At 41.1% G+C, this 144,179-nt stretch overlaps 2 protein-coding genes and 1 pseudogene across 5 annotated transcripts; all 3 read left to right on the forward strand.

Moving 5' to 3' along the window:
- Window positions 1-19,095: 19,095 nt before the first annotated feature.
- Window positions 19,096-22,047, forward strand: LOC121394350 (annotated as a pseudogene).
- A 3,174-nt stretch (window positions 22,048-25,221) lies between these two features.
- On the forward strand, window positions 25,222-83,591 carry eprs1.S (glutamyl-prolyl-tRNA synthetase 1 S homeolog). Of its 3 annotated transcripts, XM_041563878.1 has the most exons (34): window positions 25,222-25,432; window positions 41,904-41,988; window positions 43,582-43,681; window positions 46,613-46,769; window positions 47,615-47,730; window positions 48,303-48,397; window positions 48,507-48,633; window positions 49,990-50,182; window positions 51,537-51,708; window positions 52,309-52,542; window positions 52,634-52,718; window positions 52,817-52,876; window positions 59,050-59,160; window positions 60,719-60,855; window positions 61,339-61,546; window positions 62,717-62,829; window positions 63,205-63,322; window positions 64,004-64,351; window positions 65,360-65,584; window positions 66,022-66,261; window positions 67,128-67,373; window positions 69,391-69,641; window positions 70,299-70,350; window positions 70,462-70,671; window positions 70,766-70,838; window positions 70,975-71,054; window positions 71,148-71,249; window positions 72,591-72,746; window positions 75,288-75,485; window positions 76,365-76,538; window positions 79,981-80,141; window positions 80,319-80,397; window positions 82,663-82,727; window positions 83,259-83,591. In XM_041563878.1, the coding sequence occupies exons 1-34, from the start codon at window positions 25,222-25,224 to the stop codon at window positions 83,407-83,409; spliced, it is 5,133 nt and encodes a 1,710-aa protein (XP_041419812.1). In that variant the 3' UTR covers window positions 83,410-83,591.
- A 31,165-nt stretch (window positions 83,592-114,756) lies between these two features.
- slc30a10.S (solute carrier family 30 member 10 S homeolog) lies at window positions 114,757-130,881 on the forward strand. 2 transcript variants are annotated; one of them, XM_041564250.1, is made up of 4 exons: window positions 114,757-115,222; window positions 127,253-127,336; window positions 128,107-128,346; window positions 129,897-130,881. In XM_041564250.1, the coding sequence occupies exons 1-4, from the start codon at window positions 114,772-114,774 to the stop codon at window positions 130,382-130,384; spliced, it is 1,263 nt and encodes a 420-aa protein (XP_041420184.1). In that variant the 5' UTR covers window positions 114,757-114,771; the 3' UTR covers window positions 130,385-130,881. The 2 variants fall into 2 exon arrangements, with proteins under 2 accessions (XP_041420184.1, XP_018120463.1); XM_018264974.2 differs by lacking the exon at window positions 114,757-115,222 and adding an exon at window positions 125,301-126,575.
- The last annotated feature ends 13,298 nt before the right edge of the window (window positions 130,882-144,179 follow it).

Raw genomic sequence — 144,179 nt, forward strand, 5'->3', positions numbered from 1 at the left:
TAATTTTACATCTGTAGATACAGTTGTAGTTATTTGGCTACATTTTAGTGCTTAAAAGGCTTAATCCCCTAAAATGTTCCTGTTGAACTGCACTTAGCAGAGAAGAATATGGGATCTCTCTGTGCAGACTACGAGCAAACTTAGGGGCTGTTCCTGCTGAATTGTGCTTAGTACAGGGAATACCTATGCTGCCATAGTTTTATGGGATCTCTCTGTGCAGACTATGAGCAAACTTAGGGGGCTGTTCCTACTGAATTGTGCTTAGTACAGGGGAATACCTATGCTGCCATAGTTTTATGGGATCTCTCTGTACAGACTATGAACAAACTTAGGGGACTGTTCCTGCTGAATTTTGCTTAGTACAGGGGAATACTTATGCTGCCATAGTTTTATGGGATCTCTCTGTACAGACTACGAGCAAACTTAGGGGCTGTTCCTGCTGAATTGTGCTTAGTACAGGGGAATACCTATGCTGCCATAGTTTTATGGGATCTCTCTGTACAGACTATGAACAAACTTAGGGGACTGTTCCTGCTGAATTTTGCTTAGTACAGGGGAATACCTATGCTGCCATAGTTTTATGGGATCTCTCTGTACAGACTATGAACAAACTTAGGGGACTGTTCCTGCTGAATTTTGCTTAGTACAGGGGAATACCTATGCTGCCATAGTTTTATGGGATCTCTCTGTGCAGACTATGAGCAAACTTAGGGGCTGTTCCTGCTGAATTGTGCTTAGTACAGGGGAATACCTATGCTGGGATAGTTTTATGGTATCTCTCTGTACAGACTATGAGCAAACTCAGGGGCTGTTCCTGCTGAATTGTGCTTAGTACAGGGAATACCTATGCTGCCTTAGTTTTATGGTATCTCTCTGTACAGACTATGAGCAAACTTAGGCGCTGTTCCTGCTGAATTGTGCTTAGTACAGGGAATACCTATGCTGCCATAGTTTTATGGGATCTCTCTGTACAGACTATGAGCAAACTTAGGGGACTGTTCCTGCTGAATTGTGCTTAGCACAGGGGAATACCTATGCTGCCATAGTTTTGTGGGATCTCTCTGTACAGACTATGAGCAAACTTAGGGGACTGTTCCTGCTGAATTGTGCTTAGTACAGGGGAATACATATGCTGCCATAGTTTTGTGGGATCTCTCTGTACAGACTATGAGCAAACTTAGGGGGCTTATAGTATCTCTTTGTACAGATATGAGCAAATTTAGGGAGCTGATGCTGCTGCTGAACTGAGATTATTACATATGCTAGCACTGTATACTGTTTTACCAAACTTAAGGGGCTGTTCCTGCTGCTTCCATCCTTTGAGTATAACATTACAAACCACTTTGTCTGTCCATGTCCCAATAACATCTATTCAGGGCTTGGTATTGCTGGCTTCTTGTATGAGGATTGTAACAAAACAGGAGGGCAATGGAAATGAATAAGAAAGGAGCTTATGGTGAGCCATTCTCATACACTGGCTGTCCAGGCAAGGCAGTAATACACAATAATGGCAATAAAAACGACCCTTGTTGTCAGTACCGTTTCTACTGGCTATAAGGTCAGTATCACCAGAACCAGAGAGGATTTCTCCAATCTTTCTTGTATTGGTTTTCAGAGAGGATTTTACATGAAGAGACAGAATACAGAAGAATAAAAAATAACGGCCAACTGAAAAGACATAGTAACATAGGTTGAAAAAATACCTTTTAGGTCTATATATAACCTGCCGAACTGCCAGTTGAAACTGATTATTGTAACATTAATATCCTCTATAACTGACTCCAGAAACTAAGCAACCTGCAGCTTCAAGATGTTGTAGAACCACAACTCTCTGTTTTTCACTGAAGGCTCACATTTGTTGTTCAGCAATATCTTGAGGGAGTGCAGAGATATTAGTGAGGCTCTATAGACTGTACCTGAGTATAAAGGAATGAATCAAGGTGCATGTAAGGCAGGGGGACACAGCTATGGGGAGTGTGTAAAAGGCAAATAGGTGCATTTTGTATATATAAAGTTACAAAAGTGCACAAACCGGTTAATCCTCTATAAACAGGGAACTCTGAGCAGTGTGGAAAAAACCCACATGGACCCCCGCCAGGCCAGACCTGCTCTCCTGTTGCTCATTTTTTTTTAAAAGGATCTTCATGAAGCGCAGCGCAGTGCGCGCCGATGGGGCGCCTTGTGCACATGCGCGCCAAGGGGGTGGCACACAGCGCCACACGGCGCGCACAGTAGGGGGACGGGGGGCCTGTAAGGGAGCCCTGGACTGCAGTCCCGGGGTGCCCCGGGCCCCCCAGGCCCCCAGTCCGACCCTGACTCTGAGTAGCACTCATGTATTATAAGGGATAATGTACCCCCTACTGTAAATTATAAGGATATTAGAAGTCGCTAAAGGGTTCTGTGACCACATAAAAGCAAAAGGCCGCAGGCCGAGTTATACAGAGGAACTCTGAGTATCACTCATGTATTATAAGGGATTATTTACCCCCTACTGTAAATGATAAGGATATTAGAAGTCACTGAGGGGTGTGTGACCATATAAAGACAAAAGGCCGCAGGCCGAGTTATACAGAGGAACTCTGAGTATCACTCATGTATTATAAGGGATAATGTACCCCCTACTGTAAATAATAAGGATACTAGAAGTCACTGAGGGGATCTGTGACCATATAAAGGCACAAGGCTGCAGGCTGAGTTATACAGGGAACTCTGAGTATCACTTATGTATTTTTAGGGATAATGTACCCCCTACTGTAAATGATAAGAATATTAGAAGTCACTGAGGGGTCTGTGACCATATAAAGACAAAAGGCCGCAGGCCGAGTTATACAGAGGAACTCTGACTATCACTCATGTATTATAATGGATAATGTACCCCTTGCTTTAAATAAAACCAACTATACAGTGAATGGTGCTATAATCAGCGGCAGCACAAAAAGAGTGTAGGTAACATACGGTGGAACCCTAAGGATTTACAGGCGCAGACAAGTTGCATAATCAAATGCACTGGGTATATACGGTATATATATATATATATTGTACCTACACTCAGCATGATGAATAATTTAGTGCCAGGCCTGGGTGCCAGATTTCGATTTAAAAGCCCTGAGAGAGGAGAACACTCATCCCTTTCCTGGAAGTTATCAGGCTAAAATCTGCCAGCTCCTATCTCAGTATCAGAGTCCACGGAGAGGCAATAAGGCCCTTGTAAAACTTTGCCCTGAGCACATAAACCATATCAGGGAGCTCACATTACGTGTCATTTGCTGCTCTACGGGCACTTAAAGCGGCGGTGCTGATATAAGCTTCCGTGACTCGAGCCAATCACTTGGATATCGACGGGGGCACATGGCTATATAGGGCGTTATCTGGGGCGGCCAGCAGAGTTAAAGCCCATTGCTAGGCGATGAAGACAACAGTTCCTTGTTCAGGTTTCTTTCTCTTTCCCTGAACTGCAGGTAAGTGTGACTGTCTCCTCTATATGAGCATTGCAGGGAGAGAGCAGGTAAGCAGCATGCACGACTCATGTACTCACAGGACTGAACATAAATTAGGATGGGAGCTTGCTTGTCAATAGTTTCATAGCTAATACTGTACTACATTCCCCGGCAGCCTTTGTAGTTCAGCAATCCCTTACAAAAGGGTCAACCTTAAAAAAAAAACCCTTATGTTTTTCTGCAGTGGGGGATTTCCACTATCAGGGGAGCCCAGCACCCTGACCCCGACAAACACAGGCTTGAGTGTAGGCGGAAACGCTTTGCTGGGAGTGGAGAGGGAAGAGAATGCAGCCATCATGATGTTGCTGAACCACAACTCCCAGAATCATGGGGAGGTGCTAGGGGATGTAGTTTAACCATTTCATAGCAAGCACACAATGCATATTTTATAGCATTATATTATATAGAAAGTAGACAAATAATTTGGGAGTGACATGTCGGCAGCAACTTCACAAACACGGGCGCGATTTTACTTTCACTTGTACTAGGAAAGGGCCGATCCCTTTTGGAATGATTTAACTAGTTGGCTGCTGGATCAGCCGATGACAGCACTGAATGTTTGCCCCTACTCTGCAATGATTAACCCATTCCTCCTGCTCACACTCCAGCTCCAGGGCGTTTCCTACCAGCAACTGAGCCCACAGCACGTGACCTGCTCTTTTATACCCTTCATTCCTGATTGATCACCTTTTCAGGTGTGTCCCGGCTTCAGGGGAACAAGCTCCGAAGGAGGCATTGGAACGTGTGGCCTCAGACAGAGACTCTGCAGGAAGGTGCGGGGAGTAGAAGAGCCTGTAGTGTGTATCAGGTGTAACAGCAACTCCATGTGGACTTGTCCGTATTCCAGTGGAGATGCTGTTACTTTTGATGGGCACTTACTGACCAGTGACAAGAGGAGGATTCAATGAGCTTCGGGACTTCTCTCTGTAAGTTACTATTTCCCTAAAGGCCTGCATGTATTTCCTAGAGGTGATGCCAGGGGTACCCAAGGCAACAAAATAAACCCCAAATCTCACCCTAACTGACCTTCAGACTGGGCCCCCTTAGCTCATAACAAGGTTACAGATATATAGAAACATTGGGTTAACAGTCACTCTGCTATAGTTCCAGGGGTACCCAGGGCACAAATAATCACTCACCCCAAATCTCACCCAAATTGGCCTTCAGGCTGGGCCCCCTTAGCTCATAACAAGGTTACAGATATATAGAAACATTGGGGTAACAATTACCCTGCTATAGTTCCAGGGGTACCCAGGGCACAAATAAGCACTCACCCCAAATCTCACCCTAATTAGCCTTCAGGCTGGGCCCCCTTAGCTCATAACAAGGTTACAGATATATAGAAACATTGGGGTAACAGTCACCCTGCTATAGTTCCAGGGGTACCCAGGCCACAAATAAGCTCTCACCCCAAATCTCATCCTAACTGGCCTTCAGGCTGGGCCCCCTTAGCTCATAACAAGGTTACAGATATATAGAAACATTGGGGTAACAGTCACCCTGTTATAGTTCCAGGGGTGCCCAGGGCACAAATAAGCACTCACCCCAAATCTCCCCCTAACTGGCCTTCAGACTGGGCCCCCTTAGCTCATAACAAGGTTACAGATTTATAGAAACATTGGGGTAACAGTCACCCTGCTATAGTTCCAGGGGTACCCAGGCCACAAATAAGCAGTCACCCCAAATCTCATCCTAACTGGCCTTCAGGCTGGGCCCCCTTAGCTCATAACAAGGTTACAGATATATAGAAACATTGGAGTAACAGTCACCCTGTTATAGTTCCAGGGGTGCCCAGGGCACAAATAAGCACTCACCCCAAATCTCCCCCTAACTGGCCTTCAGACTGGGCCCCCTTAGCTCATAACAAGGTTACAGATTTATAGAAACATTGGGGTAACAGTCACCCTGCTATAATTCCAGGGCCCCACGGCTCAGGGACCAATGATCTAACTGGTAACCAGGAGGATGACCTATGAAATGACAGCCACTTCCACACCAAACATGTCTGTCATTTCTGTAGGCCAATATTCTGATTGCCTTGTTGACGGCAGAGAAATACGGATACATCAGCAAGAACATGAATTTGACTTTATACCGTGCGTTCATATTAAGTGCATCCAATCAGCAGCTGAAGGGACCCCCTTGCTTTATAATACATAAACGTTTCCTATATTATGAAGGTTGCCTCTTAATGTTCAGCAAAAGTTGTGCTTAATCTATTCTGTGCAGGGACGTGTATTTATCTTGAGATATGTAGTTCTACGTATGTGAGGGAGATGCCATGACTGTTAATGATATGGGTATCCACAGCTTGGAATAAAACTGACTGGGTCACACACAAACACAAATAAAAGCAGCTACAGAGATTTAAATATCCAGTACAAACATTTTGTGCTAATGTGTGTTTCTTATTAGGTTTCTAAATCCATATATAATAGTTGATGTGATCTCAGACTGGCACAAGTGCATAATTTATGACACAACCAGATGCCAAGGGATAATGGAATAATAATGGTGCCCGGTCATATTTTATTATAAGGATTTGTCTTTGTTCTTGTCCCATGATCAGGGCTGTGTAGTGATCTGTTACTAGAATGGCTTCCCCATTATATAGTGAATAAAGTACCCCCTCTTGTAAAATATAAGGATATTATAAGTTACCGAGGAGTTTCATGACCATATAAAAACACGAGGCCGAAGGCCGAGTGTTTTTATACAGGTCATGGAACTCCGAGGTAACTTCTAATATCCTCATATTTTACAACAGGGGGTACTTTATTTATTATAATACACAAATTTTAGTGAGTCATGTGACAGAAATGACATCACTACTCACCGTTTATAACTGATGACATCACTACTCACCGTTTATAAGGATATAATTTACAGGATATTCATGGCTTTTGTGTATTATATAGAATTATTGCCTATGTTAAATATTATCATCGGTTTGTTGTTTGTATTATTTGTATTCTCCAAGCAACAACGGTATAAACCACTGACAAACCAAATCTTTCAGGAATAGGAATTGCGACTCCCCAAGTCCTACTCTGTTATAAAGGCAAATTGAAACTTAAAGGAAAACTAAAACAGAAAAAAAATGTTCGTTTTCAGCTAAATTTAGCAGTTACGAAAATTTTTGGCAAAGTGAAACGGGTCAGATTTGCCCTTCACTAGTTCTGATGTTTTCCCATGCCCCCTAAGCTAAGCTAACACAAAAGATGGACCAACAAGATCCAAGATGGGGAGCTGCTGGGGACAACTTTGAAGGCCTGGATTAGTGCTATGGGTCTGCTGAGCCTCTGGGCTGGTACAGCAAGTTCAGCATATGAAAAAAAAAACATTTCAAGCTATTTTATTTTAAAGGCATTAGTTCTCCTTTAATATGAGAATTTTCTTACATAATTTAACACTCAGTCAATCTTAGAGCAAAGTTTTTGGCTCTGAAACTCGTAAAGAAAAACTAAAGCATAACTATAGAAGTAGCTAGAAATGTTGTACATGATGTTTTGGGCTTCTGTACCAGCCCAAGGCAACCACAGCCCTTTAGCAGTAAAGATCTGTGTCTCCAAAGATGCCCCAGTAGCTCCCCATCTTCTTTTCTGCTGATTCACTGCACATGCTCTGTGCTGCTGTCACTTACTGAGCTTAGGGACCCACTCACAATATACAGTACACATAGAATAGAAATGTCACAATATAAGGCTGATTAGAAATTAATACAGATAATTACTACATGGCAGCACAGAAACCAGTGCAATTAGCATCAGCATTTAATAATCAGCAAACCTGTAGCATCAGTTTATATTTCAGGGGAAGCGCATTTTCTGCTGGATAATTAGTGACGAGCCCTAAGCTTAGCTTCTCAACAGCCAATCAGAGCCCACTGAGCATGTGAGTGTCACAGACACTTTCCAAGATGGTGACCCCCTGTGACAAGTTTGAAGTCCTGGATCATTGCTGCTATTGACAAGCTGAAACTTTAGGCTGGTGCAATAAGCTCAGTATATAGAATATGACATTTTTAGTTCTCCTCCAAAGGTCTAGTTGAGTATCACCCCATGCACAGATTTTATTACACCATCAATAAATGATCCAGACTAACCTTTGTACCTCTTGTTTAAACACCCAATGAACTCTCCCTGGAAGATATGAAAGTATTTATACAGTATATCTATTTATCTCACAGCTTTCTCATAGAGTTCCATCTATTCCCAGTCACAAAGGAGGCACAAATGAACAGCTTTACACAATACAAAAAAATTATATTTAAATATATATATATACCATACATTTATGGTTTTAAAGGAGCGCTGGAATTCCTGTAGTATTGCGATATATGGCAGTGAGATAGGCGGCTGTATATCCATGGCACAGAACCTATAACACGCCTTAACAAATCAAATAAAAAATCTCTTAAACCTTTACCCCATTGCAACATCCACCCTGCTCTGATTTCATCCTCACACCACCTTGACATTGGGAGCGATACAATTACAGGAGAGGGATGTCCCTCAACAGTCCATTAAGGTGGAGTCAGCAAACTAATTATGCCCTCAATTAAATTTATTCCAATGAATCGAAATACCTTTCCCAAATAGAATTTATAAACATTAGACATAAGCTGTTGGGCACATTTCAGCAATATAATGCTGCACCGTGGCACTGCAAAATGTTAGCCAGAGCAGGGAATCTATAGGCAGGGCTGGTCCTATCAAATGTGGGGCCCAATTGAGACCATGTTGGTGGGGCCCCCTAGATAAAGTGTTGCTGGCTACTGACATACCAAATATATAGGAAAATAAGGACATACAAACACAAGAAAGAAAGGCAAACAGGGTAAGAGAGAGGGGGATGAAATAGGGGCACACAGGGAGGAAATAGGAGAGTGGACTGGGCCAATCGGTTTGGGGCAGGCTGGGCCGATTCAGTTTGGGAGCGGGCTTGGTTGGATTGAGGGCAGGCAGGGCCTATCAGGGTAGGAGGAAGGCTGGGCCAATGAAAGTTGGGGGCGGGCTAAGCCTATGGAGTTGGGGGACAGGCTGGCGTGTCAGAGTTGGGGGTGGGCTGGGCCTATGGATTTGGGGATGGGCTGGATGGCTGGACTCTCAGAGTTGGGGGCCGGCCAGGCACCGTTATGTGCTCCAGTGTTGCACTGGCCCACCATGATACCAGGAAAACTCCCGGTGAGCCCAGGTGTCAGTGGGCCTCTTGCTTCTAACCAATTGGCCTATTTCATGGTCGTTCCCTATTCCTTTATGGTAAAGAAGAGGCTTAATAATGGAAGTACAGTATAGTAATAATAATAAAGTATAGTAAGTAAGTGGGCCCACCATCTAAAATTTTCTGGTGGGCCGCTGGCATTCCAGTCCGACATTGGTTATCCATGTCTCAGGAACTACAGGTTTCTATCCATAAAGTGCTGCTGTTCCTTGGAAATGGACTTAAATAACAGTTAAAACGTCAAAAAAGTGAGATCACAGAGTGTCAATGTAGGAACTTATTTCCAGGTCAGTATTCACTCTGTAAATTGTAAGACATTTTTAAGGTGTAGTTCACCTTTAAAGGGGTGGTTCACCTTCGGGTTAACTTTCAGTAGGTAATACAATGGCTAATTCTAAGAAACGTTTCAATTGGTCTTCATTATTTATTTTTTGAATTATTTGCCTTTTTCTCCTGACTCTTTCTAACTTTCAAAAGGGGGTCACTGACCCCGTTTAAAAACAAATGCTCTGTAAAGCTACAAATTTACTGTTATTGCTACTTTTGATTACTCATCTTTCTGTTCCGACCCTACCCTATTAATATTCCATATTCTTATTCAATGCATGGTTGCTAGGGTAATTTGGACCCTAGCAACCAGATTGCTGACACTGCAAACTGGAGAGCTGCTGAATAAAAAGCTGAATAACTCAAAAATCACATATAATAAAAAATAAAAAACAATTGCAAATTGTCTCAGAAAATTGCTCACTTCATCATACTAAAAGTTAACTCAAAGGTGAACAAGCCCTTTAAATGAACTTTTAGTATGATGTAGAGACTGATATTCTGAGACAATTTGTTTATTATTTGTAACTTTTGCATCATTGTGCTTTTTATTCAGCAGCTCTCCAGTTCGCAATTTCAGCAATCTGGTCGCTAGGGTCCAATTTACCCTAGCAACCATGAACTGATTTAAAGAGACACTGGAATAAGAATAGGTGAGGGTCTGAAGGGAAAGATTAATATTAAAAAGTAGTGATAACAATACATTTAGAGCCTTACAGAGCCTTAGGTTATTTTTTTAGTTGGGGTCAGTGACCCCCATTTAAAAACTGGAAAGAGTTAGAAGATGAACGCAAATATCCAAAAACTATAAAAATGAAGGCTAATTGGGGGGTGGCCAAAAAGGGGTTACCGTATATACTCGAGTATAAGCCGAGTTTTTCAGCCCACAAAATATGCTGAAAAACTCTACCTCGGCTTATACTCGGGTCAAGCGCAAAAACGGTCGCCGGCGTCTAAGAATAGTTGCCGGCGTCCAAGAATATTCGCCGGCATCCAAAAACGAGACGCCAGCACCTCCAATGGGAGCAGAAACCCTCAATTTTTTGATTCAAACTTACCAGAAGCTGCTGCATTTCTCATCCTAGGCTTATACTCGAGTCAATAAGCTTTCCCAGTTTTTGGAGGTAAAATTAGGTACCCCGGCTTATACTCGAGTAAATACGGTACATACAGATTGTGAATTCAACACTGTGGCCTAATAATGCACAGACAAAATACAGGGCTAAGGAAAGGGATTCACCTACACTGCAAAAACCGTGCAGCAAATACAAATAAAAAATACTGCTTTCGCTGTGGTTCAACACAACACACTGCAAATCATGTTACATGTCCTGCAAAAGCTGTACAGTGCCACAAATGCAAAAAAGTAGGACATTTTGCTAAGATCTGCCGTAGTTCTGCTAAAGATGTTCATGAAGTCACTCAGACAAGTTTATATACAGTTTATCAGTGTCAATACTGCTTCTGCTGACAAGGGACACTCCATTAACCTGATGCTTGATACAGGTTCAGCTGTTTCTATACTACCAAAGGAGATTTTCTTGAAATACTTTGCAAAAGATCCGCTTGTTGCACCTGCCCTGAAACTGGTCAGTTACTTAGAGGATCCAATCCCTGTGCTTGTTGCTTGCCAGTGACTGAAAACCCAATTGGGAGCAGGCACTCAATGAAGGCAAACTTCCACCAGGCATTAGTTCAAAGTGAAGAACGTTTATTGTGTCCACAGCCTTACGCGTTTCGTGTCATAAACACTTAATCATAGGCTAACTTGCCAGTGACTGTATAATTTGAATCAAATATTGCAAAATGTGACTTTTACATTGTGAATAAGGGTACTCTTTGATGCATTAAACCTACAATTAGTTGACAGTCTCATTACTACAGCACCAGTGCCTGCCACACAGCCAGTGTCTAAAATTTCACCACAAAGCAACACTTCACTGGGCTGTGCAAAGAACTTTTGTACACGAGGTTAAGTTGAGACCAGATGTAAAACCAGTACCATTCCCTGATTCAGCATGGGAAAAACTTGCTATTTATATTGTCCTTTTACAGATGCTCCTATAGACTGTAGATTTGCTATAACCTTGATAGACTATTAAAGTAAATGGCCTGAAATTGCATTTGTTTCTCGTATAACATCAGCTACAGTAATAACATTTCTGTCTACAGTTTTCAGTAGCAATGGCTGTGTAGCAATGGCTGCCCCCATGGCTACACAGCAGCTTGTTTATATAAACTATAGTAGTACTTATCTGTTATCTACTGTGTATCCTGTGCTTGAATGGCTGCCCCCATGGCTACACAGCAGCTTGTTTATATAAACTATAGTAGTACTTATCTGTTATCTACTGTGTATTCTGTGCTTGAATGGTTCCCCCCATGGCTACACAGCAGTTTGTTTATATAAACTATAGTAGTACTTATCTGTTATCTACTGTGTATCCTGTGCTTGAATGGCTGCCCCCATGGCTACACAGCAGCTGGTTTATTTAATCTATAATGGTGTAATGGACAAAATAAAGGCCAGTTGCAGTGGTTAACATGTAGCAGTGTAAACTGAAGCTAATCTGAGCACACACGCATGATTGTTCTAGGACCCAGGAAAATCCTGGCAGAACAAGGAAGTGGCTGGATTCCTGCAAGCAGATTGGGCAATGAGACAGTGAGAGAATTCCTATGCTCTGTGCCCCTTGCACTTATTAGGATCAACTTGCAGCAGCCAGAGAGCAGGTAGGTGCTCTTCTTCTCATCCTGGCACTAGGTGGGAACTCAGGGGATTCACTGGCACTGCAGTATGGCAGGGCATTAAGGGGGAGCTTTTAATACTCTGAATAGCTCAAACCCCAAGTTTTACTGAATGTACCCAGATATTTGTTGCATGGGGTGGAGTTTGGCAGTAGTAGCATTTACAATATCACACATACACATTTGTATTAAGGATGACTTTAAAATCAAGTTTTAATTCCAAACTGGCGGCTGAAGGAGTGTGTGCTTTTTCTTTGTATTTGCCTACACATCACTCTAAGCTACGGGTTTGGGGCACTGCATCCGAGCCACTTGAAGTAGAGTCCTGCAATGGGTAGGGTACCTGTGGGTTAGCCGCAAGAATAGCAGGCACCCTGTGCATAGGGTTACCACCTTTTCCTACATTTTTTACCGGATGGTGGGGGGCGGGAACTAAAAGGGGAGGAGTGTGACATCAAAAGGGGTGGACCATGACATAAAGGGGGAGGGGCCTTGGCGCATAGAAGACGGAGAACAAAAGTTATGTTTCTAGGTGATTGGAGGCTGGCAGAGGGGTCTTTTTAGGGGTATTAAAAATTTACCGGCAGCTACATTGCCAATAAATTTGTAATACCGGCCCCGGCCTTGGCAGGTGTTTTACCGGCTCGACGATGAGGGGAGTATTTTAAGGTGCGGGTCTGTGGGTCACTGGTCTGCGGGTTGGGTTGTGGGTCTCATCCAAATTTCTTAACTTATGTAATATTGTCTATATTTTACTCTTTTTAAAGTTTAACAAAACTTGTTTCTGTCCCCGCTCACTTTTGATGATGTCACTTCCGGTTTGCAGCACAGTCACTTCCTGTTTGATAGTGTTCGGGGTCTGGGTCAGGTAGCTGATCAAAGTGGGGGGTGAATATGAGGTTTGGGTCTTGCGGGGTTGGGTCTGGGTCTTAGAAATTGGTTCCACACAGGACTCTAACTTGAAGAAATCAATGAGTGTTGATTTTACATTTATTCAGTGTTAGACTGGGGGTGTCTGGCCCCCCGGAGCTTCCACATCCCCCCTGAGTCAACTTCGAAATCGGGTGAGACTTTGCACTTTAAAGTGCTATGGGCGGCACATATTTACTATGAATGGCGCTGTCATGATTGGAAGCTTGTTTTCATTGAGACTTTTTTTGGGTCATGTTACGGGTCTGCATGATTCATGTTGAAATACACCTTTCCTTTCTATTATTCACATTTGCTCTGTCAGTGTGACTCCGCGTTCTTATTTAGTAGTGCAAAGGTTATGGGAGACAGTGAGTGCACGGAACACAGCGTCATTAGTGAAACTAAATGATTCACCTTTAAAAAAAGGCTTGCAGTTTCAGCAATCTGGTTGCTAGGGTCCAGATTTCCTCAGCAACCATGCACTGATTTATACAAGAGACTGGAATATGAATAGGAGAGGGCCTCAATAGAAAGATGAGTACAGGTATGGGACCTGTTATCCAGGATGCTCAGGACCTGGGACTTTCCAGATAACTGATCTTTCCATAATTTGGATATTTATACCAAGGACTGTTAACATCAAATTTTTTTTTTAAAAAATGTGTTTGTATATAACGAAAAAAAACCCACCAAGACATATTTAACTTTAAAATCTTTATTAATAAATAACTTACCAAAACTCCGCTTGCGCTACTCTTCAGAAAAGGTGACAGGGCAACGATCCATCTTGCGGCGCTGAATTTCTCATCCCTAGCTATCTCCTATAGAAGGCAGGGAGGAGAAATCAAGCACTGCACAATGGATCGTCACCCTGTCGCCTTTTCTTGAGAGGAACGCAAGCAAAGTTTCGGTAAGTTATTTATTAATGAAGACTTTGTGATTTTAAAGTTAAATATGTTTTTTTTCGTTCTATACAAATTTTTTATTGACTTGACTGGTCCTTTAAGGCTACCAGAAAATCATGTAAACATTAAATAAACCTGATTTTGCTTCTAATAAGGATTAATTTTATCTTAGTTGGGATCAAATACAAGGTACTGTTTTATTATTACAGAGTAAAAGGAAATCATTTTTAAAAATTGGTATTTTTAAATAAAATGGAGTCTATGGGAGATGGCATTTCCGTAATTTTTAGCTTTCTGGATAACGGGTAAAAAGTAGCAATAACAATAAATGTGTAGCCTTACAGAGCATTTGTTTTTTTTAGATGGGGTCAGTGACCCCCCCTCCCATTTGGACAGTTGGAAAGAGTCCGACAAATAATTCAAAAACTATAAAACAGAAAAAACGAAGTCCATAAAAGTTGCTTTGAATTGGCCATTCCATATCATACTAAACGTTAACTTACAGGTGAACCACCCCATTAACATGAACATAAGTGTACGAAATGTATTAATTAGAGTACAGTACTATGCAGGTCAGTATAAATGAATAAAGTCAGGTGTAGCGAGTGTACGTAATATAATAATAATATCCAGTAATATATTTACATAGAGCCGCATTGGGTTAAGGTTTCTGGGTGCACAGTTACTGAACAGAGAGTTCACTGCTCCCCAAAACCAATGAGGCAATACTAGATTAATGTTTCATGTAATAAGTTCTGGTACTGGGCAGTAATTTAGCTGAATTTGCATCTTGACATGTTAATTATTACAACTACTTTGTGGGTCCTGTATGAGGAAAAACGCCCTGAAATTTGCACTCACCTGCAACTGTGCATTTGTGAACTACATGGCCCCCCAAAGAGCTCTTTCCTCCATTTGCCTTATAAACTCTGAAAGTTATACAGGTATAGGATCCCTTATCCGGAAACCCGATATCCAGAAAGCTCCGAATTACGGAATGGCTGTCTCCCATAGACTCCATTTTATCCAAATAATCCAAATTTTTAAAAATGATTTTCTTTTTCTCTGTAATAATAAAACAGTAGCTTGTACTTAATCCCAACTAAGATATAATTACTCCTTATTGGAAGCAAAACCCTAGGTCTGTACGCTTATTTATCTACTTCAGGGCAATTGGTACCCGGGATCATAATCCCACTCACAATCCTCGGTGGAGCCTCAAGATGCTCAGCTAAATAACCTGTTTATCTGTCACTCCTAGAGGGACCTCTTAAGGCAGGGGTCCCCAACCTTTTTTACCCGTGAGCCACATGCAAATGTAAAAAGAGTTGGGGAGCAACACAAGCCTGTAAAAGTCCCGTGGCATGCCAAATAAAGGCTGTGATTGGCTATTTGGTAGCCCCTATGTGGACTGGAAGCCTACCGGAGGCTCTACTTGGCACTATACATAGTCTTTATGCAATTAAAACTTGCCTCCCAGCCAGAAATTCAAAAATAACCACCTGCTTTGAGGACACCGAGAGCAACATCGAAGGGTTCGGAGAGCAACATGTTGCTCGCGAGCTACTGGTTGGGGATCACTGTCTTAAGGTGAGTAGCTTATCCTTACTAGACCTGACCAGTCTAGGTTCCACTTGAGCTCTGCCTGCCTGCTCAGGCCAGAGCTAGCACAAGATGGACCCTGAGCACATGGCTGCCCAGGACTTTATACTTTAGCACAGTGCCATCTACTGGTCACTGTGTGAACACCAAGGGGCATAGCTTTAAGCAGGATAAGGAACAGGTCCCCTTTCTAACTGTATTTTAGGACCTAGTTAGGCATCTATAACACTAGGGAACTGCCTGCTAAATAATACGGGGAGACTAATTTACCAGTCCATTACACTTAAAAATCACTTACAGCCATAAATTATATCTGACACTGTTATCAATAATAAGCCATTAAAACTGTAAATGAATTACTTGCAGGATACACGAGAGAGATACAAATCTACCACATTCATAATTATTTAGTGGCTGTTGTATGCCAAGTGCCAGCCAACATCTAAGTTAAAGCCAGAGCAGGAGCTCAACTTACCCTCTACTGAGATAAAGTGCAGGGTGGCTTGACTTGACTGTGCGATCTACTACTGGCTTAGATAGATTTATACCCATTGGCCATTGTGTGTATGTATTTATATGACGAAAGTGACATTTAATGTTTAACTGTCATTTGGTTCTTTTGGGAAAACGCTGTGTTTTAGCAAATGCATATCTAAAAATTAACCGTCTTCATTGTCTCGACTTGCGTTCAGTGCAATCCATAGTACATACTGTAGCCTAGTTATAGATTTAATGACTCTATTCCTTGACACTGAGCTCTTCTTGAAAGGTGATTTTTGCAGTGTATGGCCACTCAACGTCACTGCTCTGAATCCTTTATTGGCGTATTTTTCCATTTAAGTATTTGGACTCATTTTGGGGGGTCTTCCATTTTAACTGTGCAGATTGCATATTACTGATTAGCCTATCTTTAATTGATTCATTCATTTTTATCCTGGGTGCAATTTGTGTATTATGACCAAAGTCCACAGCAAGTCCATGTTGGTGCGTCAGTAAATATAGATTTACTATACGCAAGTACTATTGGTCGGTGGGATCCTTTTATCAGCAGACATTGTTTGTCATGTGCTTGATTAGATTATTTAGGTGCAGTAGATCATTATGAATTAGCAAAGTAATTCCAGTGATAATAAAACTTTTAATTTCAGAGAATTTTTATTTATAATAATCAGCATGTTCAGTAAATTTCTTCTTACTTTCTTCAGATTGTGGTGTGGGTGGACCCTATGGATGGCACAAAAGAATACACAGAAGGTTGGTCTATTCTGCATTATTAAACAAAAGGAACACCAAGAGGCACTAAGTGTGTATACTACTGCCAGATGCTGTAACTCCTATGTTTATTGCCTGAAGAAGCGGGTCTGAGCCGGTGAAACGCGTTGTACTGATTGGAGTTCGTTAATAAATTTTGACTGCTTAATTACAGTCGTTTTGTGTCTGCTTGGAGGAGGTAAGTCCACTACTGCCTCCTCTGATTACCAAGTTTTGGTTTTTAAACTCGTTTATATCCTTTTATTCTTTCTTTTTTATACAATATTCTGCATTATTGTTCAAACTTTGTTTTACATCCATTTGTTATTCCCTTTCTGTCCACAGGCAATTGGGCTGTCAAACTAAAGCTCCCCATAGACGTGACGATTCTTCTTGCCTAACGACCGATTTTAGGGAAGTCCGACCAATCCTTCGAAATTATCGTGCGGTTAGTAGGATTCGAACGATCGTACATCTTACGATTTTTCGGCCAACATCTCTCAGGAAATTGATCGGCCAGGTCAAAAAATCTTTGTCGGTCCCAGTGCAATTTATCTATGTTTGCAGGGCCAAGCAGGCAGCTCCCCTTTGTTTTCCTGGCAAATTGGTCTTTTTAGTTGATGGTAAATTCATACGATCGTATGATCGTTCTGAGAAGATCGTGGTCTCACGATCAGGATCTGATCTTTTACAAATCTCAACATCTATGGCCAGCTTAAGGTGTGATCCCAATGCAATGGCAACTGCCAAAATGAAGATATCTTCAGGACTTCTCTCATTGACTTATATACAAAAACGACAGGTCTGAGATGCCGGATTTTCCGATTCTGTCTTTTTTCATCCTTGGGGTATAATAAATAATGAAAAATTCAAGTTTTTTTTTTCTCAATAAAAATTCAAATTTTATAGTAAAGAAAAACTCCAATTATTTGAGTTTAGGGCTTTCGGACTTAAAAAAATAAGTAACCCCCTTGGTATATGATGAGATTATATAATAGAAATCAATATCTAAAAATTAATTTACCAACAGATGTTACAGTTATCTTCTCCCACAGAAATTGATAAAAAATAAAAATCAATGAGAATTGTAAGAAAATCAATGTTTTATGGCACCGCTGCTGGGAGAAATTCTTGGTCATATGTTTAAAATAAATTTGAACTCCGATATTTATAGCTAAAAAAATTAAAATGCTGTATAAAAAAAAAATAATTAAGCATTAAACCCAAAAAAGACTTAGGGGGTTATTTATCAAAGTCCGAATTTATCTCAATATTTTCTGCTACAAACTCTGATCAAATCCGCTCGGGTTTTTTAAGCTTATTTATTACCGGTATTAAATTTTTTCCGAAAATTTGCTTTGCGGGAAAAAAATCAGATTTTCATGATTTTTTCAGATATTTTCATCAGATTTTCACGAATTTCACAATTTTTTCTGAATTTTCACCGAAAACTTTGGGGTATCGCACGAAACCCAGCGCACATCAAAAAATAATTGGGACTTCTCGCATTGACTTATATGCAACCTCGACAGGTCTGAGATGCCGGATTTTTGGATTCTGGCTTTTTTCATCCTTGGGGTATAATAAATAATGAAAAATTCAAGTTTTTTTTTTCACTAAAAATTCTAATTTTATAGGAAAGAAAAACTCTAATTATTTGAGTTTTGGGCTTTCAGATTTAAAAAAATAAGTAACCCCCTTGGTATATGATGAGATTATATAATAGGAATCAATACCCAAAAAATAATTTACGAACAGATGTTACAGTTATCCTCTCCTACTGAAATGGATAAAAAATAAAAATCCAAGAGAATTGTAAGAAAATCAATGTTTTATGGCACCGTTGCTGGGAGAAATTCTTGGTCATGTGTTTAAAATAAATTTGAACTCCGATATATATAGCTAAAAAAATTAAAATGCTGTATAAAAAAAATAATTAAGCATTAAACCCAAAAAAGGGTTTTTTATTTTTCAAAGTCCGAATTTTATCTCAATATTTTCTGCTACAAACTCCGATCAAATACGCTCAGGTTTTTTAAGCTTATTTATTATTAAATTTTCCCGAAAATTTGCTTTGCGGGAAAAAAAAATCAGATTTTCATGATTTTTTCTGATATTTTCATCCAATTTTCAAGATTTTTTTCTGAATTTTCACCGGGGTATTGCACGATACCCAGCGCACATAAGAAAATTTACTTCTCGCATTGACTTATATGCAACCTCGACAGGTCTGAGATGCCGGATTTTCGGATTCTGACTTTTCCATCCTCAGGGTTTAATAAATTCTGAAATTTTTTTTTTAAAGTCTGATTTTGTAACATTTGTCATGATTTTTGCATTTGCATTGAGTTTAGTAAATAACCCCCTTAATGTGTATAAGTTATTTGTAATATGAAAACAATGTTTGGTTCAAACTACACTAATAAACAATTAGCCCCTTTAATCAGGGTGCCTACATCAAACATATTGATGCATATGGAAGCTTTTCTTACTGTTATTTTGATAATTAGCCTTCCAGCCATTTTCAAGGTTCTATCTATTTGTATCATTATTTGCTTGACAAGGTAAATTTAGTTGCACAAGAATGGTTTTGTGTCAGATTTTGAACTAAATACATTTCAACCGATTCAATGTTCTTCTCCTATCATTTCTTAATAGGTTTGCTGGACCATGTGACTGTGCTGATTGGAATTGCTTATAGAGGAAAGGCTATTGCCGGGGTAATAAACCAGAAATATTATAATTATATCAGGTAAGGATAGGTTCAGTATACTGTAAACTGGTTCAGCCAGTAGAGCTTTATCTTGTAGTAAAGCAGCCAGTGGATCTATTTGTTTCCCTCACAGCATTGCTTTGTTATAATATACAACATAGTGCATGGCCTCCATAGCTTGACTAGGACTGAACCCTATTAATGTGTCTAGTGCCTATAAATATATTTTATAAATGCTACAAAAATCTTGTTTATTAAAAAATAATCTTGTATTTTAGTTTACATATAATTAGTCCTCCAATTTCCATTAATCTTTATGCTCCAAACATATCCCTTTAGGCTGGTAACAATGCAGTGCTTGGAAGAACAATCTGGGGAGTTCTGGGCATTGGTGCCTTTGGTTTTGAGCTGAAAGAAGTGCCTGCTGGGCAGCATATCATCACCACCACACGCTCTCACAGCAGCAAACTCATTAACGATTGTATCGCTGCAATCAACCCTGATAAAGTGGTTCGAGTGGGTGGAGCAGGAAATAAAGTGGGTTACCAAGAATCCCTTCTGTATAATATCTGAGATTATTGGTACAAATAGGTATTCCTTACTGGAAAAAAGGTTCATATTATATTATGCTTCTTGCAGCTTTTGCAAAATTCTCCATATTAGGTGTGTTTCTCTGGGGTTAGAACACCATTATGTTCAGTGTTAAGACAGACTTCTTCATGTGTAGTCAGGCCCGGATTTGTGGCAATGCCACAAAGGCCCGGGCCTAGGGCGGCAGTTGCGAAATTCTGCATATTCAAGATATGCGTATATATGCGCACACACAAGGGGAGGGGGACGCGGATGGGGAGAGAGACGTGGAGGGAGAAGCAGAAGAGGAGGCTGATGGGGAGGGGAGAGAGATGCTGAGGGGGAAGGGGAGGGAGATGCGGAGGGGAAAGCAGAAGCTGATGGGGAAGGAGGCGAACAGGGAGGGGAGAGAGACGCGGAGGGGGAATCAGAAGCTGAGGGGGGAGCAGAAGGAGAGGCTTAAACATCCTCGGGTGAATAAATAGGCCTAATTGAAACATCTTTAGAATAAATAACACTCTTCGTGTCTCTCTCCGTCAGATCATACAACTTATTGAGGGCCAAGATTAAGCCTATGTGTTTGCCAGTCCTGGCTGTAAGAAATGGGACATCTGCGCTCCAGAGGCTATTCTGAACGCGGTAGGAGGTGAGTATACATAACCAGTGGCGAGTTTGGGGGGCCCCCTGCAGTCAAACATGGGGGGGCCCCCTCCTCCTCCTCGGAGAACTAATGAAGCGCATGCTGGCCAGCACATGTATACCTTGAAAAACTTACAACTAAGGATGCACTGAATCCTCTATTTTGTATTTGGCCGAATCCCTGGCGATATCCCTGTATTTTCCCTGGCGAATCCCTGTATTTCCTTTTTTATTTTTATTTTTGTGTCTACCCCTGAGCTTTTAGCGCTGGTATATCTTCATTTGAAGAAAAGGTTGTTTGCATTGTGTTTGATCTGAGGGAGAACAGGTCATATACCGGCAAAGGGAGTGAACTGCAGAACCTTGGGATCTTGCTTTCTACTCACAGATTCGGCCCAATACCAAACTGAATCCGAATCCTAATTTTATATATGCAAATTAGGTGTGGGAAGGGGAAAACATTTTTTACTTCCTTGTTTTGTGACAAAAATTCACGAGATTTCCCTCCCCACCCCTAACTTGCATATGCAAATTAGGATTCGGTTCAGCCGGGCAGAAGAATTCCGAATCCTGTTGAAAAAGGCTGAATCTGAACTGAATCCTGGATTTGGTGCATCCCTACTTACACCCCCCAGACTTGCCAGTAAGACCACTACAAATATGTCCAATGATCACTCCATTAACTTCAGACTTGCCAGTAAAATGACTGCAGAAATGGCCTCTGGGCAATGCAATGATATATCGGAAGCATTAACTCACCAAGCTGAATACCACACTTCTCATCTTTCTCAAGCCCAACTGTGCATGTCTCTCTCCATGCCTCTTCCAACTCGATGAAACTTAATAGAAAAAATCAAAGATGGCCTGTGGAAAGCACGGATATCTTTGATTTATTCCGGCCTGAATGGGAAGGTAAAAAAAGGATGTGTTTAAGCCATGGCAACAGCAGTGGAGGGCACTAATTACTAATAGCAGCCTTCTATAATTAATAACGGATTAATCTGTGCATTAGGCCTAAAATATTCACTGGGGAAGGGAGTTTTGTTGCTCACGGCAGTTGCAGGATAGACATGATGAATGTTACTGATTTATTTGTGGTGCATCTATGTTTGTCACCCATATATTCCAAGGTCAATGTACAGAAAAGAAATGCAGTGTTTGAGCCAATCAGCTTGTTTTGTGTTTTATTGTCAAAGGATAAAGTTCATCATTCATTATTTGTTACTACGACTGCTTGTCTTGTCTAACATGTCATTGTGTCACTTTCAGGCCGTCTCACTGATATTCATGGAAACCCATTCCAGTACCATAAGGATGTGAAACACATGAACTCAGCTGGGGTGCTTGCTGCTCTGAGAAATTTTGACTATTACTTCTCCCGTGTCCCCGATTCTGTGAAACAAGCGCTGGTGCCTTAAATGCAAAGACTTCTTGAGGTTATTCAGTAAATGCTAAAGAATGTTTAAAGCCAGGCTTCCCTCGCTAACTCTGCTGGAGTCAAAAAGGATGGTTTACATTAGTGAATATATTCCCTCTCCCCTTTCCTCTCAAACATTTTTGTAGAAGGAGCCTACCAGAAGATGTTGCAGCTAGGGATGCACCGAATCCACTATTTTGGATTTGGCTGAACCCCCGAATCCTTTGCGAAAGATTCAGCTGAATACAGAACCGAATCCTAATTTGCATATCCATGGGGTGGGAAGGGGAAAACATTTTTTACTTCCTTGTATTGTGACAAAAAGTCATGCGATTTCCCCCCGCCCCTAATTTGCATATGCAAATTAGGATTTGGATTCAGTTTGGCCGGGCAGAAGGATTCGGAAGAAAAAGGCTGGCCGAATCCCGAACCGAATCCTGGATTCGGTGCATCCCTAGTTGCAGCCTTGCCTGGCATAAAATATTATACAAATAATTATTTGTTTATAATGAATATAGCCTCATCTGGCAGAACTATTCTTGCTAGAGAGATCTAGGCAATGTGGTATTTTGAAAAAAAAATAGCACTGATACTTTTAAGTCATGCTAAGGTTTCTGCATATAGTATATTAAAATATTGTTTTTTTTTCATAGAGCAATATGCCAAGTACTATGACTTTACATGCCTCAATATATATTATATATATATATATATATATATATATATATATATATATATATATATATATATATATATATATATATATATATATATATATATATATATATATATATATAGAATTATAATTCTGAAAATACCCACACTCTTACTCTCCAAACCACTTTTGGATGCTTGGTCAAATATTATGTACAATCTTCAAAATGGACCAGCACTCCAAATTTTAAATTACTGATTTATTGAGCCATCACTCGTGTATCCAACGTTTCAGCCCTTTATCAAGGATGAAGTATTAGTGGGAAAACAGTAGTGTAAATACTCACACACCCCTCCAAAAAAGGCGCCATAATGACGTCAATAGCAACTGGTTAATACAATAAGTGCAAATTTCTCAAGTCATTTTTCAATCTCACCACTAGATGTCGCTATGTGACATTGTTATATACCGGTGCATTCAGTCCAATAAAAGAATTAGCCCAGAAAAAATCGATACAAAAGAAAAATCTTCATCGATACAAAAAACTTAATTATTGCTTACTTTGTTTCCAGAAACGGCAGATACATCATATCATCACCTAAAATAAAAAAATTTTTTTACCTTGTTTAGAATTAATAATATATATATATGCTGAGTTATAGATGATGTTACAACGATACCTGTTACATCATTGATGGAGTATAAGTCTGTTTTGACATTCCTTTAAGCAGAAAGACATTCATGTGATAGGTCACAAAGTACAACGTGGCAATTTTCTAATTGGGGCTTATTTGCTAACATAAATCCTGAATTGTCTTAGTGTAGCCAGGGCAACCAGTAAGGGCTGATTTTATTTTGTTACTTGTAGTAGACTGGTTGAATCTCCTCTCTGATTGGCTGCTATGGAAAACAGCACATTTACAATTTATTACGTATGTTGGTATCTCAGCCGAAGAATGTTCTTCATATTTGTACTTAATTGGTAAGATTTCAGACATCCACGGGCCAATAAAAAGCTGATGTTTTGGTCCTTTCAGGCCAACTTGGTATCTTATTGACATGTGTAGGGGGCCATCTGCCTGCCCAACTGATATTTCTCCTAAAATTGGCCAAATATTGATTGGGCAGAACCACATCAATGAGACAATGCGGTCCTCATCCCAACAGTCTACATCAGTGGTCCCCAACCAGTAGCCCGCGAGCAACATGTTGCTCCCCAACCCCTTGGATGTTGATCCCAGTGGTCTCAAAGCAGATGATTATTTTTGAATTCCAGGCTTAGAGGCAAGTTTTGGTGCATAAAAAACAAGTGTACTGCCAAACAGAACCTCCTATGGGTTTGCAGTCCATATATACATTTATATGTGGCTCACAGGTAAAAAAAAGTTTGGGGACCCCTGGTCTACATTCTTGTTGTTTTAATCTGATCACTGAACAAACGACAGGATCAGCCTGATAACACCCACAAGGTGAGAATGAAGAGACCAGGTGAGAATTGTATGACCATCTTAGGTATTTGTGCACAATTATTTGTTTGGATATGCAAATTTATATGCATCAGACATTCCCTCTAGTTGCCATGTGATGTTTTAATAATTATCTGTTAATTGGTTAGTAATGGAACAAATAAAACATCTTCGTCCATCCAATGAAACTTTTTGTTATTTTTATTGTTTCAGTGCATATCTTATGGGATCAGACTATGATCCAACGGGGGGTTTCCATAAAAGGGCTCCTCTTCCTATTCTTATGTGAGACCAACCTTTTTTTGTCTCTATATTCATGAAATGATTCACAAGATGCAAAACCTAGGAATTGTGGACAGAGGAGATACACTATAGTTCTAGGTGGTTCTGCACAGTGTCCATTCTTTATCAAGAAGTTAATGTCTTAGTAAAGCATTTGTAATACTTTATATGTATAGTTCATATAGTGGTTACTATTCCACACATCACTTGTGGAGTTATACAGTATAGCACCACTAGTGATGGATGGAATAGTGATGTGCGGTTGACCCGAAACCTGCTCTGACTCGCTGTGACCTGCGGTTTGACTACCAGTCTGCAGGTACCAAAAGCGCACTCACAGAAGTAATGTACAGAGAGAGAGGCTGTAGGTACGGGTTGGGTGCGGGTACTACAATGGCAACATTATAAGGGTTATGGTTGGGTGTTGGTTGAGTTTTTCCTGACTAGTATGGAATGCTTTACAAGGCATATATATGCTGTCAATTAAACAATGAGTTTACAATCTCTGAGATTATAACACAAACTAAGGGGCAGAGTTATTAAGGGTCGAATTTGGGGCAACTGGGAAATTGACAATATGTCGAGCCCCATGTCAGATTTCAAAATTGAATATAAAAAAAATCTGTTTGCTCTTTTGAGAAATGGATTTCAGTGCAGAATTCTGCTGGAGCAGCAACTATTAACTGATTCATTTTGAAAAAAATGTTTTTTCCCATGACAGTATGCCTTTAAATACCATCCTATTTGTTATTTTTCTTCCCTCAAAAATTGGCATCATCAAGCATCCTTCTTACTAATTGGCATCAGGGCAAACAACCTATATGTGCTTTTACTTGTATTCTTGGCAAGTTACTCTATGCTTTTTTTTTAAAAAAAAAACACCGTACAGGAATAATGTAGACCGTAGATAATCACATTACTTAGACGTCAAAGTAACTTGAAATAGTATACATAACTGTGTTTGCCCAAACCCAATATGGCCGATCTAGATGTCTCATAGTCTGTAACACTGGGATGCCAGTAATCAAAATGTCGCCTCGGCTTTCCAGCCCGGAAGTGATGCCACTACTAAGGCCGCGCTGTAGCATGTGTAAACAGGAAGCGGGCTGTGCTCTGTCTCATTCAGCCAGGAGCTTCGTGGCAGCCACTGGGATCTGCAGTAGCATCACTAGCGGAGACACTATGGCGCTTACACTGACCGTGTCGAGCTCCAGTCCCCCTCTGGGTAATGGCCGCTTGTCACTTCCGCATGCTTGAATGTGTGTATGTGTGCACCTTGCAGTGCTGCCTGATAATTCCTGGGACATGTGGCAGTTGTTCTGCTCATGAGAAGTAATTTGCTATAATTATAATTAATGCTGCTCATTCCCTGTGATACTGTATATTGCATTTATAGCCGTATATTCCTGCCTGAACCCCCTTTTATTGCCCTGGACTATTACCAATGGCATTTGCACAGAGTTGCATCAGACTGACACTTCTCTCAGCTCTTGATACTTCTCCCTGTTCTTTATACTTCTCTCAGCCCTTTGTACTTCTCCCAGCTCTTTATACTTCTCTCAGCTCTTTATACTTCCTCTCAGATCTTTGTACTTCTCTCAGCTCTTTATACTTCTCTCAGCCCTTTATACTTCTCTCAGCCCTTTATACTTCTCTCAGCCCTTTATACTTCTCTCAGCCCTTTATACTTCTCTCAGCCCTTTGTACTTCTCCCAGCTCTTTGTACTTCTCCCAGCTCTTTATACTTCTCTCAGCTCTTTATACTTCTCTCAGCCCTTTATACTTCTCTCAGCCCTTTATACTTCTCTCAGCCCTTTATTCTTCTCCCAGCTCATTTTTACTTCTCCCAGCCTTTTATACTTCTCCCAGCCTTTTATACTTCTCCCAGCCCTTTATACTTCTCCCAGCTCTTTATACTTCTCCCAGCCCTTTATACTTCTCCCAGCCCTTTATACTTCTCCCAGCCCTTTATACTTCTCCCAGCCCTTTATACTTCTCCCTGCCCTTTATACTTCTCCCTGCCCTTTATACTTCTCTCAGCCCTTTATTCTTCTCCCAGCTCATTTTTACTTCTCCCAGCCCTTTATACTTCTCCCAGCCCTTTATACTTCTCCCAGCCCTTTATACTTCTCCCAGCCCTTTATACTTCTCCCAGCCCTTTATACTTCTCCCAGCCCTTTATACTTCTCTCAGCCCTTTATTCTTCTCCCAGCTCATTTTTACTTCTCCCAGCCTTTTATACTTCTCCCAGCCTTTTATACTTCTCCCAGCCCTTTATACTTCTCCCAGCTCTTTATACTTCTCCCAGCTCTTTATACTTCTCCCAGCTCTTTATACTTCTCCCAGCTCTTTATACTTCTCCCAGCCCTTTATACTTCTCCCAGCCCTTTATACTTCTCCCAGCCCTTTATACTTCTCCCAGCCCTTTATACTTCTCCCAGCCCTTTATACTTCTCCCAGCCCTTTATACTTCTCCCTGCCCTTTATACTTCTCTCAGCCCTTTATTCTTCTCCCAGCTCATTTTTACTTCTCCCAGCCTTTTATACTTCTCCCAGCCTTTTATACTTCTCCCAGCCCTTTATACTTCTCCCAGCCCTTTATACTTCTCCCAGCCCTTTATACTTCTCCCTGCCCTTTATACTTCTCCCTGCCCTTTATACTTCTCCCTGCCCTTTATACTTCTCCCTGCCCTTTATACTTCTCTCAGCCCTTTATTCTTCTCCCAGCTAATTTTTACTTCTCCCAGCCTTTTATACTTCTCCCAGCCCTTTATACTTCTCCCTGCCCTTTATACTTCTCCCTGCCCTTTATACTTCTCCCTGCCCTTTATACTTCTCCCTGCCCTTTATACTTCTCCCTGCCCTTTATACTTCTCCCAGCCCTTTATACTTCTCTCAGCCCTTTATTCTTCTCCCAGCCCTTTATTCTTCTCCCAGCCCTTTATTCTTCTCCCAGCTCATTTTTACTTCTCTCAGCCTTTTATACTTCTCCCAGCCCTTTATACTTCTCCCAGCCCTTTATACTTCTCCCAGCCCTTTATACTTCTCCCAGCCCTTTATACTTCTCCCAGCCCTTTATACTTCTCCCAGCCCTTTATACTTCTCCCAGCCCTTTATACTTCTCCCTGCCCTTTATACTTCTCCCAGCCTTGTACTTAACTACTGGATAACTACTTGTTCTTGGCATGTGAAAGTTGAACAAGTTGACGCATTAGGGTAGGACTAAACGGACATTTTTGGCGTGATCTGACGCGCTGCAATATAACGCCGGCATCATATCGCATGCAACGGAAATAAGTTAAGTGAATGCATTGTCGGATGAAGTAACAGCGTTGATCCATGTGACACGACTGTCGGATTCAGACACTGCATGCTACATCTGCATCCGACAGTCGTTTTGCGTCGGATTAACGCTGAGACTTCATCCGACATTTTTATCTCTTACCTGCTCGTCTGTACGCGCCAAAAATGTCCGTGTAGTCCTACCCTTAATTTTAAATGAGGTTTTAGTATGATGTAGAGAGTGATTGGCGTTAATTTTTTATGTGTGGTTTTGGAGTTATTTAGCTTTTTATTCAGCAGCTCTCCAGTTTGCAGTTTTAAATTATCCTAACAACCATGCGCTGATTTGAATGAAAGACTGGAATATGAATAGGAGAGAGGCTTGATTAGAACGAGGACTAAAAAATAGTAGGAATAACAATACATTTGTAGCCTTACAGAGCATCTGTTTTTAGATGGGGGTCAGTGACCCGCTCATTTGAAAGCTGGAAACAGCAAGCAGAAGAAGAAGGCAAATAATCCAAAAACTTAAAGGCCAATTGAAAAGTTATCTAGAATTAGCCATGCTATAACATACAAAAGTTACATTACAGGTCAACCACCTTTTTAAAGGAAGCTGCCCTAATTCTGGCTTCTCTTGACACCTTGTTGCACCCCTTTCCCAACAAGATGCCCCAAAAAACGCTTAAAGGGCATGTAAAGTGTAAAATAGAATAAGGCTAGAAATGCTGTATTTTGTATACTAAATATAAACATGAAATTACTGCACCACAAGCCTAATCAAACAAATAATTTATGCTTTCAAAGTTGGCTACAGGGGGTCACCATCTTGTAACTTTGTTATACATCTTTGCAAGACCAAGACTGTGCACATGATCAGTGTAGTCTGGGCTGCTTAGGGATTGTCATAAACAAAGCTGCTTGAGTTCTGCATGGCTGGGAAGTAAGGCGGGGGCTCCCCCTGCTGTTCATAAGTATGATTGTTTCCCTGCTCAGCAGTTAGGGACAGTCTGACAATTCCTATCCACAGCAGTAAATGAAGGGAGAATTTCACTGCATACAGTCAGGTTTCTTATAAAAACGGTACACATTTTTTAATTAAAGTATATTGGAGATAGATTTCTTTTTCATTAAAGAAAGTAAAAATGGAACGGGTTGATGTATTTCTTGGAACTTGTGTGACTGGCAGTAATCAGCAGTGCTTTTGGGATTTAGATCCAGTCTCATAAAACTCGTGTCAAGGTCAAAGATTCTGGGTGTCATTAAGGAATTTCGGGCATACATTGATAACTTTTTTTTAACCCTTAATTGCCTCTGCCCAGAGACACAGCTGTGTTTGCATTTGGACCAAAAGCAGGTGCAAGTTGTGTAAAGGGGTTTCCTAGCAGAGGTTTGTGTCATGTCTGGAGTGCACACAGTGACGTAACTAGATATTACAGGGCCCCCAAAATGTTTAGAGGTTGACTTGTTATATCAATATTTATTGAAGCTGTATATGAATTGTGGCAGCAGCACAGAGCATGTGCAGTGAACCAGCAGAAAAGAAGATGGGGAGCTACTGGGGCATCTTTGGAGACACAGATCTTTACTGCTAAAGGGGTGTGGTTGTCTTGGGCTGGTACAGAAGCCCAAAACCTAATGTATAATATTTCTAACTGCTTCTTTATGTAGGCTTTAGCTCTCGTTTAAGCTACCTCCACCTTGGAGCCAGCATCGGTAGGCGCAGCTGGCTAAAACTCATCAGAAGAGGCAGAGTAGACGCATTGCCAGCCAAGTTTAAGAGGAGTGTGTTTGGATGCAAGTGCTTTATGGTACTTTAAAGGCATGGGACCTGGGGTTTTCCGGATAATAGATCTTTCCGTAATTTGGATCAACATACCTCAAGTCTATTAGAAAATCATGTAAACATTAAATAAACCCAATAGGCTGGTTTTGCTTCCAATAAGTATTAATTATATCTTAGTTGGGATCAAGTACAAGCTACTGTTTTATTACTACAGAGAAAAAGGAAATCAGTATTAAAAATTTGGATTATCTTGATTAAATGTATTTATTGATCTATGGGAGACAATTCAGAACTTTCTGGATAACGGGCTTGTGGATAATGGATCCTATACCTGTGTGTGTGTATATGTATGTATGTATATGTATATATATATATATATATATATATATATATATATATATATATATATATATATATATTTATATATATATATATTTATATATATAATTTATATTTATATATATAATTTATATTTATATATATAATTTATATTTATATATATAATTTATATTTATATATATATAATTTATATTTATATATATAATTTATATTTATATATATATATATATAATTTATATTTATATATATATATATATATATAATTTATATTTATATATATATATATAATTTATATTTATATATATATATATATATATAATTTATATTTATATATATGTATATATAATTTATATTTATATATATGTTTATATTTATATAATTTATATTATATATATATGTTTATATTTATATAATTTATATTTATATATATATGTTTATATTTATATATATATATATATATATATATATATATATATATATATATATATATATATATGTTTATATTTATATATATATATATGTTTATATTTATATTTATATATATATATATATGTTTATATTTATATATGTTTATATTTATATATGTTTATATTTATATATATATGTTTATATATTTATATTTATATATATATATATATATTTATATATATATATATATATATATATATATATATATATATATATATATATATATATTTGTGTGTTTGTGTAAGACAAGGTGTATTGCGGAAGTGCTGGTGAGAGTGAGTTGATCAGTTGCTGGGCAAGGTTTCTATTACATGCAATGTGAGCTCTGCAATTTGCTATGCAGTTACACTGTATACTGTATGTGCTAAACTCTATGCTTAAGAGATACTGTGCTGGGAAAACATGTTTTTTTTTCTAAATGCTTCCGTTAATAGTGCTGCTCCAGCAGCACTTTCTTCTTGAAATCTGACATGGGGCTAGACATATTGTTAGTTTCCCAGCTGCCCCTAGTCATGTGACTTGTGCTTTGATAAACTTCAAAAAAAAAATATTTTGGCTGAATGATGACCTGAACCCTAATTTGTATACAGTTATGGGATCCGTTATCTGGAAACCTGTTATCCAGAAAGCTCCGAATTACGAAAGGGCCATCTCCCATAGACTCCATTTGATCTGAAATATGCACATTTTTAAAATGTATTTCCTTTTTCTCTGTAATAATGAAACATTAACTTGTACTTGATCTCAACTAAGGTATTATTAATCCTTATTGGAAGCAAAACCAGCCTATTGGGTTCATTTAATGTTTACATAATTTTCTAGTAGACTTAAGGCATGAAGATCCAAATTAACGAAATATCATTTATTCAGAAACCCCCAGGTCCTCAAGCATTCTGGACAATAGGTCCTATACCTGTACTTGCTAGCAAAGAAGACCCATTGTCCGTTGTGATATTGAGTATGTTTCATGAGCTTGCTGCGAAATAATGTATTAGTAGGTACAGACAATGGCCGCCCCCATTATTAGGGCCAGATATGCATTATGTATTTCTGCTCCAGTCCAAAAAGGAGCCAGAGATCTATCCTGATAATGGGCCCATTCCTGTGTGGGAGCGGTACGACAGGCCGGTTCTGCTGATGGGATAATGTAGCACAAGGTTCTGCGGCCTGGGAAATGATGTATTGTGGTTCTGAGGGGTTGACTACCTGAGTGGTTTGGACAGATTACCATAAAAATGATAAAATAAATATAGGCAGATCTAGTTTCTGGGCAGCACGCAGGAAGAAATGAAAACAATATTATTATTATTATTATTCTTATTTCCTGTGAGAGGTGTTTCCGTGTTTGACACATTTGCCTTTAGCAAAACAACTTCACTAAACCTGTTTTGTACCCAAACCCGACAATGAACCTAGTGATTAGAAATCTTAAAGGAGAACTAAAGCTTAACTAAATAAGTAGCTAGAAATATTGTACATGATGTTTTGTGCTTCTGTACCAGCCCAAGGCAACCACAGCCCTTTAGCAGTAAAGATCTACGTCTCCAAAGATGCCCCAGTAGCTCCCCATCTTCTTTTCTGCTGATTCACTGCACATGCTCTGTGCTACTGTCACTTACTGAGCTTAGGGACCCACTCACAATATACAGTACACATAGAATAGAAATGTCACCATATAAGGCTGATTAGTAATTAATACACATAATTACTACATGGCAGCAAAGAAACCAGTGCATTTAGCATCCAAATTTAATAATCAGCCCTGTAGCATCATCTTAAATTACAGGCCAACCTCATTTTCTGCTGGATAATTAGTGACGAGCCCTAAGCTTAGCTTCTCAACAGCCAATCAGAGCCCACTGAGCATGTGAGTGTCACAGACACTTTCCAAGATGGTGACCCCCTGTGACAAGTTTGAAGTCCTGGATCATTGCTGCTATTGACAAGCTGAAACTTTAGCCTCGTGCAATAAGGTCATGATCTAAAATATTGCATTTTTAGTCACATTCATTTTTAGAGTTTAGTTCTCCTTTAAAGGGATCACATCCGGTTTACAATGACAGCACTTCCTGATTCAGCGGGTCTGGGTTGCGGATAAGGTACTTGCAGGTCGGGCAGCAGTTACATGTTGGGTAAATATGCAGGTCTGGGTTGCGTAATGCGGGTATGGGTCAGGTACGGGTTCCAAAAAATTGACCCGCGCAGGACTCTACTCTATGGTCCGTTTCATCAGGAGCCAATTAACTGCCTGTATGACTTTCTCCCACACTCCAAAATTAGTAAGTGGAGGTAATCAATGCAAGCAATGGAGAACATACTAACTCCTTGCAGATCGTGTTTTGGCAGGAGTTAAACCACGGACCCCAGCGCTGCAAGGCAGAATAGCTAACAACTGAAAATAATCTATTTATTCCTCTTTACTAGACTAAAAGATCTTATATCTTGTGCATGCTTACATGGGCATTCTCCATACACAGAGGCACTACATTTAACCCTTTAACCGCCAAGCACGTACGGCGTACGTGCTGGCGGTTCAGGGCTCAGGCTGCCAAGAACGTACCTCGTACGTTCTTTTGCAGCTGAGCCCTTCTCTCTGCATCGGCGGCTTTTGCCGCCTCTGCAGAGAGTCAGGAGGGTAGACAGCCCCCTGGGCAACGTGGCTGGGGGGCTGTCAAGTCGGATCTGCGACGCGATTGTCGCAGATCCGACTTCAAAGTAGCAGAAGCGCAATGTAAGCGCTGCTGCTGCTGGCTTACCTCCTCCTCGTCGCACCACGCGCCCAGTCACTTCCTGCTGCGCAGTAACTCTGCAGACACGCTGCCAGGAGTCGTCCTTCGGTTCCAGCGATCCTCCTGCTACAAAAACGGTAAGTGCACTTTTTTTTACACACTTACCTGCACTTACACATACCTACAGTACATTTATACACTTACATGAACATTTTAGTAAAAATTTGTGTTTTTTTATTTTTTTATTTTAGCACACTTAGTCGATTTTGTACACTTATTTACACTTAATTACATGTATTTGCACACTCAGACAACTTTTATTAGTGCACAAATATGTATACACAAAAACTCACAAACAGGGTTTTTTTTTTTTTTTTACTTATTCATTGTACTGTTTGTTTTGCCTAAAAGCATGTTATTTTGACAGCGTGACTATTGGATAATCGATTTCGGCCACTAATTACGCTGCCGGATCAATTATTTTGTTATTTCATTGATTTACGCTATTTTTGTGGTTTTATTGCAATTTTATCCATGCATTATTGTTCCTTATGTATCTTTAGTATAGTTTTGCTGTTTGGTGCTTTGGTATAGAAAGATTTATTTTACTTAGTTTGATTCGCCAGAATATATGCTTTCCAAAAATATATGGGTTTCTGGGGGTCTTTTTACAGTTTTGGGGTCTTATGGCACATAACGCACAGTTGGGGCTCTCTTTTCTGCAGCTTAGTTGGCTAGCGTGAAAATTCATAGGCATGTTTTTCATTTGGGGTCTGTACACGCCACATACTTTGGTAAATCTATGCATATTGGGCATCAAACTATTTAGTAGACCTCTGACGTCCATATTTAGGGTGATTTTTCTTTATACGTAAAACAGTGTGTGTGATAAATGCGGCAAACTGCAACAATTTTAGGCGATTTTCAGAAATGTAAAAACCTCTGCGTTTAGAAAAGCTTTGCAGTTTGGTGTAGAAAGACGTCTTTATCTTTTTTGGATTCGTCAGAATGTGTACTTTCCAAAAATATATGGTTTTGGGGGGGTCTTTGCTGTTAGGAGGGTCTTGAGGCATATAATATGAAGTCAAGGGTCTATGTTCACAGAAGGCGAATCGGCAGCAGAGAAAAATCATATGCACTATTTTCATTTTGGGTCCGCACATGCCAGCTGCCTTGGTATATCAATGCATATTGGGCATCAAACGGTTCAATTGACCCTTGGCATCAGTATTTATGGTGTTTTAGAATTGTATGTAAGAAATTGGGTGAGATAAATGCGGCCAATTGCAATATTTTTAGGCAATTTTCAAAAATGTAAAAACTGTTGCTTTTATCGCCAAATTTAGGAAAGGCTTGCGGCTTGGTACTTTGGAGTACAAGGACATGCATACCCAATTTGGATTCGTGGGAATGTGTACTTTCCGAAAATATATGGTTTTCTGGGGTGAATGCACTTTTTTTTACCTTTGCTCCCCCCAAAACTATGTATATGTGTTGATTTTGCAGTACCTGAAATGACAGACCATATGGGGGTCTTCCTTTTGGGGCCCCTATATGCCACGTGCTTGGGTACACCTATACATATTGGGCATCAAACTGTTCAGAGGACCCTAGGCTTTCATATTTGGGGTGATTTGTCTTGATACCTAAAAGTATGTGGGTAATACGATGCTGCAGGGTAGATATTTTGAGGTGATTTTTGGAAATGTCACCTAAATCACCAAATTTAGGAATGATTTGTGGCTTGGTACTTTGGCGTAGAAAGACATGCATACCCAATTTGGATTCGTTGGAATGTGTACTTTCCGAAAATATATGGTTTTCTGGGGTGAACTTACTGTTTTCTACTTTTGCCCCCCCCAAAACGATGTAAATGTGTTGATTTTGCAGTACCTGAAATGACAACTATATGGGGGTCTTCCTTTTGGGGCCCCTGTATGCCACGTGCTTGGGTACACCTATACATATCGGGCATCAAACTGTTCAGAGCACCCTAGGCTTTCATATTTGGGGTGATTTCTCTTGATACCTAAAAGTATGTGGGTAATACGATGCTTCAGGGTAGATATTTTGAGGTGATTTTTGGAAATGTCACCTAAATCACCAAATTTAGGAATGATTTGCGGCTTGGTACTTTGGCGTAGAAAGACATGCATACCCAATTTGAATTCGTGGGAATGTGTACTTTCCAAAAATATATGGTTTTCTGGGGTGAACTTACTTTTTTCTACATTTGCCCCCCTCAAAACAATGTAAATGTGTTGATTTTGCAGTACCTGAAATGACAGACCATATGGGGGTCTTCGTTTTGCGGCCCCTATACGCCACGTGCTTGGGTACACCTATACATATTGGGCATCAAACTGTTCAGAGGACCCCAGGCTTTCATATTTGGGGTGATTTGTCTTGATACCTAAAAGTATGTGGGTAATACGATGCTGCAGGGTCGAAATTTTGAAGTCATTTTTGGAAATGTCCCCAAAATCACCAAATTTAGGAATGGTTTGCGGCTTGGTACTTTGTAGTAGAAAGACATGCATACCCAATTTAGATTCGTGGGAATGTGTACTTTCCGAAAATATATGGTTTTCTGGGGTGAACTTACTTTTTTCTACCTTTGCCCCCCCCAAAACGATGTAAATGTGTTGATTTTGCAGTACCTGAAATGACAGAGCATACAAGGAGGGGTCTTCATTTTAGGGCCCCTATATGCCACGTGCTTGGGTACACCTATACATATCGGCATCAAACTGTTTAGAGGACCCTAGGCTTTCATATTTGGGGTGATTTCTCTTGATACCTAAAAGTATGTGGGTAATACGATGCTGCAGAGTAGATATTTTGAGGTCATTTTTGGAAATGTCACCAAAATCACCAGATTTAGGAATGATTTGCGGCTTGGTACTTTGGCGTAGAAAGACATGCATACCCAATTTGGATTCGTTGGAATGTGTACTTTCCGAAAATATATGGTTTTCTGGGGTGAACTTACTGTTTTCTACTTTTGCCCCCCCCCCAAAACGATGTAAATGTGTTGATTTTGCAGTACCTGAAATGACAGACTATATGGGGGTCTTCCTTTTGGGGCCCCTGTATGCCACGTGCTGGGGTACACCTATACATATCGGGCATCAAACTGTTCAGAGGACCCTAGGCTTTCATATTTGGGGTGATTTCTCTTGATACCTAAAAGTATGTGGGTAATACGATGCTGCAGGGTAGATATTTTGAGGTGATTTTTGGAAATGTCACCTAAATCACCAAATTTAGGAATGATTTGCGGCTTGGTACTTTGGCGTAGAAAGACATGCATACCCAATTTGGATTCGTTGGAATGTGTACTTTCCGAAAATATATGGTTTTCTGGGGTGAACTTACTGTTTTCTACTTTTGCCCCCCCCCAAAACGATGTAAATGTGTTGATTTTGCAGTACCTGAAATGACAGACTATATGGGGTCTTCCTTTTGGGGCCCCTGTATGCCACGTGCTTGGGTACACCTATACATATCGGGCATCAAACTGTTCAGAGGACCCTAGGCTTTCATATTTGGGGTGATTTCTCTTGATACCTAAAAGTATGTGGGTAATACGATGCTGCAGGGTAGATATTTTGAGGTGATTTTTGGAAATGTCACCTAAATCACCAAATTTAGGAATGATTTGCGGCTTGGTACTTTGGCGTAGAAAGACATGCATACCCAATTTGGATTCGTTGGAATGTGTACTTTCCGAAAATATATGGTTTTCTGGGGTGAACTTACTGTTTTCTACTTTTGCCCCCCCCCCAAAACGATGTAAATGTGTTGATTTTGCAGTATCTGAAATGACAGACTATATGGGGGTCTTCCTTTTGGGGCCCCTGTATGCCACGTGCTTGAGTACACCTATACATATCGGGCATCAAACTGTTCAGAGGACCCTAGGCTTTCATATTTGGGGTGATTTGTCTTGATACCTAAAAGTATGTGGGTAATACGATGCTGCAGGGTAGATATTTTGAGGTGATTTTTGGAAATGTCACCTAAATCACCAAATTTAGGAATGATTTGCGGCTTGGTACTTTGGCGTAGAAAGACATGCATACCCAATTTGAATTCGTGGGAATGTGTACTTTCCGAAAATATATGGTTTTCTGGGGTGAACTTACTGTTTTCTACTTTTGCCCCCCCAAAACAATGTAAATGTGTTGATTTTGCAGTACCTGAAATGTCAGACTATATGGGGGTCTTCCTTTTAGGGCCCCTATATGCCACATGCTTCGGTACACCTATACATATTGGGCATCAAACTGTTCAGAGGACCCTAGGCTTTCATATTTGGGGTGATTTGTCTTGATACCTAAAAGTATGTGGGTAATACGATGCTGCAGGGTAGATATTTTGAGGTGATTTTTGGAAATGTCACCTAAATCACCAAATTTAGGAATGATTTGTGGCTTGGTACTTTGGCGTAGAAAGACATGCATACCCAATTTGGATTCGTTGGAATGTGTACTTTCCGAAAATATATGGTTTTCTGGGGTGAACTTACTGTTTTCTACTTTTGCCCCCCCCAAAACGATGTAAATGTGTTGATTTTGCAGTACCTGAAATGACAACTATATGGGGGTCTTCCTTTTGGGGCCCCTGTATGCCACGTGCTTGGGTACACCTATACATATCGGGCATCAAACTGTTCAGAGCACCCTAGGCTTTCATATTTGGGGTGATTTCTCTTGATACCTAAAAGTATGTGGGTAATACGATGCTTCAGGGTAGATATTTTGAGGTGATTTTTGGAAATGTCACCTAAATCACCAAATTTAGGAATGATTTGCGGCTTGGTACTTTGGCGTAGAAAGACATGCATACCCAATTTGAATTCGTGGGAATGTGTACTTTCCAAAAATATATGGTTTTCTGGGGTGAACTTACTTTTTTCTACATTTGCCCCCCTCAAAACAATGTAAATGTGTTGATTTTGCAGTACCTGAAATGACAGACCATATGGGGGTCTTCGTTTTGCGGCCCCTATACGCCACGTGCTTGGGTACACCTATACATATTGGGCATCAAACTGTTCAGAGGACCCCAGGCTTTCATATTTGGGGTGATTTGTCTTGATACCTAAAAGTATGTGGGTAATACGATGCTGCAGGGTCGAAATTTTGAAGTCATTTTTGGAAATGTCCCCAAAATCACCAAATTTAGGAATGGTTTGCGGCTTGGTACTTTGTAGTAGAAAGACATGCATACCCAATTTAGATTCGTGGGAATGTGTACTTTCCGAAAATATATGGTTTTCTGGGGTGAACTTACTTTTTTCTACCTTTGCCCCCCCCAAAACGATGTAAATGTGTTGATTTTGCAGTACCTGAAATGACAGAACATACAAGGAGGGGTCTTCATTTTAGGGCCCCTATATGCCACGTGCTTGGGTACACCTATACATATCGGGCATCAAACTGTTCAGAGGACCCTAGGCTTTCATATTTGGGGTGATTTCTCTTGATACCTAAAAGTATGTGGGTAATACGATGCTGCAGAGTAGATATTTTGAGGTCATTTTTGGAAATGTCACCAAAATCACCAGATTTAGGAATGATTTGCGGCTTGGTACTTTGGCGTAGAAAGACATGCATACCCAATTTGGATTCGTTGGAATGTGTACTTTCCGAAAATATATGGTTTTCTGGGGTGAACTTACTGTTTTCTACTTTTGCCCCCCCCCCCAAAACGATGTAAATGTGTTGATTTTGCAGTACCTGAAATGACAGACTATATGGGGGTCTTCCTTTTGGGGCCCCTGTATGCCACGTGCTGGGGTACACCTATACATATCGGGCATCAAACTGTTCAGAGGACCCTAGGCTTTCATATTTGGGGTGATTTCTCTTGATACCTAAAAGTATGTGGGTAATACGATGCTGCAGGGTAGATATTTTGAGGTGATTTTTGGAAATGTCACCTAAATCACCAAATTTAGGAATGATTTGCGGCTTGGTACTTTGGCGTAGAAAGACATGCATACCCAATTTGGATTCGTTGGAATGTGTACTTTCCGAAAATATATGGTTTTCTGGGGTGAACTTACTGTTTTCTACTTTTGCCCCCCCCAAAACGATGTAAATGTGTTGATTTTGCAGTACCTGAAATGACAGACTATATGGGGTCTTCCTTTTGGGGCCCCTGTATGCCACGTGCTTGGGTACACCTATACATATCGGGCATCAAACTGTTCAGAGGACCCTAGGCTTTCATATTTGGGGTGATTTCTCTTGATACCTAAAAGTATGTGGGTAATACGATGCTGCAGGGTAGATATTTTGAGGTGATTTTTGGAAATGTCACCTAAATCACCAAATTTAGGAATGATTTGCGGCTTGGTACTTTGGCGTAGAAAGACATGCATACCCAATTTGGATTCGTTGGAATGTGTACTTTCCGAAAATATATGGTTTTCTGGGGTGAACTTACTGTTTTCTACTTTTGCCCCCCCCCAAAACGATGTAAATGTGTTGATTTTGCAGTATCTGAAATGACAGACTATATGGGGGTCTTCCTTTTGGGGCCCCTGTATGCCACGTGCTTGAGTACACCTATACATATCGGGCATCAAACTGTTCAGAGGACCCTAGGCTTTCATATTTGGGGTGATTTGTCTTGATACCTAAAAGTATGTGGGTAATACGATGCTGCAGGGTAGATATTTTGAGGTGATTTTTGGAAATGTCACCTAAATCACCAAATTTAGGAATGATTTGCGGCTTGGTACTTTGGCGTAGAAAGACATGCATACCCAATTTGAATTCGTGGGAATGTGTACTTTCCGAAAATATATGGTTTTCTGGGGTGAACTTACTGTTTTCTACTTTTGCCCCCCCAAAACAATGTAAATGTGTTGATTTTGCAGTACCTGAAATGTCAGACTATATGGGGGTCTTCCTTTTAGGGCCCCTATATGCCACATGCTTCGGTACACCTATACATATTGGGCATCAAACTGTTCAGAGGACCCTAGGCTTTCATATTTGGGGTGATTTGTCTTGATACCTAAAAGTATGTGGGTAATACGATGCTGCAGGGTAGATATTTTGAGGTGATTTTTGGAAATGTCACCTAAATCACCAAATTTAGGAATGATTTGCGGCTTGGTACTTTGGCGTAGAAAGACATGCATACCCAATTTGGATTCGTTGGAATGTGTACTTTCCGAAAATATATGGTTTTCTGGGGTGAACTTACTGTTTTCTACTTTTGCCCCCCCCCCCAAAACGATGTAAATGTGTTGATTTTGCAGTACCTCAAATGACAGACCATATGGGAGTCTTCCTTTTGGGGCCCCTATATGCCACGTGCTTGGGTACACCTATATATATTGGGCATCAAACTGTTCAGAGGACCCTAGGCTTTCATATTTGGGGTGATTTCTCTTGATACCTAAAAGTATGTGGGAAATACGATGCTGCAGGGTAGACATTTTTAAGTGATTTTTGGAAATGTCACCAAAATCACCAAATTTAGGAATGATTTGCGGCTTGGTACTTTGGAGTACAAAGACATGCATACCCAATTTAGATTCGTGGCAATGTGTACTTTCCGAAAATATATGGTTTTCTGGGGTGAACTTACTTTTTTCTACCTTTGCCGCCCCCCAAAACGATGTAAATGTGTTGATTTTGCAGTATCTGAAATGACAGACCATATGGGGTCTTCCTTTTCAGGCCTCTATATGCCACTTGCTTGGGTACACCTATACATATTGGGCATCAAACTGTTCAGAGGACCCTAGGCTTTCATATTTGGGGTGATTTGTCTTGATACCTAAAAGTATGTGGGTAATACGATGCTGCAGGGTAGAAATTTTTAAGTGATTTTTGGAAATGTCGCCAAAATCACCAACTTTAGTAATGGTTTGCCGCTTGGTACTTTGGTGTAGAAAGACATGCATACCCAATTTGGATTCAGGGGAATGTATACTTTCCGAAAATATATGGTTTTCTGGGGTGAACATACTTTTTTCTACCTTTGCCGCCCCCCAAAACGATGTAAATGTGTTGATTTTGCAGTATCTGAAATGACAGAACAAATGGGGGGTCTTCCTTTTGGGGCCTCCTATGCCACGTGCTTGGGTACATCTATTCATATTGGGCATCAAACTGTTCAGTGGACCCAGGATTTTATATTTGGGGTGTTTTACATTGATACCTAATGATGTGTGGGAGATATGTTGCTGTAGAGTGGAAGCTTTGAGGTCATTTTTCAAAAAATTCACCAATTTCTATAAAACATAACTTTAGGAAACAATTGCAACTTGGTGGTTTGGAGTACAAAGATATTTCTACCCATTTTTGATTCACCAGAATCTGTTCTTTCTAGTAATGGGTAGTTTTCTAGGGTAAACCTACTGTTAGCGGAATGTTTGGCCTTGAAATCAAAAGTATGCCGTTTGGGAAGTGTTGCTTTGGAAATTTGGTTGTGTACTGCTTGTAGATTTTGAGCTATACAAGTGAGAAATCTCCATAAAACTATATATATTTGGTATTGTCGCGTTCAGGAGACATAGACCTTTCTACATCGGCTGTGTTCTCGTACATAAAATGAATGATGTTTCTGATATATGTGATTGTTCTTCGTGCAACATGATTTTTTTCATTTTATTTGACACTTAGAATCCAATATTTTATTAGAGAAGTAGAATTACACCAAAATTCTTGCATATTGTGAAAGTTCAGGTTGTCCTGAAAAAAACAATACATTGTTTTCCTGGGTTAACTAAAAGACCACCCCAGGAAAGGCCCTTAAAGTGAAAGAGTGCAAAATATCTAAAAACTGCTTGGCAGTAGATGTTCGCATCTAGGACAAAACGGCTGGCAGGGAAAGGGTTAAGACAAATCACATGTGACAGCAGATTAGATGCCAGTCAGTTGTAACTAATAGCACAACTAGTTCTGTAGAAATGTCAGTATGTGTCTAGGTTTAAAGACCTATTTGTGCTTCCGGTTGAGCAATCTTCCTGTACTTAAGCTGCTGTATACAGTCATGGGTCCTGCATACGCAACTAGAATTGCTGATTATTTGGCTAACTCTGTCTTCCTTTGTTTTCCTTGCAGCTGTTTTGTGGACCGTGGAACATCTAAAGGGCCAAATACAGATCAACGTGCAGGAAGGGAAGGACACCCACCTTCGGGTAACAGAGTAAGAGTTCTGCCTTTTCTCTGTAATCTCACATTTACATACGTTGAAAGGTGTCCGCCATCGCTGGGGAGAATATAGAAGTAAACACACTGCCATCAATAAGGTTGATAAAATATTAAAAATGCTAGTGTGGAATGATTCATTTTCATATTCTTATTACCAAGCATTTATAAAGCGCCAACATATTTCCTGGTGTTGTACAATAGAAGTAGAGGGATGGGACCTATTATCCAGAATGCTCGGGACCTGGGGCTTTTCAGTTAACGGATATTTCTGTAATTTGGATCTTCATCCCTTAAATCTAATAGAAAAACATTAAATAAACCCAAATGGGCTGTTTCTGCTTCCAATAAGGATTAATTATATCTCTGTTTGGATCAAGTACAAGCTACTGTTTTATTTATACAGAGAAAAGGGAAATAATTTTTAAAAATTTGGATTATTTGGATAAAATGGAGTCTATGGGAGACGCCCATTTCGTAATTCGGAACTTTCTGGATAACAGCTTTCCGGATAACCGATTGCATATCTGTATACAAGAAGCGTACAGGCAGGGCCGCCATCAGGGGGGCACGGGGTACAAGTGTACCTGGCCCGGGCCTGAAGGGGGGCCCGGCAGTGCTAAACTTTTCCCCCCCTTGACATCGCCGAAGCCGTGCCGCCTCCTTCCGTAGTCCCGAACAGCCAAAATGCGGAAGTGCTGAAAAGCTGAAGTCCCGAAGCAGCGAAAAGACCCGATGTCACGAAAGGAAGCGAAGTTGAAGTCCTGAATCCACGAGTTCAATTCCTCTGAACACCAATTTGTGTTTTTTTTTTGTAATCCCCTGGCCACCAATGTATTATTTTAATATGCTATAGACAGCTGCCACCAATGTTGTTTTAAAAAATATTCTTTGGGGGGAAATTTTGTTGTACGGAGCCCCGTGATTTCTAACGGCAGCCCTGCGTACAGGTTACATACAAATACAGACACACAGGATGGCCCTGCTTTTTAGGGATTATTGTCAGAGAAGAGGGTTTGAGGTACACTGCGCTGGGCATAATAAAGGGTCACAGACTCCTGGCATGACATTCTAGCTCTACATTGCCCTCTGTAAAGTTGGGAATACACATAAAGGTATGTTGGTTTGGCAAGGTTACCCCCGGCTAAAGATCAGATCCTAGTGAAGGTTTGGCAGAATGTTTGGGACAGGGTTGTCTCACCAGGTGAATTCTATCCTGTGGGTCAAATATTGGTTTGGAAGTCCCTACACAAATCAATAAACTGTTAGATCAGTCTGGAGAGGCTAGATAGTCTGCTTTTATTGGGCAGGTTATCATTATTTGCCGTTTATCTGAAAAAGATGTCATAAAGACTGGGGCAAATTTGCACCTGGGCAGTAACCCATGGCAACCAATCAGAGGTTTGCATTCTGTGTTCAACCGGCAGCTGGCTGAAAAAAAGCTGATCACTGATTGGTTGCTATGGGTAACCGCCCAGATGCAAATTTGATCCGTGTTTATAAATGAGACCTGCTAAGCTTCGTTTAGGTGCAGAATTTGGCTGAAAACTGTGGTTGAGGTGACTAGACCGTGACCTGACTTCTCTTGCAGTACTATCTCCTTCACTGATGTGCACTCCATCGTACGCTACCTGGCCAGACTTGCCACAGACAAAGGACTGAGTGGATCACATCTCACAGAACAGACAGAGGTGAGGATGCCCGGGCACCAGTAATAACACTGCATCTTGGACTTTTCTATAGTTATGGCTGTTATAATGTCTCTAATCTCCTGCTCTCAGTGCTTTTCACCTCCTAAGAATTCACTTACTGTAGCAAGACATTTCACACTCTTCATTAGATGGTAAACTCTGTGGGACAGTGAATGTTTTCTGTTTGTATTTAATATGCTGGCCCTTGTTCATGTAACAATTGACTGTTCTGCTGTACCATTTGTACAGCCCCCGTGTGTTATGAGTTGGGATGTTTACTTTTTTGTAATATAATGATCCTATACGAATACAGTATCCTTTGAATATTCTGGTGTAAAGATACTGCCCCCAAATAACCCCAACCTCACCATTTGTGCAGCCCCCCCTCTCCAATGTTGTTACAGCTGCTTCTGCCACGTCTCTGTTGGGAGAACCACCCTAGACTTTAACCCTTGCATAATTCTGTCAAGTGATTCAGAAATGTCAACCTGGGTAACTGCCATTCAGATTTAACCCTGGAATTTCAGTTGTTATGGACTTGGAATAGGACTTGTAGCTCCTTGGGCTGGAGTGGATCTCTTGTAATTTGCACAAATTAGAGTCCAGTGCGAGTCCATTTTTTTAAACCTGAACCCGCAATTTGACCTGCATCTTCCCGCTACCAGATCACCAATAGGCCAACTAAGTTCTGACCCAGAGGTACTGAGAAACCGGCAGTCGTGTCACATTTCTTTGCAAAAAATATATAAACCTGCAAGAACCAGAAGCCCACACCTTTGTTGGGTACCCAGCCAGGTTACCCACGGACTGTCTGCACGACCAAGAATCCCCGACCCGATGCAGGACTCTAGCACAAATGGATAAAGTAAAATCTTTATCAATAAGAGGGATAAACCATTCATCATCATACACCCAGCCTGCTTAGCTCAGGATTTGGCTAGCTGATGTGCTTGCTTCCAAGTACCTGATAGAATTATATCTGCACTCTCTAGCACACATATAAGTTAAACACACAGAGTAATAAAAGAATAACCCATGCTATATTTATTATATAGGTATTTACACATTGCATGGAACCTATTTCTTTTTTATTTGTTTTATTTTATTTTTTTGCTTTAAAGGGGTTGTTCACCTTCAAACACTTTTTTTCCAGCAGTTGGTTTCAGATTGTTCACAATAAACAAAAACTTTTTCCATTTACTTTCTTTTTACTATTTGTGACTGTTTTTCTAATATCGATGTGTAAAGTTTTGTCACCTTCTAGAGCAGCTCGGGGAGGGGGGTCACCGACTCTATAACTGTTTTAAATTGATAGATTTAGTTGATACATTTCTTAGCTTTTGTCTAGAGCAGCTCGGGGGAGGGGGTCGCCGACTCTGTAACTGTTTTGATACATTTAGTTGATACATTTCTTATCTTTGTCCCTGCTGAGCAGAATCCCTGAGTTTCATTAAAGGCAGCTGTTAGAATTGATACAATAGTTGCTAACATTCCAAAAATACTACTGAGAAATGGATCAACTAATTGTATCAGCTAAATGTATGAAATTGTAGCAGTTCCTGAATTACTGAGCTGCCAGACTGAGATGGTAACATTACATTTTAAACTTCAATTTTGGAAAAACGATAAATAAAAAAGGAAGGCAATTGAAAAAAGCCTTTATTTCCGAGTTTGAATCTGAAAATAACTCAACTGAAAAAAAGTGTTTTGAAGGTGAACAGCCACTGTTTTTAATTCACTAACTTGGGAGAAACAGAAGCAGAGCTTTATTTTGTTAATGTTAGAGATGCACTGAATCCAGGATTCGGTTCGGGATTCAGGCTTTTTCAGCAAGATTCGGTTTCGGCTGAATCCTTCTGCTCGGCCGTACCTAATCCAAATCCTAATTTGCATATGCAAATTTGTGTCGGAGAGGGAAATAGCGAAACAAGGAAGTAAAAATGTTTTCCCCTTCCCACCTTTAATTTGCATATGCAAATTAGGGTCCGGTATTCTGCAAATCTTTCCACCTTTTCCAACTTTGCCATGTGCTACAAGCTGCAATCTCCTTCCAGGGCACAAGGGTCCTCTTTGCACAGTCTGCTGGCCAACCAGGGGGACTCTTACCAGGGATTTTTGGTCATCTGGCCCCCCATCAAGCACATTCCCTAAAAGGGAAAATTCAGCTGCCCCTAGCCCTCACCAGGCATCCGTTTTATAATTAAAATAGAAGATGAATCATAGAGAGTCAAAGAAATGTATGCAATAAAAAATAAGAATAGGTGAAGCCTATTGTATTTTTAGTTGCAGCATGAAAAGAGGCAGAAATAATAATTTATTTATAATCGCTTATAAATAAAACAATTACAGAACAAATAAAGTAGACCAATTGAAATAGAATGAATACTTATACATAAGAATTAAAAGTTAATATAAAGTTAACCCTCCCCCCCCTTTACCCCGGATCACTTCCTAGCAGGGTTGATGATATGAGGTTTTGTGTCGCAGAATGGGGACACCAGATGTAAAGGTGTGGTTCGCTTGTTAAAAAAGGGCTTGGAGGGTTTAGGCAGATTGTGGGTGAAGTTTCATCTCTAATTTGCATATGCAAATTAGGATTCAGATTAGGTATTCGGCCGAATCCTTTGTAAAGGATTCAGGGGTTCGGCCGAATCTAAAATAGTGGATTCGGTGCATCCCTAGTAATAATTGGTGGTCCCTTCGGTGGAGAGCCCTGCTAATTTATAGAATATACCACAATTACTGATGGCAGCCCTAGTGCTGTAGGTAGGTCCTTAGGCACTGGACTTTGGCCTTCCCTCATTGATAAACATTCTGTGAATGTGCCTATTGTGGACAAGATGGTTACCCCCCTTTTCTGCTTATGAATTTAATTCTGAAACAGCTGCCCCATCCAAACTACTTTGCCATATTTTTCCTCTTTTCTTACAGGTGAGCCATTGGATGGAGTTTAGTCAGACCAGACTGATGCAGAAGCCTGACTTTTCTACAGGCCTACAGGAGCTCAATAACTGCCTGTCTCTGCGCACATACTTGGTGGGGAACACCCTGACTCTGGCTGATATCTGTGTCTTCTCTGCCTTGGAAGGTGACAACAGTTATAACTTTAGGCTCCTAGATTCACAGCATGAGGGGTTGATCTGCTTTTCCTCATTCTTAGAAGTTCTTTCATATGACCTTGTTCTAGGATTCTTTATTGTAGAAAGGAAACCTGACCAACTGGATTTTGAAAAACAAGCATTTTACCATTTATTGACTTATGAGGGCGATGTGTAAAGTTTCATTATTGCAGACATATATTTTGGGGCAGGGACTAATGGGTTTGACTGATGGTCAATACCTAAAGCGCTGACAGTCTCTGTTAAGATGGCAATACACAGGGCCGATATCGCCAAATGAGTGGATCTCTCCCAAATATGCCCCCATTGAAGTTGGCGATATCGGGCTGATCCGATCGTGGGCCCTAGGGCCCAATGATCGGATCAGAATGGAGGCCAAACGGGTGGTCGGATCGCGGGACGGCATCAACAAAAAGATACGGCTGCGATCCGACTGGATTTTTTAACCTGCCCGATCGGCATCTGGCCAATTTTCGGCCAGATATCGATCGGGACGCCCGGATGACCCCACACACGGGCCAGTAAGCTGCCGACTCTGTCTGTCGGCAGCTTTTATTGGCCCCTGTATGGGGGCCTTTAAACGCTGTGTGAATATGTTAATGCTCTCTCTCTCCAGCCTATTGGGTTTATTTAACGTTAACATGATTTTCTAGTAGACTTAAGGTATGAAGATCCAAATTATGGAAAGATCCATTATCCAGAAAATCCCAGGCCCCGAGCATTCTAGATAATAGGTTCCATACCTGTCAGTGTATATATAGATACAGCATATAAAAATAGTATACATTTTATTTGTAATGTAATTGTTTTTCAGCAAGCAATGAATGGCAGACACTGGTGCAGAAGGGTCAGACCCCAGTAAATGTCAGAAGATGGTACACCTTTCTAGAACCCCAGCTTGGTTTTTGGAACAAAAGCAACAACAGAGTGGTAAGTGAATGTTATTCTTGCGTTTAGTTCAGCAACCATAGGCTTTAGGCCTTTAAACAAACCCTGGGCCATAGGGCGCAAGGAATACTTCAGCTGTCTCGTTTCCTGAGATTGTATCACCGTTCGTTATAAGAATGTTTGCCCGTTATGGAGGGGTTGTTATTGCTGCCTCCTAGTGCCGGGATGTTCTTACCATGTTGGTGATGTTTAATCCAATTGCCATTATTCTTCTCAAGCACGATGGCTTTCAAAGCTGCCTTATGCTTTGCTTGTGAAGTATTTATTTTAAAATGATTAGTGTAAATGTAGAAGTAGACATGAACACAGCCAAGAGCATTAGGATGACATTCCCTCTGTGTGCAATGTGGTAGTATTGTGCTCTAATGGGGGGTTCAACTAATGTCTACCTCTACATGTAGACTAATGACATTTTTAAATAAATACTTTGAATGAAATGCATATATAAAAACAGAGTGGATGGATATGTGCCAAGTTTTCAGGCATATTATTCAGAGTTATATACCAAATGAGCAGCCCAACAGGATATTTATGATTATTTCAATTGTCTGTAGCCCAGCGAGAAAAAACAAGATGTTGGAAAATTTGTAGAGCTTCCAGGTGCAGAGATGGGCAAAGTAGTGGTGAGATTCCCTCCGGAGGCCAGTGGGTAAGTTGACTGAATATAACATACAATATGGTTCATTACATTTTGGGAGATACCTCTGAACTCTGTTGGGCATTGAAGCTGAGAGTAAGAGTTTTTCTTTATTCCCTAGCTACTTGCATATTGGGCATGCCAAAGCTGCACTGCTCAACCAGCACTACCAGGTCACCTTCAAAGGAAAACTTATTATGAGGTTTGATGACACAAACCCTGAAAAGGAAAAGGAAGACTTTGAGAAGGTAAATGTTTATTCTGTCTAATGCAATACTTAATTGCCATGTTAGGGTGTGGATGAAATGTAAGGGTCAGGGCACACACTCGGGGAGATTAGTCGCCTGGGGGCAAATCTCCTCTTCTTCAGGGCGACTAATTTCCCTGAACTGCCTCCCGCCGGCTAGAATTTAAATCGCCGGCGGGATGGCGAGTTTCTTTGGGAGGCAACTTCAGGTGACTTAAGAGTGCCATCCCGCCGCGATTTAAATTCTAGCCGGCAGGAGGCAGTTCGAGGAGATTGGTCGCTCCAAAGAAGAGGCAATTTGTCTAATCCCCCCCCCCTGAATCTAAGCATGTGCCCTGACCCTAAGGGTGGAGACACACAGAGCTACTAGTAGCAGCTACTTATCACGGCTATAGTGACAATAGTGATAAATGGCTTTGCTAAGACACTACGGGGGTTATTTAAGTCTGAAAGCCAAAAACTCAAAAACCCGAATTCTTATTTGAAAAAAAGAAGAGAAAACTTGATTTATTATACCCCGAGGATGGAAAAAGTCATAATAGGAAAATCCGGCATCTCAGACCTGCCGAGGTTGTATATAAGTTAATGGGAGATGTCCCGAAGATATCCTCATCTGTGCCGGGTTTTCACGCATTTTTTGGGTGGAAACTATGAAAAATCGGTACGATTCGAATTTCGTGTGATTTTCACAATTTCTTCGAGTTTTTTTCCTGCACTGGAATTTTTTGAGAAAATGTATTGATAAATAAGGGGAAATAACACGTCCGGATTTGGTCAGAGTATGTTTCAGAATATGAGATAATTAGGTATTTTTGGGCATTTTGTAGCCACAAAAAGTAGTTGCGTAGTCCCAAAAAGTAGCTGCCTATCACGTCAGCCACTCCCTCCTGATGTGTTTAGCTCAATTAGGCACTCTATCAGAGGAGGTGTGGCTTTACTTTGTTACATCCCTTTTTATACCTGCTTTTTGTTGTTGTTAGCTGTGATTGTTTTGCATTAATAAATGCGTGGACTGAGTTACCTTGCATATCATTTATTCTTATTACTACAATATTATAGTATACACTTACTTACAGGCGAGTGCATTTTTCAAAAGAAGCACTGTCCAAGGGTAAAAGGTCAGCAAATAAAATCATTGGCGCAGGATGTCGGGTGGGGTGAAATTAAATATACAAATACCAGAGGTCCTCTGCACTCAACATATTATCAATATATGAAGGACATGGAAACATTGTGCCTTAAGCTACTAAAAATGCCTTAGTGTTTAAACAAAACAGATTGTTTGTCCATGAACTGCAATATATTTAAGATGGACAATTATGTGAAATTAAATATGTCTTACCTCTGTTACCTGCAGGTTATACTGGAAGATGTCTCCATGCTGCAGATCAAGCCAGATCAGTTTACATACACCTCTGATCACTTTGACACCATCATGAAATACGCAGAGAAGCTGATCCAGGAGGGGAAGGCCTATGTGGATGACACCCCAGCAGAGCAGATGAAAGCTGAACGAGAGCAGAGAATAGAGTGCAAGCACAGAAGTAACAGTAAGTGGGATGCGCCATAATAAGAAGGCCAATGTCCATGTGAACTAACTATATTCAGATTGTAAATGCCTGTGCTTTATTAGTTTAAAATAATAGCAATATTCTATTCTTATATAATAACAGATGCTCAATGATGTTAAAGGTGTTGTTCACCTTCAAATAACTAGATAGATCACCAGAAATAACGATGTTTTCGAATTGCTTTCTATTTTCTATGTGTCACCGTTTTTCTAATATTGAAGTGTAAAGTGTCATTTTTCACCTCCTAAAGCAGCTCTGGTAGGGGGGGTCGGCGACCCTGTAAATTGTTATAAATGGATAAATTTAATCGATACATTTCTTATCTTTGTCCCTGCTGAGCAGAATCTATGGTTTTCATTACAGGCAGCTGTTAGAATTGATACAATAGTTGCTGATATTCCACAAATACTACTGAGAAATGTATCAACTCAATGTTGCAAAATTGTAACAGTTTAGAGTCTGCACTAGTGATGTGCGGGTCAAGAATTTCTCGACCCGCACATGACCCTAACCCACCCGCTCCCTACCCACATCCGACCCAGGCCCGCTGCTCCCCTTTATTTATAGACCCGCCCCGCAGTGACGTCACAAAAGGGACGGGGCAGGTGGAAGTCTATAAATTCCGCTGCTGGAAGCCGGCAGTACTAGGTCGCTCATTTCATCCAGGGGTCGGCCCGACCCGCGGGTCCCGCTGGCCTCGGGTCGGCCCGCACATCACTAGTCTGCACCTAAATTACTGAGCTGCCAGACATTCAACTTTAAACCTAAAGTTTGGAAAAACAGTAACAAATAAATAATGGAAAGTAATTGAAAAAAGTCTTTATTTCTGGGGAACAATCTGAAAACAACTGAACTGAAAAAAAGTGTTTGGAAGGTGAACAACCGCTTTAAATTTGTCAATATAATTGCTGTTGGGAAATCATCTGTCCCATGCTTTTCTTTGCACTAACTGCAGGCCCTGACTAGTGAAACAATATAGTAGAGGATAGCTGTCCACCAGATATGGTCAAAGTGTTCCATGTGCCATTTTTGCTAGGGCCCATTTACATTACTTTTACACTGTTAAATTGTGTGTAGAACATTGTCAGGCTACTGGTGTTGTAAGACAAATTCAATCAATGTGTTATGCCTGATATCCCTTTAAAGCACCAAAATAAGTGAAAACAACTTTTCTCTGGGGTCTCCGGGAGACACAGGAGACTTACTGGATAAAGCTCCATCCTCCAGACAGGAAATGGTTAAAATAAATGTGTTTTCAAGTTTTTATATAATTTATATGTCTATTATCCCTTTAAAAGCACCAAAATAAGTAAAGACAACTTTTTTTTTTTAGCCGTGGCAAAGAACATCGAAATGTGGGAAGAAATGAAGAAAGGCACCGAATTTGGTCAGACCTGCTGTCTCCGAGCTAAAATTGACATGAATTCCAACAATGGCTGCATGAGGGACCCCACGTTGTTCCGCTGCAAGAATCAACCCCACCCTCGGACAGGAAGCAAATACAGGTAAATGCCCAACAAGCAAGTCACACCCCTTATTTGACTACACAATTCCCCATTCTGCTCACACTCCCTTGCCCTATCCAAAACCAGCCAATTTTAATCCTCATCTTGGGACTGCGTGACAGAGTCCCCTGACTGAACTCCCTCTCCATGATTGACCATAGACAGGGTCAAGGAAGGGAGAGATTTAGGCGATTCGTTTCCAAAGTCGCCCGAAGTGGGAAACTTCAAGCTACTTCAGAAAACGAAGTGCCTCGAGTGCCGTGCCGCAGGCGATGTCTCATTCTAGCAGGCGGAAGACAGGGGGAAGCCGTTCGGGTGGATTAGTCGCCCTAAAGAAGAGGCGATTAGTTGCTGGGCAACTAAATCTCCCCGAATCTCCATGTGTGACTGTACCGTTATAGGTAGGGTTGACATGCTTACAAATTTACAGGCAAATATATTAATTGTAAATTTGTAATACTGGCCCTAGCTGATTATTTGTTGGCTATTCTGATAAAATTATGGCTGGGAAGTAACCCTAGCCACCGGCATTTCCATAAAAATGTATTTACTGTTATATGCCTTCCTCTGTACTTACTGACCTACTTTGTAACCCTGCAGTATCTATCCCACGTATGACTTTGCCTGCCCCATTGTGGACAGTGTAGAGGGAGTCACTCATGCGTTGCGCACAACAGAGTATCACGACCGGGACGAGCAGTTCTACTGGATTATTGATGCACTGGGCATCCGGAAGCCTTACATCTGGGAATACAGTCGCCTGAACCTCAACAATACCGTCCTCTCTAAGAGAAGGCTGACCTGGTTTGTCAATGAAGGCCTAGTGAATGGCTGGTGAGTTTCAGATCTCCACTGATTTACTGTGATCTTTCCAGTTTGCTGAAATACATATAAAACACTTTTTTTTCCCCCCTCTTTCACCCAGGGATGATCCAAGGTTCCCTACAGTGCGCGGAGTTCTCCGAAGAGGAATGACAGTGGAGGGGCTGAAACAATTCATTGCAGCACAGGTCAGTGGTAAAGCTCAATCCCTTCTTTTCGCATAGGTGCAGTCAAGTTGTTGCCCTTTTTTTCATTAACTTCCCCCTTTCTTTTAAACTCTCCCCAGGGCTCTTCACGATCGGTGGTGAACATGGAGTGGGACAAGATTTGGGCCTTTAACAAAAAGGTATGTAGTCAAACGACAGCCACTTCTTTATGAATCATTGAATTTGCCCCACTGCTGTCTCCTGTTCTGCTGTAGTGGCCTGCAGAGCACTGTAAATACCATGAGCTTCTATACACCCCCCCGAGCAGTGCAAATAGATTGTCATCTCCCCCTGAACTCAATCATAATCTCACTGACTTGCAAAAAACACAGTTTGATTTATGGGAACGGACTTTGGCGTGAATTTTGAACTCTGCATTTCATTTTTCTGCTTTCAAGCTGCGAGCTATCTGTAAGAAGGTATTACCTAATGCTTTCCGTTTCCTTTTTCTTTAAACGAGCTTTTGTTTTCTTTGGCCTTTGGCATATAGCTTCTAGTCATGTAAGCAAACGTAGCTTGCTGCATCGTTTGTAGCTTCTCCACACAATCGCATTGCTTTAGCACCCAACACACCACTCATCTAGGGCAGGGGTAGGGAACCTTGCGGCTCTAGAGCTGCATGCGGCTCTTCATCCTGCTTGCTGTGGCTCAGTCTTGCGGCTTTGACAGGCAAGACTGAGCCACAGCAAGATGATTCATCATGGTCCTTACCGCGGTCACACACTCAAGACAAGAGAGAGACGATCAGCATGGAGCTTCAGAAACAGAAGTCACATTAAACAGATGAGAACACTAGCATTGAATAGGGCTATTCATTGTTTAATTTATTTCAAAGTAGCCCTACATATACACAATACACTTCTGTTTGTTGTTTTCTGTTGTTGTAACAGTTAAAATTAAAAAAAGTTAAAAAAGTTTATAAGCTGTGTTATGTTTTGCGGCTCCAGACTATTTTTCTTTAGTGGGAGAGGGGCAAAATGGCTCTTTTGATAGTAAAGGTTGCTGACCCCTGATCTAGGGTAATGGTCAGTAGCTAAAAAAAAAAGGTGCTCCGATAAAGGTTCATTTTGCTATAAAAAAATAAGCTTGATTACATACATACATCATTTACTTCAGTATCCGTAAGGCAAAGCAATGACTGCCAATTCTCCAGTGGTTGAAATATACTGGCGGAGCAAATGAAATTGACTTGTCCTTAAAGGAAAATTATACCCCTAAAACAATGTAGGTCTCTATAAACAGATATTGCATAAAACAGCTCATATGTAAAACTTTGCTTCATGTAAATAAATCATTTTCATAATAATATACTTTTTTAGTGGTATGTGCCATTGGGTAATCATAAATACAAAACTGCCATTTTAAAAAAATAAGGGCCTCCCCCTGGGATCGTATGATTCATGGTGCACACAAACAAACCATACATGTTCGGTCACATGAGCCAATTAACAGACAGAGTTCTGTCTTTTGCTTCTACACTTCTTCCTGTTACAGTTAGAGCTGCAGTATTTCTGGTCAGGTGATCTCTGAGGCTGACCTCTCTGTAGCCTTAGCGCTGACCTCTCTGAGGCAGCACACAGACCATCACGAAATGGTGGGTCAAGGCAAGAGATGTAAAAGACACCTATGATTAAGCGCCGGAGGGTGCGAAACGCATAAGGTGGGCCTGGGGGGTCTGTTTGTTATTGAACTTTTAATGCTAATTTAAATAAAGAAAATTTTTTATGGAAAAGAAAGCCTTGGGACAGCTATCTTTGGATAAAAGGAATCTTGATGTATATATCGCCTGTGAACTGGGGCGAGTCCCTTGGGCTTAACTCAGTTTAAATCAGAGGTGGACTCCCAATTTTTGTATACAAAGAGATGTAAAAGGGCAATATTTACTTAAATATATATTCCAGTTTGGTGAGATTCTTTTAGCACTTAATTTGATATAAACGATCTGTTGCTCAAGTATTAATTTTGGGGGTATAGTTTTCCTTTAATGGCATACTGGAAGCTTCAGGGCATTTAGAGCACGCAGGTCCAAAGTCACCCTCCCATCACCTTACTGTTATCTCTTGGAAGTGCTTCTCATGTGACTGTACACTGAAAGCAAGGCCTGGATACACTACAGGTACCTTTAAAGGGGAAATATCGCGGAAATGAAAATTTTTTATAAGCTTCAACATACTGAAATAACAAACTTTCTAAATATAAATAACTAAAAATTCTGTGCCGTTCCTGGAATAATCAAGTTCTTCACTTTCCCTCTCTCAGCATCTGTTTCCCTTCATCCTCTCTTCATGCAGTATTTGGGTGTCAGATATTCATTGACAGTTAGACCCAATGTATCTTATAGGGGAGCTCCTTTTGCCTAGAAGAAAATCATGTCTTTTTACTTGAAGGATTTGTGCAAAAGGCGGTTATTTTGTTAGGATTTTGTTTTTACTGGAATCGGTTATTTGAGTGAGCTCTAATTCATCTGCTAAAAAAGGAAGCCCCCCTATAAGATACATTGGATCTAACTGTCAATGAATATCTGACACCCAACAGAATGAAAAGATACTGAGCGAGGGATAGTGAAAATAAACTTGATCATTTCAGAAATGATGCAGAATTTAATTGCTTGTATTTATAAAGTTTCAAATTTCAGTATTTTGAAGTTTCTGTTAAATTTTGATTTCACAATATTTCCCCTTTTAGATCAGGCAAGCACAATGGGGAAAATGTGCACCTAGGCAGTGACCAATGACAACAATTACATTTTTGCCTACATTGCACTACCTGCAGCTGATGAAAAACCTGATCACTGACTTGTTGCTGTTGATTACTGCCAAGTGGCCATGTCCCTAGTTCATGTAAAAATTACAACTGCTAGATGGGAGTTTTTTCCAGTAAGACACAATAGAAATAATTTGTGCAATCATGCACTAATCCTTAGCACTGAAGCCTTACTACTGGTCCCTTTGTAGCCTTAGCTCTGACCTTTCTCTATCCTTAGCGCTGACCTCTCTGTAGCCTTAGCGCTGACCTCTCTGTAGCCTTAGTGCTGACCTCTCTGTAGCCTTAGCGCTGACCTCTCTGTAGCCTTAGCGCTGACCTCTCTGCAGCCTTAGCGCTGACCTCTCTGCAGCCTTAGCGCTGACCTCTCTGCAGCCTTAGCGCTGACCTCTCTGTAGCCTTAGCGCTGACCTCTCTGTAGCCTTAGCGCTGACCTCTCTGTAGCCTTAGCGCTGACCTCTCTGCAGCCTTAGCGCTGACCTCTCTGCAGCCTTAGCGCTGACCTCTCTGCAGCCTTAGCGCTGACCTCTCTGCAGCCTTAGCGCTGTCCTCTCTGCAGCCTTAGCGCTGTCCTCTCTGCAGCCTTAGCGCTGACCTCTCTGCAGCCTTAGCGCTGACCTCTCTGCAGCCTTCGCGCTGACCTCTCTGCAGCCTTAGCGCTGACCTCTCTGCAGCCTTAGCGCTGACCTCTCTGCAGCCTTAGCGCTGACCTCTCTGCAGCCTTAGCGCTGACCTCTCTGCAGCCTTAGCGCTGACCTCTCTGCAGCCTTAGCGCTGACCTCTCTGCAGCCTTAGCGCTGACCTCTCTGCAGCCTTAGCGCTGACCTCTCTGCAGCCTTAGCGCTGACCTCTCTGCAGCCTTAGCGCTGACCTCTCTGCAGCCTTAGCGCTGACCTCTCTGCAGCCTTAGCGCTGACCTCTCTGCAGCCTTAGCGCTGACCTCTCTGCAGCCTTAGCGCTGTCCTCTCTGCAGCCTTAGCGCTGACTCTCTGCAGCCTTAGCGCTGACCTCTCTGCAGCCTTAGCGCTGACCTCTCTGCAGCCTTAGCGCTGACCTCTCTGCAGCCTTAGCGCTGACCTCTCTGCAGCCTTAGCGCTGACCTCTCTGCAGCCTTAGCGCTGACCTTTCTGCAGCCTTAGCGCTGACCTCTCTGCAGCCTTAGCGCTGACCTCTCTGCAGCCTTAGCGCTGACCTCTCTGCAGCCTTAGCGCTGACCTCTCTGCAGCCTTAGCGCTGACCTCTCTGCAGCCTTAGCGCTGACCTCTCTGCAGCCTTAGCGCTGACCTCTCTGCAGCCTTAGCGCTGACCTCTCTGCAGCCTTAGCGCTGACCTCTCTGCAGCCTTAGCGCTGATCTTATAATCTTTTATGACACATTTGTAAAATATTAGAATGCACAGACTACACAGACTATGGCATGTTTTTCCCTTCATGTAACAAATTAGATTGGAGTGTACCATATACACCTTCTTATACCCACACAAACCCAGCTGAAAATTTCTACTGCAGGCAGAGGGGTGGCAAAAAAAATACCTGAATTGTTCTACTGAGACCTGTGATTGTGTTTTACCAAGGGGCTAGCTGGCAGATTAATGGCAAGCATCTTAACTTCACTAGTCCATAGGCTCATATATTTGTCAGATGCTCAAGATTCCATCCAATTAACGCATTTGCTGCTTAATTAAATTTAGCCATCACTCCATTACTTATCCTGTATGGCCTCTGTATGAACCATCATACTGTTTGTGCCTCATTATAGTTGTCCTCAATACTGATCCCATGTTGTCCCACCTCCAGGCCAGCTAGCCCCTCATTCTGCCATTCTTGCACTCAAATCTCAAAGCTTATTTTTGTTTTTATAACTAGATACTGGTTTATTTTCTATAGTTTCTGCTTGTTTTGGCATGTGTCCCCTTTATGTTCTGCCTTTCTCCATGTGATTAACACTAACTGGCCCTGTATGTTGCTACATGCTCTATGAAGGGAAGGATAATGGGCAGGGAAGAGACTAATACAAGTATATGGCAAAAGAGCTTTGTTTCAGGCTCTACAGAAGTGCCCACTTACTGATGGTTCCTATGTAATGTCCAATATCTTTATGTCTAATTATGAAATTTGGCATAAATCAATTATATACAATCCTTTACTCCGTCTCCACTGGGTACTACAGAGGAAGGCTAAAAGTTGTGTGGATCAACACTGTACTTTATGTGCTAATAAAAGGAGCCTTTAAAGGGATACTGTCATGGGAAAAAAAAGATTTTCAAAATGAATCCGTTAATCGTGCTGCTCCAGCAGAATTCTGCACTGAAATCCATTTCTCAAAAGAGCAAACAGATTTTTTATATTCAATTTTGAAATCTGACATGGGGCTAGACATATTGTCAATTTCCCAGCTGCCCCCAGTCATGTGACTTGTGCTCTGATAAACTTAAATCACTCTTTACTGCTGTACTGCAAGTTGGAGTGATATCACCCCCCCCCAGCAGCCAAACAAAAGAACAATGGGAAGGTAACCAGATAACAGCTCCCTAACACAAGATAACAGCTGCCTGGTAGATCTAAGAACAGCACTCAATAGTAAAAACCCATGTCCCACTGAGACACATTCAGTTACATTGAGAAGGAAAAACAGCAGCCTGCCAGAAAGCATTTCTCTCCTTAAGTGCAGGCACAAGTCACATGACTGGGGACAGCTGGGAAATTGACAAAATGTCTAGCCCCATGTCAGATTTCAAAATTGAATATAAAAAATCTGTTTGCTCTTTTGAGAAATGGATTTCCGTGCAGAAGTCTGCTGGAGTAGCACTATTAACTGATGCATTTTGAAAAAAACATGTTTTCCGATGACCGGATCCCTTTAAGGTTCTCACTTGCTTAAAGGGGTTGTTCACTTTTGATATAACTTTTAGTATGATCCAGAGAGTGATATTTGTGAGAGTGAGACAATTTGCAATTGGTTTTCATTTTCTATTATTTGTGGCTTTTGAGTTATTTAGCTTTTTATACAGCAGCTCTCCAGTTGGCAATTTCAGCAATATGGTTGCTAGGATCCATATTACCCTAGCAACCATGCATTGATTTGAATAAGAGACTGGAATGTGAATAGGAGAGGCCTGAATAAAAAGACGACTAATAAAAAGTAGCAATAACAATAAATGTTTAGCCTTACAGAGCATTTATTTTTAGATGGGGTCAGTGACCCCAATTTGAAAGCAGGAAAGAGTCGGAAGAAGGCAAATAATTCAAAAACTATATATAAAAAAATAAAAATAAAGGCCAATTGAAAAGTTGCTTAGAATTAGCCATTCTATAACATACTAAAAGTTAACTTAAAGGTGAACCACCCCTTTAATATTAGCCACTGAATCTGCCAGTATGAACCCTTCAGCACAACAGGGAAACAATGTCACTTTAAGAATTCTAACTGAAGTTCATGGAGCAATATACAGAAGCCCAGTTAACGTTAATTGTCTTCATTTCATGGGGAGTGTTTTGTTTTTATATCCTGAGTGTAACCTTTTCAGTTTGTCCTGTTTTTGCTTCAATCAGGTGATCGATCCTGTAGCCCCCCGGTACACCGCCTTGCTGAGGAACCAGGTTGTCCCAGTGAATATTCCTGACGCGCAAGAAGGGATGTTGGAAGTGGCCAAGCACCCAAAGGTTTCAGATTTCCCATCTTTATTTTGCTTGATATCAAGAGGTGCCATTAAAATTAACTTGCTGTGTACAGTGGAATCCCATAGCAATTTGCTGCACCTTTAGATATTTCTGTTTTTGTCATGCACTTTCAGATGTTTTATAGCCAGCAGAGTATATGCCTTTGTGCCATGAGCCTTAAATTGTTTTGTCTAAAGCCAGTCTGAAGAACTGTAAAGTGCCGGAGGGCAGCCTTAGCCATTAGAAGGCAAACATAATAATGTAGACCCTCCCACTAATCTTTGATCCGCTCCTTTGCAGTCAGACACTTAGGTTTATTCTGGCCTGGATTTGTGGAAAGGCCCGGGCCTAGGGCAGCAGAATTTAAAGGAGAAGGAAAGCTACAAAAGCATTTTATTGCCAACAGATTAGCCACAATAGTGCAAGATATAACACTATATTTATTCTGCAGAATGCTTTACCATACCTGGGTAAACAGCTCTAGAAGCTTTCTCTGTTTGTTTAGGATAGCAGCTGCCATATTAGCTTGCTGTGACATCACTTCCTGCCTGAGTCTCTCCCTGCTCACTCATAGCTCTGGGTTCAGATTACAGCAGTGAAGGAGGGGGAAAAGGGAGGGGGAGAGAGGAGCAAACTGAGCATGCTCAAGCCCTAGCCCTGGAGGTTTAAGATGAAAACAGGAAGCCAGTGTGTACACAATAGAAGGAAAGAAGTGTGGTATTTCTTTTGACAGAGAACTCATAGGAGCAGCATAACTATGCGAGTTTAGTGGTGTATCTGTATAGACCTTTCTGATTACTTAGCTTACTTAGTTGTAGCCTTTCCTTCTCCTTTGAGGGGGGAGGCATGCCATCCAACCACACCCGCATTAGTTCATAAACACTGGGGATTTGCAGGAGATAAAGAATGACAAAACCACCAATGGCATCTGCTTATTCACAACACACTGGGCAGAATTTTGCTCAGAATTGTTTGTGTGCTTTTTTTGGGCCCAAATCTGCCCTGTGTGCTAGAGTCCTGCGCGGAACCAATTTGTTAAACCCGACCCACAACCCGGACCTGCAACCTGCATACTTACCCGCTTGGACCTGACCCGCAAGCACCTTATCTGCAACCTGATCTGTGACCGCTGACCATCAAGAAAAGGAAGTGCTGTCATTGACATCATTAGAAGGCGTGATCAGAAAAAAAGGACTGAAACTTGCTATTGAGAAGACCAGCGACCTGCAAACCCAGAGAACCACCGACCCGCGTCTATACCCGTTTCCGAAACTTCTACCTGCAACCCCGCATGGTACCGCAAGGTTTTGCGGATAACCCGCGGGTACCCAACCAGCTGCAGGAATCTACTGTGTGCACAGTGACCAATGTCATTGGTGTCCCCTGATGCAGGCATGGGTTTTATTGGGTGTTACTGCTTTATTCAAGGATCATATAAAGCTTTCAGTATCTAACAGGAGTGCACAGTGTAACCCCCCCCCCGATAATATTTCTCCTTGTTACTATGTCATAATGTGGGAGGAGCTTTTTGACAGCGGCTCTTGTTTGTTTGTTAACATAGAACACCGAGGTGGGCCTGAAGCCTGTGTGGTACGGCCCCAAGGTCCTCATAGAAGGTGCAGATGCAGAGACCTTGTCTGAGGGAGAGACAGTCACTTTCATAAACTGGGGAAATCTCATCATTACAAAGATTCATCGGTAAGTGTGTGTGTGTGTATATATATATATATAATACACAAAAGCCATGAATATCCTGTAAATGATATCCTTATAAACGGTGAGTAGTGATGTCATCAGTTATAAACGGTGAGTAGTGATGTAATTTCTGTCACATGACTCACTAAAATTTGTGTATTATAATTAATAAAGTACCCCCAGTTGTAAAATATGAGGATATTAGAAGTTACCTCGGAGTTCCATGACCTGTATAAAAACACTCGGCCTTCGGCCTCGTGTTTTTATATGGTCATGAAACTCCTCGGTAACTTATAATATCCTTATATTTTACAAGAGGGGGTACTTTATTCACTATATATATATATATATATATATTTATATTTATTTCTGTTAAATCTGGAGTGTAAATTTAGCACAGCTTCCCTGGGCAGTAGCCTTTAAAAACATTGTCCTGCGTAAACTCTGTGATATAATGGAAGCGTTCACTTCATTCCGTCTGCCCAGGGACCAGAGTGGGAAAATTCAGTCCCTTGATGCCAAGCTGAATCTGGAGAACAAAGATTACAAGAAAACCACTAAGATCACCTGGCTTGCCGAAACACCCAAGGCCCCTTTTATACCAACGACCTGCGTTAATTACGATCATCTTATTACCAAGCCGGTTTTGGGCAAGGAGGAAGACTTCAAGCAGTACGTTAACAGAAGCAGCAAGGTAACGTTTGTGTGACCTCTACTGTGGCTCTTTGCATTCAGCAGCAAATTAAACATTATTGAATTTTTTCAATTGTTATATGTAAATATTTAGGTATGTGCAATTGGACGGCTTTTATAGTTTCTGAAGATTCTGCCCTTTTTTAAGACATCTTCTTCCTCCTTTCCTCACCTAAATCCTCTCTGCTCTCCTCCTATTAATGCCTTGCTCCATTTACAGTACAAGCAACCAACAGAGAGTTGTGGGCAGAGCTGCCATCAGAAATTGCGGGGCCCCGCACAACAAAAATTTTTAGGGCCCCCCTTCCCCAAACATCAGTACAAAGGCTACACAGGCACAAGTGCTAAACATTTAAGGCCCACCTTCAAGTTAAATAAAAAAAACTGGTGGCAAGGGCCCCAATAAGTTATATTAAAAAAATGGTGGTCAGGGCCCCTACAAGTTAAATAGAAAATAAGTGGCCACGGCCACTACAGGTTACATTAAAAAAATGGTGGACAGGGCCCCTATCTGTTATATATAAAAATTGGTGGCCAGGGCCCCAACAAGTAATGTGAAAAAAATTGGTGGCCAGGGCCCCTGTAAGTTATTAAAAAAAAATAAGTCCTTACTTCAGCTGCAGAGTTCAGGGAAACTCCGGTGTCTGTGTCTTTAGCTTTCCTGTGCTCTGATTTGCCAGTGAAATGTAAGTCCCGGTAATTTTGTATGGTGATTGGATAAGCTGGAGGGGAGGTTCAAATTTCACCCATCCAATCACCATGTGGCTAAACCGGGACTTACAATTCATTGACAAATCAGAGCAGTTAGAAGATACAGGCTCCCGCCCACTCTCCCTTCCGTAGTCTCCAGCTTAGTGACAGCGCGGCCAGCTATCCAGGCAGCACAGCCGGGCCCCCCTCCAGTCTTAAAACCCTCCGGGCCCGGTACAACACTCCCCCCTGTCCCCCCCTGATGGCGGCCCTGGTTGTGGGTCAAAAGTTAAAGGGAAAGTTATGTGATATTATTGGGCCAATGGCTTGCTGAAATTAGCCAATCTTGGCTTAATAAATTGGCAACTGTTTAAAAAACATCTGATTGGTTGCCATGGGTTTTAAAAGTCCCGTTACAATTGTGCTTGTTATTACATTATCCCTGTGTCAATTTTATGGTTTAAATTTTGTTTCATTGTAGCAAGAAGAAGTGATGTGGGGTGACCCCTGCCTGAAAGATCTGAAAAAGGGAGAAATCATCCAGTTTCAGAGGAGAGGTTTCTATATCTGTGATGAGCCGTATGAGCCAATCAGGTATCCGCAAATGCCTTAGGTTATATTTATCTGTTACTGCACAGCAATCACTTTGTTCTTCCTCCTAGAGCCAACACGGCTGTTTTGATAGTAGAACACCTTCAATTTTGTGGCTGAAAGGAATCAGTAGGGACCATTATTATTTGTAGATGCTGATTTTCAAAAGGATGGGAGTAGTGAGCAGAGCCCTAGCCATTTGTCATGCTAATCTTCTAGATTGAGAGGAGACAAGAGGGACTGAGTTGCCACAATATAGACTAGTACATGGCTAGCATGAAGTCAGGCAGAGTAGTCAACACTATGGATATCAAGGCTGCCAGTCAAATTATTGGCCATACAATTTTTTTTCCTACAAATGGTTCTTTATGTTTCTAGCCCTCACAGCTGTAAGGAGGCCCCATGTGTTCTGATTTACATCCCAGATGGGCACACCAAGGAGATGCCAACATCAGGCTCAAAGGAGAAGTCCAAGTCTGAGGCTACCAAGAAAGAGGTACGGATCTAGGCATGGCAGCATAACTGTGGGCATAACTGGTTTTCTTCATTTAAAGGGACAGTTCAGTGTAAAAATAAAAACTAGGTAAAAAGATAGGCTGTGCAAAATAAAAAATGCTTCTAATATAGTTAGTTAGCCAAAAATGTAACGTATAAAGGCTGGAGCGACTGGATGGCTAACATAATAGCCAGAACACTACCTTACACTTTTCAGCTCTCTAACTCTGAGTTAGTCAGCGACTTGAAGGGGTGCCACATGGGACATAATTGTTCAGTGAGTTTGCAATTGATCATTATCATTCAGCTCAGCTTCAAACGCAACAGTTATGACCCATTTGCCCCCCCCCCAAGTCACTGATTGGTTACTGCTTGGAAAATAATCCGTGGAAACAAAGATCTGAAAAGCAGTACTGTTATGTTAGACACCCGGTCACTCCAGCCTTTATACATTACATATACATAAAATATTGAAAACATTTTTTATTTTGCACCGCCTATCTATTTTTCCAGTTTTAAACTTTACACTGAACAATTCCTTTAAGGTGGAGACAGTATGCAACACGATGCTTAATAAAACTGGATCACAACAAGAGAGCATTGATGCTGTTGATGAAACCGTTGCATTTTCTGTAAGCCTTGTGCGTTTGTTTCTTTCATTTGGAACTCTTGTGTGTTATAGGCCCAACCCAAATCGAAGGGTAAAGCTCAAGTAAGTGCAGCTCCTCTTGCATCTCCAGAAGAGGATCCAGTTGCTCTTTACAACAAGGTTTATGCACAGGGAGATCTAGTAAGGGATCTGAAAGCAAAGAAAGCTGCAAAGGCGGAAGTTGACGAAGCTGTAAAGCTCCTCTTGTCTCTAAAAGCTCAATACAAAGAAGTCACAGGGCAGGAATATAAACCGGGCAGTGCCACAGCGCAGAAACCAGCTTCCAGCCCAGCAGCCACAAGCAGCAATACAGCCTTGTACGATAAAGTGTCTGAACAAGGGGAGACAGTCCGAAAACTAAAGGCAGAGAAGGCACCAAAGGTAAATATGCAAAATGAAAGTATGTAGGCTTGGGGCAAGCAAATACAGTAACAGCTGTTTAGTTTTATGTTGCCTGCCTCTTGTGTAGACCTCAAAGTCACTGTACAGTTACCAGGATTTATCTAGAATGAAATATATGGAATTCAGTGGAACGTCAGGTTCTCTAATGCTTGTATCTCTTTATATAGTGAATAAAGTACCCCCTATTGTAAAATATAAGGATATTATAAGTTACCGAGGAGTTTCATGACCATATAAAAACACGAGGCCGAAGGCCGAGTGTTTTTATACAGGTCATGGAACTCCGAGGTAACTTCTAATATCCTCATATTTTGCAACTGGGGGGACTTTATTTATTATAATACACAAGTTTCAGTGAGTCATGTGACAGAAATGACATCAGAACTCACCGTTTATAAGGATATAATTTACAGGATATTCATGGCTTTTGTGTATTATATTCTATTTATAATATATTATATATTCTCCTAGCTTTGTCTCCTGGAATAGCTTTATAATATACCTTAAAAATGCATATACATTCGGACATAACAGTGTAAAATTGCCCTTTAAAGAACTTTTGCAGTTTAAATTAGTATTTTTTTTATTTTTATGTGTAATGCAGGTACCCCCCGCTGTTTTGTGGGGTGTTGGGCCGGACAGAACTTGAAATGTGTAAATTACTTATTGAGCGTTTACTTGCTCATCAGTCAATGTAACAGTAGCAATAGACCTGAGCAGAGAAGCATCAGGCGACCCTTCCAGTCGAGTGCTAATATGAAAACAAAAAATATAATGTCATTTTAAAAAGCTTTGAGTAGAGGAAAGACAGGAAAACCTGTGCCAGCTGCATGATGTCTGCTGTAACTGATATGGGAAAATAAACACATGCTTCTATTTCTTTACTTTATTCCAACTGATGTATGCTGCCTAAGGTTCTTTTATCTTATCTCTTTCTCATTCATTCTTTCACTCTCTGCACGTGGGTCTTTCCATGCGAAACATAAGGATCAGGTAGATGGAGCTGTGAAAACCCTTTTAGCTTTGAAAGCAGAATATAAACAAGTAACAGGTCAGGAGTACAAGCCTGGGAGCCTTTCAGTAGTCACAAACGGTTCCTCTCCACCTCCCACTAGTCAGCAGTTCTCCCACGCCTCAGATTTGGGATTGTACAACAGAGTGGCCGCGCAAGGAGAGGTGGTCCGACAACTTAAAACCAAGAAAGCCCCAAAGGTACGTTCGTGTTTCTCTCCTGACTGTGGCATCTGACCTTTTTCTTACCCCAGCCCTGTGCACCGAAGTTGGTACAAAAGCTTTGCATGCTGATGAGGCCAGTTATAAAGTTTCTAATTGCAACAGCTTAAATTTTGGGCTCATCATGGCAACCACAGGGAAGATTTGTGACCCTGAATATGCCCCCAGTAGCCTCCTTTATCTTCTGTTCTACTAATTCCACCAACACTGATATACACTATATACAATATATAACAGGGCTGGTACTGTATGTAAGGTTTCAGTTATACAATGCCACTTTATAGCCATTTCTAGCTTTAGTTCACCTTTTAAGACCTATATTCTCTCCCGTTACTCTTTATTTTTCATACATTCCATTGCTCTTAGCTTTTCCTGTTTCCTACTTTGGTCTTTCCTTTCTCTCTCCGCTCTGCCAGGATGAGGTAGAAGCAGCTGTGAAACTTCTTTTGAATCTTAAAGCTGAGTACAAGAAATCGACTGGGCAGGATTATAAGCCTCAGGCACCACCTTTATCTCAGCCACCAAGGGAACCCTCAAACATTATGTCTGGTCCAGTCCCAGGGGTCCTCAGTTCTACGGACTGTGCAAGTCTGTATGAGAAAGTAGCTCAGCAGGGCGATCTTGTCCGCAAGCTGAAATCTGAGAAAGCTTCAAAGGTAACTCTATGGCTAGATGTTCATAGTGCAGGCTCTGTGCTGTACAGAGCTTGGTTGTTTGTTTTGAATCACTAAATATGATGAGAAGATCTAAAGCTTCTATCCTCCTTCTGTCCTCCCTGTAAATAAGGTTATTTGTTTAAAGGGGAACTATCGCGAAAATGAAAATGTAATATAAGCTTTAAATACAAACAATTAAAAATTCTGTACCGTTTCTGAAATAATTAAGTTTATCTTCACTATTCCTCTCTCAGCATCATTCTCCTCATTCTGTCTTCATTTAGGAGTTGGGTGTCAGATGAATGATCCAATATATCTTATAGGGGCTCCTTTTACTTAGAAGATGTATTAGAGCTCACTCTATTAAAACCATCAAAAATCCTGTCTCTCTACATGCAGAATTTTTGTAAAAGGCATTTATTTTTTTAGATTTTGTTTCTACTGGAATCAGTTATTAGAGTGAGCTCTAATACATCGGCTAGGAAAGGAAGCCCCCCTATAAGATATATTGGATCATTCATCTGACACCCAACTGCAGCATGAAGACAGAATGAAGAGAAACAGATGCTGAGAGAGGGATAGTGACTATAAACTTGATTTCAGAAACAATGCAGAATGTTTAATTTATTATATTTAGAATGTTCCTTATTTCAGTATGAAGAAGCTTATATTAAATTTCCATGATCGTTCCCCTAAAATAGTGATAATAAGCTCTGTATAACAAGCTGCAGTCTTTGCTCCTAATTCAGAGGATTTATCTGGGGAATGATAAAGTTGTAAAGTTGGAATGCAGGGTCTCCAAAATATGGGCGTTATTTTGTTTTACTCGACAATTAATTTTATTTATTTATTTATTTATTTAACAGGATAAAGTGGACGAGGCTGTGAAAACACTGCTGGCTTTGAAGGCTGAATATAAGGAGAAGACTGGGCAGGAATATAAACCAGGACAGGCCCCGGCTGCTGCTGCTGCTGCCACAAAAAAGGATCTGGACAAACCTGCAAGTTCTCGGGCAAATGGCTCACACAATGCAGAGGCAGAAGAGCTGTATAACAAAGTGGCCAGACAGGGGGAGGAAGTCCGCAAAGTGAAGTCTGAAAAAGCTGCAAAGGTGAGATGGCAAAGCAGCACAGGCAGCTGGGGAGGAAGGATGGAAAGGCCACATGCCTCTTATAAGGGAAGATTACCTTTAAATGAAATCCACTGATGTTTAGAGATGCGCATTTATCTCTTATATGTACTTCTACACAACAGCTGCATTATTTCTTTCACCAAGAGGGCAATTCTCAGCAGCCATTATGAAGTCTATCTTCTTTTAAACCACTAGCTGATTATGATAATGATGATTCATTGTGTGTGCAGGTATCCATTCAAGGGGTGGTTCACCTTTCACATAACTTTTAGTATTTTATGGGATGGCTAATTCTAAGCAAATTTTCAAATGGTCTTCATTATTTTCTTTATAGTTTTTGAATTATTTGTCTTCGTCTTCTGACTCTTTCCAGCTTTCAAATTGGGGTGGGGGGGGTCAGTTTAAAAATAAAAACTGGATAAATACAGATGAAGCCACTTGGATTTGTGAATTAAATGCGTCATGACTCAGAGTTAATTGAAGAAACTGTGTTATCTAAAGTTATCTTAACTCATTTAATGCATTTAACCTTTTCATTAGCATACCAAAGCACCATTGTTCACAATGGTGAATGCTTTAATTAGATGGGATGTTGTGTCACAGTTTTCTGTGTTAAATGAGATAAATGGGATATCTGTGTTTAGTTATTCTGTGTCAAACAGACAAACCAAAGTGGCTGCATCTGTAGGCTGTGCAAAATAAAAACATGTTTCTAATATAGTTAGTTAGCCAAAAATGTTAGACTGGAGTGACTGGATGTGTAACATAATAGCCAGAACACTACCTGCTTTTCAGCTCCATTGGTTTACACTGATTGGTTACCAGGCAGTAACCAATCAGTGACTTGAGGGGGGCACATGGATCATAGCTGTTGCTTTTGAATCTGAGCTGAATGCGGAGGATCAATTGCAAACTCACTGAACACACATTTAGAAGGACACACACAAAAAGCCAAGCGTCGTTGAGTAGCCTTGATTCACACTGGTGCTCCGTCACTGGCAACCACTGGGTTAAATTCAAATGTAGGATATGTGAATCAATAGGCAGCAGACTTGTTTCGGCAGCAAGGGCCTTTTTTCAGGTGTGTACAAATCACAGTAAAAAATTGCTTTATAGGATCACACAGTAAGTCCCACCTCTTAATTAGTAATGCGAAACACAGTTAACCATTACCACACTGGATACTCTTAGTATACTTTTAAATAACATTTCACCATTGACCTATAAAATTGTATATAAATTTAGATAAACTCTTTAAAAGTCCATAGAAAGTCCATAGGGAGTCTTATAATTGTGAAGATGGCATATGGTGTCCTCCAAATCCATCTATTGTGCCAATACTTGTGGATGAATGAAAGTGCGCTCACCTCCAGAAGTTCCCCATAATATAGTGAACTCAAAACTACACATAAATATAGATAAAAACAATAAATAGTTACTAGAAGGAACTGCTCATTAAACGAGCCTACCTATAGGATACCTTGTTTCAGCTGCCTGTACACACGCTTGAAAAAGGACCCTTGCTGTCCGAAACATGTCGTGTGGATGCACAATAAACACTAATTAGCAGGTATTCTGCTGTTTGCCTTTTGAAATATGTCCCACGTGGCCCCCCTTAAAGTTTCTGATTAACTCAGAGTTAGAGAGCTGAAAAGCAGGAAGTAGTGTTCTGGCTATTATGTTACACATTCAGTCACTCCAGCCTTTATACATTACATTTTTGTCTCACTAGCTATATTGGATACATTTATTGCACAGCCAATCTATTTACCCAGTTTTTATTTTTACACTGAACTGGTTCTTTAACTCAAAGCTGAACAACCCTTTTCAAAGAATATTCCGTGCCCACAATAATATAAATTCACTCCTGATTCCAGTTTAAGTAAATTGAATGGATAGGATGCATCACTTTTCCATGTGCGGTGGCATCTTTATTACGCAGTACTTTTAGCAGAAAGCAGTATGGCAGCAACTTGCTCTTTTTCCCACTGGACAGGAGAAAGTTGATGCTGCTGTAAAGAAGCTTCTGGATTTAAAGGCCCAGTACAAAGCCTTAACAGGCACAGAATACAAACCAGTGGCTGCCGCAAGCTCCGATAACAAGAAGCACAAGGAGAAGGAGAACAAGTCTGAGAAGCAAAGCAAACCGTCAAAGGCTGGAGAAGGGTCCCAGAAGAAGGATACCCCCAAAGATCAAGGGGACAATTCTGGGGCTGGAGAAGGTCAAGGTCCCAAAAAACAGACCAGGCAAGTTACAACTGATGACGCTAATTTTTGTAATGTAAGGTTAACCACTGTTAGATCAGTGTTATGACTAAATTCTCTGTCACTTGCTCTGCACTCATGGTATTCAACCTGTTCTGTGTGCCCCAGACAATTTGGCCGGCCTCCTTCTCCTCAGGCGCGAATGCACGCGATGGGGGGAAATCGACTGGAGGGAGGGGAAATCGACTGGAGGTGGAGGGGAGAGGGACGGAGGGAGGGGGAGAGGGACGGAGGGAGGGGGAGAGGGACAGGAGGGAGGGTGAGAGGGAGAGGGACAGGAGGGAGGGGGAGAGGGACAGGAGGGAGGGGGAGAGGGACAGGAGGGAGGGGGAGAGGGACAGAAGGAGGGTGAGAGCCACAGGAAGGAGGGGAGCACGACAGATGGGCGGGTGGCAGAGGGAAGGGGAGTAAGACTGAGGGGTGTGAACACGGACTAGGGGTAGGCAGAAGACCATTTTATAGGTAGCTACCCAGCCCCCCTATTGTTGCTTCCTAGGCAGCTGCCTCTTCTGCCTACCCCTATTTCCTAGTTCTGCCTATCCCTAGTTACAGCCCTGGTACAAGGGGGACACAGATCTATTAGATCTTCCTGCTTCCACTCAATGTCCTCCTTTCATTTTTTTTTTAATCTTTTATCAGGTTGGGATTGGAGGCTAAAAAGGAAGAGAATCTACCAGACTGGTATTCCCAGGTAAGCACTGAGATGGCAAATTACTGAACAAGTCACTTGTGTGGCAACATTTTTAGTTTTTGGCTAATCGTGGTTATTAGTCAAGTTCTAACCAGTAAGTTTCTTATGTAGGTGATCACCAAATCAGAGATGATTGAATATTATGATGTCAGTGGCTGTTACGTGCTGCGTCCCTGGGCCTTTGCCATTTGGGAGGCCATTAAAGAGTTCTTTGATAAGGAGATAAAGAAGCTCGGTGTGGAAAACTGTTACTTCCCCATGTTCGTGTCTCAGGCTGCGCTGGAGAAGGAAAAGACCCACATTGCAGATTTCGCTCCGGAGGTAACACTAATCTGAAGTGCCTTTGGGAGTTCCAGGTGTGTGTTCCTTGCTCGACTGTCTTGCTGACTGTTCATTCCTTTTTTTCCCCACCTAGGTTGCCTGGGTTACAAGGTCAGGAAAGACGGAGCTAGCAGAACCAATTGCTGTACGACCCACGAGTGAAACTGGTAATTACTTCATGTCTGAAAAAAGAGAATCTATCCTTTTCCCAAAACAGTTTTCTCATTTGCCTCTAGTGGTCGTCGATATTTGTATGAAACGTAACTATATTGTAATCGTCAAAGTTGTGTTTCTCTCCTTTAGTGATGTATCCTGCTTATGCCAAATGGGTGCAGTCCCACCGAGATCTCCCCATTAAACTTAATCAGTGGTGTAACGTAGTGGTAAGTTGAACATACGTATCTTGCTTTTGGCTGTACATGGGTATGTATTTCAGACTGGGAGCTTTGGTTGAGTTTTTTTGTTTCCTTGTTTAGAGGTGGGAGTTTAAACACCCTCAGCCTTTCCTCCGGACGCGCGAGTTCCTTTGGCAAGAAGGACATACGGCGTTCGCTACATATGAGGAAGCTGCAGAAGAGGTAAGAGCCTTTTTATTAGGTCAATATATTTCGATATCCATTTTACCATATTTCTCCCTGATCATGACACACTTCTGTCATCCCTCACAATAAGTAGAAATTATTTTACTTCACAAAACCCTGTAGTTACTAGTTGCGTAAAACTTACCCCATCTCTTAATTGAGCAGATATTTAGTCAGATTATTTCTCCTAATGGGTAACAATTCCATAAGCCTGAAAGCAAAACTATGAATCTTGATCATATTCCTATTTAAAGGATAAGGAAAACTTAAAAATAAGTGAATATAATATTGATGAGAGTGCTATTCTAAGAACTTTTGCAATGTATATTCATTATTTATTGGTTTTTAATTCCAGAATATTAAAGGATACATGTACTATTAGCATGAATGAATTTTGTTACAACAGCACCACCTGCTGGTCATTTTCCCACCAGTCTGACCACCAAGTAGTCAAGGAAGTTGTCCGGAGAAAGAAAGAGGCTGCTCTGATGTTCTTCTGCTTAGGAAAAAAATTAGACACCTTTCTCAAATCTTTCCTAACCAGAAAAACATCAGAGCAGCCTCTTTCTTTCTCCTGACAATTTCCTTCAATACTTGGTGGTCAGACTGGTCAGAAAATTACCAGCAAGTAGTGCTGTTGTAACAAAATTAATTCATGTTAACAGGACATGTATCCTTTTAATATCTTGGAATTACAAAGAAAAACAATGAAGGTACATTGCAAAAGTGGTTAGAAGAGCAGCCTCATCAATTTTACATTCACTTATTTTTAAGGTTTACTTATCCTTTAAAGGGGGGGGGTTTTCACCTTTAAGTTAACTTTTTGATGTAGAGAGGGATATTCCGAGACAATTTGCAATTGTTTTTCATTTTTTTTATTATTTGTGGTTTTTGAGTTATTCGGCAGCTCTCCAGTTTGCAACGTCAGACATCTGGATGCTAGGGTCCAAATTACCCTAGCAACCATGCATTCATTTAAATGAGAGACTGGAATATGAACGGGGGAGGGCCTGAATAGAAAGACTGGTAATAAAAAGGAAAAATATTTTTGTAGCCTTACAGAGCATTTGTTTTTAGATGGGGTCAGTGACCCCCGTTTGAAAGCTGGAAAGAGTTAAGCAAATAATTTAATAAACACTAGCAAATAATTAATGAAGACCAGTTGAAAGGTTTCTTAGTATTGGCCTTTTTATAACATACTGAAAGTGAACTTATAGGTGAAACACCCTTTTAATAATTGTTGCTGCAGTTAAGTGGGAATGCAGCTGCCATAATGCTTACCAATTGAAAAGGGGCTTAGAGTTACTCGAATTATCCGGTGGTTTTTCTCTGTCCTAGGTCCTGCAGATACTGGATCTTTATGCCCGTGTGTATGAGGAGCTCTTGGCTATTCCTGTTGTAAAAGGAAGAAAGACTGAGAAAGAAAAGTTTGCGGGAGGGGACTACACAACCACAGTGGAAGCATTTATATCAGCCAGCAGTCGTGCCATACAGGTACCTATTCTGTGCATCCTGCTACTAACTGTCATTTTCAAGGGTATACAAAGACTATTAAAAACATACCAGTCTGTACCTAGTCAGGGACTGCATTTACTACCCTCAACCAGCCCCTAGGTGGCAGCAAAGAGCTTACCAGTATACTGTATTAAAGGGATCCTGTTTTTATATTAAATTTTGAAATCTGACATGGGGCTAGACATTTTGTCAATTTCCCAGCTGCCCCTGGTCATGTGACTTGTGCCTGCACTTTAGGAGAGAAATGCTTTCTGGCAGGCTGCTGTTTTTCCTTCTCAATGTAACTGAATGTGTCTCAGTGAGACATGGGTTTTTACTATTGAGTGCTGTTCTTAGATCTACCAGGCAGCTGTTATCTTGTGTTAGGGAGCTGCTATCTGGTTACCTTCCCTTTTTTCTTTTGTTTGGCTGCTGGGAGGAAAAGGGAGGGGGTGAGATCATTCCAACTTGCAGTAAAGAGTGACTGAAGTTTATCAGAGCACAAGTCACATGACTTGAGGCAGCTGGGAAATTGACAAAATGTCTAGCCCCATGATTTCAAAATTGAATATAAAAAAATCTGTTTGCTCTTTTGAGAAATGGATTTCAGTGCAGAATTTTGCTGGAGCAGCACTATTAACTGATTCATTTTGAAAAAAATGTTTTTTCCCATGACAGTATCCCTTTAAGCACATGTTATCTCCCGCTGGAGCCCAAGACTGCAAGTATTGCTTGTGCCTCCATGCAACTGCAGAAGCAGCCAATGGATACCATCATTTTTCTAAATAGCATGTAAGGGGGTGGACTGTGATGTGAGTGGGAATGATTGTAAATGATTGACAACTGGACGTATGGATGGAAATTTTGGATGTTTAAAAATGTGAGTAAAATAATGTGTTACCAAAGAGCATAAGGTATAACAGGGAGGAGCTACGCCCAGGGAGTGGTCTTTTGTTCCAAGCAGGTGCAGTTAGTCGGCCTCCTTAAAGGATCAGTAACATAATTTTGTTAGTATAGATGAAAAAACAAACACAAAGGCATATTAACTTTTTAATCGTTAAGTCTTTATTAAGAAATAACCAAAAATGATGTATGGATCAGTGCCTATGGCAACAGAGAAAAAAACAAAAATAGTGCAGTATAAAAAATTTTGCGTCAGCGCCCGGTGCCATACTGCACTATTTTTGTTTTTTTTCTCTGTTGCCATAGATCATTTTTGGAAATTTTGACTGCAGCTGAGAGACACTGCAAGGATCGGCAAGGGAATGTCAATCTAAAAGACTGACTTTTTTCCTATATTGTTTTTGTTTATTAAGAAATAACTTACCGAAACTCTGCTTGCTCTCCTTCAGAAAAGGCGACGCGGCGACAATCCATCATGCGTCGATTGATTTCTCCTCCCTGGCTATCTCCTTTAAGGAAAGCAGGGAAGAGAAATCAAGCGCCGCACGATGGATTGCATTTTCTGAAGAGGGAGTGCAAGCAGAGTTTTGGTAAGTTATTTCTTAATAAAGACTTAGCGATTTAAACGTTTAATATGTCTGTGGGTTTTTTTTCATTCTATACTTAAGAATTTTTTTTTTTTTTTTTTAAATTGATGTTACTGGTCTTTTATCTACAGAGGCACTAGTTGCCGTAGCCAGAGAGGGCTTGAGAGAACTGGCAGTTTGGACTCCAACGAGGAGGTAGAGGCTTAGAAGCCGTGGTTCTGCCACAGATAGGGTGGAAACCGGAGCACAGGAGAGTGTGGACAACCTGAGTCAGAGGAAAATAAAATTCCTACCCAGGAAGGTCAGTGGGCACCGGCGTGGTGTCAGGCTGGCTGAAGGAGGAAGGTGGCACGAAGAAAATTCCTGTCTGGGGCTAAGTGGAGGGGCGTAGGTCGTACACTGGACTGCTTGACTGGCAGGTGGTGCAAATCCTTGACAGAGGTTCACAAGTCCAATGGTTTGTTGGGAATGTACAGCGGTACTTGGACTCACATGTAACTGACGCAGCAGTGAGTAACGTTGTGCTGAAACCAGATAAAGATTTTCTGTTCCAGTTCAATTTCAGTGTACTGTGCCTTTAAGTGTCGGACGGGGCCCTTACAAACAGACAGAGATGTGATTGTGTGAAATGTTCAGGGTAGAAGCCGCACACTTGTCTCATGCGAAGTAACAGTGTAATCCTTATAGGTACATTTCCCTTTATCAGATAAACTGTGCACACCATATAGTTATCTGACAGCAAGTAATCTGACAGCAAGTAATCTGACAGCAAGTAATCTGACAGCAAGTAATCTGACAGCAAGTAATCTGACAGCAAGTAATCTGACAGCAAGTAATCTGACAGCAAGTAATCTGACAGCAAGTAATCTGACAGCAAGTAATCTGACAGCAAGTAATCTGACAGCAAGTAATCTGACAGCAAGTAATCTGACAGCAAGTAATCTGCAACTTTACCCAAGAGAAGGCAAGTTGACAAATCTTGTCAGAATGGACCTGCATATGGGATTATAACCTGTTTTTTTGCATTTTGTCTGATTTATCTTCTTTTAAGGGTGCAACATCACATCATCTTGGTCAGAACTTTTCCAAAATGTTTGAAATTGTATTTGAAGACCCTAAAACACCTGGGTTAAAACAGTATGCATACCAGAACTCATGGGGGCTTTCAACTCGCACAATAGGAGCAATGGTCATGGTTCATGCAGACAACACCGGGATGGTGCTCCCACCCAGAGTAGCCTGTGTCCAGGTATGTGTAGCCTTCACTTTTAAATTCTTATTTTAAAGGAGATGGAAAGCTACAGAAGTAGTTTATTGCCAATAAATTAGCCACAATAGTGCAAGATATAACACTATATTCATTCTGCAGAATGCTTTACCATACCTGAGTAAACCGCTCTAGAAGCTCTGTTTGTTTAGGATAGCAGCTGCCATATTAGCTTGCTGTGACATCACTTCCTGCCTGAGTCTCTCCCTGCTCACTCATAGCTCTGGGCTCAGATTACAGCAGAGAAGGGGGGGGGGAGCAAACTGAGCATGCTCAAGCCCTACCCCTGGAGGTTTAAGATGAAAACAGCTATACAACACAATAGAAGGAAAGAAATGTGGTGTTTCTTTAGACAGAGGACTCTGAGCAGCATTACTTTGGGGGTTTACTGGTATATTTAGTTGGAGCTTTCTGATAAGGCTTACTTAGTTTTAACTAAGGATGCACCGAATACACTATTTTGGATTTGGCCGAATCCTTCATGGAAGATTCTGCCGAATACCGAATCCAAATTCTCATTTGCATATGCAAATTAGGGTTGGGAAGGGGGAAACTTTTTTACTTCATTGTTTTGTGGCAAAAAGTCACGTGATTTCCCTCCCTGCCCCTAATTTGCATATGCAAATTTTGATTCGGTTTGGCCGGGCAGAAGGATTCGGCGGAATCCTGCTGAAAAAGGCCGAATCCCGAACCGAATCCTGGATTCGGTGCATCCCTAGTTTTAACCTTTCCTTCTCCTTTAAGAATCAACTTTAGTAAATCTGGAAGTTTTATGAAATAGACAAAATATTTTCTAAGCACTTATGTGAATGTTTCCTTACAAGCTTCCAATCAGTATTGCCCTCTGCTCATCTCCTGCAGATAATAATAATTCCCTGCGGCATCACAAACACCCTCGCTGAGGAAGACAAAGATGCCCTCCTAAAGAAATGTGACCAGTATCTAAAGCGCCTTCTAAACGTCGACGTACGGGCACGCGCAGATCTGAGGGACAACTACTCTCCGGGATGGAAATTCAATCACTGGGAACTCAAGGTCTGATAAGCCAGTTGTTTGTCTGGATATTCACCATCTCTTATGTATCAGTCTCTCTGTAACACAAAATGTAACAGTCCTGGAATTAAAAAAACAAAACAAATGTAAACTCTCAACCCTCTAACGTAAAATAGCTCAGAGTTGGCAATTTTACATTTTTTTTTTTTTTTTTTCAGGATTTTTGCAGTTTTTACAGTGCTAACATAATGAATTTAAAACAATAATGCCGCCTGCTGTTCAAGTCAGCTGACTGACCACAGCCAACAGAAAATGAAAGGGATACTGTCATGGGGAAAAAACATTTTTTCAAAATGAATCAGTTAATAGAGCTGCTCCAGCAGAATTCTGCACTGAAATCCAATTCTCAAAAGAGCAAACAGATTTTTTATATTCGATTTTGAAATCAGACATGGGGCTAGACATATTGTCAATTTCCCAGCTGCCCCAAGTCATGTGACTTATGCTCTGATTGAACTTGTGCTCTGATTGAACTTCAATCACTCTTTACTGTTGTACTGCAAGTTGGAGTGATATCACCCCGCTCCCTTTTTCCCCCCAGCAGCCAAACAAAAGAACAATGGGAAGGTAACCAGATAGCAGCTCCCTAACACAAGATAACAGCTGCCTGGTAGATCTAAGAACAACACTCAATAGTAAAAACCCATGTCCCACTGAGACACATTCAGTTACATTGAGAAGGAAAAACAGCAGCCTGCCAGAAAGCATTTCTCTCCTAAAGTGCAGGCACAAGTCACATGACTGGGGGCAGCTGGGAAATTGACAAAATGTCTAGCCCCATGTCAGATTTTAAAATTGAATATAAAAAAATCTTTTTGCTCTTTTGAGAAATGGATTTCTGCTGGAGCAGTACTATTAAAGGAAAACTATACCCCCAAAACGAATACTTAAGCAACAGATAGTTTATATCAAATTGAATGACATATTAAAGAATCTTACCAAACTGGAATATATATTTACATAAATATTGCCCTTTTACATCTCTTGCCTTGAACCACCATTTCGTGACTCTATCTGTGCTGCCTCAGAGATCACCTGACCAGAAATACTACAACTCTAACTGTAACAGGAAGAAGTGAGGAAGCAAAAGGCAGAACTCTGTCTGTTAATTGGCTCATGTGACCTTACATGTGGTTTGTATCTGAGTACAGTGAATCGTACGATCTCAGGGGGCGGCCCTTATTTTTTAAAATGGCCATTTTCTATTTATGATTACCCAATGGCACATACTACTAAAAAAGTATATTATTATGATAATGGTTCATTTACATGAAGCAGGGTTTTACACATGAGCTGTTTTACTCAGTATCTTTTAATAGAGACCTACATTGTTTGGGGGGTATAGTTTTCCTTTAACTGATTAATTTTGAAAACATTTTTTTTTTACTTTCCAACAATTTTTATTGACAAAAGGATAGACATTACAATCATGTACATTGAGCTAGAGAAGCTCAGTAGGCATACAGTATAAATCACAATAAGTAGCACATGAGTCTGCAGCAGATGTAAGTTTGTGCAGATATATCAGTTACAGTACTATCCAAAGTCATTCATAATGAAAAAAAACACAAAACACACACCAGATACCAAAAAAAAAAAAAATTCACACTTACTGACCCCATTGACTATATGCCACAGACGTGTATCAAACTCTCTCACTAGTGTAGATATAGACAAGCAGAGCAGTAAATAGCAAGTAACAAAACATGTAGCTAGATAGAGCAGATTCGGCAAGTCTATTTTCGTTTAAACCACTAGACAGAGGAGTAGAGAATAGTCATTTGCTTTTTCTCTGATCAATTCAGAGCACAGGTTTTTCTCACTAGCTAAATTTTCTGCCGACTGGTCAGGTGAACAGCAGCTGGCTCTCCCGTTTTTAAATGCACTTTATTAATTTAAAAACTGCTAAACCAGAATATAATCATGTAAATTGAATAAGTACTTGGAAGAGTGATTTAACATTCATTTTGATAAGTTGCATTTCATGGGTTGTGATTTAGACCCTGGTTCATGATTTAAAGGACCAGAAAAGGCGAACCAGCAATCCATCGTGCTGCGCTTGATTTCTCCTCCCTGCCTTCCTTATATGAGAGATCCAGGGAGGAGAAATAAAGCGCCAATCAATGGATCGTCACCGTTTCGCCTTTTCTGAAGAGGAGCGCAAGAAGAGTTTCGGTAAGTTATTTCTTAATAAAGACATAGCGATTTAAAAGTTTAATTTGTCTTTGTGTTTTTTTTTCGTTCTACACTAACGAATTAAAAAAAAAAAAAATGTTACTGATCCTTTAAAGATTTGTGAACATGTCGTACACTTTACACCTTATATTGCTTATTCTGTCTAAACTCTCCTGCACCCCTTAAACCTTTAGCTTTACTCCTTCCTAATGCAGTTTAGTTTACTCTATAGAGCAGGGACAGATGAGAACATTTGAGGAGATTAGTTTCTCTGCGAAAAAATCGCCTCTTCTTCAGGTGACTAATCTCCCTGAACTGCCTCTCTGCCGGCTAGAATCTAAATCCCCAACTGCCAATTTCGGGCAACTTTGGAAAATGAATCGCTCTGAGTGCCATCCCGCCAGCGATTCAGACTCTAGCCGGCCAGAAGGCAGTTGGAGGAGATTAGTCGCCCGAAGAAGAGGCGATTTGTCGCCGGGCGACTAATCTCCCCGAATCTTCTCATCTGTCTCTGCTCTTAGGGAAATATTATAGAAGCCTGTGCTGCTACTTTAGGGCACCGGTACAGTAATGATTGTCTGGAATTAAAGACAAAGTAACTGATACCATTATAGCAGCATGAGGGGGGTAGTAAGATTGAAAATCTTTATTGATGTTTATTAGGGATGCATCGAATCCAATATTTTGGATTCGGCCGAACCCCCAAATCCTTTGCGATAGATTCAGCCGAATACCGAACCGAATCCTAATTTGCATATGCAAATTAGGGTTGGGAGGGTGAAAACCTGTTTTACTTCCTTGTTTTGTGACAAAAAGTTACGCAATCTCCCTTCCCATCCTAATTTACATATGCAAATTCAGATTTGGTTTTGCCAGGTAGAAGGATTCGGCCCAATCCGAATCCTGTTTAAAAAGGCCGAATCCTGGCTGAATCCCGAACCGAATCCTGGATTGGTGCAAAACTTGAAAAATAAAGCTGGCACTATTCCGACACCCCAAAAAAATATGATCAACTTTAGTGAAGTCCAGGAGTCTCAAAATATTTGTAAAGTAGTACAAAAAAGCTTTATTTACATCTTGTATAAAAAATAAAAGCCTGACGCGTTTCGTGTCCCCCTGGAATGGTGCATCCCTAATGTTTATAATTGTCCAGTAAGCCTCCATATTTATTTTCTTAGGCATAATTCCTCTTGGCAATGTGGAATTGATACAGTAGTTCATGTGGTTCATCTGTTCTTCACCTGTGCAGGGTGTTCCAATCAGGCTTGAGGTCGGCCCACGAGACATGAAAAATAAGCAGTTTGTCGCAGTCAGGCGAGACAATGGGGAGAAACTAACCATCCCAGAGGGTCAGGCCGAGACACGGTTAAAGGAAATCTTGGAGGAAATTCACACAAATCTTTATAACCGGTAACATCCCAATTTTCTGCATTTTTGCTGCGGATTAGGCTCTTGCTACTGCTGTCCATTGTGGAAAGAATTCACCATGAATTTGCTCTTCACATTGGGAATTCGGCATCAGCAAAACATAATGTAAAGGAAGCTGAACTTTGCCACAACCGTAATTACTTTCTGCCTCTCTCACAGGGCACTCGGCGATCTGACAAGTCACATGGTGGTAGCCAACAACATGGAAGAATTCCAGAAGCATTTGGAGAAGGGACAGGTACGTTCTGATCATTGGAAAATCTACAGGCGACCTGCCTATTTGTTACATGACTTGGTGCTGCTGTGTGTCCCGTCCTAGATTCACCTGTTGCGTCTAGTGTTATTAAACTATTACTCCCTCCATATACCGTAAACTCCACCTTGTTTACACCAGTTAAAGGAGAACTAAACCCTAAAAATAAATGACTAAAAATGACATATTTTATATATTGAACTTATTGCACGAGGCTAAAGTTTCAGCTTGTCAATAGCAGCAATGATCCAGGACTTCAAACTTGTCACAGGGGGTCACCATCTTGGAAAGTGTCTGTGACACTCACATGCTCAGTGGGCTCTGATTGGCTGTTGAGAAGCTAAGCTTAGGGCTCGTCACTAATTATCCAGCAGAAAATGAGCTTCCCCTGTAATATAAGCTGATGCTACAGGTTTGCTGATTATTAAATTCTGATGCTAATTGCACTGGTTTCTGTGCTGCCATGTAGTAATTATCTGTATTAATTACTAATCAGCCTTATATTGTGACATTTCTATTCTATGTGTACTGTATATTGTGAGTGGGCCCCTAAGCTCAGTAAGTGACAGCAGCACAGAGCATGTGCAGTGAATCAGCAGAAAAGAAGATGAGGAGCTACTGGGGCATCTTTGGAGACACAGATCTTTACTGCTAAAGGGCTGTGGTTGCCTTGGGCTGGTACAGAAGCACAAAACATAATGTACAACATTTCTAGACGACTTCTTTAGTTAATATTTAGTTCTCCTTTAAGCTCCTTGTGATGTTGATGATTTCATCTTGCTGTTCTTGGGATTCCAAAATTAGCTTGTAAGCCTCTTGGTACACCACACACACAAGGGGGTCATTTATCAAAATCCAAATTCTTCTGATTATTTGATTAAAAAAAAGTCAGACCAAACCAGAATCCACAATTTGACTTTATTTATGATTAATAAATAAAAAAGCACGGTTTAATCGGATTGTGGAAAAATGCGATAAAATCGAGCAAAACCCCGAATCATACTTTTTTTTAGGATATTTTTCCCGAATCACAAATTTTTTCAGGCTTGTTTTTCTAAAAAGCCAGAATTTTTCAAATATTTGCCTGAAATAGTCAGATTTTCGGGCTAATTTCAGCGCAGACCACAGAAACTTCCACATAGGATAGGGACCTCTCCTATTGACTTACATACAACCTCGGCAGGTCTGAGAAAGCGGATTTTTGGATTCAGATTTTTGCATCCTCGTGGTATAATAAATCTAGAAAAATGTTAGTTTTTTTTTTTTCCTCTAAAAATTCAGATTTTTCCAGTTTTTAGCATTCGGACTTTAACAAATAACCCCCTAAATGTACCAGGGTGGGATTCCATTTAGAGAGCTGTACCAAACAAAGAGGGATGGAAGTGATTCCCTTGGAGGATGTAGGAACAATGGGGTATAACTTGCACCAAAAGATGGCAGAACAGGAAAAAGTCAAGAAAGCCCCCTCCCCCCTTGCCTAAATCCCTAACCACCATTCAGTCTCAGTCCTACTGTATATTTTACCTTTAAAAAACGTAAGCAATGCAGTTAGCACATCAGAAGTTCATCACTTGCCTGCCCTAATGGCCGAGACACACGCTGCAATTCGGGGAGATTAGTCGCCCGGGGACAAATCTCCTCTTCTTTGGGCGACTAATCTCCCCAAACTGCCTCCCCGCTGGCTAGAGTGTAAATCGATGGCGGGATAATACTCTGATCGATTCGTTTTCCGAAGTTTCCTCGTGAGGCAACTTCGTGCGACTTCGGAAAACGAATCGCTCCTTATGCCATCCTGCTGAGGACTTACATTTTAGCCAGCAGGAAGGCAGTTAGGGGAGATTAGTCGCCCTGAAGAAGAGGAGATTTGTCCCGGGGCGACTAATCTCCCCGAATTGCAGCGCGTGTCTCTGCCCTAAGGGTCAGGACACACAGGCAGATTCGGGGAGATTAGTCACCCGGCAACAAATCTCCTCTTCTTCGGGGCGACTAATCTCCCCAAACTGCCTTGCTCTGCCTTCCGTTGGCTAGAATGAAAATCCCCGGCGGGAAGGCACTCGGAGCAATTTGTTTTCTGAAGTCGTCCGAAGAAGAAACTTCGGGCGACTTCGGAAAAAGAATCGATCTGAGTTCAGGGAGATTAGTCGTCCCGAAGATGAGGAGATTTGTTGCCGGGCGACTAATCTCCCCTGACCTGTGTGCCCTGACCCTAAATGTGTGATCTTTTGTGCTGAACACTTGTTTCTCCTGCAGATTGTGCAGATCCCATTCTGTGGAGAAATTGAATGTGAAGATTGGATAAAGAAGATAACAGCCAGGTAAGTGCATCTGCTGAGAGCTACCCAGTGTATCAGGCTGGAGAGGGCGTAGGGTGGGTTATGGGAATCTGGTCTGGCCCTGGTATTTCAAATAAACAGAGACCCAAGCAGCACAAGCCCCTCTGGCATTTGGCACAATCCACAGATTTCTGATCTCTTATGTGATTTGACTATTAAAGGGGTGGTTCACCTTTAAGTTAACCTTTAGCATGTTATAGAATTGCCAATTCTAAGCAACATTTCATTTGGTCTTCATAATTTATAGTTTTTTGCATTATTTGCTACCTTTTTCTGACTCTCCCTTTTTCAAATTGGGGGTCACCGACCCCATCTAAAAAAACAAATGCTCTGTAAGGTTCCAAATGTATTGTTAGTGCTACTTTTTATTACTCTTATTTCTATTTAGGCATCTCCTATTTCAGTCTCTTATTCAAATCAGTGCATTGTTGCTAGGGTAATTTGGACCCTAGCAACCAGACGCCACATGAGTGATTTCTATGTGATTTCATGTATTGAATTCTTTTGCAACAGGGATCAAGATCTGGAGCCAGGAGCACCTTCCATGGGAGCCAAAAGCCTCTGTATCCCCTTCAAACCTCTAAACGAGCTGCAGCCCGGCGCCAAGTGCGTCTGCGAGAAGAACGCGGCCAAATTCTACACGCTATTCGGCCGCAGTTATTAGTGGACGTGACCCTATGCCCACTGTAATAATCTCTTTATTTTTAATAACAAAGAAACAGACAAAAAAAAACAAACAAAAAAACAGATAACAGGAGCCATTTGTCGTGTAGTTCTACTGTTACCATGGCTACACCGCTTTTCTTTTTTCTCGAAACATCCTCAATAAAGTAAACTATGAGATTATACTTGATCTGCTCCTTTTATTGAAAGTGAAAAGCCAGTGCCCATGTCAGTGGGTCAGAAAACAAGGAGAAGCAAGCTGGCTGCTCTATGCTCATAATTGCCATTGGCTTGTTTCCGTCTGTCCATATGTATTCAAGGAGAAACAGGCGAAGGTTCTCTCATGAGAGCAGAGCATATAACCATTATGCTTATTATATTATAATGCCCATCCCTTGTGAATGTGCTTAGTGGCCACTATTTCAGGCAGCAGGAGGAATGTCTGAAAGAATCGGTGCTTTGAGGTTTCCTATTGGGAAGTAATATTCAATGTTTTGCTTCTGTTCATCACTGCAGACTAGTGATTGGCGAATACATTCGCCAGGCCTGAATTCGCAGCAAATTTACACGTTTTGTGGCCGGCTAACACATTTCACGCGTCAACACTATTCGGACGCCCATTGCCTTTAACTCCGGTGGCAAAATTGATGCAAGCGTCAAAATTTGCACGGGCGTCAAAATTCGCATTTCGCAAATTTTTCACCCTTTTTCAGTAAAGCGGGAGAAATTCTCCAATCGCTACTGCAGACCTCTAGAGAACCAGCTTCAGTCACAGACAGAACCCTGTCTTGTACCTCTGCCTATTATAGATCAGAGAAATCTCATTAAAAGGGGGTTCTCCTTTAAGTTAAAGGGATACTGTCATGGGGAAAAATTTTTTTTTTTTTAAATGAATCCGTTAATCGTGCTGATCCAGCAGAATTCTGCACTGAAATCCATTTCTCAAAAGAGCAAACAGATTTTCTTATATTCAATTTTGAAATCTGACATGGGGCTCAACATATTGTCAGTTTCCCAGCTGCCCGAAATATTAGGCTGTAACAAAAACTAGCAGTGTCTGCATTCTTCTTTACAAACTCAAACATTCCAACTGTTTCAAGATTTTGTTTTCTTTTGAATGTCTGAACTAATATTGAGTTGTATAATCAGTGTTTCTGAGAACTGCTGCACATCTGTGTTACATGGAGTCCACCAACTTCCAACAACCTGTGTTGTATTGTAGCCATGGGGGCAGCCACTCACAGCTGAAAAGACAAAAAAAGGCACAGGATACACAGCAGATAACATATTCTGTGCTTGAATGGCTGCCCCCATGGCTACACAGCAGCTTGTTTATATAAACTATAGTAGTACTTATCTGTTATCTACTGTGTATCCTGTGCTTGAATGGCTGCCCCCATGGCTACACAGCAGCTTGTTTATATAAACTATAGTAGTACTTATCTGTTATCTACTGTGTATCCTGTGCTTGAATGGCTGCCCCCATGGCTACACAGCAGCTTGTTTATATAAACTATAGTAGTACTTATCTGTTATCTACTGTGTATCCTGTGCTTGAATGGCTGCCCCCATGGCTACACAGCAGCTTGTTTATATAAACTATAGTAGTACTTATCTGTTATCTACTGTGTATCCTGTGCTTGAATGGCTGCCCCCATGGCTACACAGCAGCTTGTTTATATAAACTATAGTAGTGTTTCTGAAGTAAACACACCAGTTGTGCCAGTGCAGCACAACACTACAATATATTGTCATTAGTTTAAAGCACATTTTTTGGTGTTACTGTTCCTTTACAAGTGCTCAGCCTTTCCAGGCACGTCACTGCCTTTGGCAATAAGGACACACAACATTCTTTCTCTGTCGTCTTAGGGGGACACAGGGACCGATGGGGTTAAGCTCCATCCTCCAGGAGGCAGGACACTTGAAGTAATTAAAGGGGCGTGGCCAACGGGCTTTACCCCTCACACTGTACATTCCTATTCAGTTTTTTAAGTGTCCTGCTACCGGGAGGCTGGATCTGCGTTTGACGCTACGTTCAGCTCTGTCTGATACCCGGGGTGAGGCCGAAAAAGCAGGGTTACCTGTTTTTTGTATGGCAGCCCCCTACGTGGTGATACACACCGGGGTCATTCTCTAGCATAAAGCTATACAGACCACCTAGACGTTGCCTGTACTGCAGAAACCAGTACAGAGGGTCTAGCCGGTGTGGGGGGAAAGGTAAGTGGCATTTTACCTGTTAACAGGAACGTTGCCTAACCTTGGTTTCCCCCCCATTGCCCCCCCCCTCCACTTCCCCCCCCCTGACCTCCACCGACGCTGCCCTTCTGGGGTGCTGGCCACAGTATCCGCTCTATAGCCTGTGTGTGTTGGGCGCATGGTCCGTCTTCTGTGTCAGAGGATGGAAGCGCTGGTTGTGCACTTACTTGCGCTGAGCCGGGAGCACCTGAGAGTGGAACGCATATGCGTTCCACCTTCTGATTCTCCGGCGGCCATCTTTTTTCGGCGCGAATTAACGCGCTGGTGCGCATGCGCGCACGTATTGGAACGCATACATGCGTTCCAGGCGGCCATTTTATAGCATACAGCGCAACGATAAGCACGCTACTGACAGGCTCTCCAAGAGAAACACTTTCTGTGATCTACTGGCGATACCCCACACACTATACCTTCATATATAACATGGCAGAAGGTAGGCCAGTGGGAATATTCACGAGGTCGGGGGGGAAGGTCCCTACTTCAGCACAGGTGAGATACCTTGCTTGTACAAATTGTCAGAATAAGTTTTCAGGGGGCCAGGGGGAGTCGCTGTGCAGGTCTTGCACGCAGGGGCAGGGTGCAGCCAGCGCCTCAGGGAGTATTCCACCGGCACAAGTGGAAAATTCTCCTAGAAGTGACACAGAGGAACCAAATCCTAGAGTTCCAGTTGAACCTCCGCCCCCTCTATGGGCTGTTCAATTGTCCCAATCCCTAGCATCTCTACAGGGGTTACCTGCCATTGCAGACAACCTAGGAAAGGCTCTAGTCAGACTTAGTCACAAATCCAGTACTAAACGCAAACGGTCAGATGACACAAAAGATGATGATGCCAATTCTACTAGATCTGATGAGTCATCTCCTGAGCGACAATTATTTCATTCTGAAGGTGAAATTGATTCTTCTGGGGCTTCTTCTATGGGTGAGGAAGACTATCAGGATGAGGGCAGAGACCGTGAAAATTTACACGATGTAGACAATATTATCAAGGGCGTGCTTGAGGTACTGAATATTTCTCAAAAGCCCAAACAGACTGATAACGCACCTACGCTATTTAAAAGACAGCATAAATCAACAGTATGCTTCCCAGATAATGAGCAATTACAGAGTTTGATTCAGGAGGAGTGGAATTCCCCCGAACATAAATTTCAAGCTACCAAAAAATTCTCAAAGTCATATCCATTCCCAAAGGAATTGGTGGAAAAATGGTCTAACCCACCGGCAGTTGATGCTCCAGTGTCTAGACTTTCAAAATCCACCACTCTTCCAGTCACTGACTCGGCAGCATTCAAAGACCCTTCGGACAGAAGGCTCGAAGGTTTTCTAAGGGCAATTTACACCTCTGCAGGGTCGACGTTGCGTCCCTGTTTGGCATCAGCATGGGTGTCCAGAGCTATTCAAGCATGGTCTGAGGGCCTAATTAAGGACATTCAGAATGGAACGTCCAGACAAGAATTGTTAACCTCTGCTCAAGCCATAGCTGAGGCCTCTAGTTATCTCTGTGATACCACTTTGGATACATCTCAAATCACGGCGCGCACTTCAGCTTTATCCATTGCAGCACGCAGAACACTGTGGCTCAAAAATTGGTCTGCGGACCTTAGTTCCAAAAAGTCATTAACTTCACTGCCCTTTAAAGGTCAACGTCTTTTTGGAGAAGAGCTGGAAAAGATCATCTCGCAAGCAACAGGGGGCAAGAGCACTTTCCTACCACAAGCCAAAAGCAGAGCGGCCGCTTCACATAGAAAGGGGAAATTTTTTCGTGGCCACAGCGGCAGATATACAAGACGTAACAGTTCCCCTCAAAGATCTCACTTTCGACCTAAATCCAACGATAAAGGTCGGCCAACCTGGAAGACCAATAGACCTCACAACAAGCCCTCAGGAGATAAGCCCACGTCAGTCTGACGGGGCATTCCCTCCGGAATCGTTGGACTGGATAGGGGGCAAGTTACTTCGATTCCGGGAGGAATGGACCCGGCATTCTACGGATGCTTGGGTCAAAGAAATTGTGACGGAAGGATATCATCTAGACTTCACAACTGTTCCACCCAGGAGGTTCCTCATGTCCAGAGTACCTCACAACCCTCAGAAGGCAAAAGCCTTTCTACAGTGTATAGACAAGATGGAGAGATCCGGAGTTGTAGTTCCAGTACCCTACACGGAGAGATTCTCAGGGTTTTACTCCAACCTGTTTACAGTACCAAAGAAGGATGGGGGACTACGGCCAGTACTAGATCTCAAGGGTCTCAACAAATTCATTCGGTCGATACGCTTCAAGATGGAAACGTTGAGGTCGGTAATTCGGGGGATGGAACAGGGTCAACTGATGATGTCCTTAGACATCAAAGATGCCTACCTACATGTACCGATTTGGCCTCCTCATCAATGTTATCTCCGATTCGCATTCAAAAACAAGCACTATCAGTTCGTGGCGCTTCCGTTCGGACTATCGTCCGCCCCCAGAGTGTTCACGAAGTTAATGGCTGTAACAGCGGCCACGTTGAGGCTACAAGGGATTTCAGTGACCCCCTACTTGGACGACCTCCTCCTGAAGGCCAGATCAGAGATGAGGGCCAAGGAGGATTTACAGAAGGCGGTACAGTTGTTACAGGACTTCGGATGGACCATCAACTGGTCGAAGTCCAATCCCCACCCCAGCCACAACATGTTGTTTCTGGGTCTGGAATTCAACACGATTTCGCAGACTGTAAGTCTACCCGCAGAAAAACAGATCAGGATCAGGGATCAGGTGCGGTCACTCTTATCCAGCCAATGGATAACGGTGCACAGGGCAATGCAAGTTTTAGGGACGATGGTGTCGGCCATCGAGGCGGTACCTTTCGCACAAATACACCTTCGACCGCTTCAAGCAAGCATTCTTACTTCATGGAAAGGGGGTCCGCTATCTCGACTCCTTTCATTATCACAACCGACAAAGAAAGCATTGCGGTGGTGGCTGAGTCCGAAGAACCTAGCAGTAGGTCAATCCTGGGCAACCCCGAACTGGGTTGTGATATCAACGGATGCCAGTCTTCAGGGATGGGGTGCGACTTGCTACAATCAGTCAGCACAAGGTCTATGGTCTCCCGAGGAATCCAGACTACCGATAAATATCCTAGAACTAAGAGCAGTAAAGCTAGCCCTAGCTCAATGGACGAGACAGCTTGCAGAAAAACCAATACGCATTCAAAGCGACAACGCTACAACGGTAGCGTACATAAACCGTCAGGGAGGCACGAGAAGTCGGGCAGCACTGACGGAAGCAAGACAAATTCTACACTGGGCAGAGATCAATTCAGTACAGCTATCTGCAATTCACATTCCGGGAATATCCAATACAAAGGCAGACTTCCTCAGTCGAAATCATCTGGATCCAGGGGAATGGGAACTACACCCAGAAGTGTTCGATCAACTCACGAATCAATGGGGCATTCCCAGCATAGACCTAATGGCTTCCAGAAGCAACCGAAAAGTAACAAGGTTTTTCGCCCGCTACAGGGATCCGTTGGCACTGGGGGTGGATGCCATGACCCAGCACTGGAATTTCAATCTAGCTTATGTATTCCCTCCACTTCCTATGCTACCGAGAGTGCTCAAAAAGATCAAACAATCTCAATTGACGGTAATTGTGGTAGCACCATACTGGCCTCGGAGAACGTGGTTCACCGATCTACGGGAAATGTCAATCGCTCAGCCAGTTCGGCTGGAGTCCAGACCAGATCTTCTGCAGCAGGGGCCCATAACACACCACAACCCCGGACTGTTCTCTTTGACGGGATGGCTGTTGAGATTTCCATCTGGAAGAGCCAAGGATTAGATGAAGAGGTCATACCTACCATGTTGAAGGCTAGAAAAGCATCTTCGTCCAGGTCTTACCACAGAGTTTGGCACTCGTACTACAATTGGTGTAAGGAGTCAGACTTTCCTTTCCTTGAACTACAGTTACCACGAATACTTTCCTTTCTGCAACAAGGTTTAAAAATGGGCCTCAAGCTTAGCTCCTTAAAGGTTCAAGTGTCGGCTCTGTCAATCCTCTTTCAATCTCGCCTAGCGAATGAAGATATTATACGCACGTTTCTGCAAGGAGTGGCACACATCATGCCACCATTCCGCCCACCCGTGGCAGGCTGGGACCTCAATCTAGTGCTGGAAGCATTGCTCGATCCACCGTTTGAACCATTAAGTTCAGTCTCTGATACATGGATTACTTATAAGGTGGTTTTTCTGGTGGCAATTTCATCTACTAGAAGAGTATCGGAACTCAGCGCCCTTTCATGTGAACCTCCATACTTGATATTCCATAAAGATAAAGCTGTTCTCAGAACGTTACCGACGTTCTTGCCCAAAGTTGTTTCTGCATTTCATGTGAACCAAGAAATCGTAGTTCCTTCTCTCTGTCCAGATCCGAAGAATGATAAGGAACGCCGACTACACAAGTTAGATGTTGTCAGAGCATTGCGATGGTATATTGATCGTTCCAAATCCTTTCGGAAATCCCCTGCTCTGTTCGTTCTTCCATCTGGTCCCCGCAGGGGTCAGCCAGCTTCTAAGTCGGTCTTGTCTAGATGGATCAGAGAATCGATTAAGCAAGCTTATTCTGCAAAAGGAAAACCTCCTCCAGAGGGACTCAGGGCTCACTCTACCAGAGCGGTGGGTGCTTCCTGGGCATGGCGTAACTCAGCTTCCTTAGAGCAAATCTGTAAGGCGGCTACCTGGTCCTCTACTCATACATTTGCCAAATTTTACAAAGTCGACACATATTCTTCCGCCGAAGCTTCTCTTGGACGGATGGTGTTGCAATCCGTAATCAAATAAATTCATATATGTATATACAGCTCGCTCCCACCCTGCTGTTGTTGGGACTGCTTTGTTAAGTCCCCATCGGTCCCTGTGTCCCCCTAAGACGACAGAGAAAACAGGATTTTTGTTACTCACCGTTAAATCTGTTTCTCTGTAGTCGAAAGGGGGACACAGGGCTTCCCGCCTCGGCGAGCTGGTGACCGCTTGGTCACGTTTGAATAGTTCCTTGGTTTACTTTCTGTCTGTTGATAGTTTTAATACTTACGTTAGCAGCTTTGGAACAAACTGAATAGGAATGTACAGTGTGAGGGGTAAAGCCCGTTGGCCACGCCCCTTTAATTACTTCAAGTGTCCTGCCTCCTGGAGGATGGAGCTTAACCCCATCGGTCCCTGTGTCCCCCTTTCGACTACAGAGAAACAGATTTAACGGTGAGTAACAAAAATCCTGTTATATGTACAAAGAAGCTGCAAATGTGAAATATAACTGAATTATTCTCATGTTGCTGCTGAACCCATCGACTCTAGAGGCCACTGCTGCTCTTTGTTCTGCTCGTTTGCCTCTTGGCACATTCAACTGATCCCTGTTTTATTATGTTCAGAAACAAACAGTATTTAATTGCATATAACTTATCCATTAACAATAATATTCTCTGTAACAAACTACTCACCATGAGCCAGGGAATAAATAGGGATTGTTTCAATTTACATAACACTGTAGTTATTGGGTGCTCTTGAGTGCAATGGATAAATGCTATTTTATTCTTACCCCCACTTCCTAAAGCAAGAAGGATGAGCAGATATTTAATCAGAATTTTTCTCCTGGTTAAGCCCTCTGTATACTCCTCATAGGTAACCATGGCTGAACGAAATATTCTGATTCCATAGGGTCTAAAAAAAAACTATAATCTTTGCTCATGTTATTCCTATTAATTCGTTGTTATTGTTGCTGTTAGTTAAAGTGCAACTGCCATACTGCTAAAAAAGGAAGCACTGCAGTAACTTTTTACATTACAGGTGGATTTTACAGGGGGAGCAGCCAAACAACAGAACAATAGAAAAGTAACCAGATAGCAGCTCTCTAACACAAGATAACAGCTGCCTGGTAGATCTAAGAACAACACTCAATAGTAAAAACCCATGTCCCACTGAGACACATTCAGTTACATTGAGTAGGAGAAACAACAACCCCACCAGATAGCAGAGTGTAGAGTGAATTATTTGCAGTGTAAACGGCGTAATTTAGAAATAAAAACGACATTATAAAAAAAAAATCATGACTGAATCTCTTTAAATAGGAAAAACTGGTGTCAGCAGTCCAAGTTCTCTCCATTCCAATTCCAGCAGGAACCACTTGTTTGTGTCTCTTTATTTTCTGTTTTTTTTTTTTTATCCTTACATCTTTTCACTTTTCCAGCTTCCAAATCATCTTCACCTGATCTGCCGCGCTTCTTTCCCTGGCACTGGAGAGGATCGAAGAACCATTTTGCTTCATGTTGGTCACCAGTACTTCTTCATCACAGAATTCAGAATTCATCACCCTCAGTGATGGGAGAATTTATTCGCCAGGCGCAAATTCGCCGCCGGTGAATAAATTCGCGAAACAGCTGCGAAAATTCGCTGGCGAAAGTTTGCCGGCGTCAAAAAAAAATTTCGCCGCCGTCCAAAAAAATGGACGCCGGCGTCACAAACGAGGCACCGGCGCCGTTTCGCAAACTTTTTGCCATTTCGCTGGAAATTCGCAAATTTCTCGGCGAAGCGAAACGGCGCAAATTCACCCATCACTAATCATCCTTCACAAAGGGGTTGGATGACTTTTTAGCAAGGGAGAAAACACTGAAAAATAATTTACGGTACAGGTATGGGACCTGTTATCCAGAATGCTCGGGACCTGGGGTTTTCTGGATAACGGATCTTTCCATAATTTGGGTCTTCATGCCTTAAGTCTGCTAGAAATTCATTTAAACATTAAATAAACCCAATAGGCTGGTGTTGCTTCCAATAAGAATTAATTATATCTTAGTTGAGATCAAGTACAAGCTACTGTTTTATTATTACAGAGAAAAAGGAAATCATTTTTAAAAATTTGGATTATTTGGATAAAATGGAGTCTATGGGAGACCGCTATTCCGTTATTCGGAGCTTTCTGGATATCGGGTTTTCCGGATAAGGGATCCTATACCTGTACAAGTTAATTCAGGGAGTGCTCCGATTGCCATGTTGGAGTCAGGAAAGATTTTTTCCTCTTTGAGGCAAATTAGAGAGGCTTCGGAAGGTTTTTTTTATTTGCCTTCTTCTGGATCAATTAGCAGGTAGGCAGGTTTTATAAACACATAAAAGGTTGAATTTGATGGTAGTGATGAGTGAAATTTTTCGTCAGGTGTGTCACGAAAAAAGACACCCACAGACTCCAATGGGTAAAAAAAAATTGTCTTGCGTCAAAAACAATGTGTTGTCCATAGACTTCAATGCATTTGTAAATTTTTCCTCTTTTCGTGAATTTTCGGCGAAGCGAAACGGGTCAGATTCACCCATCACTACTCGATGGACATGTTTTTCTTTGCAACCTAACTTACTATGCTACTTTGCAAATTTGCTTGGTATTTTCCAGTCTTAATTATACACAATGTGCTTTTTTGGTTAACTTCGCATTTTAGCAGCTTAGGACTCTTCACCATATACAGCCCACTTCTTACAAACATCATTCACTTGTGAACAGGGCGATTGGGACTGACAGATGAGGTTTTATAACTCTAACCCAGTTATTGTAAGCAACACATTATTAAAGCAGGAGTCACCCTAATAAATGATGTCACCAATGTGAAATATCTGTCCAGAGAATTAAACCCCCCCCCAACCATGTGCCACCCCAGGGCTTAAATATTAGGGAGTAAAAACAGTGGAACAGCGTTGAAGTGGTGGTGAAGTGGCTCTAAGGGTTCAAGCAGACGGGGAGATTTAGTCTCCTGGTGAAAAAATTAGGGATGCACCAAATCCACTCTTTTGGATTCGGCCGAATCCCCGAATCCTTTGCAAAAGATTCGGCCGAATACTGAACCGAATCCGAACCCTAATTTGCATATGCAAATTAGGGGTGGGAAGGGGAAAATCAAAACTGGGGGGTTGTGGGAGCACTCTAAAGGCTTTAAAGTATATATATAAGTATAATAAATGCTATTGCATATGTACCCAAAACAGGGGATATTTTGTTACAAAGTTATGATCATAAAATTGATAAGCCACCATACCACGTCAAGGTAAACCCCGAATGGCGGTCCCTAACTTGTTTTATATTTTATGTGCATTTTAGCATTACCTGTAATCAATGTCCATTGAACGCTGTTTTTTCACTGAGGGCTAAATCCTCCCCAGCCAGCAATCAGGCTTTTAAAGGAGAGATATTCCCAAAACAAACGCCCAATTTTAAAAGCATAGGATCACCACTAGTTTAAAGGGGGGGTATGGGGTGCTACAACCACTGAAGCTATGCCACAGCTCCTGGCTAAATATACAATATCAAAACAGGGGGGTTGTGGGAGCACTCTAAAGGATTTAAAGTATATATATATATATAAGTATAATAAATGCTATTGCATATGTACCCAAAACAGGGGTTATTTTGTTACAAAGTTATGATCATAAAATTGATAAGCCACCATACCACGTCAAGGTAAACCCCGAATGGCGGTCCCTAACTTGTTTTATATTTTATGTGCATTTTAGCATTACCTGTAATCAATGTCCGTTGAACACTGTTTTTTCACTGAGGGCTAAGGGGAAAACATTTTTTACTTCCTTGTTTTGTGACAAAAAGTCTCACAATTTCCCTCCCCGCCCCTAATTTACATATGCAAATTAGGATTCGGATTCGGTTCAGCCGGGCAGAAGGATTCGGCCGAATCCTGCTGAAAAAGGCCGAATCCCGAACCGAATCCAGGATTTGGTGCATCCCTAGAAAAAATCGCCTCTTCTGCGGGGCGACAATCTCCCCAAACTGCCTTCCCCCTGCCTGCTATAATGACAAAACACCAGCGCCAATGCACTCGCGGTGCTTCGATTTCCGAAGTCGTCCGAAGTTTCCTCGTGAGGCAATTTCGGAAATCGAAGCAGCGTTTAAATCTCCCCGAATCAAAGTGTTTTATGTTTGACTTTATTTTAAAATCTAACGGGCATTATAACTGGGTCTCATCATGCGACTTGTGGATAAGGAAAAAATACTGTTTTTCATCACATTTAAATTACATATTCATATTTTCCAGATTCATGATAGACAATTAAAATTCGACTGATCTCTGAACATTGTGTATACAAATCGTGACACATACCCCCTGCAATATGAGATGGCTAGGGGACCATCCACCCTTAGGGGCGAAGTGGCGCTAGAAATCCAATCCGCAGGGAAGAGACATCGCCAATTCACTAACAGGCGCATACGTCAATTTGCTAGCAAAAGAGACGTCGCTAGTGTCTGTTCACACTCTACAGCCAGGTGGATTTTCGCTCTCTTATAAAGACATCCATACAACTTTATTTTACCCGCCGTATGCAAATTGACTTTAGCGTAAGTTCGCTAGCAGATTTTCATTAGGCACAAACGAACCCTAGCGGATATTCACTATGAAATGCTCGCACTGCCAAAGTAACGCTAGCGAAAACTTTCCAGCGTTTTTTACCCAGGACGCAACTTTGCATATTAGTGAATTAGCGTAGTGGTAACAAATTTGCGCCTGGCAAAATGTGTGAATCGATGGACAATTCGCCCTTTAGTGAATCTGCCCCTTAGTGGTTTGTGAAAATTTGCTTTCCAAGTGATACTTTCCCTTTAAATTGGCAGAACCCTTCGGTGCAGACGCCATAGTTACAGTATATTGCACTGAATATAAACTGTAACACGGCAATGTTTAACTACAATAAATTTAACAGTTTAATTAGTCTCACATGAACCGTAAAATACAGTTCATTCAAAAACATTTTTATTTATAATTTAGCATTTTACGGCCAGCCATAACCGGACGTGGTAACTGCAATAATAGCAATAAGGCTGTCGCTGCCAGCAAATTGTTATGGCCTATTGTGTTTATTGAACAAGCCGTTACCATCGTTACCACTTGGTCAAAAATGCCAGATAGTTTATGGTTTATTTCCAGTGAACTGACATTCATCCAATCAAAAACAATCTTGCAGCATGTTGTGTGGCACGGATTAAAGAAGTGCCTGGACAGTTGCCATTGTAAAATGTATGATAAATAGATTACACTAGTCTACTCTTCTGCCTCTTTATGGATTTAATCATCCATTTGTGGGACAACTGGCCTCAGAGGCCTGGTCCCATAGCTCCAGAAGTCCAAGTGGTCATCTCTCTGCGTCTCACTTTTCTTCTTCATGGATGGAAAACCGAAGGAACAATCATGGTCAGTCTTTGGAGGCAGGGCCGCCATCAGAAATCACAGGGCCCTATACGACAACATTTCCTGGGCTGCGCCCACCGCAAGCCTCACCTACAGGTCCGCCCTCCCGACCCCACAGGTCCGCCCCCCACCACACAGTAAAAAAACTAAAAAAATATTGGTGGCTAGGGTTCCCACATGGTAATAAAAAATAAAAGATATTGGTGGTCAGGGCCCCCCATAAAAAAAAACATTTGTGGCCAGGGCCCCCCCATTACAAAATATTGGTGGCTAGGACCCCACATGAGAAAAAAAATTGGTGGCCAGCCCCCCCCCCCCCCACATTATAAGAAAATTGGTGGCCAGGGCCCCTTAAACATCCATGCCTTCCTGAAGTCAGCAGCTCTCAGAAAGATGGGGGGGCCCGGCTAATCAAGTAAGTGTGGCGTGTCCGGGCCCCCCCCCTTACCCTCGGGGCCCCCTACAACTCTCCCCCCTGTCCCCCCCGATGGCTGCCCTGTTTGGAGGCCAATAATAGGCTGCTCTGTAGATAACCTTCATCACATTCTGATATCACTTACAAAGCAGCCATAGAAAGCCAACACACAAACATTATACAGACTAAGTAAGATAAGACGCCTTCAGACATAGGGAGGAACTATTTACTAATTTCCGAGGTCGAGAAAAAATGTAAAAAAAGAACTGCTACAAAAGTGGTGCAGCGTTATTTCTTGATCGCCAGCTTTTCTAAGGAAAAACCCATGACAGAATATTCCCACCCACACATGCCTGTGATACTCACATTGGCCTATTAATTTTCAATGAGGCTAAAAAACTCGAATGTTTTAATGAATTGAAAAAATAAGTGTATAATTAAAGGCCATGTAAAGGCAAAAAAATAAAATCCCATTTTTACTTTCTTTAATGAAAAAAAAACCTATCGCCATTAAACTTGAATTGAAAAATGTGTACCGTTTTTATAAGAAACCTGACTGTATGCAGTGAAATTCTCCCTTCATTTACTGCTGTGGATAGGAATTGTCAGATTGTCCCTAACTGCTGAGCAGGGAAACAATCATACTTATGAACAGCAGGGGGAGCCCCCGCCTTACTTACCAGCCATGCAGAACTCAAGCAGCTTTGTTTGTTTCCCTGTAGAGCAGTCAGCGACTGTGTAGAGCTTTGTATTGGATTTTACTATTGCCTTTACATCCCCTTTACTGTTTCTAACTCCAGCTGCAGGGACAAAGATCACGGAGCCAGATTTAAACACATAAACTGGGATTCTATTTGGAGAATTATTTTGCTGCAGCCACTGGTTCTGCAGAGTTGGAGAAAGTTTGTATTAAACAATACAAAAACTATAAAATTTTACATAACAACACCGGACCCAGTGCAGTCTGCATATTCTGATTATTAATCAGTCTTGCTGTATCCGCTTCTGGCAGATATTATTTGACTTGTGCTGTTTTGATAATTTATGATGATCCCTAAGCAGCCCAGACCACACTGAGCATGTGCACAGTCTTGGTCTTGCAAAGATGTTTAACAAAGTTACAAGATGGTGACCCCCTGTGGCCAACTTTGAAAGCATAAATCATTTGTTTGATTAGACTTGTGGTGCAGTAAGTTCATGTTTATATTTAGTATACAAAATACAGCATTTCTAGCCTTATTCTATTTTAGACTTTACTTCCCCTTTCAAGCTGTTTGAGACTATTCCCATTGACTCCTATTGAACCTTGCCATCTTTTCTCTACTGAGTTTTTTCTGGCGACTTTTTGTGGTTTTATTCCTAAATAAATCCTGACTATTCAAGGGTTTTTTTTGCGGGTTTTTTTCTCGAATCATGAAAAAGAACGAAAACTCGACTTTTGAGAAATTTACCCCTTGGGGTTCAGATACCTTGTGTAAGAGAAACATTTGTTCTGAGCCTCCCTTATCTCATAGTAAGATTACTGAAAACATGGTTGTAGCGCTCACTATCCTATAGTTCTAGGGTTACCCAACATAGACAATATGCCTTTCCCATCATATTTTATCCTCATCATTGCCCATCAGGCTAAGCCCCCTTCCACTGCTAGGGGCAGTAGCATCAAAATCTGGAACTCATATATAATAAGATTGAAGAACTATATATATTAATGAATAGCCAACTAGCCGACCTCTTTAATTCTATACTTACTTCCTACTAAAGTGGAATTTCTGATTTTGCTTTGGCTAAAGATTCCAACGATGACTCACTAATGATAGTAGTCCTTTCATTTAATTTGAAGGCTTCACACTCCGTTCTTCAGAGGGTGTGCATATCTCATAACATGGTCCAGATCATTGATGGCTAAAGAGAGGAAGTGAATTGTGTTGTAGCAAAGCAAGAGGAAAACATCACTTTTGTACAGTTAATATCATTTTGCCTTTATAGATATCCAAAAATATTTTAGGTTCATTTAAACCATTTGCCCTATTTTCCCAACACGGGTATCTCACATTCTAGGTTTTTTGAATTTTAAGCCCCCCATTTAGTTCCAGAATTGCTACTTTCTGCTGACTGTTGCTGTTATACTTATTGCTTCATTATACATTTTACAAAGGGACTAAGTTTTACCTGCAACTTACTTGCTGCTTTCAAAGTAAACCTCAATACTTGGCTGCCCTTTTATTAGACACCAGTGGGATCACCTGACTATAGCTGGGAAGGGTGGGAGCTACAACATGGAGCTGGTCACTGCTCCTGTATAACTATAACAAACAAGGGAAAGTTGTGCAATGAGGCTGTTACCACAAAATACATATAGACAAATACAAGAGTCCTCTGTACTCAATATGTCAATTGGGGAGTCGGGAGTCCATATGACTGCTTGACTAGGCCAAAGGGACCCGCCCCAGTTCCAAAGGCAATTAAACTGCAAAAACGTTTATATCAAAAAAGATATATGTCCCAAGGCCTCTTAGAGTAAAACAAATAATTTATTAGTAATCACATTAAAAAAGTATTCGGTACATACTAACCCCACATATCCCACCTTACGCGTTTCACGTAAGCGCCGGAGGGTGCGAAACGCGTAAGGTGGGATATGTGGGGTTAGTATGTACCGAATACTTTTTTAATGTGATTACTAATAAATTATTTGTTTCCTCTGTACTCAACTCAGGTAAAACTTAGTATAATGAAGCAATAGAATTCTTAATGAATCAGATGAAAATTAAGCGTAGGACTGGCCAGATATGGGATGACTTTGATGTAGTTGGCCATCTTAAATATATTGCAATATATGGACAAACAATCCCTGTTTTGTTTAAAGGGTAAGGCATTTTTCAGTAGCAGTATGCACAAAATGTCTCAATGTCTTATATATATTGATGATGGGTTGAGTGCAGAGGACCTCTTGTATTTGTCTATATGTATTTTATGCAATCAAACAAACAAGTGATCCCTTTTCATCAGGGCCACCTCTGCTCCTTCTCAAAACTATATTGACTGATACAGGTGTAGGGACCCAATAGCCCAAAATAGTGTCACACAAGCTATAATACAATAGAAAATGGCAAATGTAGCACAATACACAGCAGGGCTTTCTAATTAGATGTGCCCTTCCAAGAGTTTATTTTGGCCCCAGACGGCTCTAGAGATTTATATATCACTTTGGATGACATTATCACTTTATTATAATCTGCTGTTCAAAGATGTAGTCTAGAGTAACAGTCCAACTGCATGGAAATAGGTGAACAAGCATCTACTGGAAGCCATGACACTTGACTTAGTGAGAAGCATATCCTACAATGACCTGCCTGTTTCACCCTCAGAAGCAGAAATCAGAAGTCCATTTATCAAAACTGTCCACATTTGCCCATGGGCAGTAACCCGTGGCAACCAATCGGATTGCTGCATTCATTGTTCTACTTGCAGCTGACTTTAAAAAGCTAATCATTGATGGTTGCTATAGGTAACTGCTCATGGGCAAATTTGCCCAGTGTTGATAAATGAGCCCCCTTCTGTCAACCATTTTTCGTTTATTCGCGCACCACTGGTCACAGTGCAGGGGTCCTCAAACAGATATTTCTTTTAAAATATTAATTTAAAATGTGTTCAGATATTGCAATATATAGATATTGGAATATCTGGTTATTAGGGAGCAATCCTCATTTTCAAAAACTTTTCCATCAAAGTGCTACCTTGTCCTTTAAAAACAAAACATGGGCCAGAGCCAGACAACATATTTATAAAGTCTATTCTGCTGAATAATTACAGCATGACAATGATTAACAAGCATGGCTTTAACTCGCTAATTAGTCACACATAAAGTGCAAAAAGTGGTTTCTTTGATGACATTTAGATTTATAATTTACCATTTACAGCCAATCATAACCGGATGAGGAAACAGCAATAGGGGCAATAAAACATATCTCTCCCATCAAATTGTCATGGCCCCACTTGACAGCGAAAATATTTTTGAATCTCCAGTGTCACCATTATCAGATGCACCCAGCGAGGTTCTTGACCCCCGGTATTTTATATTGGAGATTCAGCTGAGATAAAAACAGTTTTATTGCATTTACTCTGTATATACAGTATCTGTTATCTAATTGGTCAGGCTTTGGAGGGGCCTAAAAGTATTTTGCTCTGTGACCCACATACTGAGTAGAAGAAAATCACCAGCAGCAGCAGCACACGGTTAAACTTGCAAAAGTGCTCAAATGCAAAATGTATTCAGCTCATAGCATACAATAGGCAACATTTCAAGCCTACCAGGCCCTTGATATTTCACATTTCCGATTCGACCCTTGATAAATCTGCCCCATAGACTCCATAGTTTTTAAATTTTTCTTTTACATTTTCTTCCTTTTATTAAGAAATGGTCCAACTATCAACTAACAAGTTTGCATAATTTAACCAAATTATATTGAGAAAGCCTAGTACCCCTTAGACTCCAAATAATTCAAACTTTCTAAAATGATTTCCGTTTTACTCTGTAATAATAAAAAAAAGTACTTTGTACAATGTACTTGATCCCAACTAAGATACAAATAATCTTTATTGCAGGCAAATCAATCCTTTTGGGTTTATTTAATGTTTAAATGATCTTTTAGTAGACAAAGTATGAAGATCCAAATTATGGAAAGATCCCTTATCCGGAAGACCCCAGGTCCGGAGCATTCTGGGTAACAGGCCAGGAGTATATATACTGTATATATATATATATATATATATATATATATATATATATATATATATATATATATATATATATATATATATATATATATAGTCAAAGTATATGAGAGGCCAAGCAGTGCTCGCTATTCCACGTCACGACTTATACAGTGACACGCTAGGCTTCGGGTGGAAAAATACATTTGCAAGTCAAAGCAGAAATTCTTTTATTGCCATGATTGCTATTTCCTTCTGTAGCTATAACTGTCTGTAAGTGGTAAATTATAAATCAAAACACAATAAAATAAGCCAATTCTTCACATTGTTGCTATTTATACATCTTCGAAAATTTTAAAATAGTAACAGCAAATGTTGCAGTAGCAAATTAACCTTAAAATCTCAAGGGCTTGTTCAGCTTTGAATTAACTTTAATATGATGTAGAGAGTGATTTTCTGAGACAATTTGGTATTGCTTTTCATTTTTGTGGTTTTTGAGTTATTTAGCTTTTTAATCAGCAGCTCTCCAGTTTGCAATTTCAGCAATCCGGTTGCTAGGGTCCAAATTACCCTAGCAACCAGGCATTGATTTGAATAAGAGACTGGAATATGAACAGGAGAGGCCTGAATAGAAAGACAAATAATAATTGAATATTAAGTAGAATTAAGTAGAATATTTAGGAAATAAATACATCCGTTACAACGATTATCTGGAAACCTGTTAATAAGAAAGCTCAGAATTATGGAAAGGCCGTCTCCCATAGACTCCATTTTATCCATTTTTTTTAATTCAATCCAAATTTTTAACGCTGGTGACAATTTGATGCGCATTTAAGTCAATGGGCGCCTTTAATTGTTGCCGGCATCAGAATTGTCGCCGGGAAAATTTTGTGGCAATTTCGAAATAAATTCGCCCATCAACATGATTATTTTAGCAGACATCGAGGCCTATTTATCAAAATTTGAATTTGTAAGGTTTTAGATTTTTTTTCTACTTCGTATAAGCTCATCATTTAAAAAAACACGAATGCATATTTATGAAAAAATCAGAAAGTAAAAAACTTGATTGGATACAAACGTGGAAGAAACTCGAATAGCTCTAATTTGTCAAGTTTATAGGCTTAAAAAATGTGTGAGTTTACAAGCTCAAAAATACTTGAAAATTTTGAATTAAAAAAAGGGCTTGAACAACTCCCATTGACTTCTATATGAACTTGCCAGCTTTAAGATGTCGATTTTTTTGGATCTTCATACCTTAATTCTACTAGAAAATCATGTAAACGTTAAATAAACCCAAATGGCTGGTTTTGCTTCCAATAAGGAGACATGATATCTTCGTTTGGTTCAAGTTCAAATCATTTTGTAAAAATTGGGATTATCTGGATAAAATGGAGTCAGAGATTCTCTCCAAAATTCGGAGCTTTCTGGATAACAGATCCCATACCTGAATTAGTGAATACAACGCTGGTAGATTTATCCCCAAAAAAAATCCTTTCTTTTCACAAATTTTCAAAATGTTGTCATTATTTTATTAAAACAAATTCTACCCAACTTCCATCCACAATTTTACCTTATTTATCAATAAAATAACTCGAAAAATTTGATGCAGGAAAAAACTCGATAAATACGTGAAAAAATTTGAATTGTACGAGTTTTTCAGATTTAATGCTCGAAAACTCTGAATTTTTCTGATTATCGACTAAAAACAACAACATTTTTCAGATTATGTGTTGAAAACCACATTTTTCGGATTATCGTACAAAACCCAGCCGAGATCCTGATATTTTCCAAATGTAAAAGGGACTGTATTTTCTGATTCTGACTTTTAGCAGCCTCGGGGTATAATAGATTTTAAAACATTTGAGTTGTTTTTTCTTCCATAAAAAAATTTATATTTTCCCCTGTAAAACCCCGACCAGAAAAATGTGGGGTTTTCCCCTACGTTTTCAAAATATTCCCCCATGTTTGTCATTCTTTCCCAACATGTATTCCTAAGTGAAAAGACTTCCCCATAGATCTACATTGTGATCATTTTCCCTCACTGACAATGATTTTTAATGGAAAAATCATTGTTAGTAAGGGGGAAATGCTTTCATAAATAATTTTAGTGGTTTTATGTGTTTTTTAAAAAATTTTTCTCTAAAACCATGAATGCTGTGTAATTTATTATAAGATCTGAATAAAAGTATGAAAACCTTGAAATGCATCAATTATTTGAGTTTTTCGGGCAAGTATAAATTAATTGAAAATAGACCAATAGGATAAGTGCAGCTCCCATTGACTTGAATAGGACCTTCACAGCATTTTGTTTTAGAGTTTTTTGTGGTTTTCATACTTTACAAATTAGTTTTTTAAAGAAAAAGTTCAATTTGTGGTTAAAAATAATTTCAGTTCTGGAAACAAATTATGAAAACTTGGCCTTTGACCTTTGATAAACCTACCCGAAACATCTCCGTGATGAGTTTCTGCAGCTGGTATCGATTTTTATTAAACCCTGAAGGTCACCAAGACGTCAAACCCTACATTTAGAGCAGCTTCTCATGCGTCACAATCGGGGAAAAGAATAAAAACATCAATAGCCATTGGTTCCAACACGTTTGCCGTGGAAAGTTTTCCTTTTCATTGACTAGAAGGAAATTAGTTTAAAAACAACGTCTTTAAGTAATTTGAACTTTTCCCCTTTATTGTAAAATCGTATAGTTGCACTGTAAACTCATAAAGTCATTTGCAGGGAAAATTGAAATGAATATTTAGCCTTTGTAACATGGTTGTTGGGAAATAGGAAGCCTACTGTTGTAAACAAAGCCATAAGCAGAGCAGGGAGTCTTAGCAACAGGTTCCAGTTGACTCAAGTTCCCTGCAGAATAGATACAAATATTTACTGTATTGCACACCAGTCCCTACTGAGCCGTTATTGAATCGCAATATCTTCTGACTCCAAGACCCAGGGGCCATTTTGAAAAACTTTAGGAATTAACAGAAAATACCAGTATGATTTTATTTTGCCCTGTTTATAAATAGCTCCATATTATTACAAAGACACTGGCAGATTTAAGCTGCCAATTGGATCCTTTAGACTGATTTGGCATCTTATCTGCTAATGTATGGGTCTTTCCTATGGGCCTCCCCGAATGATATCTGTCCAAAAAACTGGCAGATATTGATAGGGCTGCTTTGATTTTCCCTTTGATCAAGGACTGTGGGCATCTATCCCCATCGTTGTAATGGGATTGTTTGGCCCATGGGATTAGTCTGAATTTATCCTGCCTTTGGTGGGCACATCGGAGGAAAGATCCGCTCTTTTGGCGACCAATCGGATCTTATAGCGTATGGCCACCTTCAAGCCAATTAGTCTCGGTGTTGTTCCTCATATGTCAAAATTGATCGCTACCATTAAAGCATCCTCATTTGAGGAACCATGCTCATCTAAACTAATACAAAAAAAGTGGTCGAATATATGAACTGTTAAGCGTGGATCGCTCACCCTTGATCAACGATGACCCGGGTGTACAAACTCAAGTCCCATGCTTCTGGGCTCACAGGTACTCAAAAATGCATGTCAGTAATGAAGGGGAAAAGCACTCACCAAGTGAAGCGAGTGGCCCGGGTGCGTCGCCCCAAACCCGTAGCTGAAGGTGAGATACAATTGAAGATGAAGGCAGCACTCCGTGTCACGCGTAAATTAAAAACATGAACTTTATTTCAACAGATTTAAAACACCAAACGTCCTGACGCGTTTCACATCCACGATGCGTAGTCAGAGGCGTGATGCGCGTCAGGACGTTTAATGTTTTTAATCTGTTGAAATAAAGTTCATCTTTTTAACTTACGGGTGACACTGAGTGCTTGCCGACTTCATCTTAAACTGTATGGCCACCTTAACTTAGAACTTAACCTTTAAAAGCTCTATAAACCATTTAGAAATAGGGCCCCTAAGATTTATAATATGCAAAAGCAAAGAATACTTCTAAAATATAATTTTATAGGCATTGCAGGGTGATGTCATCAGTTATAATTGGTGCTTAATGATGCTTTTTTTGTATCACACAACTCACTGAAATGTATGTAATATACAAGATATGAACCCCCCCGTTGATAATGAGGAATATTAGAAGTTACTTGGGAGTTCCATGATCTGTATAAAATCACTTAGCCTGCTGTTTTGTGACTTTAAATGGTGATGGAACTTCTTAGTGAGTTCTAATATCCTTATGTTTTGCAGTATAGGGGTAAATTATTCATTAAATCTTTATCTACCACCTCCCTTAATCTAGGAAGGGTGCTCTTTATTGCCACATGGCTGTTCCTCTTCACCCAACACTTGATCTATCTGAATCCTGTGAGCACATGGCCATCAGCTTCATATCAAATCTTTAAGATTTTATTTCTATTACTGTTTCTTCAATGTCCCACTTGCAGGTTGTACCTCCTCCCCACCTCATCAGTATGATGCAGTACAGACCACTGGTGCCATTTGGTTTTCACTTCCAGCTCTCATGCAGATGGTGTCCTCTTCACACAAACTCCTTCCACCCTTCCTTACCACCTAAGAGCAGCCCCAAACAAAGTGGCTGTTGGGGAGTATATAGTGCCCATTGGTGTCCTGACTGATAAGGAACCAACATTTGTACAAAAGGCATAAATAAATGGCAACTTTGCTGACTTCACAAGCCTCATGTCTTTGAGCGTTTCTCTCTCTGCCCTGATCATTACTCCTCAAATTAATTAGCTTGCAAAATCATAATACCCCTATCTTTCATACTTGCCCCTACCACACTGAGGTTGCATTGCAGTCATGCAGTAAACCCCAAGCACTGGACAATCCTAACCCTAAGCATTCTGAAGCACAGTCCGCTTTGTGGTCAAACTAGCACTTAGTTATTTTAAATGTATTACTACTACGGTAGAACTGCCATTTTACGTTTTTCAGGAGACCAGAAAAAAATGATGTAAAATCCAGGAAAATGTAAAATCAGGGAAATGTATTATGCGTAATATATAGGTGGGACCACAAAACAACAATGTAAAATGAGGGGAAACTTAAAATCAGGGGATGTAAAATGGGGGTTCTACTGTATATAACGCAGAAACCACAGCTGTCCCCAGTTTATTTAATATGCTCCACTAGATGTGTGACCCTCATGCAACAACATTTATTGAATCTATGCAGATATGACAAGCCAAGGATAAACATAATCTGATGTGTATATGACCAATTAGAAACATGTTTGGCAAATAATAACATATTTAGAATAATTATATAACCTCAAATAAAGCAAAATGCATCTCTAGTGACATACAGGGATCAAATGATGTCAAGGTTGGTCTGAGAGATAAGAAAATTAATCTTCAAACTGATAGACAGTGTGTTGCCCGAGCAGTCAGAGGCACTCGGAGAAGTACAGAGGTATCGTTAATTACAGATAGAAATGCTGACTTGTAGGTAATAGGGATGGATGAATTTGACCTGTTTTGTTTCGTCAAAAATGTCGGCGACACCCATTAAAGTCTATTGGCGTCAAAAAAATTTTGACGCACGGCAAAATGTTTTTGACGAGGGTCTTTTTTTTTTGTGGCACAACGCCATACAAGTCTATGGGCGAAACAAGGCAAAAACATTCGCCCATCTCTAGTAGGTAATGCTGGATAATAGTATGTCGTTTTCCCATATAAAGTTGTGTTCAGAATAATAGCAGCCCGGCATCACTAACCTGATCAATCACTGTTTTTGGTAGAAATTATATTTCTACATGGCCAATAATTTACTAGTAGGTGGAGTAGAGTAATAGAAACCCAACAGCCCTAACAGTCATGTCATGCTTCTGATTCTGTGTCATTAAATCATTAATTGAGGCTTGTTCCAAATAATAATAGCAGCGTTCAGAATAATAATAGCTTGTTCCAAATAACAGCAGTGTGGAGTTTAATAAGTGACGTCATTCAATCATTGTGAAAATACAGGTGTGAATTCCAGCTCTTATTTAAGGAAGGAAGGAGCGAATGTTGTGCTGCTGGTTATAGTGTATTTCTCTCTGAAAATCTGAGTAAAATGGCTCGTTCCAGACATTGTTCAGAAGAATAGAGTACTTTGATTAAAATGTTGATTGGAGAGGGGAAAACATATAAAGAACACAGAAAATGATAGGCTTCTAAGCTAAAATGATCTCAAATGCTTTAAAATGGCACCAAAACCTAAAAGATGTGGAAGAAAACAGAAAACAACCATTAGAATGGATAGAAGAATAGCCAAATGGCAAAGAGTCAGCCAATAATCGGCTCCAGGAAGATGAAAGAAGGAGTAAAGTTACCTGTGATACTGTTACAATTAGAAGACGCCTATGTGAAGCCAAGCTGTTGGCAAGAAGCCCCCGCAAAGTTCCATTGTTGAAAAAAAGACGTGCTGAAGAGCTTACAATTTGAAGAACACATTGACTGGCCTTATAAGAAATGGCGTAATATTTTGTGGACTGATGAAAGCAAGATTGTTCTTTTTGGGACTAGGGGCCACAGACAGTTTGTCAGATGACCCACAAACACTGAATTCAAGTCACAGTACAGAGAGAAGCCGGGGCACAAGTATCATGATATGGGGATGTTTCTCATACTATGGTGTTGGGCCTATTTATCACATACCAGGGATCATGGATCCGTTTCAATACATCAAAATACTTGAAGAGCTCATGTTGCCTTATGCTGAAGAGGAAATGTCCTTGAAATGGGGGTTTCAACAAAACAACAACCCCAAACACACCAGTAACTGAGCAACATCTTGGTTCCAGACCAACAAGATTGACGTTATAGAGTGGCCAGCCCAAGGGATTCTGTCATTAATTTTATGATGTCATTTTTATTTCTAATTTATACTCTTTACACTGCAAATAATTCACTCTACAATATAAAATGTCATTCCTGAACCGGAAAGTGTATTTTTTTTGTTGTAATATTGGTGTGTAGGTGCATATCAGGTCATTTTGCCTGGTCATGTGATTTCAGAAAGAGCCAGCATTTTAGGATGGAACTGCTTTCTGGCAGGCTGTTGTTTATCCTACTCAATGTAACTGAATGTGTCTCGGTGGGACCTGGATTTTACTATTGAGTGCTGTTCTTAGACCTGCCAGGGAGCTGTTATCTTGTGTTAGGGAGCTGCTATCTGGTTACCTTTCCATTGTTCTGTTGTTGGGGTGCTGAGAGGGGGGGGAGAAATGGGGTGATATCACTCCTTGCAGAGTGACGGAAGTTTATCAGAGCACAAGTCACATGACTGGGGGTGAATTTGAGGGAAAGTAAAAATATTCGAAATTCGAAGTAATTTTTTGGATACTTCGACCATCGAATAGGATACTACGACTTCGACTTCGAATTCGATTCAAAGTAAAATAGTTCGAATATTCAACCATTCGATAATAGAAGTACTGTCTCTTTAAAAAAACTTCGACTTCAATACTTTGCCAAATTAAACCTGCCGAAGTGCTATGTTAGCCTATGGGGACCTTCTAGAGCAGTTTTCTAAGTTTTTTGAAGTCGAAGGAAAATCGTTTGATCGATCGTTGAAATCGTTCGAATCGTTCGATTCGAAGGATTTCATCGTACAATCGTACGATTTTCGTTCGACCGAAAACGTCCAATTCGATTAAAAAAAAATCCAATTCGATGGTCGGATTTCGAAGTATTTTCCACTTCGAAATTTGACCCGTGATAAATCTGCCCCTATGTCTAGCCCCATGTCAGATTTCAAAATTAAATGTAAAAAAAAATCTGTTTGCTCTTTTTAGAAAATGAATTTCAGTGCAGAATTCTGCTGGAGCAGCACTATTAACTGATTGCATTTTGAGAATTTTTTTTCCCCCATGACAGTATCCCTTTAATCCAAGAGAAAACTTGTCGGTTGACATCAAAAATTGTGTTTTTGAGGCAAAAGCAAGAAATGCAGAAGAATTGTGGAATGTAAGAGGTTGTTGGAAGTTGGTGGACTCCATGTAACACAGATGTGCAGCAGTTCTCAGAAACACTGATTGTACAACTCAATATTAGTTCAGTCATTCAAAGGAAAGCAAAATCTTGAAACAGGTTTCAGTTTATTCAGTGAATGTTTGAGATTGTAAATAAGAATGCAGACACTATATTTGGAACAGCCTAATATTCCCTTTTTCTTCACTTTCTGTAAAAGAATAACAAATTTGATACATTTTTCTTCATGTTTTGATTTGGAATAGAATGTGCAGTGTTCCCAATGCATTTGTGTGTATGGAAATAAAGCTATTAGAAGGATTTTGAGCTTTATTCACTTTTTAAACACACTGTTATTATTCTGAACACAACTGTATATATATATATATATATATATATATATATATATATATATATATCATAGACTGACAATAAAGTCAGTATGAATAAACTTTTTATTCATACTGACTTTGTTGTGAAAATCCTGTGAGTGCCATCACCATGGACAGTCTATATATATATATATATATATATATATATATATATATATATATATATATATATATATATATATATATATATATATGTATATATGTATATATGTATATATATATATATGTATATATATATATGTATATATATATATATATGTATATATATATATATGTATATATATATATATGTATATATATATATATATATATATTCTGTATATATAAAATTGGATGTTCTTAGCCCATAGGCTACGAAAACATTTGCTACATAAAACTGGCAAAAGCTTTTTGGAGAAAAATTCATAGGGAAAGGGGGGAAAACATTGATACATTTTTAATTTTGCAGAAAGTGGCAAGAAGTTTCAGAAACCTTTTAAAAATAGGAAAAAAGAAATTTGACCAGTGGTGAAAATTTATTGATCAACCAGTAGAACCAGTAGAACGTGTTTGTTGGAAATATAACTGTTTAACTTATTCAGACCCATCCTTTTCCCATGAATCTCCACAATTGTCCTTCATTTTGCTGCATTCTCTTTCTTTCTTTTCCAATTATGTTTATTGGTATTTTAAATAGACAGTAAGAGCAAAAACAGCAAAGCAATAACTCACAATCAAGTTTATCAGTTTACATAATAAAAGAATTATTATATAACAATCCAATACAAATAAATCATCAAATGTCGACTTTAAACAAAAAGTCATCGAGAAAAATAAAGTTATATAAAATAAGATCTTCCTCTCTACCGACCAAACAAACAAAACGTTTACCAAGTTGATGGACAGAATTATCACATCATCAATGGAACTACAATGGGTATGTAGAAAAGAGTTTTCGTCAGAATTATACATGAACTTCTCCATAAAAACGCTATCCCCCAGACTCCAGAATTTTAAAGTAGGGAGACCAAAGTTTTAGAAAATTTTCTCTAAAGCCAATGTTACCATATCTAAATCCTATTGCTTCATCCATACAGAGAGACCTAAGATAGGATAAAATAACTTTTAAATCAGGGAAAGTTTCCTGAATCCAATATAAAAAACTAAATTTACGGGTAACTGCAATGGCCAGATGTATAAAATATTTATACTTACTCCAATATTTTATCTTCGGAATATAAATAGCAGAAGAAGTTACTTGATAATCAAGCAGTGCAAATTCATGAGATAACTCAAGGTCAATGTTCAGTTTTTCATTTAGGAAATTTTCAAGTTTACTCCATAATTCAGAGATAAAAAGGGCATTCCCACACATAGGGGGTTATTTATCAAAGTCTGATTTTATCTCAACATTTTCTGCTACGAACTCCGCCTGGGTTTTTATGCTTATTTATTATTCAATTTTCCCGAAAATTTACTTTGCGGGAAAAAATCCCAATTTTCACCGAAAACTCCGATTTCTGATGCTTTTTTGCCCGAAAACTTTGGGGTATTGCACAAAACCCAGCGCACATCAAACAATCATTGGGACTTCTCCCATTGACTTATATGCAACCTCGACAGGTCTGAGATTTTTCCATCCTCGGGGTTTAATAAATTTAGAAAAATTTGTGATTTTTAAAAGTCAGATTTTATTAAAAAAAAAAAAAATCTAAAATTTTAAAAATAAGATTTTTGCATTCGGAGTTTAGTAAATAACCCCCATAATGAAACAGAGAAGCATTCTTTGACTTGCATTTAGGACAATAAGAAAGTGTAATACCTTCTGATTGCTGCATTCTCAATCTTTCATACCGAATGTCATAACATTCATTAAATATGGGAAACACAATGTCAGCACGAATCACCAAGCTTTTAACTGAACCTATATCCAGATTTCTCTCCTATAGCTTGCTCTCTCATATTACAAATACAAGTAATTGCTCAATTTAATGGCATTACAATAAAGTGTAATCGGTCACACCAAGTTTAATGGAAAATGGATGTTGTTGCTGCCAATGAATAAATAAGATTAATGTGCCGTAAATTCTCTTTTACTTATTGTTATTTAGAGCAATTGATTTAAAAATGCTCACCCGTTTCAAAAAATTAAAAGAAAATGAATGCAATAAAACAAAAACAAAAATAAAGGGGTACAGTTTTTATGCTTAGGTATTTTAACTTCATAATAATAGTTGTGTCAGCCCTTTCAATTGAAATAACAAAAAAATTATGAATAATTGTAATGGGAATCTGTTTTTGATGACTGTTTTATCTTTTATTTCGGTTTATATCTTGTTTTGGTTTAAATTAATTATTAATATAATTATTAGTTAACGTTTAAAGGAAAACTATACCCCCCAAACAATGTAGGTCTCTATTAAAAGATACTGAGTAAAACAGCTCATGTGTAAAACCCTGCTTCATGTAAATGAACCATTATCATAATAATATACTTTTTTAGTAGTATGTGCCATTGGGTAATCATAAATAGAAAATTGCCATTTTAAAAAATAAGGGCCGCCCCCTGAGATCGTAAGATTCACTGTGCACACATACAAACCACATGTAAGGTCACATGAGCCAATTAACAGACAGAGTTCTGCCTTTTGCTTCCTCACTTCTTCCTGTTACAGTTAGTGTTGTAGTATTTCTGGTCAGGTGATCTCTGAGGCAGGAGATGTAAAAGGGCAATATTTATGTAAATATATATTCCAGTTTGGTAAGATTCTTTAATATGTCATTCAATTTGATATAAACTATGTGTTGCTTAAGTGTTCATTTTGGGGGTATAGTTTTCCTTTAAGTGGTTCACATTTCGAAATTATACTTAGATAATTGTGTTTGATCTCTGTTGGAAAAAATTTCTTTGTTCTGGCATTCTTTCAATTCTTTTTTATATTTTTACTATAAGTGCTTTGCAGTTTTAGGGGCAGATTTATCAAAGGTCGAGGTGAAGTTTCGAATTGAAAAACTTCGAAATTTCGAGCTATTTTTTTGTGTACTTTGACTAGGGAATAGTCCAACTTCTATTCGAATTTGAAAAAACTTTGAAATTCGAAGGTCGAATTTTTTTGAAGTACTGTCTCTTTAAAACTTCGACTTCGACCAATTGCCACCTAAAAGCTGCCGAAGTGCTGTTTTAGCCTATGGGGGACCTCCTACAACCTGTATGGAGGCAATTGGGGGAGTTTGGGAGATCGAAGGTCGAAGTTAAAAAAACTTCAAATCGAAGTACGATCATACGATTCGGCCCACTTCGACCCCAAAAAACTTCGACCTCCATTCGGTTGGTCTTTTTGAATTCAAAGTTTTTTTAACTTCGACCTTTGATAAATCTGCCCCTTACTGTTAGAAAGACAATAACAAGATAAAATGTGTGTGTGTGAAGCCAAATGTCTGCAGCACGAAATCAGTTTTGAAAAAGATCAATTCTGTGTTCTCCTAAACAATTAATTCTTCTCTGTACCTACAAAAGTGATATTGCTACGAAAACCACATTGTGTCACAAACTCAGTCATTTTGTCACAGGTCTGTGAAAATCTTCAGTGTTTGTATAGATCCATCTTCTGCTTTTAGATATCATTCTCAATCCAGTAAGAGCGAAATCTTCACTCAAATCAGACATTTCCTTTGAAGCAATAAAGCAGCACTAGGGAAGACTGGGTGTCAAGTACTTTATGGTGCAGTGACACCCCCTAGTGGGTTCCAGAAATACACCAACCGATTGTCCCACTTATTCTAAGAAAGGGAAAATGCATCTTAAAGGAGAACTCCGGCTTCCAAACCAAAATTTGATAAAGAGGCCCACATAACACAGAAACCCCTAATATACCCATCACGGTTACCTGTTTCTTCAAAAAGTATGAATAAATGCCATAGAGGATGCAGGCTGAGGACAGATGGCTGTTGATACAAAGTAACAGTAGTCAGCCAGCTCAGCAAAGTAGTCAGAGAGATCAGCAGGAGAGCAGGGGGCTAGGCTTAGGGAACTGTTAGAAACCATTACAAATCATGAAGTCTGCATATTTTTTATTTGATGTATATTGCAAAGTTGCTTGAAATTACATTTACTTTTCAAAAAGCTTAAGTTATGTTTTTGTGGAGTTCCCCTTTAAATAGCCGCCTTATCCAAAGCCCGTCCTAGCAGGGTAACAAAATGAGCCTAATTATTTTGCTCAGCTATCTCTCTAATACCCTACATAGATGTATTTTATACAAACAATAGCCTTTACACCATACCAGCACTTAAGGGCAAATTACAATGTAGTTCAGACCCAAATATCAAATGGGCTGTATTGACTCCTACTGCCAACAGTTGGTAAATAGTGGGGTCAAAACCTCTCTCTGCCTGTCACCCATAGTACTCAATGAAGCACATAAGGCAGAAATATGGACCTACTCCCAGAAATACTTAAACCAGAGTTCTGAGCAGAGGTTCACCAGTCACCACTATTTGTGTTCAAGGCACATTGTTGTTTTCTGTCTGACGTAAGCAGCAGTCAGAATGCCCCCAAAATCCATTCAACTCTAGTGTTATCTTCTAGAGTCTTCACATAGCACGGTCATAATCTCTTTAGGTATTCAGCTTGGGATAGCTCTGTCACAAGACTTCAAAACCCCCTTATTGTGCCTCCAGCTGTGATCGTCCAGAGCTTACCAGAGCCAATTGCTCATGTGGTTTCTCTTTCTGGGGTGCAGCCCTCCCCAGTCTGTCACACTATAATTCTGCTACAGTCCACAAGACGGCCCTATAGCATGAACCCCGGCTATTCCTATTCTTGGGCTCCCCAACACAACCATATTCTAAATCTTGTCTCCAGCTCTCCTATTTGGTTTGGGTACCCACCTCCACTTGCTAGAGAAGAACTATTTCTAGAGTGGGCTGAATGCCATTGACTCCTACAAATTAAAGTCAGGCATTCATAGAAAAAGGAGCCCTACAATAGATTTGCTGTATTCAGAAGCTGAAACTGGTCAACCCAATGTAATTGTAAAAACGATGTAAATCTTTAAAAGCTCACCTGTTTCATCCAGTGATACCATGCTTACATTTTATTAAGGCATTAAGTCCAGTTAATGAGTATAAATATCAAGGAGTTTGTTTATGCCACAGGACATGCCCTTTCCCATAGAGGTGTCGGTTGTTTACCTTTCTGTAACTATTTCAGCTTATGATCCACAATAGTTTATTACACAAACCAAACTGTCCCATAAGAGATTGACGGGCTGTGCTTGGCGTGGCCCTGGCCATACATTCTCGCAGATTGCCCTTTCTGGAAAAGTGATTATTTTATGGTGCTGTAAAACAATTTCCTAACATTCTAGCCAGAGATTAGGAAACATAAAAGGTGCTTCCAGGCTGTAGCTTTGCAGAGCATTCAGTCCCTGCACAGGCAGCAGAGAAGAGCAGAGCCATGTCTCGCTATACTGGTAGAGCCGCACGACTCATTTTTATGTGCGTTGTGAGTTTTTTCCTCTTTATAGCCGAACTGGCCATTGGGTATATAGGAAACTCCCTTTCGCTCTCCTCTGATGCCTTTGCGGTACTGTCCCATCTTATTTCCATGCTCATTGGCTTGGTAGGAGTGCGACTTAGCCGCGTACAATGGCACAAAAGAAGCACCTTTGGGTTCCTGCGAGCCGATGCAGTCGGGGCCTTCGGAAATTCCATCTTTGCTGCCGCCCTCATGTTCAGCATCCTCATTGAAGCCATCAAGAGATACATCGGCCCAGAAAAGACAGAGAATGCCCTGTTGGTTCTCATTGCCGGGATAGTTGGGCTGGCCATCAACGTGCTCAACTATCTCATATTCATGGACTGCTGCTTCCCAAAAATACCAGATAACGCCGAAGACCTAGAGACAGGTAAATGATCATGAACTTTATGCAGTGAATAATTAAAGAAGCAGCAGTAATGACTTTAAATGCCTTTATTGACTTTACCTTGGCCCAAAAAAAATCCCAAACCTTTTTATATGAAACCTGTTAATCAGAATGGCATGTTGTCCGAAAGGGAAAGTAGGCTTTGGTTTGCTGGTGAATAGAATTGGGACTATGGGTTGTTACAGATCAACAAAACGTTCATGTGGTCCCCTTGATATGGAGACCCATCTTTTGACTTACTTGAATGTGTGTTGCCTCAGAGCCTCTCCAGTAACTATGGAGTACATATGGACACATGAAGATGACACTCTCTGGTACCTAAGTACTTATACAAGCAAGACGTTGAATTGGAGTACAGACTTGTGATGCTCTATGTTTTATTATCTATGAGTTTGTAATGGAAGCTCACAGGCTCGGTATCCATTCTTGAGGTCTGAACGCTCCAGTAATTCCCATTTCACTTCAACCTTTTAGCCGACTCCTTTTGTATCACTCGGAACCGTTCTTTTACTAGGGTCTCGGTTATTCTGCGGCTCCTATTCCTCAGATATTTAAAGGGAATGCAAACCCAAATAGAAAAGTCTTGTAAAGTTACTCAGAATGCTTTTGATTTTGAATTTCCTAGCAGTCTAAAACTGAGTAACTAATTCTGAGTAACTTTACAAATCTTTTGGACATTTCTCATTTTTGGACATTGTTACCGATTACTGTAATTTATCTCCTAAAAGAGAGAGGAATTTGGTCCCTGCGTAACACGTCACTGTAATTTTAACAGAACCCTTAATTATTTAATCGTGCCATTGTGAAATCTCGATAGCCGGCAGACGGAACTCTGATCTGCTCCGTCACAGGTGCTGTTGCCTTATCTCAAGCCCGAGTCTATTGTACTGAGCCAAGGTTTCCCCTGCCCTTTATATTGACTCTAAAGTTCAAACCATTCTGCACTAAGAAACAGAATCTAATCACAGAGCATACCGTTCTCGATGGAATGTTGATGTTATTCCACAGTAATTGGGGTTTCCCTGGTGGGAAGTACGTTTGGGTTGGTCGCTCTACTCGTCCGTTCTGCACTGTAAATATTCTTTTGTATTGATGGATTTAGCTCAATGTACAGATCAGTTTCAATAAAACACATTTACAAACATCGCTTGGTCACTTTAATTTCATGCTGGATTGGTAACAAAACTAACAACATAGTGGGTTCCCCCGACCTTACATTGGCATATTCCATATGGAGGTGTTTCACTGTTGCTAGCAGTAAATTTCTACTTTAGAATTGAGGGCTGGGAAATTAAGATTATTAACTTTGGTTGGTGGGCCCTGAGGGTCTCTGGTACTTGCATCAAAGGGGAACTCCACCCAAATACAATAAAACCGTTTTACATTTTTCAAGGGACCAATGAAATGGTGTAAAATCCAAGAAAATATAAAATCAAGGTAATGCAATATGCATTATTTATTGGTGGCACCCAGCACCGACCCAAGCCGTCCAGACATCCTAGGTAACCTGGCTTGTTTCAAGCGGTGCGGGGAGTTATTCAACTTGTGGGTGATATAGGGACAAATGCCCAGACTAGAGGAAGGCTACATATAAAGTACGTACCTATCGCCCCCCAAGTTTTGCACCCTCGGCACATGCCCCTTCTGCCTACCCCTAATTCCGGCCCCGGTGGAACCACAAAAAGACGGTTTATAATATTGACAAACTTATAATCAGGGGATGTCATATTGACATTTCACTGTAATAGAAATAAATTGAAGAAACTTTCCATTTCCTTATTTAAGGCACTAAATTAAATTTTAAACGCAATTCTTTCTCTCTGCAAAACTGTATTTGACTCTATTCACTATAGGGATGGAGTTCCCCTTTAAGTTAGTAGCATAAAAAGCAGTAATAGAAAGCCGGCCTCATGTTGGAACAGGTGAAGGACTATACCCAGAAGGGGGTCATTTACTAAAAGGTGCAAGACGTGAATTTGCTCCCCTAAGCCCTTTAGCACTAGCATCTGGGGTGATTGTAAGTTTCTCCTATAGGGGCAAATTCACTAAGATTCGTAGTTGCGCCAGGCGCAACTTCGCCGCACTTCGCCACACTTCGCCAGGCGTCGTTTCGCCAGCGCTTCGCAAATTCACTAAAATCCGAAGTTGCGCTCAGGGGTAGCGTAAGGTTGCGAAGTTGCGCTAGCGTTGATTCGCTAAGTAAAGTGAAGTTACGCTAGCGAAGGCTAATTTGCATATGGCGCCAAATTCAAATTTCAATGGAGGAATACGTATCAGCACTACAAATGCCTAGAAAACCTTCAAAACATCAAATAAAAAATTTATTTTGCCCTACACATGTGCCCACTGTCTAGGTAAGTTGCCATGAGTCAGGAAATGTAGGGGGGAAGGAGGGGAGCCCCTAAAATTTTTTCGATCTTTTTCAGCCTATCACCCATAATGTAGAAAACACGCCAGCGTTTTTTGGGACTTAGAAAAAATTTTGACTTTTTTTGAAACAATCCCTATCTACTCTATTGCGCTTCGCCAGGTCTGAGGTGGCGAAGGAAGTCTAGCATAAAAGGTAGCGTTCAGTACACTGCGCGCGTTAGTGAATTTGCGTAGTTACGTCGCTAGCGAAACTTCGCCAGGCGTAAGGGTGCGAAGTAACACTAGCGAAACTACGCCAGCGTTCGTTAGTGAATTTGCGCAGTAACGAAAATGCCAAACGCTAGCGAACTAACGCTAGCGTTCGGCGCTTCGCGTCTTAGTGAATTTGCCCCATAGACTTACCATAAGGATCAATCAGAAAGTCATTGCACTTATTATTTATTTTATTTTTTTAACTTATTTCTTATGGCTGACCTGCAACTTCCACGTTCATGCCCTAATTAGTGCTGACCCCTCTGATTATCACCAGTGTCGGCAGAGGAAATTTGTCGCTGGGTGACTGATCTCCCCGAATCTGACCGTGTGTCTCTGCCCTAAAGGCTATTGTTGTCTCTTAGGGCTCTTACACATGAGCGTTTTTACCTGCGCTCCCCTGCGTTCCGTTTTTCGGCGTTCAGCCGCAGGGGAGCGCAGGAATAGACGCATTTAATTATTTCAAATGGGGCTGTACTCACACAGGCGCATGTAGGTGCCGAACGCAGGAAAAATGCAGCATGTTGCGTCTCAACCTGCGTTCGGCGCCTACATGCGCCTGTGTGAGTACAGCCCCATTTGAAATAATTAAATGCGTCTATTCCTGCGCTCCCCTGCGGCTGAACGCCGAAAAACGGAACGCAGGGGAGCGCAGGTAAAAACGCTCATGTGTAAGAGCCCTTACTCAATCACCTGTATAGTCAAGGGGGTGGGTGCAATGAGCTGCTAACCCAATTACTGGACACGTGTGTCTTTGTCATATTTGGGAGTTTTGAAAACGTATTCAATTTTACACCTAGGCCCAGGCTTAAGGCAGCTAAATTTTAGGGGCAGCACATCGTTAGGCTCTCAGATAGGCAGGCACTAGGACCATGTGGCCTAGAGGTGCTGCAAAGGGAAATCCGTCCCTGCTTATACCATAAAACTACAAAGCACATAAGGTCTTTAAAATAAGACTCTGGGCTGATGCCTTTTCTGTATGGCGACTGCTGCCGACACTCAAAATAACCTGTTTCGGTGAATCCTGCCTGTCTCTGACTGATTATGAGCTGGAAAATAAAATTCCATCAAAAAGTGGCAAAATGAGGCAGAGGTGTTAGCTGATTGTAAGTCTGGTATTTTGAGATCTGTTTGAATTCTGTGTCCCAGGTAGCCAAGGGTTAATGACATCTTTATACAGAGCGGCAATATATGCTAAAAACTTCTCAGCTCCTGGGTTATTATATGGATCTTATTTTCCACCTGGGGAAGAGTTAGGGCTCTTACAGACGAGCGTTTTTTTTAGCAGGGGAGCGCAGGAGTAGACGCACTGTATTATTGTCAATGGGGCTGTATTCACACAGACGCATGTAAGCGCCAAACGCAGGTAAAATGCAACATGCTGCATCCCAACCTGCGTTTGTCGCTTACATGCGTCTGTGTGAGTACAACCCCATTGACAATAATTGAGTGCGTCTACTCCTGCGCTCCCCTGCGGCTGAACATAACAAAGCGCAACGCAGGGGAGCGCAGGTAAAAACACTCGTCTGTAAGAGCCCTAACTCTTGACCTGTTCCCTCCATGCTTAGTGCACTTACAGCTGGTATTTAAATTGTTTCAGTTATTTGTAACATTCAGGAAATGAGCGCCACCTAGTGTACATACTGTTATTTACATCAATCCAATCAAATGCTTCCACTATACCTGCACTTTTCCCGGCCCTGAGCGGGGCCCACAAGAGCCAGGGGCCCACTGGGTTTTTTCCTGGTGTATCGCCGGCCCAGTCCAACCCTCAGGACATCACTTGTTCAATAGGGAGCATTAGCTAAAGCTAAAATAAAATGGTTACTTGGCCCTATAGCAAAATCATGTTAGGGCTAGTGATGGGTGAATGTTTTGCCGCCGGCGAATTTCGACGTGCGTCTGAAAAATCGCTTGCGTCAAAAGCGCTGCGCGTCAACACTATTCGGATGCCCATTGACTTTAATGCCGGCGTCAAAATTGATGCAAGTGACTTTTCGGGGGCACATCCAAAAATTGACGAGTTTCGAGTTTCACAATTTTTTTCAGAATTTTTTGCTGTTTCCCGATTTTCGCTGGAAATTCGCGAATTTAGCGGCAAAGCGAAACAGGAGAAATTCGCCCATCGCTAGTTAGGGCCTATAAAACTTTGAGAATAAGACATTTTTTATAAACTCATATTGAATTTGCTTATCAGTCAAAATCCCCACTGTGCCCTTAATTCTTCCAGTCCACCCCCAGTAGTTGCAAGTTCTGCTTTTTCTACAGTTCCCCCTGCTGCTATACATACTACTGTATATGGATCTGTAACTATGAAAAGGGTGCCTAGAAACAAGCCACAGTTTGCCATTCTTTTCCTTTCGTTACATAGAGCTGATGTACTTTTTAACAAGGTAGTCGGACTAATAATTTGTAGGCTCTGGCAAATCCCAAAGGGGCTGCTGTCACTATTTATTGGGCCGGGGGGGGGGCTATTTGGGCCTCTGGGTTCTTGGAATGCCAGATCCTACTTTTAATCTCAGCAGATACATCGTCCTACCTTCCTACCTGAATGCACCCATGGTAGAATGTCAGGGAGCCTTTTTATATGTTTTTATTTGTATATTTATCCAATATATTCCTGATATCTGAATTCTGGATTTATGGGTCTGTACTAGAACGCTGGTGCTGTCCAACTCTTTTCATACACCATTGGCCCTACTAGAGATTCTTACTTCAAGACAAATTGGCTACAGGTCTATTTAAGCTTTGTGATTGGTCAGATGTTCTAATTGGCTACAGGTTGGCTCTAGTTTGTGCGGCCAGATTTGCAGGAAAGCTTTAGGGCTCTTACACACGGCCGTTCCGACCTGCGCTCCCCTGCGTTCCGTTTTTTGGCGTTCAGCCGCAGGGGAGCGCAGGAATAGACGCAAGTCATGATTTGAAATGGGGCTGTACTCACTCAGGCGCGTGTAGGCGCCGAACGCAGGAAAAATGCAGCATGTTGCGTCTGAACCTGCGTTCGGCGCCTACACGCGCCTGAGTGAGTACAGCCCCATTTCAAATCATGACTTGCGTCTATTCCTGCGCTCGGAACGGCCGTGTGTAAGAGCCCTTAAATGGGTGGTTTGCCTTTACGTTAACTCTTAGTATGTTTTATAATGTCCAATTCTAAGCAACTTTTCCATTGGTCTTCATTTTTTAAAATTGTTATAGTTTTTTAATTATTCGTCTTTATCTTCTGATGCTTTCCAACTTTCAAAAGGGGGTCTAAAACAAATCTAAAAACAAATGCTCTGTAAGGCTACACATGTATTGTTATTGTTAATTTTGTATTAGTCATCTTTCTATTCAGGTCTCTCCTATTCATATTCCAGTCTCTTATTCAAATCAATGCATGGTTGCTAGGGTAATTTGGACCCTAGCAACCAGATTGCTGAAATTGCAAACAGGAAAGCTGCTGAATAAAAAGCTAAATAACTCAAAACCACAAATAATAAAAAAATTAAAACCATTTGCAAATTATTTATTTTTTAATAGTTTTATAGTTATTTGCCTTTTTCTCAAATGAGCATCACTGTCCCCTTCTAAAAAACAAATGCTCTGAAAGGCTACAAATGTACTGTCATTGCTACGTTTTAGTACTCATGTTTCTATTTAGACCTCTCCTGTTCATATTCCAGTCTCTTATTCAAATCAATGCATGGTTGCTAGGGTAATTTGGACCCTAGCAGCCAGATTGCTGAAATTACAAACTGGAGAGCTGCTGAATAAAAAGCTAAATAACTCAAAAACCACAAATAATAAAAAATGAAAACCAATTGCAAATGGTCTCAGAATTTCACTCTCTATATCATTCTAAGGGTAGGACTACATGGACATTTTCGGCGCGATCCTATCGCATGCGACAAAAATAAGGAAAGGGAATGCATTGTCACCTGGTGTCGCAGATGCTGCATGCAAGGGTCGGATCAATGCTGCAACACCATGTGACAATGCATTCCCTTACCTTATTTTTGTCGCATGCGTTTTGTTGCAGCGCGTCGGATCGCGATGAAAACGTCCATTTAGTCCTACCCTAAATGTTAACTCAAAGGTGAACAACCCCTTAAAAAGTGTGTACTTTGTATTGCAAGATAATGCAGTTCCGCAGAACCCCTGTAGAGGGCACTGAAGGAGCAGCCTAATGCACATGGGATTATAATGCGCACACCTGTGCAACTGAAATATTGGCTAAAATTATGATAGTAGGGCAAGATGGGGGCAGTAACACTTTCTATCAGTTCCATGACCCACTGACAACAGAAGGATAAATGGGAGTATGAGAGTTGTAGTTCTACAAAGCAGCTAATTGTATCATGTGACAAGGTGACTGAAGGGAACCACACCCCTCCTGCGCTGCATCTCCTTAAAGGGGTTGTTCACCTTTAGTATGATGTAGAGACAGCGTCGGACTGGGCCGGCGGGACACCAGGAAAAAAAACGGTAGGCCCCGGCCCTCATGGGCCCCCGACGACCCAGCACCCCTCCCCCAATCTCCATGTCCCCCAAATAAAATAAATGTTGGCACCGGTAGCGCATGCACACCAGCGATTGCGCATACACGCCAGAACGTGCGCCGGTGTGTGCGCTAACGATTGCGCATGCACGCCGGAACACGCGTCGGATTGCATGCCAACATTTGTGAATGCGCTCAGGGGCCCCGAGGTTAGTACCCCGGTGGGCCCCCCTATGTCCAGTCCGACCCTGTGTAGAGAGTTATATTCTAAGATAATTTGCAATTGGTTTTCATTTTTTTTTATTGTTTGGGGTTTTGAGTTATTTAGCCTTTTATTCAGCAACGCTCCCGTTTGCAATTTCAGCAATCTGGTTGCTAGGGTACAAACTACCCTAGCAACCATGCACCGATTAAAGTAAGACACAGGAATATAAATAGGGGGGGGGAATAGAATAGAAAGAGCAGTAATAGAAAGTAGCAATAACTATAAATGTGTAGCCTTACGGAGCATTTGTTTTTTTAGATGGGGTCAGTGACAAGAAGAAGGCAAATAATTCAAAAACTATAACAAATAAAAAAACGAAGACCAATTGAAAAGTTTCTTAGCATTCTATAACATACTAAAAATCAACTTACAGGTGAACCACTCCTTTAACCCTTACTAGTGATGGGTGAATCTGTCCCTTTAATGCATTTGGACAAAATAGTCGCGTATATAAAAATTGTTGCTCGCGTCAAAATTGTCACGTGTCAAAATTATTTTGATGTCCACTGACTTCAATGCGTTTTGCAAATTTTTCTAAAAATTCGCGAAACGCATTGAAGTCAAGGAGCATCCAAATAATTTTGACGCGTGACAATTTTGACGCGTGACAATTTTTATATACGCGACTATTTTGTCCAAATGCATTAAAGTCAATGGGCGTCCAAATAATTTTGATGCGCGACAATTTTTTATGCGCGCACCGGTTTCGACACGCGACAAATTTTTTTTGCCGCAGCAAATATTTAGTCGCAGTTTCGCAAAAACCTTTGCGGGCGTCGAAACGCAGAGATTCTCCACGAATCTATGCCAGGCTAATAAATTCGCCCATCGCTAACCCTTACGTATCCAGAGTAGGTCCCTTATTGGCCTGTTTTGATTGGCCAATCTCTGGCTGAAAAATTTTGCAGATTTCTATTGGACGGGATGGTCCTCTCCCAGTAGTTCTCACCTGTCCCACAGTATGATCCAACTGTCGGCTGACAATGGAGACAAATTGACATCAAAACTGGCAAGTCGCTTGCTTGGCTTTACTGAGCAATACAATTATCAGATACAGGGAACTTGGTTATTTCCAGCCTCTCTGGCCCTTCTCTCAGTGGCAGCAGCAGAAAGCATTAGGGGCCTGACTCGCTGCACGTGATTCTCCTGTACTGTACTATACTGGGGCTGCGCCCTCCCCTGCACTCACCTGATAAGGATACGAGATAAATACTCATGTGAGACAATGTTATATGTGTTATATGTGTATCATGGGACTGGGATTAATACAGTGTTGTTCTTATTGATCCCTTTTCCCATGAGGATTATGTGGTTGCTGAATTGAGTCACATGATATGTCAGGCAATGAGATTAAACCCTGCAAAGGCAATTCAGAACTACAGCTCCCAGCATTCCCTGTCAGCTTTATAGCAGGTGACGGAAAAGCTGATTATTTCCAATATAAAGAAAGGCTACTTGTTTTATACATATTGCAATAGAGGCAGCCTTGTTAGTTAGCCACATGTGCTTCTGTGCCACATGCGCCACCAATGAGCAGAAACAGAAAGGAATGGAGATGCCGTTATTTATTTATGGGCTTTCTGTGTTCAGACAGTTCTTGGCCGATGTCGGGCTGGGATGCCAGGGGCCCACCAGAAAACCTTAAACTGTGAGCCCACTTTCCAAACTATTATTGCTCCTCTTCTCACTCAACCTCTTTATTCTCCTAGTATTTTATATCTACTTACTATTCTCTATTCTTCCATTATAAAAGGACCAGTAACATCAAAAATTATTTTTAAAAAATTCGTTAGTATACCACGAAAAACAAACAAACACCAAGACGAATTAAACTTTAAAAATTGCACAGCCTTTATTAAGAAATAACTTACCAAAACTCCGCTTGCGCTCCTCTTCAGAAAAGGCGATCCGGCAATCCATTGTGCGGTGCTCAATTTCTCCTGAACTGAACTGAACTTTTTGAAAGAGCCCGGCCCCCCTTGACAGTGCTGAAGCCGTGCCGCCTCCTTTCGAAGTCCCGAAAAGCCGAAAAGCCAAAGTCCCGAAGCGGTGAAAAGACCCAAAGCCACAAAAATAGCCGAAAATGAAGTCCTGAAGCGGCGAAAAGACCCGAAGCCACAAAAATAGCCGAAAATGAAGTCCTGAAGCGGCGATAAGACTCGAAGCCACGGAAACAGCTGAAATTGAAGTCCTGAAGCAGCGAAAAGACCCGAAGTCACGAAAACAGCCGAAATTGAAGTCCTGAAGCGGCGAAAAGACCCGACGTCTGAAGTCCTGAAGCCACGAGTTAAATTCTACTGAACACCAATGTGTGTTTTTTTATTTTTTTTAATCCCCTGGCCACCAATGTATTATTTGAATATTCTATAGCCCCCTGCCACCAATGTTTTTTTAAAAAAATTTCTCTGGAGCCCCAACTTTTATTTTACTTGTAAGGGAGGCCCTGGTCACCACAGTCAACTTTTATGGGGGGCCCTGGCACCACAGTTTTTTTTAACGTATAAAGGGGCCCATGAACATCAATAGTTTTTTATAACTTGTGTGTGTGTGGGGGGAGGGGGTTTACCTTTTTTAGCGCTGATGTCTGTGTGGTCTTTTAACTGTGGTGTGGGCGGGATCTGGGTGGGGCTTGGGGGCCCCGAAAATTTTTTGTACAGCCCCTGATTTCTAATGGCAGCCCTGCCCCCCATCATTCCTGCCCCCACCCCAGCAGCTTTTGGGCAGAATAACCGGCCAGAATAAAACTATATGGCCGAGGAGCTTGGACTGGACACGCGGGGCGCTGCAGGGGGCGCAACATGGATCATTGACGAGGGAGGAGTAGGAGGGGCTCAGAGCTGCAGCTTCAATCGCAGAGAATCGCAGAGGTCCCGGCAGGTCACATGTTGCTGTCTCTCTCTCACACACACACACTTGCAGCCTACGTGCCGGCCGGTGTATCGGAAAAAAAGAGCGGCAGCATCAGGGAGTGGGATGATGTAATGCTGAGTGCGCGCTCTGCTTATCTCTCCCCTTATAAAGCCGCCGCCTCCTCTACTCCCTCAGCACTCGCTCCTCTGCCCCCAGCCCTACAGGAGACACACGCGGAACTTCAGCGCCGGGACCACGGATCTCTCATAGGAACTCAGTTCTGCCATCACATTTTTTGTCTTCTGTATTACTCCTCCAGCCCTGCTCCTCGAGGGACCCCTCCACATCTGCTGAGGCAGCCCACCTACTCTTCCAACAACACCTGCTCTTCTACATGGGGTGTATTTACTTTTTTTAAACCAGGGTCTCCATCATCTTTTCAGCAAGATCTTCTATTATCACAGCTTAAACAGACTGTGGCCCTATATATATCTATATATATATATATATCTATATCTATATATATATATATATATATTTACCTTTCCTCTGTACCCCTGACACCCCTGCCCACCCTCCAGCCATGGGGCGCTACACAGGCAAAACTTGCCGGCTCATTTTCATGCTGGTGCTGACCGTGGTCTTCTTTGTGGCAGAGCTGGTGTCCGGCTACATTGGCAACTCCATCGCCCTGATCTCGGACTCCTTCAACATGCTGTCTGACCTCATCTCCCTGTGTGTGGGCATCACAGCCTCTCAGATTTCTCGGCGCAAGAGCCGGGGCCCCAGGGCCACATATGGTTATCCCAGAGCTGAGGTGGTGGGTGCCCTGTGCAATGCCGTCTTCCTCACTGCCTTGTGTTTCACCATCCTGGTGGATGCGGTGATGAGACTGGCCCAACCCCAGAGGATCGATAAAGTCACTCTGGTTCTGATTGTGGGGGCCCTGGGGCTGCTAGTGAACATTGTGGGGCTGCTGGTCTTCCAAGACTATAGCGCTTGTGTGCGATTCTTCTGCGGACGCAAGAGTGACCTAGAGCGCGCCAACTCTTCCGACCACCAGCTCAGTGTCGCCCCCTACAGAACAGATGGTCAGCAAGGACAGGAGGACAACCAAGCAGGTGCTCTTCAGTTATAAAAAGTAGGGTTTTGGGGTTCTGTGCTGCTCCAACTTAACAATATGGTTAGACTCAGGGGGCCTTACAGTTACATTTGGGGAGTGTATTTTAAGTCAGACATATGGTTGGCTTTAGGGGCTCAGTATATTATTATCAGTAGCCTAAGGTGGACGCCATTATTGTTGTTCTTTTAAACTGAAAATCTGTTTGACCCACTGGCATACAACTCCCAGCAAACCACATTAGGCTATAGGAAGGGAGTTGGGAGTTGTAATTCATGTGCAGCATCCTGTTTGTTTTTTTAGTCTGTTTTCAGACTGCATCTCCCATCATGCTCAGGGTTTTTGCCTTGTAGTACCTGAACTTCTAAAGACATGTTCGTATTTTATGCCTTTCTGTTCTCCAATTCTAACCGAGTCCAAGCAAAAAGTCTAATGATAGGCTTAGCTCTATGGTCATGCGTTTACCCATAACCGCCTTTGAAGCTGTCGTTATCAGCAATAATGCTCAATTGAACTGCGGCCCCCAAGCCAAGTGCAGTTGGTTCATCAGCTGCCCAAATCCGATTGGCTCTCTCAGTGGCACAACTGTTCAATCTATTTTCATGTAAAAAAAAAATGTTGATATCTCTTTTATTTGTAGAACTTATACACAACACAGCGTCTCTTATTTGGCTACAGGTGATGCTATGAGCCCCCCGGGGGATGCAGAGTGCGAAGAAAAGAAGCAGGAGGAGAAGAAAGCGGCGACGCTGAATATTAGAGGTACGGGGGCTGAAATTGTGGGACGCTGGGTGTTACAACTGGTGGAGAATAACCAAATGCCCCGGTCTGCCTGGTAGACCTGGTGAAAAGCCCCCCATTGGGCACAACCGGTGCAGACATGAGCATTTTGGCACCAAGGTGGCTATGGTTTAGTGCTGCTGGGGAGAAAAAAAGGCAGGCGGGTGTCGTATGATTTCGGACTGGTCCAGATTCCAGCTGTTATTGGACTACATCTCTCAGAATCCATAGCCAGTATCGATGAAGGGTTTAACATTGCTGCTTATAGTCTATAGGAGAAGTTCAAATTTCTAAACCTTATTGTTGCTTTTTAATTATTTACCAATTCCAGTTTTGGAATTGGCACATGGTTGCTAGGGCCTCACTTTTCTTAGCAACCAGGGAGTAGTCTGATTGTCAGGCTGAAAGATGAACAGAAATGAGGTTGATATATAAAGTTAATGAAACAATTACAGTGGTAACAGTGTAGCTGCCGAATTTTTGCTGAGGCTGGAGGGAGGTCAGACAAGCCTGTGTGTTACCACTCATTTATCAACACTGGGCAAATTTGCCCATGGGCAGTAACCCATGGCAACCAATCAAATTGCTGCAGTCATTGTTTTACTTGCAGCTGGCTTTAAAAAGCTAATCACTGATAGGTTGCTATAGGTAACTGCCCATGGGCAAATTTGCCCAGTGTTGATAAATGAGCAACACTGTCCAATGCGACTCATGAATTCACTGCCTCTGACTCCGTTCTGCTGTATTTGCAGGTGTTATGCTCCATGTGATGGGCGATGCCTTGGGCTCAGTGGTGGTGGTGGTAACTGCCGTCATTTTCTATGTGCTCCCCTTGGCCAAGGACGCCCCCTGTAACTGGCAGTGTTATATAGACCCCAGTCTGACTGTGGTGATGGTTGGCATCATCCTCTTCTCTGCCTTCCCGCTCATCAAAGAGACGGCCAACATCTTGCTTCAGATGGTCCCTGAAGGAGTCCAAGTGGGAGAGATCGGTAAGTACTGCTGCCCTCCTGCCTCCGGGCACTGGAGCTCATTTTATTGCTTCTACCACAGCATTTCAAAGGTTTTAATCAAAAATCACATAAATATGAATTTCTACAACAGAATCTGATTTTATGTTATTTACAAATCTGTATTCTACTTTTAGATACATTAATGTGGACATTACCCCGCTCTCACGTGATTTAAAGAATAAATGATGCCACGGGCTTAGGGCCGCTGAAAAAGAAACCTGATTGGCTGTCGATACAGATCGCATAAGCTCTGTAGCCTATGTCATCTTTACTCTGTCCCCAAACCCTGCATGATGATAAATGTGTGCAAATGTAGACTCCCCAGCCAGACAAGTGACTGCTGATTTAGTAGGAATAACCCTGTGAGACAGTCACATGACTGCCAGGGAACACACTTCCCCATTTAAAGGAAAACTATACCCCCCAAACAATGTAGGTCTCTATTAAAAGATACTGAGTAAAACAGCTCATGTGTAAAACCCTGCTTCATGTAAATGAACCATTATCATAATAATATACTTTTTTTAGTAGTATGTGCCATTGGGTAATCATAAATAGAAAATTGCCATTTTAAAAAATAAGGGCCGCCCCCTGAGATCGTAAGATTCACTGTGCACACATACAAACCACATGTAAGGTCACATGAGCCAATTAACAGACAGAGCTCTGCCTTTTGCTTCCTCACTTCTTCCTGTTACAGTTAGTGTTGTAGTATTTCTGGTCAGGTGATCTCTGAGACAGCACAGATAGAGTCACGAAATGGTGGTTCAAGGCAAGAGATGTAAAAGGGCAATATTTATGTAAATATATATTCCAGTTTAGTAAGATTCTTTAATATGTCATTCAATTTGATATAAACTATCTGTTGCTTAAGTATTCATTTTGGGGGTATAGTTTTCCTTTAAGCAGAAATAGGAGAGGAAACCTGCCAGGCTTGTAAAAGAACTGAGAACGTTATTTAGGCCACAAAATAGACATACATAGCCTTACGTGTTTCATGCACTTAATCATAGGCTGTACAAGAACACACACAGGTATACCAGATATATACCTCAAACCCACCAATCACCAAAATACATTAATTAGCCAATAGAGTAAAATCTGTTGGTGGACAGATTTTATCATATATGGCCAGTTTTAGTTTAACTAGAGATACTGAGCTCTGTTTAAACAAACCCCTCCTTCCATCCCTTTGACTTTGGGATGAGCAGAAGCCCATTATGCAGGAGCTTTATTTGTGCATGGAGAATATGATTATCTGCCTCGCAAGGACCGAACATGGAGGAGCCTCATTTTTCCTTTTTAGATCAAAAACAAAAACGTAGATTTTTTTTTTAAAATTAAAGCGGTGGGCAAAAATGGTGTTCAGCACAAGCCCTGTTTATTGCACTCATTTTAAACAAGGGGATGTACTGCCATTTTAAATACAGGGCTCCACATGTGCCTTGTTCCTGCAGGTGGTCCTACTTGCTCATCATATGAACGCTTTATGTACCATATTCCAATTAAATGTTATTTATGTTTTCCAGGTCAAAGGTTATCCTCAGTTTCTGGGGTAAAAAGCGTCCATGAGATCCATATCTGGGAACTCGCCAGCGGAAAGAACATTGCCACCCTCCATGTCAAATTCCAGGACTTCGGCAATCACGCCACTGCCAGCCAAGAGATCCGAAGAATCTTCCACGAGGAGGGGATCCACGCCGTAACCATCCAGGCCGAGTTTCCCAACGAGAAAGATCTGACGCTGACGTGCAGTGCGCCGTGCATCTCCGAAAAATGCGACACCCATCTCTGCTGCAGCCGCGAACTGGTTCCCTACTCCGAGATCGACGGCAAGACGCTGAAAAAGGGCAAATCCTCCCAAGTTTGGTACAGGAGCAATGACTTGGCGGTCAATGTTGATGCTCAGGTTTCTGTAGAACCTTTGTGCGAAGAAGAAGCTGGACTGAAAATGAAGGAGGGAATGCAGAACGGCTTCACCGTTGAGAAGGAAACCCAGAAGTCCACTCATTTATAACAATAATCATATATACAGCTGTATGGACCAATAAGAACTCAGCCCAACCAGTCCTGTCAATGCTCTATACTAAGTATCTGGACATCACATGACTTGAAGGCAGGACATGGTATGGGCAAATATATGTATTTTTGTAGGTGTTTTTACTGTTAAGGCTCCTGTTGAATGCGAGGTGAAAGGTTAATGGGCCAGAAAAACATGTCAGACAGGCTTTATGGGGCCAGATAAACATGTCGCACAAGCCCTGGGGACAACAGGAATCAGTCAATCTTGTATAATGGTTATTGACTCATGGAATAGAATAATGTTTCTCTACCAACTCACTGCATGACATGAGCAGACTGACTTCAGGGGCTTCATTAACCAGGCGTTTAAATAATATATTACTATATTAAAGGGTTTGTTCACCTTTGGGTTAACTTTTAGTTAACTTTTAGTATGATGTAGAGAGTGATACTCTGAGACCATTTGCAATTGGTTTTAATTTTTTACTAAAAGTAGCAATAACAATACATGTGTAGCCTTACAGAGCATTTGTTTTTAGATGGGGTCAGTGACCCCCGTTTGAAAACTGCAAAGAGCCAGAAGAAGACGGCAAATAATTTAAAAACTATAAATAATGAAGCCCAATTGAAAAGTTGCTTAGAATTGGTCATTTTTATAAAATACTAAAAGTTAACTTAAAGGCGAACCACCCCTTTAAAGTCTTATTCAGCAGCTCTCCAGTTTGCAGTTTCAGCAATCCTGTTGCTAGGGTCAAAATTCCCCTAGCAACCATGCATTGATATGAATAAGAGACTGGAATATGAATAGGAGAGGCCTGAACAGAAAGATCAGTAATAAAAAGTAGCAATAACAATACATGTGTAGCCTTACAGAGCATTTGTTTTTAGAAAGCTGGAAAGAATCAGAAGAAGAAGGCAAATAATTCAAAAATAAATAATGAAGACCAATTGAAAAGTTGCCTAGAATTGGCCATTTTATAACATACTAAAAAGTGAACTTGAAGGTGAACCACCCCGTTAAGCACCAACTTTTACACTTCCGTTTGTGATATATATATATATAGAGGGCCCCAGGGGTACAGTGTGGGTGTTAAAGATTGTGGTGCTATGTGACTAATTCAGGTGAATCTCTTGTGTATTAATGTTCTTTGTTTTCATTTGTATAGCGATGTTGGATACAAACTGTATATCCTGTATGATCATTAAATCTGGTTTCCTGGGAAGGCTGCGCTGGGGCTCCTGTTGGAATGCTGTATTCACTTTGTCAATCCTTCTATCAGTTTGCTGGAAACTCCATTCAGGGCAGTGATTTCCCACTTGGTGGCCGGCAGCAAAACAATCAAAACTGCCCCGCCAATGCCTTGAGTGTTAATCGTCTGCACCATATTAGTACACTCGTGGGGCCAATACCATTCAGGGCAATTGAGAATATTTTGCTGCTTGCTCCTGTGCTGCTTCCCTAAAACTTGCCTCTTGCCACACAAATAAGCCTCAGCCGTACAGAACAATGTACCTTTCCTGCAAATTAATTTATGTAGTCCTTTACTACAGTGTTGCCCATTTAGTTTTGCCTTAGCAACCCATAGCAACCAATGAGAATATCTATTACTTATCCATACGCCAGTTGTCCAATCAGAGCATTTAGCTGGCTGAAAACATTCGAATTCGACCTGACAATTAAATGCATTACTAGAAGACTCAGGGCCCTACAGCAAACTTATTTTAGGACCCCCCCTCTAAACTTTAGGAACAAGATATTTTTTATATAGTGAATAAAGTACCCCCTCCTGTAAATTATAAGGATATTATAAATTACCGAGGAGTTTCATGACCATATAAAAGTAGGAGGCCGAAGGCCTTACAACATGGGGTACTTTATTTATTATAATACACAAGTTTCAGTGAGTCATGCGACAGAAATGACATCACTAGTACTGTTTATAACTGATGACATCAGTACTCACTATTTATAAGGATATAATTTACAAGATATTCATGGCTTTTGTGTATTATAAATGTATATTGGAACTACTTATTGGTCAGGTCCCTAGCAGTAGGTAACACTACAGCCCACATTACAGTGATCATACCAAAATGTGGCTGAATCACCTTAATATTTTCAGTAGTAAAGGGAAAGTAAACCCTCAAATCGAATGTATAGTTCAGAGTACTCTTCTGAGCACTTTTGCAATTCACACAGGGAAACATATAAAAATCTGGATTAGTGGGAGCTGCAATGCTGCTTCCTCTTCTGAACCTGGAGTCCTGGGGTGACCTGAGCACAGTCTACTGACCTTTAGCCTCTCTAATCACCATGTGATAAAGCCTCACCCTAAAGGGCAAGGTGCTTGTTATGAACTATACCCAGGGGCCCTGAGCCAACAAATGGATTTCTCGAACTCCCCTTAGAACAAGTATCCGTATGAATGAGGCTGTAAGTACCATTTTTTCCCACTGACGGGGAAGTGATTTTTTGGTGCATTTCTGACTTCCTGTGTGTAGGGTGACCCTAAAAAAAAAATAAAACATTAGGTAAATGTTGTTTATATTAAAACATGTCCTCTACCATAGGAATAATTGTATTTCTCAGGGTGTTGCCTATTGTTATGCATGCGGCTATGGCTGCAAGTGTGTAACACTGTACTTTATTTTGTAATAATCCTTATTTTCTGTTACTTTATCCCTGTCATTTGCTCCTGTTTTTTGTATAGTTGTAATACATGTACAATAACTGTGTGTGCGCCTTCTCTTTTGTACTGGGAAATTGACTGTTATATTCTCAGAGAATCCTTCAGATTTATATTAAAGTCTTATTTTTGTAATATTCACTGGTCTGTGGTATATTCACTCTTTTTGTGTGGTTGTGTTGAGTAAAGGTGGGGTTGTAGTGAGTTGCCCTCCTGCTACAAGGGTTGCCACATGGCTGTTATGTTAATGGCTCAGCTTGATGCCCATGTTATTAAAAAACAGTAACATCAAAAAATGGAAGTGTTTTAAAGTAATGAATATATAAAGCTGTGTTACCTTCACTGGTACATCTCGTGTGTTTGCTTTAGAAACAGTACAATAACTTATATAAACAAGCTGCTGTGTAGCCATGGGGGCAGCCATTCAAGCACAGGATACACAGCAGATAACAGATAAGTACTACTATAGTTTATATAAACAAGCTGCTGTGTAGCCATGGGGCAGCCATTCAAGCACAGGATACACAGTAGATAACAGATAAGTACTACTATAGTTTATATAAACAAGCTGCTGTGTAGCCATGGGGGCAGCCATTCAAGCCGTATCTACTGTGTATCCTGTGCTTGAATGGCTGCCCCCATGGCAACTATAGTAGTACTTATCTGTTATCTACTGTGTATCCTGTGCTTGAATGGCTGCCCCCATGGCTACACAGCATCTTGTTTATATAAACTATAGTAGTACTTATCTGTTATCTACTGTGTATCCTGTGCTTGAATGGCTGCCCCCATGGCTACACAGCAGCTTGTTTATATAAACTATAGTAGTATTTATCTGTTATCTACTGTGTATCCTGTGCTTGAATGGCTGCCCCCATGACTACACAGCAGCTAGTTTATATACTTTTATATAATATATATACTCGTTGTATACTTTTCTTTCTCTCTGCTTGGTGCTGGGTTTGCACAGTGCACACAAAGAGCTTACTATCTAAATATTGTGGGAACAAGTGACCAATAAGTTTCCTGGAAGAATGAGACATTTTCGTTTGTAACAGGAGCAATACAGGTATGGGACCTGTTATCCAGAATGCTCGGGACCTGGGGTTTTCCTGACAACGAATCTTTCTGTAATTTGGATCTTCATACCTTAAGTCTACTAGAAAATCATTAGTTTGGATCTTAGTACAAAGTACTGCTTTATTATTACAGAGAAAAAGGAAATCATTTTTAAAAGTTTGGATTATTGGATAAAATGGAGTCTATGGGAGACGGCCATTACGAAATTCGGAACTTTCGATTTCTGGATAAGGGATCCCATACCTGTACAATAAAGGCAGCATAGTCAGTCCCCCTTATTGCTTGTCTCGCTCCTTCTTGGGGTTTGCTAAGGAAGGCATTGTCTTTGTCTTATCTACATAACGCAGCCCCGTGTATGTCCCTGATATTGCTCAACCGCTCCCTCCCAGAGCAGCTGCAAATTGAATATAAGGGAAGGAGTAAAGAATACAAAGGTCAGGGTATATTCTCATGCAGTTAGTAAGAGGAGCACAGATCTTTGCATTGTGCTGAGCCAATTAATGTACATTTATTTGTCCTTTCATTTTTAATAAAAATGCTGTTCTGCAATTCTGACTGAAGCAGCGTCGCCAGTTTGCATAGGGCTGAATATGCATCTGCTGGTGCCCTCCACTGCTTTATAATATCAGGACCTGCATTTTCACAGCCAGTGAATGGAGCAGGCGGGAATCAGGGTTTAATTTTCAAAACCAGCCAAACTCAGCTACAAAACCAGCCCAAATCTAGCCAAGAGGCACTTCAAAAGTAGCCGAAAAACAGCACAATATGTGCAGTGAAAAAAGTAAAAAAAAAAAATATAAATGAAAATATGTGAAAATAACACCTTTTTCAAATTTTCAGTGTTTTGCAAATTTTTCCATGAAGCAAAATCGGACAGATTCGCCCGTCATCATGGGTGTAACTGCAGAGGGGGGCCCAGGAGGTATAGGGGGCCCATAAGGCCCTAATACATATACAATATTGGTAAAACAGGTCAACTTCTGGGCATTTTGGTGGCCAACAGATTTTATGCGGCAAAATTGAGGAAAGTCACAGGAAAATGTTAGAATGGGACAGAAAACTGGGGTACAGAGCCCAAAATCTACAGTCCCATTGCATGCTGGGTATTGTAGTCTTACGTTAAGCTTGGCAAATTGTTAAACAAAAACTACATTACCCATTGGGAGACAGGCTTGGCACATTAGGGGAAGAAAAAGATTTGGCTTCTTTCCAAAGTACAAACCAGCCAAAGGTTACAAAAGTAGCCCAAAGCTGTACCTTGGCTAGTTCATACTTTCAAAACCTGTCTGGGCTTTAAATTAATAGCCCAATTATGCTGGAAAACCACCAACCTGGCAACTCTGGTGGGAATTAAGGGAGGAGAGAGGAGGGGCCCTGGGGTTAGACAGAGTAATGCTTAGCTCATGGCAACATGTTGGACACTTTAGGGACAGGGTGGTTCATCTTTAGGTTAACTTTTAGTATGTTGTAGAGTGGCCAATTCTAACCAACTTTTCAATTGGTCTTCATTATTTCTTTTTTTTTATAGTTTTTTTTATTTTCTCATCTTTCCAGCTATGAAATGAGGGTCACTGACCTCATCTAAGAAAAACAAATGGTCTGCGAGGCTACAAATCTATTGCTATTGCTGCTTTTTATTAATAATATTTCTATTCAGGCTTCTCCTATTCATATTTCAATCTCTCATTCAAATCAATGCATGGTTGCTAGGTTAATTTGGACCCTAGCAACCAGACTTCTTAAATTGCAAACTGCAGAGCTGCAGAATAAAAAGCGAAATAACTTAAAACCCACAAATAATAAAAAATGTAAACCAATTGCAAATCGCCCCAGAATATCACTCTCTACATCATACTAAATATTAATTTAAAAGGGAACAACAGCTAACACTGTTAGCTCCTCCCCAGCAGCCCAGAGCCCACTGAGCATGTGCAATGCCACTGACACACAAAAGATGCACTAACAACATCCAAGAAGGGAAAATGCTGGGGACAACTTTGAAGTACTGGATAATTACTGTTTTTGGGCTGCTCATTCCCCTGGGCTGGTACAGTAAGTTCTGTATATAAAGAATAATATTTCTAGCCTTCTTCTTTGTATATCTGAGTTCTCTACAGGACAAGTTCAACAGTGTAGCAACTGCAGGGACTGCCAACTGGTTACACTGATGATCTCTTATTATTTTTACTATCCTTTTTATTCCCAGGATAATGAGCAACTTGTACAGAGAATGCATAGACGTCAGCCCCCTGTAGGGAGGATAAAAAAATCCCAGCTGCGCTCTTATTGCCATCCCATGTGTACGTGCTTAATTGACATCAATTAGCTTACGCACAAATTGTATTTTTAGCCGTGGGAGTAAACTGGTTCCTGCAGGTGAATTAGATGGAGCTTTATGTAATGTTTATACCACATGTCATTGCAGGGCAGAGTAACCTTAGAGCAGGAGGAGGTAGCTACTATTCTTATATTTCCCCAGGAGAGGGGGTGTTAATGGATGGATAAATCTAGATGCCCAGAAGATTCATTCTAGTTTTTAGCCACTGGCCTTTAAGAAAAATTGTTTGAATACAACACCCAATATCATAGGTAGGAAAAATGTAAACTGGGTGTCCCTGAAAGCCTGTGCCCCCTACGTTGCAATCTACAGGATAAACCTACAAGCGTGAATAGGTGCTCCCTTGGGGTAGACGTCACGGGAGTGCAAGGCATGAGTCTTGATATGGTCAAATTAGTAATCCCCGACCTTTTTTTTGTGCCACAGACTAGTTTAAGGGCTCTTACAGATGAGCGTTTGAAGCTGCGCTCCCCTGTGTTCCGTTTCTTATGTGTTCAGCCGCAGGGGAGCGCAGGAGTAGACGCATTCAGTTTTTCTCAATGGGGCTGTACTCACACAGTCGTATGTAGGTGTCGAACGCAGGTTGAGACAAAACATGCTGCATTTTTCCTGCGTTCGGCGCCTACATGCGCCTGTGTGAGTACAGCCCCATTGAAAAAAACTGAATGCGTATAAACCTGCGCTCCCCTGCGGCTGAACGCATAAAAACGGAACGCAGGGGAGCGCAGCTTCAAACGCTCGTCTGTAAGAGCCCTTAAGCAAGAGAATTTTTCCGAGGACCGCGTGGGGACAGGCTGATGCGTGGGTGCATTTCAGGCTTACCAAACAACACGTTCTAAACAGTATTTTGGTCCTTGTCGCGATCAGTAGAAAGTATCCTTGACTTGGCACTGCTGCTGTCATGGCGATGGTGCATCAGGGAGCTGAGATTGCAGGTAATTTGGGCCTTTTTAATTGTTTTTGTAGCTATTATAGACTGCAGCCAGGACCAGAGGAGGCCAGGTTCAGCACAGCCCACATCCTGGCACCGGTCCGCATCCCAGTTTTTTGGGACCCCTGGTCTTTGTTAGGAATTCAAATGGGCAGCACTCCGATTAAAAGAAAAGCCTTTATTTTTCACATGCAGGGCAACAGCAGAGCAACGTTTCAAGCCACCTGGCTCTTTATCAAGCTACAAGATCTACAAGATCTCTCACAAATTTAGGTGGGTGGGTGTCTTCCACTTGTGCATTTCAGGCTTACCAAAAACTCTGTCTAAACAATATTTTGGTCCTTGTCTCTAGCAGTAGAAAGTATCCTTGATTTTGCACTGCTGTTGTCATGGCGATGGCACATCAGGGAGCTGAGATTGCAGGTAATTGGGGCCCCCCAGGTCCGCAGCCTTGTGGCTCAGGACTCCTGGTCTACGTGGTTTCTCACGAATGAAGGTGGGTGGGTGAACATGTGAACACTTGTGAACATGTGGGGCCCTAGGCTACATCCACACAGGGCCCCCTTTCTAGACTACTGTTGGATCCGGATGCATGCACCTGAGCTCTCTACGCTGGGTCAGTTTTGGCATGCGCCAGTGACATCACTGAATCTGAATGCATCTGGACACACGCATGTGCTTTGCCTGCCTTCTTCTCCCAACAGGTGTGCCCAACCGGACCCCGCAGCGCAAGTAAAAATAAATATTAAGAGAAAGGAAAAATTAAATGGGCCCCTGATAACACTAGGCCCCTAGCCTAAGGCAGTCTGTTTATTAATCCACCACTGATCATAAATCGAAAAAAGTCCAATGGGGACCCAATAGATGAGGATTAATCAATGTTATGGCCAGATCCACTCTTGGTTTGCTCCACCGACGACTGGAATAGAGACTACAAACTTAGAGGAGGCACGTGATAGGGCAGGGATGGGGTAGAATTGACTCTACCTGGTTTATTAATCATTCTCTTATTGGAGTTTAAGCTATTCAATTGAACTGCTCTCTCAGCAGATCTTTCCATAATCTGGATCTTCCTACCTTAAATCTGTAAACATTGGCTTTGCTTCTATTAAGGATGAATCATTATTATTATTGCTTTGGATCAAGTACAAGGTACTGTTTTATTATTACAGAGAAAAAGGAAATCATTTTTATAAATTTGGATTATTTGAATAAAATGGAGTCTATGGGAGACAGCCTTTCCATAATGCAGAGCTTTATGTATAATGGATCTCATATGTGTATATATTTATTTATAGTTCCTTTCTTGTGCATTTGAATGACGCACAAGATAGGGGTGCTGCAGGGAATGCCCAAGTCTGGCTTGAGAGATGCGCCTCTAAAACGCCAATATTTTGTGTTACCAGGTGAGGCTCACCCCTCATACACCATTCTGTGACCCCTATGGGTGCTGGTGCTAATGTCAGGGTGGGCAAGGTAGGTGGTGAGGAGGTGGGGAGAAAGCGATTGGTGGCAAGAGGTACTTGACTTGGGCACCCATTGGCCCGGCCTTGGTTATGATGAGAGTCCACTAATAAACAATTTACTGTAGACTCTGTATCCACAGTGGGATCAGTAGAACAGATCAACCCAAATCCCATCTTATATTTCATAACAGGGCACTCTTGTACAGAATGTATGATTATTAAGAAATGAATTAGCATGACTCCCAACACATTTCAACCCCACAAAAAAAGCAAAAACTGGTTCTTCTTCTTTATTTAGTCCTTAGTGTTTTCGTGCTTCTCCTATAATCCATGACTCAGGACTCACAAAGTCTCAGATATGGTTACAGTTCAGTGTTGTGAGGTTTTAGGTGTCGCTAGTAATTGCACTGACCTGCCGCATATTTGACACTAGTCTGAATAAAATATAAGCTTGATTGTAATAATATGGGCACTCCTTGTCCAAAGGATCCCCGTGGATTGTCAGTGTGAGCTACCTGATACTAAATAATTGCAGGGTAGGGACAAGTAGGTTACATCTGTCTCTGGACCCCCAAAGCTGTAGCATATGCACCCCTATTGTATTATATATTGGAGAGGGTTTGTATCAAGGACCTTTCTCCCCAGAAACTGCAAGAACAGAGGTTTGCCACCTTTATCAATTCTGTGTTCCAATTTTGGGCTCAAGTGCCTTGGATAAATTATCCCCCAATCATAAACTAAAGGTAGAGGTTCTCCCCCGTTAGTGGTGCTACTAATTATTGAATCTATTGTGGCCTTTGTTTCTTTAAATACATTTTAAACAATGGTCCATCCAATCACTGGGGCACCACATTGTCTACGGCAAAATCTTCCAAAATCTGCTGCAGGCTCATCCTGGGTGTAAAGCTGGCCATAGATGTAACGATTTTTAAAAGATCTTTTCGTTATCGTTAGACCAAGCTTATCTTGAAACAATCGTTTAAATGTACTAAAAATCAACTAAAAAGACCATTTCCGCTGATGTTGTCTAGTTGAAGCCAAGAAAACTGAGGGTAGCTGCCTGCTTGGCCCTACAAACATAAATAGATTTCACTGTGACCAATGAACATTTTTAAACCTGGGTGATTAATTTTCTGACAGATGTCGTACGAAAAATCGTTAGATGCACGATCGTTCGATTCCCACTAACTGCACGATAATTTGACGGATTGGTTGGATTGCACTTAAAGAAAAATCTTTGCGTCTATGGGGACCTTCAGGGGCCTGGAGCATAACCTGTAATTTTACAATTGCAAATGACTGTGTGGGATCAGTACCAGTGTGATATGTTCTGGCACAGACACAGAAACTTCAGCTACATTAATATTCGCAGGGTACGACAACTTTATTTGCAACAAGTTACTCCAAGAATCCAGTCTTTCCAGTTCTGTTGAGAAATATGTTGATGTGGAACTCCCCGGGGTACAGTTACCGAGATTTTACTCTGATGTTGACAAGTTGCCGATACCTGAGACAGGTTCCCCTGCTTTGTATGTGGCAGTGTATGCTGATGCAGGGTTACAGTAAGTAGGAGGAGACAAAATCATGCAAACTGACAGTTTGATAAAGGATATAAACGTAAATACTTCACTCAAAAGAATAAAGGATGGGCCTCTGGCAGTATAGTGATGCTGGGACCCCCATCTGACAGGATAAAACAGTGCATGACGTCCAGTTTGTGGCTTTCCAGATGTTTCTAAACTACAACTCCCAGAATCCAGCTGTCAGCGGGAGCCTGCCAGTTACAGTTGCACTGTAATGGGTAAAAGGAGAGAGAGATAGAATGCTGAAGAGATAAGAAGAGAGGAGAGAAGAAATGAGGGGCAGTAGATAATGGGAAGTAAAAGCAAGAAGGGGACCCCATGGCCTGAATAGGGGCAACAGGGTCTTGATGGGGCCTTAGGAGTGCAGCTATACCCGCCCCTCCCCCTTCTTCTGTTACAGGTGCGCTGATTGGCTGGTGGGTCCCGGGCGAAGGAGCAGAGGAAGGAACAGCGGTAATACCTACCATTCGGCACCGGGACGTGGAGGAAGAAGGACGCAGAATCCCACCCTCCCTCCCTGTAATATGTGTGTTAGTCGCATTTGCGGGGGGTATCTTTGCAAGGACCCCCAGGGGAAGTTAAAAGGGGATATTTCATAGTGAGTGGAAGTAGCCTGGTAGGCCTGGGTCCTCATAGTATGGTATGCAGCCCGGTTTAGGGTTAGGAGAATGGAACAGGAACCTATCTTGGCAGTTTGGGTACAGACACCCCACCCCCATTCCCTCTTCCCCGGGTGGGGGAATAATATGTTAAAGGTTAAAAAGTTTGTTATACAAATGGTTGTTAAAAGGTTAAAAATGTTATACATGACTATTACTTTATTATTGTGTTTAAATAAACAACTGCGGCCATCTCTTTCCAAACCAGTGGTGCGTATGTATTATTTGGGGTAGGAGAATTGTGGTGTATGGGGAGGTAGATGGATAGGTGCGGAATCGATGCTGCACCCGTCAAGAATGGGATGCTATAAGGCAAATGGTAGGAGGTCAGAATAAGCAGAATGGAAAATAGAAATAGAGAAAGGGCTGCAGAACTGTATACCATAATTATAAAGTAGAATATCCGTAGAATAAGGGTAGATATTTGAGAGAAGGGAAGAAGAGAAAGGGGTAAAAGGAGATTAACTGGAATGCAAAGGACAGAAAGGTGAACAAAAGACAGAAGAAATGAGGGGGAAAATAGAAAGGAGGAAACCAAACGAGAAGGGTTGAACAAAGAGATAAAAAGAAAGAGCAGAATAAAATGTAGAGACCATGGGCCAATAAGAAAAAGAGGTGAATGGTGAGATCTGTTCCATGTTGTTATGTCTGTTCAATACCTAGAAATACCACTGCTTCAGTTACAATTAATGGTATATATTGAAGGTGGCAGCAATATTCATATTAGGCGCTGCAGTGGCAGTTGCTCCAATCATCTTGTATCTCACTAAATCCCAATAATGAGCATCACACCCCCAAGTGGCACCAGAGCGGCGTGCGACTTTCTCTGCTGATATGAGAGCGAGAACAAGAGACTAAAGTTCAGCTTCCAACCACAGGACACACAAAGCCAGAAAAAAATCCCAAAATGACAATTTCTTTTTACATATAACTTGTGACATGGTTTAGGGGCTCCAACTGTGGCCTAATGCTTGAAGTAAGGTAGGAGACTGTTTGGGAAGGGTTTGTAACTGTGTTATAGTGTTTCTTGTAAGACAAGATGGTGTCAGGAGTCGGGGACTAGTGATGGGAGAATTTGTCCCGTAAAACGCATTGAAGTTAATGGGTGTCAAAATTATTTTGAGGCCCGTGACACTTTTATTGGAGCCTATTTTGTCCAAATGCATTAAAGTCAATGGGCATCCAAATAATTTAGGCGCGACAATTTTTTATGGACGCGCGCCCAAATTTTTTTTTTCAGCAGCGAATTTTATTTTTTAACTTTTATTTTCCTGGCCGTGAAACGCAAAAATTCAATGCGAATTCACGCCTGGTGAATTTATTTGCCCATTACTAGTCTGGACTGCAGCAGAGGGATAGTGTCTATAGCAGTGGTCCCCAACCAGTAGCTCGTGAGCAACATGTTGCTCTCCAACCCCTTGGATGTTGCTCCCAGTGGCCCAAAATCAGGTGATTATTTTTGAATTCCTGGCTTGGAGGCAAGTTTTGGTTGTATAAAAACCAGGAGTATTGCTAAACAGAATCTCCTGTAGGCTGTAAATCCACACAGGGGCTGCCAAATGGCCAATCAAAGCACTTATTTGGCACATCAAGAACATTTTTCATGCTTGTGTTGCTCCCCAACTCCTTTTACTTCTGAATGTTGCTCATCGGTTAAAAAGGTTGGGGATCCCTGGTCTATAGTATGGGGAACTAGGTCAGGGGAAGGGACGTAAAAATACAGTAAAAAAAATCGGAAAAATGATTTATAGGAAAGAAAAAAGTTGCCTGAAAAACATTAAACTGAAGAGTAAGCAGAAAGAACCAGTCGACTTTCTGCTGATGAGAAGGCCCAGCCCAGCGCGGGTTCATATCTTTATAACATTCTTACCTTTATGTGAGCCATTACAGTACAAAGGTGCAGAATAACACACACACGGCCATATATGTTCTGTAACATGTTCCAGCAATTTCTCCTGTGTCAGCAGCACGGCAGCTTTTATAGGGAAAGTTTATAAAGCGGTGCTAACCCATTCCAATTTGCTAGACTGTCAGCCTCACGTACCGCATGGAATAAAGAGCAAGAATGAGGCAGAATATATACCCATGTATATAGATATGGGTGTCTAAAGGGCACAATATTGTGTGTATTTCACCAGCATTAGGTTGGTGAAATGTTAAACTCCAGGGAAAACTGTGTTGCTGCAGCTAGTAAAGCTATTTAAGTTGTGAACCGGCTTAGTAAAAGCTGGATAATGGGTCGCTGGAGTGGATGGAAGAGAGCAGGGTGGGCTTCCATTCCTTGCTCCATGTAAGGCTTTTGCAGCTGCCAAGCTATAGGTGGAGCAACACTTCAGGGCTGCTTCCCTTTAGAGACCTCCTGGAGTGGAGGAGGGTGAGGGCCACATGTGCTTGTGAGCAGGGCCACCATCAGAGGGGACAGGGGGGACAAGTGTCTCGGCCTGGGCATGAAGGGGGGCCCAGCAGTGCTGCACTTTTGAGAGTGCTGAAGCTTTGCGGCCATTTTTGAAGTCCCGAACAGCTGAAACGTGGAAGTGTCGATAGGCCGAACAGCCGAAGTTGAAGTCCTGAAGCCACGAGTTCAAGTCTACTGGACACCAATTTGTGATTTTTTTTTTTGAATCCCCTGGCCACCAATGTATTATTTTAATATTCTATAGGCCCCTGCCACCAATGTTTTTTTAAAAAAAAATATTCTTTGGGGCCCCATTTTTTTTTTTACTTGTAAGGGGGGCCCTGGCACAAAAGTTTTTTTTTAAAAAAAAATTTTGGAGCCCCAATTTTTTTTCACTTGTAAGGGGGGGGCCTGGCACCAATGTCTTTTTTTTTAACTGATAAGGGGGCCCTGACCATCAATAGCTTTTTATAACTTGTGTGTGTGGGGGGGTTACTTTTATAGCGCTGATGTCTGTGTGGTCTTTTAACTGTGATGTGGAGTGGGCGGGAGGGAGTGCCCAGAGAGGATTCTGGGATTTTTGGTCCACTGAAAGCCAGTGAGGGCTAAACTCAAATGTGAGTAAAGAGAAAACCAGTGAGGGAAGCGGGA

This window comes from Xenopus laevis, chromosome 5S (genome assembly GCF_017654675.1).
Source record: "Xenopus laevis strain J_2021 chromosome 5S, Xenopus_laevis_v10.1, whole genome shotgun sequence".
NCBI classification, from domain to species: domain Eukaryota; kingdom Metazoa; phylum Chordata; class Amphibia; order Anura; family Pipidae; genus Xenopus; species Xenopus laevis.

What these genes read in the sequence shown, in the direction of transcription:
- eprs1.S (XM_041563878.1), top strand. Translation starts at nt 25,222, where the DNA reads ATGCCAGTAATCAAAATGTCGCCTCGGCTTTCCAGCCCGGAAGTGATG. An exon ending in AACAATTCATTGCAGCACAG is followed by an intron (nt 52,719 to 52,816) that starts GTCAGTGGTAAA and finishes AACTCTCCCCAG; the next exon opens with GGCTCTTCACGATCGGTGGT. An exon ending in ATCAGTGGTGTAACGTAGTG is followed by an intron (nt 71,055 to 71,147) that starts GTAAGTTGAACA and finishes TTCCTTGTTTAG; the next exon opens with AGGTGGGAGTTTAAACACCC.
- slc30a10.S (XM_018264974.2), top strand. Translation starts at nt 126,038, where the DNA reads ATGGGGCGCTACACAGGCAAAACTTGCCGGCTCATTTTCATGCTGGTG. An exon ending in ACAGGAGGACAACCAAGCAG is followed by an intron (nt 126,576 to 127,252) that starts GTGCTCTTCAGT and finishes ATTTGGCTACAG; the next exon opens with GTGATGCTATGAGCCCCCCG. An exon ending in AGTCCAAGTGGGAGAGATCG is followed by an intron (nt 128,347 to 129,896) that starts GTAAGTACTGCT and finishes TATGTTTTCCAG; the next exon opens with GTCAAAGGTTATCCTCAGTT.